This window comes from Erpetoichthys calabaricus, chromosome 14 (assembly GCF_900747795.2).
Source record: "Erpetoichthys calabaricus chromosome 14, fErpCal1.3, whole genome shotgun sequence".
NCBI lineage: Eukaryota > Metazoa > Chordata > Cladistia > Polypteriformes > Polypteridae > Erpetoichthys > Erpetoichthys calabaricus.
This window is the reverse complement of record NC_041407.2, coordinates 21,000,830-21,145,008: the sequence shown is the minus strand read 5'-3', so window position 1 is coordinate 21,145,008 and position 144,179 is coordinate 21,000,830. Positions and strand designations below refer to the sequence as shown.

General features: G+C 38.6%; 5 protein-coding genes across 8 annotated transcripts in view; 2 read left to right on the top strand and 3 right to left on the bottom strand.

Annotated features, from left to right (window-relative positions):
- Positions 1-7,618, bottom strand: part of sumo2b (small ubiquitin like modifier 2b) — a 23,291-nt gene extending 15,673 nt beyond the window's left edge. Inside the window, exons 1-2 of one of the 2 annotated variants that reach the window (XM_028818715.2) lie at positions 7,499-7,618; positions 1-128 (exon numbers count right to left, since the gene is read on the bottom strand). The exon at positions 1-128 is cut by the window's left edge and continues 4 nt beyond it. In XM_028818715.2, coding sequence (XP_028674548.1) covers positions 1-128; positions 7,499-7,519 — 149 coding nt within the window. In that variant the 5' untranslated portion in view covers positions 7,520-7,618. Of the gene's footprint in view, positions 129-6,015; positions 6,046-7,498 lie in introns of those variants that run through there. The other variant, XM_051936310.1, reaches the window with a different exon arrangement.
- Positions 7,619-31,499: 23,881 nt separating this feature from the next.
- On the top strand, positions 31,500-72,458 carry nup85 (nucleoporin 85). Of its 2 annotated transcripts, none has more exons than XM_028818627.2 (19): positions 31,500-31,633; positions 38,819-38,903; positions 39,407-39,569; positions 41,940-42,010; positions 46,313-46,356; positions 47,610-47,679; positions 49,597-49,718; positions 49,824-49,958; positions 50,114-50,236; positions 50,626-50,757; positions 54,548-54,654; positions 60,174-60,257; positions 61,638-61,703; positions 62,165-62,316; positions 64,678-64,795; positions 64,907-65,007; positions 65,128-65,279; positions 66,913-67,005; positions 72,257-72,458. In XM_028818627.2, exons 2-19 carry the CDS (start codon positions 38,879-38,881, stop codon positions 72,356-72,358), a joined length of 1,860 nt encoding a protein of 619 aa, XP_028674460.1. In that variant the 5' UTR covers positions 31,500-31,633; positions 38,819-38,878; the 3' UTR covers positions 72,359-72,458. The 2 variants fall into 2 exon arrangements, with proteins under 2 accessions (XP_028674460.1, XP_028674459.1); XM_028818626.2 differs by lacking the exon at positions 31,500-31,633 and adding an exon at positions 32,446-32,585.
- A 2,886-nt stretch (positions 72,459-75,344) lies between these two features.
- Positions 75,345-116,621, bottom strand: gga3a (golgi associated, gamma adaptin ear containing, ARF binding protein 3a). The gene is made up of 18 exons (XM_051936291.1): positions 116,526-116,621; positions 110,415-110,499; positions 109,717-109,792; positions 108,232-108,330; positions 106,571-106,694; positions 106,301-106,404; positions 105,779-105,859; positions 104,705-104,842; positions 102,634-102,715; positions 102,427-102,543; positions 94,803-95,054; positions 91,374-91,465; positions 88,098-88,291; positions 84,647-84,894; positions 80,328-80,497; positions 78,875-78,985; positions 76,211-76,391; positions 75,345-75,622 (listed from the first exon to the last, which is right to left on the bottom strand). The coding sequence occupies exons 1-17, from the start codon at positions 116,563-116,565 to the stop codon at positions 76,281-76,283; spliced, it is 2,124 nt and encodes a 707-aa protein (XP_051792251.1). The 5' UTR covers positions 116,566-116,621; the 3' UTR covers positions 75,345-75,622; positions 76,211-76,280.
- Positions 116,622-117,973: 1,352 nt separating this feature from the next.
- mrps7 (mitochondrial ribosomal protein S7) lies at positions 117,974-127,085 on the top strand. Its single transcript, XM_028818628.2, has 5 exons — positions 117,974-118,102; positions 119,524-119,715; positions 125,397-125,460; positions 125,997-126,164; positions 126,395-127,085. The coding sequence occupies exons 1-5, from the start codon at positions 118,059-118,061 to the stop codon at positions 126,611-126,613; spliced, it is 687 nt and encodes a 228-aa protein (XP_028674461.1). The 5' UTR covers positions 117,974-118,058; the 3' UTR covers positions 126,614-127,085.
- Positions 127,086-128,740: 1,655 nt separating this feature from the next.
- mif4gda (MIF4G domain containing a) lies at positions 128,741-137,536 on the bottom strand. Of its 2 annotated transcripts, XM_028818630.2 has the most exons (5): positions 137,271-137,516; positions 136,635-136,744; positions 134,286-134,441; positions 132,300-132,392; positions 128,748-129,268 (listed from the first exon to the last, which is right to left on the bottom strand). In XM_028818630.2, exons 1-5 carry the CDS (start codon positions 137,350-137,352, stop codon positions 129,041-129,043), a joined length of 669 nt encoding a protein of 222 aa, XP_028674463.1. In that variant the 5' UTR covers positions 137,353-137,516; the 3' UTR covers positions 128,748-129,040. The 2 variants fall into 2 exon arrangements, with proteins under 2 accessions (XP_051792267.1, XP_028674463.1); XM_051936307.1 differs by lacking the exon at positions 134,286-134,441 and having other exon boundaries at positions 128,741-129,268; positions 137,271-137,536.
- Between the last annotated feature and the right edge of the window lie 6,643 nt (positions 137,537-144,179).

Below are 144,179 nucleotides of genomic sequence, written 5' to 3'. Positions count from 1 at the left end.
CGCTCACAATAAGCTTTCATAAGCTTACTCAGTGGTGTATGCCTTTTGATCTTGAATTGAACCACAGACCCATCTTGTCCAGCAACTTTCAAGTTTATGTGATCGTTGTTTTCTGTCTTGACACTTTCCTACAAAAGAAAAAAAAAAAAAAAGTATAACAACAATAACTCAGCTAATTTCCAGGTAGATGTGTCACCAATAACAAAGCCCTAGTGTCCTCTTCAGAATTTTAATTCTTAAGGCTGAATATTTTTCCAAAAGCAATGGTTTCACTCAGAAATCAACATAAAACGTCTGTTGCTGCATGCTGTAGCTGCCAGTTTGCAAAGAATGTGCAGCAGGCTTGCTGCCCGGCTGTCTTCGCATGGCTGGGACAGCAGCAGCGGTCACGGTCACAGTGCATTACAATCTGGTTTCTATCTCTTATTGTTAAGTGGCAGTCCTCCCTGGTGAAAATTGTCAGTACCACGACTAGCTGGGGACCAATTAGCTGAAGCTGGAACCTCACATTCGTTTTCGATCACTTGTATCAAAAACTGAGTCCAACAAGTCATAGTCCAGCTCGGAAATAATAGGCAAAACGTCATCCACGGAGTACTGTATTTTGCTTTATACGTTCGCTTTGAACTCTTACCAGATGTCACCGCCATTTTTGCCGTTGTGTGCGCCTTGCTACTCAGAAGTGCGCAGGGAATCTCGGTGAAACCAATGAATCTAACCTTCCTTCTAGCAACGAGAGTCCAACTAAAATGTAACAGTTGGCTTTGTCACAGTTTACAGTTGTTTACCATCATCAACTCTTCCTTTTGACAAAAGTTGACATCTGCCTTGAAAGAGTTAAATGATTTGTCCTACTGACAATAATTCAAAGTTAAATACAAGAAAACCATGTTACACACTTCATTCCACAACAGACCAAACAAAACAAAGTACCTTGTCAGTTAAAAAAAAAAAAGTATGCATGAACAGTACAAGAACACAGCCATAACCAATATAAAAATGGAAATGTTCCAATATGATATCAAGTGAAAACAACTTATCAGCATCTATCAAGTCTCACCACTGATTATTACTTTGACAGCTTTTCTGACAATCTCTCATACTTAAGGTGATGGACCTGCCAAAAGCTATCAACTGCCCAATAGCACCCATGGACAATCGCAGTCTTTTTTTAGCAACTAGACTGACCTTTAATAAACTACATATTTCACTTAATATAAAAAGCATTAAACAAAAAAAAAAAAACCTTGAAATCCTTTGGAAATTCAAAATTTACATCATAGAAAATTGCCTGTTTTAATAAGCCATGCATCTAACATTTTATTTAATAATTTTGATGCCTACTGAGCTTAATCAGTAAGAACAGACAAAATGAAAAGAAAAATGTTTTAGGCTCTCTTTTCATCTGTTCAAAACTGACTTATCAGGGACATCATTCACCGGAGTGAACAAATACTACATTTCTATGCAAGACATTTCACACATGTATCTATACTAATAAAAGGAAAAGCCCTCACTCACTGACTCATCACTAATTCTCCAACTTTCCGTGTAGGCAGAAGGCTGAAATTTGGCAGGCTCATTCCTTACAGCTTACTTACAAAAGTTAAGCAGGTTTCATTTCGAAATTCTACGCGTAACGGTTGACAACGTCCGCCATGTTAAACTTTCTTATTTATGGCCCAATCTTCACGAAATTTGGTAGGCGGCTTCCCTGCACTAACCGAAACTGATGTACGTACTTATTTTGGTGGTATGACGCCATTGTCAGCCGCCATATTGAACTTTCCAACGGTCTTTGTTACTTATGGGCCCCATCTTCAAGAAATTTGGTACGCGGGTTCCCAACGCTAACTGAATCCTACTTACGTACATATATACATCCATAGCCTGCAGCTCGGTCGCCGTATGAGGCGGCGTTGGGTCCCCCATCCCCAAGCCTCCCACGTAGTTGGCTGCCTGCCTATATATGGCCGTCCATCACTCCGGTCTCTTCATTCCCTTCCTTGCTTCGCCACGGTATTCACGTCTCCCTGCTGATAACTGCAGCCTTTTTATTTAATCCACGGCTTCTCCACCGTCTTATTGTTCGTTTATTACGACTATTGTTATTGTGTAGGTACTTAGACTTCGTTTACATTGTTCAGGTACCCATCTCCTTTATAATTCCAACCGTACCCCCATTAACATGTCTATCGAGGTGATCACCATCGATCAAAGAACTGTCACTTACCGAGTGGTTTCCATGCCCGGAGATGGCGCCTGCCTTTACTATTCCCTGTGTTACATATTGCTTGGCCATATCAGGCTCACTCTTGATATCCAGAACATTGTGTCTTATGTATTGAATGACTGGGACAGGTTCAAGGTGTGGACTGATGACGGTACAGGAGATAAATATACTACACAGGAGTGAAATGCTTAAGCGTATGGTTCTGCATGTGAGTTGATGGCTGCCGCTGAATTGCACCAAAACGGTCAAATATTTTACACCTTTGGACAACCGCCAATGCCCCTTAAACATCTTAGATTCACAGGTGACGATTTGAGTAGTGGACACTTTGATGTCTATGAATGTTTAAACTCTCAAAAGCTGGATGCAAAGTTATCGCTAAAACCCATTTCAATTCAAATGCCTCCAATTTCCAGTACGGCCCTGCTTCACAATGACAATTAACAAGTCTCAGGGACAAACCCTAGAAATGGTTGGCATTGATTTGAGGCAAGATTGCTTTTTACATGGCCAACTATACCTTGCATGCTCAAGAGTAAGCTCAGCGCACAGGGGCCGAACTGACAACGTGGTATACAAAGATCCTTAATAAATAATTATTGGTATATTTTCCCTCAGTTTAAAAAGGTTTACTTTTCTTCTTATTAAAAATTTTAAAGCAGTACTTCGCCGCTGCAAGGCGTGGATATTTTGCTAGTATGGTATACAAGTCATTACTATTTGTAATATGGTATAGCTTGCATTTATATTTTTATGCATCTGTCAAAAACCTGTCTAGACTATCAAATTCAGAAAAAAAATACACCGACTCTAACAACTGCCCAAGTAATATGGTCATGACAAGTGAGACATCAGTCCACACAATCTGTAAATGACACTATTATGGTTGGGTAACTTAAAAGTACAAATATTAAGGTCTGATTTCTGTTTTTATAGTGCTTAACAAAAAAAAAAAAAAAACACCTACTGTGCAAAAAGGTTGTGCAAGAGCGTCTAGTAGTTCACATTGTCATCAATGTGTTATTCTTTCATCTGTAGCTCTTTTAGGGCGGATGTCGACTTTTGTCGACAGGAGGGGTTGAGGGCGAATGTCGACAAAAGTCGACATCCAGGGATAGAGGGCGACAATCAGCTGTTAATGGCGACAAAACTCACTGTCACGTCGCAGGCATTCCCTCTGTGCTTGGAGGAATGCTAGACTCGTTGACTCGGCAACTAATCCTTGCGTGTGCGCGAGTTGTGAAATGTAAACAATGGTAAGATGGCATTGATATGTCACATGGGAGCGAAGCGACAGCAGAAAAGAAAACACTCGGCAGACAATGTTTTGCGCATTATCGCGGAGTCGGACTCTGATTTTTCAGAATTGGATTTTATTGACAGTGATCAGGAGATCAAACAAGAGAGCGAGAAGCCAGCATCAGCTGATCGGACACCAGCTGATCCGCTGCCAGCTGAGCGCATTCGCGCAGCCGATGCATCTATGGCAAGGTTCGCGTGGGAGGAATACACAGACATTGATCCGTGGGAACTGAACTGGCTACCGGACTTCATAAGACGGCATGGCTTGCTGTTGGACATGACAGATCACCAGCTGCTGAACTACTTCAGGCTGCTCTCTCCTGATGCTGCTTTTCAGCTACTATCAGACGAGACAAACAGGTAGGCAGAGAATTTTTTTGAATCGCGGGCTGCAATTGCATCGCATTCTCGTTTTTCAAAGTGGAAACCCACAACAAAAGACGAGATGAAGCACGCTGTGGCATTACAAATAGAGATGGGACAGAACTGGTGATATAACTTCAGGGTGCATTGGTCCAAACGTGCTTTGTCCCCTGGTGGCTTTGGACAGGTTATGCAGTGTGAGGATAGGTACGTGATGCTGCAAAGTTTTATTCACTTCTGTAATAAAAAGAAGCAAATCCCATGGGGTGACCCAGGCTAACACACCATGCATAAAGTTCAGCCCCTGCTTGACATTGTGGAACCAACATAGAAATTTTATCAGCCTGGCTGTGATTTGTCTGTGCATGAATCTATGATAAAATAAAAGGGACACCTTTTTTTCTGCAAATATATGCCAGACAAGCCCACAAAGTATGGCATAAAGAATTTTGTACTGGCAGAAGCAAACACTGGTTTCTGCCTGAAAGTAATTACATATACAGGAAAGTATTTCTTTCAAAGAGAGAACTGTCCCTTGACAAGTCAGGTTGTGCTGGAGCTGCTTCAGCGCTATGAACATTTGGGTCATGTTATGTACATTTGGACAATTTTTATACATGTCCAGAATTGTTCATGGAGCTACAGAGCAGAGGAATTGGAGCTTATGGCAAAGTGAGGGTGAACAGGATACACATGGCTTCACAGCTGAAGCCAGACAGGCTGAAGAGTAAAAGAAGTGACAATACGGTTTTCATGTGGGCAGAAAACTTGGTGGCAGTGGCATGGCACGATGGCAAACGGGTGACTTGTCTCTCTACAGTACACACTAACAATATATGTGAGAAAGTGCAGCAACAGACAATTGAAAAGTAGGCACCAAAGCAACACATATTGTAAGCAGTGCAATGTGGCAATGACTGAAATCGGTTGCTTTGAGCGAGATCAGACTTTGCAGGACTTTGCTGTGTAAAATGTATGTGATATGTATGTAAAAATCATTGAGTATGCAGGCTCATACTACATGCAAGACAGTAACATTTGTCAAAAGTAACTTTTTTGTTGATTTCAATTGCTTTGTGCTCTTTTTTTAAAAAAAGTTAGTTTTTGGAAAAATATTCAGCCCTGGGAGAAAAGAAACAAAAAAAAAATTAGCCCTTAAAGAGTTAAGTGTGATAACCTATAGGTGACACAATTTCCCCTCATTTTTAAGAAAGGCTTACAAAAGGTCAAAACTTGCAAGAGGAGCAAAAGCACAGGTTATTTACCCCATTTCAGCAACTGAAATTGCACATCAGTGAATGCTTTTCAAAACAGTAAATTTATGTTCAGGCTTCCAGGATAGGACTAAAAGTGTGAATGCGATTAATGCTAAACTATAACTCCCAGGGCTGCAACGCTACTCCACTCCACTCCGTTTTCATTTAAAGATTGAAAACGATCTCACACCACATTAGCATCTTTGCACTGTTTAAAAAATGATCTCTGTCCACACCAAAATAACTGAAAATGCACATAACATTGTAGGGGTGGTAACATCACCACCCAGGGGATTCAACACAACTGTAGCAACTGCCAAATCTGCCTTCTGCACAAGTTTGCATGCATTCAGGTAAGCCATAACACAAGCATACAAAAACAATGCCACTGAAAGCAACTATTTAATGTCCACTATGTAGGATTTTTCTTCCATAATTTGTGACCAGGCAGGGAATGGGTTGGTGTAATAAGCCGGATCCAATCAGGGAAGGGCAATATAATAAGCAGGTATGAATCAGAGCAAAAATAAGAGCTTGCATTTTTTTTTTTTTTTTTAACAAATAGTCCATGTTTCCACCCATGTCAACATTGCATTTTTATAAGTATACAGCTCTAGATTGTGTGTTCATAAGGCTCAGCTTTCTGGGGTTAAAAACAAAATAGTAATGTGAACAAAGAGGAAAGCAGACTAAGCTCTGCTTTTTAAAGCAAAAGTGTAGTAGTGTGGACGTAGCTTAAGCCAATTCAGTTCCAGTATGTAATCCAATCCTTTTGCTTCAATTTTACTGATTCGCTGTTCTGAATTCTTAGATTTCCAAAGAAAATAAAAATGGCAACTCAATGCAGATAATTGACCTCACCATTATGAAAGCCATGACAGGCTCTTCTAAGTGCCCATTTTGTAATTTTCCTTGTGCCAATTTCTACTGAAATCTGGTGCTTTGTAACACACGATATTAAGAAACCCTATTGTTGTCATTAGGTGGAGGCACTTCTCACACTACCTATAATGTTAATTAAACAAAAAAAAAAATGCATGTTAAAGCAGTAACTTAATGAGTGCTGGAGATATTGATGGCAAGATGTAAAATTATCCATAACACAAACCAGTAACAATGTAGTAGGGATGCACCACTTAAATGCGGGCTAAAAGCGAAACTCTGAAAACGTATCGTGAAAGAAGGGGTATCTGCAACAAGAATGGAGTTGACAATCTGTAAAGCATCTGCTAAAACATTAATGGAAGTGGGACGGTGGAAAAGCAGGATACACTATTGCAATAATATAAAACATACGTCTCTACAGTTTATATTTATATATATATATATATATATATATATATATATATACATACACACACACACACAAAAAGTATAATGTAGCTACGTACTGTATAAGCTGTCCCGATTTATGAGAGTGTATGTGGACGAGTGTACAATGCAATAGCCCGAGTATGGTTCCCTGTACACAGTCATTTCATACTTGCACCCAAAGATGCCGATGCAACCCTGAAGCGTACTGTACTTATAAAATGACTGGATAAAGGTGGAACGGTGCTCATTTCCCCTTGACGTTCCTTGTTTTTGATACACGAGAGGCAGCAGCACCAGGCTCGAAAAACACAGAACAATGTGAAATTCGCTCGAGGAAGATACGGCGCCGTAGGATGTACCTTTCCACCTCACAAAACAAGCCGCAATTAACGGAGTGTCATCTCACTTGACCGCAACGATAACAGGGTGCTTGCCGAAAACAGAGGATGCGCTCCATGCGGCGGACAGTTTGAAGGAAAAGTGCCGCAGAAATGCCGGCATCCCTCCCCCCTCCACCACCCCCTGCACCTCCAGAGATGGCGCGTAAAACCGCTGCTACTATCAAGTGAAAGGTTGGCCAAAGAGAGCGTCACCAGAACAGATGCCGAGTCGCAAAGCCATTAATATTTTCTACTATTAATGGTTTTACTTCAGTTTGTTCTTCGCTTTATGCTTACACTAAGAAACAAGAGACGCGAAGATGCAGGCCTGCTACCTCTGACAGAAAATGTATCCCAACAACAGCAAAACAACAAATATACTAGTTTATGGCGAACAAGTCAACTCAAATAGTGTGTATTTAATAAGTTATCTTATACTTGGCAGCAACCCCTTCCGGTCCTAAAGCCCGTTCACGTCTTTACTGCGGTAGGGATGATGTATCCAAAGGAGTTAACATACATCAGTGTCCGCAGAAACGAATACATTTTCTAATTTTACATATCTTTCCTACTCAGACTAAGTGCCGAATATAAATATGCTATTCACACCAAATTAAGATTTAAAAACATAAAAATAAAAAAACACTCACCTTGGGTTTTTCATCCGCCATGGCTGTTTCTCTCCGCGTTTCTCTACGCCGCCACACAAAGAGTCCTCGAGATCGCGCACGTCCGCGCCGCCGCTATATAAACCATTCGTACGTGCGCGATCCCGAGACATCGCGCTTGCGATATGCCTTGCACATATTGGATGTTTCGAGTCACGTGCTTGAAAGCCTCGCGCGTGCAGAGACTTCCGTGACGTCAATAGCACTCAACTCCTCTGTTTTCGGGCGCGCAAACTACGCGGGCACGCGCTTGGCGTAAAAAGAAAAAAGGCCCATTTATTCCAAAAAACATTTAATAAAACCATATTTTAACATTATAATGTACACCGTTTGATCTATACAAAACGTCTTTTTTATCAAGAATATATAAATATTGTTAGCTCAGCAGGCAATATGTGCAGCTATAATGGATTATTTCTGGAAAATTCTGAAGGATGAGGCCTAGTGAAGTGGCCATTTTGTTCTGCCATATATGGTAATGTGATTTTAAAATAGGCTCCTCTACTCCAGAGTACATGGCACAGCTTGAAATATGGTTTTATCATGTTCATATTTAATGATATTATCATTTTGACATGTTTTACTCTTATTGCCCATTTTGAGTTGGGGAATGATCTCGTCATTTTTAGTTGTATAGAACTCCACATTTGCAATTGTTTTTTTACATTCATATATTTTTTAAATTTTCTTCACCATCATAACGATAGGTAAATAGATAGAGACATAGATTTACAGCACTATATTAATCCTGGAAAATAAATTCACTGAAGGATCAATCTTTTCAATTAATACAGTTTAATTTGATAAATAAATACATACATACATAAATAGATAGACAGCTTATTTTACCTATTTTGTCTGAACATTTTATCGATGATCAGTTACATACTTTTAGATTGCATATATATGTTTGATAAGATTTTTATAGTATAAGACATTGTGTTCTACAGTGTTGGTGAACGTTAATTTTAAAAGTAACTTAGCTTCTTTACTCATTGCTTACAAAGAAAGTAACTAAACATGCTAAATATATATAAATTGTTAAGCATTACAAATAGTACATTACTTTTGCATTACATTTTCTTCTTCTTTATGAAAAACTGCATATTTTCACTGGCTAGCATTTAATAAATGATAAACCCATTGATAGATTAAATAGATTATACTTTATCTGTCCCCACGGATGAAATAAAAATTTTACAGAAGCTTCAAAAAATAAATCTAATAAAAACAAGCAACAAATGGGTGACGCAGTGGTAGCGCTGCAGCCTCGCAGTAAGGAGATCTGAGGTTTGCTTCCCGGGTCCTCCTTGCATGGAGTTTGCATGTTCTCCCAGTGTCTGAGTGGGTTTCCTCCCACAGTCCAAAGACATGCAGGTTAGGTGCATTGGTGATCCTAAATTGTCCCTAGTGTGTGTGTGTGTGTGTGCCCTGTGGTGGGCTGGCGCCTTGCCCGGGTTTGTTCCTGCCTTGCGCCCTGTGCTGGCTGTGATTGGCTCCGGCAGACCCCGTGACCCTGTGTTAGGATATACTGGGTTGGATAATGACTGAGTGACTGACAAGCAACAAATCCCCCCAGTCACACATAAAAACATTTGGCTTGGATTACAAAGAGCCGTTCCTGTCAATTCAGTTTTGTAGGTGGCAGTAAGATGAGGTCAGACCTGCTCAGATTGTGGTCACAGGTTTATATTTAAAGGCATTAATATTTAGATAGAGTAGTGTCCATGAAAGAAACAAGCCTAACATGCCTTGACACCTTCTTTGAAGTCACCAGCATTAAGAATGATTCATCAAAAATATATTGGTACAAAGTGAATCATTTCTGTTGCTGAGTGAGCCAGGATGATGTAACTTACTTTCCCGGAAAGTGAGTTGGATGAATTCAGTCTGCAATTCAATGCCTGGATCACACATTACTTTTAATTATACTGTGCTCCCTTTTTCGTCACTACACATTCACAAAAATCTCCAGTCCTACTTCTTTTTTCACTCAGCCTGATGAAACCTGTCCACCATTAAAATATTGTCTGCAATATGAGGCGTGAGCCGGTTCTCTGCAGTACTCAAATATCTCAGTGCCGGAACTTGCTATAACTCGCTATGAGATATAACAGTTCAAACAACGTATATGAAAGCAATTAACATTTCTAATTATATGAAGTCAGTCCAGGTCTGAATCATTTTCACCTTACTTTAGTCTTCGCTACGGATCTTCGCCTCTTCCATCTCAGGACAAGCTTGTAATTTTTATCATTGCCTTTTTATTTTCGGACGAGCAACTCTTCCAATAGGATGTAACACAGCAATTTAGGCAGCGGTGATCGCAGTGCTACAAAGTAAATATGGGAACATTTAATATATCCCTCTTTACATTTTTTCAGTCTCTTATATTTTCTGATGTTATAGACCAGGGGTAGGCAATGTCGGTCCTGGTGAGCCACAGTGGCTACAGGTTTTCATTCCAACCCAATTGCTTAATTAGAAACCAATCATTGCCAATCTCAGACCTTATTTAATTTTATGGCTTGTTAGTCTGTGCAATGTAAGGCTCTTATATCGTAGATTTTTTTCCTTTCCAAGGATATCATCCAAATGATTTGAAGCCTAAAACAGATCATTTTCAGTCTGTCACATTTTTCTATTAAGTGTTTTATTAAATCAAACGGTGCATGATGAACGCACACAGATGTAACTGGAAAAAAGCTAGCTGGAGAACTGCTGGCTGCTTTGTCTTTTACATCTTATTGCTAATAAGGAGCAATTAAAACACTGAATGCAGCAGTTTAAGATTGAAATAAGCAATTAAGGTTGGAGAACCTTAACAAGCGAGACCACTAAAATGAAGCATCAAAATGTCACTTAAGCAATATGTGCTTCATCAGCAATAATTGAGTTCTCGTTAAGGAACTGGGTTGGAACAAAAACCTGCACATACTGCGGCTCTCCAGGACCGACATTGCCCACCCCTGTTATAGACATAGGCAGTCATCAGATCTTTTATGCTCAATGTGCGACATTTCTCAAGTTCGCAGCTTGTCTGAGAGGCATTTGAGGTGGGCTGGTGCATGAGTTTGTGTTGACAGCAGCATCGCTTTAGTTTAGTTTAAAAACGTATGGTAACAAGCCAGTGGCCAAATCTTAACATTGTCAATCAATAACATTAATTAATTACATTAAAACAATGAATAATTCTAAATACATTTTAAAAAGAGCCTCTGCAATGGCTACCGCGTGGTGTGGCACCCAGAAGTGGAACTATATATGAACCTTCATGAAAATGACCAGAAACATACAGTAGCTAAATCTGATTATTTTCTTGTGTTTTATAAACCTGTTTAGTCCTTCATGTGCTGTAAAGTAAATAACATCCATCCACAATGTGAGCCCCTAAAAGATTTGCGGTATGAACACTGGACACTGCGCCACCAGATCAGATTGTTTCAACATATTGTAGTGGCCTCCTATGCTAGGTTTAGAGGGAAGGTGCAGCAGGGCAAAGAATTGGTTGCAGGAAATGGTTTATTTTTAACACATGCAAAATAGTTTAAAGCGATTATGAAAGAAATTAAACTGGAATTATTTACAGCTAGCTATAAAACCTTCTGTGTTCCGGCCATGAGGGACACCTTAGCTACTCCATCATTTTCTTTAGAACTTTCTGGCAGATGCCAAGCTTTAGCTCGCAGTGTTTCTACTTCATCCTCCACTCACCCCCACCGTCTCTCCTTTCAGAAGCTCCCACCCTTCTTTTCATCTTCCCTCATCAAGGTTCCATCCTTTTCTTCCTCTAAGTGTCAGTCTTTTACATGAGCTGCTCTCCACGTCCGTCACCAAACCCAAATGTTTATCAACTGCTTTGCTATATTCCAGCCCAGATGCTACAATATTAATAGCAAATAATTGGATGAAAACGAAACTGACACTTTATTAATAGGTTTCTGTTGCTGCATTGCACGCAGCCCACTCTTTGTTGTATGCCTGTGTGATTGTTCCCTGCAAAAGACTGGCGTACCGGTCCACCATGTTTGCTTCTTGCCTGACATCCAGTGCTGCTGCGATAATCACGGGGCTCCATGTGACCCTAAACTGGGCTGATTAAATTCACCCCTCAGCAGATACAGGATTAAGTGTATACTTTTAACTTTTGTTTAATTCTTGTCACTTATTTGCACGCTATGCATGTGCTTAACCTCTTCCCTGCTAGCTGCAGGAACTCATACATGTACAATATTACCAAATAAAAACACTATTTCCACAATTTGTTTTTTGTTTTGGAGTGTTAGAAATAACCTTCAGTAGTAACATAGTAACACATTTTTTATGTAATGCAGGTATTTTTACTTTAAGTTAAAAAGTACATATCGTGAGTGCTTGGGTAGATGGACTGGCATCCAGTCAGGAATAGGACTAGTGTTCTGACTGGATGGGAGGCCTGCTCAGAAGGACAGAGGGTGGCTGCTTCCCAGGGACATGTTTTCCCCTGTACACACAATGGCAGCATCCCACTGGGGCACCCATATGCAGGCCGGTCCGGAGTTTGCAGTCCCACAGGACAGCCCTGTTTGGATTCTTGGGTGCCACTAGGGGGAGCTACAGGTGATCATTATACCCTCTTTGAAGGAAACCCACCTGACCGAGAAGTGTTTCCAGTGTACATTGCTTTGGCACCAGAAGTACTCCTGGGTCTGGCATAATAGAAGACTTTCCTCCCGCATCAGTAGTCAGAGTTAGGAGGAGGTGGGACTACCTATTCACCCCATTACACGAATTTGGGTTTGTCCCAAACATACAGTGTGTGCATAGATCAAACTGGACAATACTAGCCAAGTAGCCTCAGTTCATATTAACAACACTATTTTGGACTACTTCAAACTAGAACGCAATATTCGACAAGGATGTCCCCTATCACCATTGCTTTTTGCAATTGCCATTGAGCCATTGGCTGTTTACTTTCGAAATGCATCAGAGATAAAGTGTTTTTTCACAGAAGGACATGAGAAGAAAATATCATTTTATGCAGATGATATGGTACTGTATATATCTGACACACAAATTCTGTGACAGCAGTCCTAAAAGCATATGCTGATTTTCAAAAGATATCTGGACTCAAAATTAATTTGAATAAAAGTCTGCTTTTTCCAGTGAACTCTCTAGCACACAATACTAGACTTGATACCCTCTCATTTATCTTTGCTGATCAGTTTAAATATCAAAGGGTAAATATTATTATTTATTATTTATGTATTTATAAAGCACTTTAAAAACAACATCAAGGCTGACCAAAGTGCTGTACAATAAAAACCCAACATATCAGACAAACAATAACCAAAGGGTAAAAGAAACAGAAGCACATAAACACATAAGAGCTGAAGAAATTCGTAATAAAAAGTACACAGATAGTCAACATACAGGGTATCATACTGGGTTAAAGGCCAGGGAGTAAAAGTGTGTTTTTAAATAAGATTTAAAGACAGCAAGTGAAGGAGCCTGCCTAATGTGCAACGGCAAATCGTTCCAGAGTTTTGAAGCTGCAACTGAAAAAGCCCGATCAGCTCGAAGTTTGCATCGTGCCTTAGGAACATGTAAAAGCATCTGGTCTGCTGATATGAGAGAGCGAGACGGTACGTATGGGTGCAGCAGTTCGGACAAATAAAATGGGGCACAACCATTAAAGGATTTAAAAACAAATACAAGGATCTTAAAATGAATTCGAAAATTAACCGGAAGCCAGTGAAGGGATGCCAAAATCGGGGTAACGTGTTCAAGCTTTCTTGTGCCAGTCAAAAATTGAGCAGCGGCATTTTGTACCAGCTGTAGGCGAGCAATGGAGGCCTGGCTAATTCCAATTAACTAATTCCAAAAAGAAGTGCATTGCAGTAATCTATCAAATCCATCCATTTTCCAACCCGCTAAATCCAAACACAGGGTCACGGGGGTCTGCTGGAGCCAATCCCAGCCAACACAGGACACAAGGCAGGGAACCAATCCCGGGCAGGACGCCAACCCACCGCAGGACACACACCAAGCACACACACCAGGGACAATTAAGGATCGCCCGCAGACCTGCATGTCTTTGGACTGTGGGAGGAAACCAGAGCACCTGGAGGAAACCCATGCAGACACGGGGAGAACATGCAAACTCCACACAGGGAGGACCCAGGAAGCGAACCCGGGTCTCCTTACTGCAAGGCAGCAGCGCTACCACTGTGCCACCGTGCCGCCCTGCAGTAATCTAGATGAGAGGTTATAAAAGCATGGATCACTGTTTCAAGTTTACGTTTAGACAAAACAGGCTTGATTTTTGACAGTCACCTCATCTGGAAAAAGCAAGATTTTACCACTGCGTTTACATGGCTATTGGAATCCATTTTCACACCTAAATTTGTGATTATGGATTTCTCAAATTGAGCCATGGTGGAAAGGTCGATGCAGGGGGTCCTGCTGGTGCCATTAGGTATCACAATTAAATATAAAGTTCCTTTTCAAAAAATGAAACAAGATGTGAATCGATGGTCCACCCTCCATCTCACATTAGCAGGGAGAATCAACACTATTAAGATGAACATCCTTCCCAAGTTTCTTTTTCTATTTCAAACCATCCCCATATACATGAAAAATTCTTTTTTAAGGAATTAGATTCAATCATAACCTCATTTATTTGGAATTTGAAACATCCACACATCCAAAGGGCGACTCTACAACGACCTAAAACAGAAGGGGGAATGGCACTACCTAACTTTCAATTTTATTTTTTCAATTGGTAGGCAAATATACAGACCATAAAGACCTGGACATCGACACAAAGTCGATGAATATACAGAAGCCTGGTCTGCAATAGAATTAAAATCTTGCGGTACTTCTTTATATTCCCTTTATTTATATTCCCTTTCTTTATATTACTGTGCTCCAGTAAATACAAACGATCATCAATGCACTAATAATCCACTTGCCCTTCATTCACTTGGAATAAGGAATCATTGTAGGAAGCACTTCAAGACAGAGAAGCTTTTATCTGTTGCACGTCTACATGACAACCACTTTTCGCCATCCTCTCAAACATATAGAGTATGAAAATGAGACTTGTACATTGATAATGTTTATGTATCTTATGAGCAATTAAGCTTCAAATTTAACTTCTCATCAACACAATTTTTTCCACTACTTTCAAGCTAGAAATGTTGCTAAATTGAACCTGCCCAATTTTCCACACCTTCCACCTATTTCTATTCCAGAAGAAGTATTGATCAGGCTTGAAGACTCAGAGAGCATCTCCACAATTTATTTAAAAAAATGTAAGGTCCGTTTGTTTCAAAGATCCCAGGGCTCAATGAGGAAAGTATCTTTCATTTAACATTTCAGAAAAGGAGTGGAAGGCAGCCATGCACAGATTACACTCTGGCTCCATATGTGCAAAGCACTCAATTAAAATCTTCTATCGAGTGCATTTATCTTGATTAAAATGATCTAAAATGTTTCCAGGGCAAGATTCAACCAATGCAACCACTAGGCCACATGTTTTGGGAGTGCACCAAATTTACATTGTTTTGGACAAACATCTGTGAATGCCTATCAGACAGTCACTCCTAACCCATTAACAGTTGTGTTTGGTGGACTCCCAGATGGGCTTAAAGTGGAGAAGGACAAACAAATCGTAATTGCCTTTACGTCACTACTAGCACGTAGACTTACTGTATCTTGCTCAACTGGAAGAATCCCAAACCATCACTTTTAAGTCAGTAGGTAACTGATTTTGTATTCTATTTGAAATTGGAAAAAATCTAATTCTCACTCAGATGATCTGTTCAAAACTTTTTTTAAAAGACGGCAGAATGTAATCAATAACATTTTAGAATAAGCTTCTGTATCGGTGAAAAGGACACTCTTCATTCCTTGCTGCTACAAAGATTTTGTTTGTTGGCTAGGTCTCCTCTTTCTTTTGGGTGGGGGTTGAATTTTGTTTTTATTAAGTTTGATTTGATTGTATGGAATGTTATTTGCTTTTAATTAAAATTAATAAAATAAAAAGGAGAGTTGGGAGGAGGTGAATGAGACTATGTGGGAAGTGTGGACAAAGAAGAAAAAACTTACTACTTTATTGTGCAGCATGAAAAGGAAAAAATTTGAAATTGGTGAAAGTATTGTTTGCAATAAACACCTTGTACTTGAACTCAGGACTTTATAGTGTAGTTGTGTCCAGGGGATTAGCGGCTACCTGGTGGTCACAATATATACTGTACATACACACCAATCAGCCAAAACTCTGTATATTTATTTGAAATGTATTCTATTTATTGTGATGTGATTTATAAAATCAATATACTGTAATTGGGGTGGCATGGTGGCACAGTGGGTTCGCTTCCCAGGTCCTCCCTGCATGGAGTTTGCATGTTCTCCCCGTGTCTGCGTGGGTTTCCTCCAGGCGTTCCGGTTTCCTCCGACTGTCCAAAGACATGCAGGTTAGGTGCGTTGGCGATTCTAAATTGTCCCTAGTGTGTGCTTGGTGTGTGGGTATGTGTGTGTGCGTGTGCCCTGCGCCCTGCAGGGTTTGTTTCCTGCCTTGCACCCTGTGTTGGCTGGGATTGGCTTCAGCAGTCCCCCATGACCCTGTAGTTAGGATATTGCCGGTTTGGATAATGGATGGATCGGAAAACCGCTGTACAAATCCAGCTAAATGTATTGGCTTCCAAGACTTGAGAAAGAGATCACCATAATGAGTACTGAGAAAAGCGCTATATAAATGTAATGAATTATTATTATTACTAGCCATGTGCGCCCAACTACGTTGGGTGTGTTAAAGTTGTCTGTGAAGGGCTCCCTTTTAAACGCGGCTGCCAGTCGTGAACTGGGCCCTTCGTGGCACAGCATTATGATTTTTTATAAGGGAAACAAAATTACAAAACAAAACCCTTGGACATTGATTCGATAGGAACGGCCTACTCGGAATCACTGTGCAAACAGTAATTATGTGGTGGTGGAGGAGCATTTCTGCTTCTCTCCATTCACAGTCCGTCTTGTTTTCACGACGCTGTCGTTTCCTCAAATGATCTCTTCTCAACCTTTCTCCAATCTCGCAGGTTGCTTTGTGGCAATCCAAAGAGTAAGGAAGAACCAATGCTTCTTTCTTGAACTCCAAACGCCGACTGATGGAAAATCACAGAAGTGTGTCCGACTTATATACTCTGACTGCCGACTCCAAGAAGCGGGTGAACATTCGATTTGGATGAAGTACTGCCAACGATGGTCGATAGAAACAGAAAAAACCACAGTCTCGACAACGAAGCAGGTGTCGACGCCAGATCTAAACACAAAGCACGGCATCGACGCCAGATCTAAACACAAAGAGTGGTATCGACAGTGTTTGTAAAGAAAAGTAACAACCAAGGCAGTGTCAGGGGAACATGAATTCGCGGACAAACAAAGATCAAGATCCAAATGAAGATTATATATAAAGATTAGTTAATTTAAAGCACAACAATTTGTTTAGTTTGAATGTCTGTGTTTTGAGGTGTGACTGGAGTACTACAGTCTTCAGTAGTATAAGCCTGGAGGAGATTCTTAATGCAATGCCTATGTTTTAGCTGTCTCTCTACTGCCATCTAGTGCTTCTTCTTCTAATTCATTCGCGGACAAACAAAGATCAAGATCCAAATGAAGATTATATTATTATTATTATTATTATTATTATTATTATTATATAATGTCAAGCAGGAGATGATAGCTGAGACATATTTGTCCGGACCTCCAGTGACAAAGGCTGCTCAACTTAGCTTGATAGTGCTACACAAGGAATAGCAATCACAGTATTGTTGGCCTGAAATTTAGAAGTAAAGATATCATTAAGTTGGGGCAACTGTGCAATGTCCTTGAGTGTATTGCTAATATTCTAGTTTTCTTTCCTTTTCTTATAATTATTTCTTTAACATCTTGTAAAGCACTTTGAGCTACATCCTGTGAATGAAAATGTGCTATAGAAATAAATACTGTTGTCAAGAACCTTACAGTCAGTATATTTACAGGCACACACATAATTAACAGGGTTAAGGTGAATATGTTTCTTAATAATCCGTGTTTATATGTACAAGTAATCTTCTGGAGTTCTACTTTGTCGGAATCCTCCAATGACATTAAATTGTGCAAAATAAAGTTAAACATCATTATCAGCCACCGTGAATCAGAAAATAAGCATGATGCCTGTAATAATTTTCTTGCGCTTTATGACTATGTTTAGTCAAACTGACGCTTTATTTATAGGTTTCTGTTACCTGATTGCATGCAGCAAACTCTTTTTTGTTTGGATTTGCGACCGAGGACCCGAAATGTGTGCTTCCTGACTTACACCCAGTGCTGCTAGAATAATAATAACACAGGTACTTTCACTTCAGTGAGAAATGTACTGCATTAGGTTACTTGCTACTTTAAAAAGTAATCAGATTAAGTAATGCTTTTTACTTTTAATTTGTTACCCTACTGCTCTCAAGATTGTGATACTGAATTTAGCACTGAATGTTCAGCTCATAATTATAAATGTAACAATTTCTGAAATACTGAGACAGATTATTTCAGCCACAAGAAATGATAATGAAATCACCCAAACATTTGACACTGGAAATATATTTTGTAGACATTTCCGCCAGTAGCAGCCTAAAGCATGTGTGAAGCAAATACATGCTCAAGCTGACAGAGTGCAACGGACATAAACAGATTATAAAATCCTTAACAGCAAACCTGTTATGGATTAAATGGCCATAAAATTGGTTTATTTGCGGAGAAATCTACCTTCGATAATCAGGTTTCTCAGAGGCAAGTCACTTGGTTTCTACAATTGATATCAGGGTTTACATGACATTTTGGAAATCTAGCTTCTTTGAAAAACTGGGTTATTGAAGTGCATATAAATCTGCTAAGTGAGTGATCCTCTAGTTGGATTACACCTAAAATGTACTTTTTAAGGTAAAGGGGTGCAAAAACCACAAGTAGAGGTAAAATGGCACATGATTATGAGAGTTGTCCTTCTCATTTTTTCCAGTACATGTGTTACACACATCAATGGAGCTTAAGCTTAGCAGGCCCAACTGCTCATTTGCCACTAGCTCTGTTTTGTTGCAGGGTGCATATTCTTTGAATAGATTACATCTACTGATTTTCATAAAGTTCGTGGAAGTGCATGGTACATGGTATGATCAGGTTCATCCTGTTCTGCAGAATTAGGAACTTGACGAAATAGAACAAGGTCCCCATCCAAAACTAACAAAAAGTCAGTGAATAGTTTCGCACAACAATGATGTAAATGACATACTATGGTCATCCAAGGTATCAAATGTCAACTTAATTGAAAACTCACAGGAGATTTTTTATCAATCATAGTATTATCTATCTACTAGTGTGGAGGAGTATTTCTGTAATAAGAAGTTATGTCAAGTATCTCAGAATCCCTCTTAAGAAACTGCACTATTAATGCTGTCTTGTACAGACTGAATAATAATAACTATAGAGTATAAGGATAATGAACTGTAGATACCTCTGCCTGTGTCTGGTACAGACTGCTACCAAGAGCTACCCAATCTCTAAGGTAATGACATCATTAGAAAGTGCAGTGATTGGGTATCCCTCAGAGTATTTAATTTGCATATTCATTGTATACTATGGCTATAAAAAATGACAGTGCTGAGATATTATTAAATATCTTGCTCTACTTGCTCAAGAGTTTAATAAATAATTTCTATTCCTCGTACTAAAGAAAGAGTGAAGCTTGTTCCTTTAACACTGCTATCATCAAAACACCAAAATCATAGAAAAATAGTATCACAGTTCTGGAAACTTGTTGAGGTTCATTGCAGGTTTTTCTGTGAACTGTTAAGACAATTTATGTGGGTGTTTCTTAGTACTTTTGCCTGTACATTATAACCAACATATTTACAAATATTGTAGAAAACTGCCCCTTTGTTAATGATTTGTTAAAATTCAATCTGATTAACTGGATTTAGAGCATAAAAACATAAACATTTTATAAATGAAGAACTCGGTGAAGCTGTGTGTATTGCCCCAAAATATCACCCAGATATGTTTCAAAAGCTGTACACGTCTTCTTCAACTCCTTAAATATTAGTTTGTTCCACACTGTTATGTCCCTTTATGTGAGGAGATGCTACCTGATTACAATTTCTCTTATACTCACTGATGTCCTTGATGCACTTTTAACTGAAACTTTGTTCAATCAATAACTTAGGGTATTTTAAATATTGGATAGAAGGATGAATATATATATTGTGAATTTCCCCTTGGGATTAATAAAGTATCTATCTATCTATCTATCTATCTATCTATCTATCTATCTATCTATCTATCTATCTATCTATCTATCTATCTATCTATCTATCTATCTATCTATCTATCTATCTATCTATCTATCTATCTATCTATCTATCTATCTATCTATCTATTAGTATATTATACTAAGAGGCTTTGCCCCTGCTCACTTCACTCGCCAACCCCCCGTCTCTGCCACTCGTGTATGTGGATATCACTTTCACCAAACAACAAATCTTTTAATTCTTGTGGATACGCCTCTTCATTGGGAAGAAACATTACTTTTCCCTGATGGCAACATGAATTAGACAATCTACAAGTCTCCAGCTTAAAGTTTAAATGCAAACGATATATTTGAACTTTTTTCGCTGTTCCGTTATTTCATCGAGTAATAATTTTCATTTGTTTCCACTAATGCAATCTTTACTATCATTTTTTTGAGACTTTCGAATTTTAGTACTTTCATTATCTCTAACCTGCTCTGCATGTGTATTGCGCCAAGGTTTTTGAACCTCTTTACGACGTTCTACTTTGTCATCTACTCTTTGTCTTTTATTTCCGGCCCTGGGCGTGATTAAATGGATATATATATATATATATATATATATATATATATATATATATATATATATATATATATATATATATATACTGTATATATATATCCATCCATCCATCCATTTTCCAACCCGCTATATCCTAACTACAGGGTCACGGGGGTCTGCTGGAGCCAATCTCAGCCAACACAGGGCGCAAGTAAGGAAACAAACCCCGGGCAGGCCGCCAGCCCACCACAGATATACTGTATATATATATATACTGTATATACATACAGTCATATGAAAAAGTTTGGGAACCCCTCTTAATTCTTTGGATTTTTGTTTATCATTTTAATATATGACATGCTTATGGAAACAGTAGTATTTCAGCAGTGACATTAAGTTTATTGGATTAACAGAAAATATGCAATATGCATCATAACAAAATTACACAGGTGCATAACTTTGGGCACCCCAACAGAGTTATGATATCAATACTTAGTTGAGCCTCCTTTTGCAAATATATCACCTCTAGACGCAGTCCTCCTATAGCCTTTGATGAGTGTCTGGATTCTGGATGAAGGTATTTTTGACCATTTGTACCATACAAAATTTCTCCAGTTCAGTTAAATTTGATGGCTGCCCAGCATGGACAGCCTGCTTCAAATTATCCTATAGATTTTCGATGATATTCAAGTCTGGGGACTGTGACGGCCATTCCAGAACATTGTACTTCTCCCTCTGCATGAATGCCTTTGTAGATTTCAAACTGTGTTTTGGGTCATTGTCTTGTTGGAATATCCAACCCCTGTGTAAGTTCAACTTTGTGACTGATGCTTGAAGCTTATCCTGAAGAATTTGTTGATATTGGGTTGAATTCACTTGACCCTCGACTTTAATAAGGGCCCCAGTCCCTGAACTAGCCACACAGTCCCACAGCATGATGGAACCTCCACCAAATTTGACAGTAGGTAGCAGGTATTTTTCTTGGAATGCGGTGTTCTTCTTCTGCCATGCAAAGTGCTTTATGTTATGACCAAATAAGTCAATTTTTGTCTCATCAGTCCAAAGCACTTTGTTCCAAAATGAATCTGGCTTGTCTAAATGAGCATTTGCATACAACAAGTGACTCTGTTTGTGGCGTGAGTGCAGAAAGGGCTTCTTTCTCATCACCCTGCCATACAGATGTTCTTTGTGCAAATTGCGCTGAATTGTAGAACGATTTAAAGATAAACCATCTGCAGCAAGATGTTCTTGCAGGTCTTTGGAGGTGATCTGTGGGTTGTCTGTAACCATTCTCACAATCCTGTCCATATGCCGCTCCTGTATTTTTCTTGGCCTGCCAGACCTGTTGGGTTTAACAGCAACTGTGCCTGTGGCCTTCCATTTCCTGATTCCATTCCTTACAGTTGAAACTGACAGTTTAAACCTCTGAGATAGCTTTTTGTAGCCTTCCCCTAAACCATGAGACTCAACAATCTTTGTTTTCAGATCTTTTGAGAGTTGCTTTGAGGATCCCATGCTGTCACTCTTCAGAGGAGAGTCAAAGGGAAGCACAACTTGTAATTGACCACCTTAAATACCTTTATATCTCATGATTGGACACACCTGTCTATGAAGTTCAAGGCTTAACAAGCTAATCCAACCAATTTGGTGTTACAAGTAATCAGCATTGAGCAGTGACAGGCATTCAAATCAGCAAAATTACAAGGGGACCCAGATTTTTGCACAGCCAGTTTTTCACATTTGACTTAATTTCATACAACTAAATATTGTTTCACTAAAAATCTTTGTTTGGAAAACACCCCAGTACTCAGATGTTCCTAGGAAATGAAAAACATACCACTGTTATCTTTTTTGTTGAAAGTAGAGAGTAAATTATTATGCAGGCTGAGAGGGGTTCCCAAACTTTTTCATATGACTGTATATATATATATATATATACAGTATATATATATATATACTGTATATATATATCTATCTATCTATATATATATATATATATATATATATATATATATATATATATATATATATATATATATATATATATATATATATCTTTCTCATGTAAGAGGTTCAGTACTTTGAACCTGTCAAAGCTGGTTATGTCTTTCAGTCCAGAGACGCACTTGCTCCTTTATGATCAGCTATGGTCTTTTTGCTACATGGTGGCCAAAACTGCAGAATTAATTCAGGAGCAGTCTCACTAGTACATTATGGAGTTTGAGGTGAGATTCCCTTGATTATTTTTCAACACTTTTCTTATATGTAAACGTCTATGCGTGCAAGTGTGTCTGTTTGTCTGTCCAGCACAGTAGTGCAAACTGAAAGAGCCAGCAAGGTGGCCCCAAGTTAACGAGTCGGAAGAAGAAATAAGTACGAGGCTACAGCATGAAGCTGAAAGAAAGCAACTCTATCACCATAGTGAAACCGTCAAGTAAAGATGAACAAGAGAGAAACTCGCTTAGCTGCTGATAGACAAGGTGGGGAAGCACATCCACAAAACGAAACCGCCGACACTGCATTTAAATTTTTTTTCTGACGAATTCAATAGTTTCTAGGAGCCCGGGCTTTTTACAGCACGGGCTTGCACAGCTAGTATTAATATAATTAATTATTTTATGAATAACATTCTCAGACCCACTTAACTCAGCAGAGAGTCTCAGACTTAAACTCAATTTATAATATAATACACACGTCTTTGTACGTACGTGGGAAGAACATGCAAAGTCTTCATAGACAGTGACCAGGCCCAGGATTCAAACTCAAGAAACCAAACTATTTATTAGCTTCTGAAACCGTGTGAAACATTTATCATGTTAACATAACATTCTATATAATTTTTCAATGTTTTCTTCTTATATATTACCCATCCTACATTGGTAACTAATGACCCTTTAATCTGCATGCAACACTGTGTACTTGTTTCCATTAAACAGTTTTTCAAAATCAACTCAGACTTGAAGATTTTCTCTGCCTTTCTGAATTGATTTTGCTTTCTCAGCATTTGTTATACCTCATGGTTTGATGTTGTCTGAAAATTTTACAACTGTGCTTTGAATATACTTAGTTTTATACAACACATTTGACCATAATAAGCTCACAGCATTGGCCACATTTAAAGTTATAATAAAGTTAAACTAAAACACTAAATGATTTTCAGGAAAAGCACCACTTTATCCACCTCCTAAACCCACTTTATCCTGTTACCATGAAATATTTAGATACAAATACTAATAATGAAAATCAAAGTCCCTCTGGCTAAGGCCTAGTGGCCACTCAGGCACTGCTTGGGCATTCAATAGTCCCAAGTAGTGCCTTCCAACTACAGTGCAAGACTGGGTTATCATTTAGATGAAACAAAGGGTTAGAGTCTCAGTCTGCCACTGGTCATGCTGACGTCTTTCATCCATGATAAGCTCTCATTCCTAGGCCAGAAGGGATAACTAACTCTGGTTTTCTTCTTTCAGCAAGCACTATTGTGTCCTTGGGAAGAAGCCAATAACCTGATTTTTTTTGTGTTTTCCTGATAGAAACAAAAATGCATATTTCACTATTTGTCCTTGCTAGACAAGGAGTACATTGTTGTATGTTCTATCGCCCTCTTTTTTTCTTTTGCAACCTTTCTATACTCTTGCTTGAAGTGACAGTATGGTGCAGTATTTAGTACTGCTGTCTTAAGGACCCTGTATTCCAGGTTTGAATCCTAAATGGTTGTTTTCTGCATTGAGTTTTCATGTATGTGTATGGATGTTCCTCTAGGGTCTCGTGTTTTCCTCTCACATTCCAAAAGATGTGTTTGTTATTCAAAGTTGATTTAGTATAGCTGGGAGTGTAAATGGGCCTGTGATGTCATGGAATGAAATAATGTTAAGGGGTTAGTCCCTGCATTTGCCCAATGTTACCAGGATAGGCTCTGACACATCTGTCAGTTAGAGTAAGCTCATCTAAAAATACATGTATGCACAATATGCTTTACACATTTCTGCCAACTGTTTTAATATTTCACAGTATGTAGCCGTTTATTACAGACTGATATACAGATTCTACATTATGATGGATACTGACAATAAGTGTTTGCACTTTGATTGTAGTCTAGTACATTTGTTACTTCATCTATATATATATATAAAATTATTTTCGCGTTTGAAACGGAAATTACGTATGAGCGTTTACAACGGAAATTACATATGACTACAGAGGAACAGGAAAAACATTCTTAATAAACCTGATTCTTGCAGAGAGAGCGAATGGTGACATAGCTCTGGCTGTAGCGTCATCGGGATTCACTTCTACATTATTAGATGGAGGCCGTACAGCACATTCGGCATTGCAATTACCATTAAACCTCACTAATGACGAAAATCCAATTTACAACATAGGCAAGGGCTCTGGAAAGGCAAAAGTCTTGCAACATTCAAAGATAATAGTTTGGGATGAGTGCACCATGGCACATAAAAGAGTTTATGAAGCCTTGAACCGAACAATGCAAGATCTCAGAGATCCTAGCAAAATAATGGGAGGTACTGTCGTTTTACTCGCAGGAGTATTTAGTCAAACATTACCAGTTATTCCACGAGGGACACCAGTGGATGAACTCAACGTGTGTTTAAAATCCATGCTTCTCCCACAGTCAGTTATATGTCGCGTGTTCTCGGGTAGGTACACCAAAAAATGTATACATTTATGCATGTAATGGCCAAACAAAAAATGTAGTATACCCGAAAGCACTGCAATAGTACTCAATGTATCTTAACTTCTTAAATGTTAATGTTTTGCTGTTTAATAATTTATATTTATATGCAATAGTCATTCTTCTCTGGACTCTCTCTAGTGCCGCTATGTCTTTTTTGAATAAGGAGTCCAAAATTGTATATAGTACTCAAGGTGAAATTCACTACTGTGTGACATAAATTAAGCATCATCTGCTTTGGGTCACCCATACGTACCACATACAGCACAGAGAAGGCTCTAAACAGATTACAATAAGCTTGAACTTGAACTTGTTTTGTCCTGCTAATGAATTTCATGGTTGGTTACAGGCACCTTCAAAAAAAAAAAAAAGACAGAACAGTTTCTAGATGTTGGTAGAAAAGTACTTTTGAACATAGAGAGAATGATAACAGCTAACAGAAAAACTGTAGAGAATTACATATTTTTAATGAGAATGTACAGAGGTCTGCGGTGGGTTGACACCCTGCCCGGGATTGGTTCGTGCCCTGTGTTGGCTGGGATTGGCTCCAGCAGGCCCCCGTGACCCTGTGTTTGGATTCAGCGGGTTGGAAAATGGATGGATGGATGTACAGAGGTACAGTTAGGTCCATAAATATTTGGACAGAGACAACTTTTTTCTAATTTTGGTTCTGTACATTACCACAATGAATTTTAAATGAAACAACTCATATACAGTTGAAGTGCAGACTTTCAGCTTTAATTCAGTGGGGTGAACAAAACGATTGCATAAAAATGTGAGGCAACTAAAGCACATTAAAATGTGTTTCTGCTAAACTTTACTTCAGAATTATAAAGAGGACCTGTCCACTACCTAACCAAAGACGATCCTTACCATATTGGGCAGCAGACAGTAATCAACCTCAAGTTGTGTCAGTGTGTCATGATATATACAATCACACACTTATGCAGAGCCAATTCAGATTCTCCAATTCACATTATCTATTCATCTTTGGGAACTGTGAGAAGAAGTCCAAAGTACCCAGAGAAAAACAGACACAGACATGTGGAGAATATGCAGACTCCACATGGAGAGCAATAAGACACCCAATTCAAACACAGGACACTAGATCTATGAGGCAGCAGCACTATCCACGGTGCCAGTGTGCTGCTCCAATGTCAAGAGGAGAGCCATTTCCAGGCATAAATAATCTATGCATCTGTTTTGGGCCCAGCAAACACTGAGTGAATCCCCAGCCCACAAAGACAGGAAGGTGTTCCAGCACTTCACCACAGATATAAAGCTTAGGGCCCCTAAAATAATACAAAGAGAACAGGTCAAAAGTGTTACAGTATATAAAAATAACTGTTGCTATTTCTCTACTGTTTCTGGACTTTGTTTTGATTGATGAATGAGAAAGGCAAACTGTGCTGTTTGAATTGTATTTAAAATGTTCTGGGGGAGTAGATGCCTGTGTAAATATTTTTACAATAAACCTGTGCATGTTTCCAACTCATATAGGCCCTTCCGACTGCTCAATGTGAAGCTTTTGTGTCCCACCCCACTCCTTTCAACTCCTTCAGTATCAACTTTTTTTCATAAAGCAGTGCTTCATTTTATTTGCTGTTAACTGAAACTTGGCAGACAAATGTTCAGTCAAATTATTAAAACAGTGTTTTTTAACATGCCTCATTACTTAAATGCATGAATCGCCAAAATGTGCGCAGGAAATACAGTACTTGTTTTATCTTGTTCTGCATGCAGTTTCAAGTACTTTGCAAATCCTTTATGGATATTTAAAAACACATATATCAAATTTCAGATAAATGTAACATGTAGTTTAGGAGAAGAACAGTGTGGTAGCACAAAAGTTAGTATTATTGTGTTTATAAGAATTATTTATGAATGCTTTGAAATCACTTTTGTTTTTTTTATGTCTGATGCCTCCTGACCAGTACAAGAAAACCCCTACACATGATATACAGTTCACCTCGTCTTGACATCAAGCTTTTTGAGAGTCCCCACTAGTTTTGGCCCTCTAGACCTAAAATCCCTCATTTTTAGGCTATGTGTGGGCGATATTTTGTGCAGGACATTACACCCTTATGATAAAAAGTAAGCCAATGGGTGTCTTCAGAAACAATAATCAGAAGAATTTGAAGTTCTTTATGCCACATCAACTAACCTCAGGGGTTCACTCCCCCAATGAGATATATAAGGGGTCAAAGTTCCTCCTTTTTACAGAACTTTGAAAAAAATGGGGATTGGTAATTTAGGCAGATGGAGCGTTGTTTTATGCTATTTCGAGGAGGCTGATCATGAATACAATCATATTTTTGATGTTTGAATCTTTACCGGTGGCCCTAGCCTTTTAAGAGCCACTCCCAGAAGGTCAGAAATAAAAACTTTCAACTATAAGCATGTCGGGTATTGTTTCATACTATTTCAAGGTCAGTAACTACTAATGCATATGACGTTAGTTTTGATTTTTGATATTTTATTAGAGATTTAGCCCACTATAAACCACTATCAGATTGTGAAAAATGATAACTTTCTATTACAACAGAGAATATTTAGAGTTTAAACCTTTAAATTGAAGCACACATTTTAGCATTTCAAAAATCTGATTCAACTATTTTTGTTTATTATGTACTGGGTTCGCTTCCCGGGTCCTCCCTGCGTGGAGTTTGCATGTTCTCCCCGTGTCTGCGTGGGTTTCCTCTGGGCACTCCGGTTTCCTCCTACAGTCCAAAGACATGCAGGTTAGGTGCATTGGCGATCCTAAATTGTCCCTAGTGTGTGCTTGGTGTGTGTGTCCTGTGGTGGGCTAGCGCTCTCCCTGGGATTTGTTCCTGCCTTGCGCCCTGTGCTGTCTGGGATTGGCTCCAGCAGACCCCCGTGACCCTGTGTTAGGATATAGCAGGTTGGATAATGACTGACTGACTGACTGTACTTCTACCTCATGAAGTAAATCATTACATTTCTTATGAATGCCCTGAATTGAAGAGTCTTACGCTAATTCACTCTTAATTTAATATTTATCTATTTATTTAGAAGATGCCTTTATTCAAGGTGACTTGCAAAGCGAGTTATAATATATACAAAAATGATTATAAGGTGCCAAGCATCAAAAGTAATAGAGAACAAAGTTAAATACCGAGCAAGAGGGAGTAATACTACTGCTATATAATTATAACTGCAGCAAGACTAAGAACAAACATCAGTATCCTTAACTCTTAGTACGCTATCCTGTACACTAAGCAGATCCAAAATATTTAATGATTTCAAAAGTACGCCTACTCACTACTAAATTAGGTGCAGTTTAAATAGCTTAAGGGAGATCATTCCACAGCTTCAGAGCAAGAACAGAGAAGCATTGTCCAGTCCTGACACATCTGGCAGGAGAAGGGCCGGTCAACAGACAGGCATGGGCAAAACAGAGACTTCTTGAGGAGACATATGGAGAGACAAAAAGACTGGAGATATTGAGTAGCAGAACCATTCAGACAACTGTAGATCAAGACAAGGGGTTTAAACTGAATCTTTGCAGAAACAGGAAGCCAGTGGAGAGACTAAAATCACATAAGTAGTAGGAATAACACTAAGAACAGAGGACACCGGTCGAGCAGCTGCATTCTGGAGGAGAATTCTGATAACAGCTGAAGGAAGGAGGGAAAGAGTTGCAATAGTCCTTTGAAAAGTAAAGTTTTGGGTAATGACCTTTCATCCATGATGAGATAGCTGAGAAACAGATGAAGATTTGTGCATCATCAGCATAGAGGTGTTAGGGGAAGTCATGAGGAGAATATTATTCTGTAAGAAGCAAATGTAGAGTGAAAAGAGAAGTGGACCCAAGACTGATCTTTGAGGCACACTTGTTGAGATCTTCCGTAGAAGAAGATGAGAAGTTTGACCAGGAGGCACAAAAGGATTGGTTAGACAGGTAGGACTTGAATCAGTTCAAAGCAGAACCACTGATTTCAAGATTTTTGAGGAAACAGATAGTAATAATGACTCACAATTCAAAGATCTGTGTTTAATTCCAAGCCAGCTTACAAAGGTTTTGTGTATCTTCTCTGTGAGTACGCTAATACTCTGATCATAATACAAGTAGATTAAACAGTGATTCTAAATTGGTTTGGTATGTGTAAGGATGGGTGTGACTTTAGTATGCTCTGACATAAACTAAAGTTTCATTCAAAGGTGGTGCCAACCTTAAACTCCATGTTGCCAGGATAGGCTTTGTCTCTCACTAGCGTTTTAAAGAGCAGGGCCTGCAATGCAGCTCACCAGAAGCTTGTGCTCTTAACTGGACAGCATGGTTTTAATATTTTCCTCTTGGCAATGTCAAGAGGCCAGGAGGTGTTACCACATCTGATTTTTCCTCCCTGGCCTCCCTCTGTCTTATCTTTTTCTTTCTCTCTTTGGTCAAGGGTTAAGTATCTCTGGCCATTGCTGAATCCTCTTTCTTGTACTACTGTACTACACATTTTTCATGTTTATTTCATTTTAGTTATGCTCCCATTAGTATTTGTGATAGCAAAAGAAAACATAAATCAGACTGTAGGCTAAAATTTGAGGCCATCGGTAAGCACTGAAGACTCCGCTGGACAGAATAGCTTGGCATTAAAGAATGGATTCATATTAATAAGATTTACAGGTAGATGAGCAGACAAGGTCAAGAGGAAAATAAGTCAGAAGCTTATTTGTAAAAACAAACGCAAGGAAAAATGAGAAAATAGTCAAAGATGTACACGGAAAACTGTGTGTGAGTGTGTCTTCACCCTATGGTAGTTTAGCGTCCTGTCCAGGTGTTGAACCTGCCTTGTGCCTTATGATTGCTGTGATAGTCTTCAGCTGCCCCATGAATCTGCCCTGGATAAACGGTTTATGAAACTGGATGGGTGGGTAGATGTTTGGATGAATGAATGACTCAAAGAATACAGAACAGATAACAAAGGCAACAAGTTGAAGTAAAGATGACACTAAATGACAGAGCAAACAGACAAGGCCTGAGATCAGATTCAATAAACATTTGCTAAGTAAGTGAAAACAGAATGCGTTTGGTGAAACATCATGTGCTTCAAAAGCTCTCACCTAAGAAGTGGCAGTGTACATAGACAGAAAATATTAGACAGGACGTGAGTAAAAACAAAAAAACATAAATTCTCCCATCTCGATATTAGATCGGCTATGGTAAAAAAAAATCTGGCCAAAATCCTTTCTTCCCTTTAATCATCTACAAAGGTCTAGAACTCTGCCTGCAACAGAATATCTGCTAATGCAAACTGAGTAGGCTCAGAAAGGTAAGTCTCAAAGGAAAATGGGTGGCTAACAAGTCACATCCATCCATCCATTTCCCAAGATGCTGAATCCGAACACAGGGTCACGGGGGTCTGCTGGAGCCAATCCCAGCCAACACAGGGCACAAGGCAGGGAACCAATCCTGGGCAGGGTGCCAACCCACTGCAGGACACACACAAACACACACTAGGGCCAATTTAGAATCACCAATCCACCTAACCTGCATGTCTTTGGACTGTGGGAGGAAACAGGAGCGCCCGGAGGAAACCCACGCAGACACGGGGAGAACATGCAAACTCCACACAGGGAATGACCCGGGAAGCGAACCAGAGTCTCCTTACTGCGAGGCAGCAGCGCTACCACTGCGTCACCGTGCCACCCAGCAAGTCACATATTAAACCTTAAAATAATGATATTAAGCTGAATTTCCCAAAATCAATCCCTTGGATGAAATGGAGATATTCAGAGAAATGTTTTTATACAAATAAAAAGCAAGGATGAAGATGTTGCATTCTAGACGACGGGTGTCTAGGGAAATGCTTAACTCAGCACAAAGACTTTTTCGTTTCTTTTTCCAATGATTTAATTGTATGAAACACTTTATCAAGTTGTGTTCAATCATAGCTGCATGTCAAGGGGCACCTATGAATCCACAGAGCCATTTATAGGTTCTGACGTTTCCAAAGTTCCTCATCCATGTTCAATACATTTTAACATATCACTAATTCAAATAAAATGTATCCAGACAGAATTCATTGTTCCCAAGTATGTCTGATAATGGGGTCTGTTAACTATTTTCCAGTAGCGCCTGTCTTTGATGATTTACTCAGCAGGTGTGTCAAGCTCCGGACCTGGAGGGCCGCAGTGGCTGCAGGTTTTCATTCTCACCCTTTCCAGTTTTCACTGCTAATGAACTCCTTTTCCCTTAATTTTAATAGGCCTGTTTTTAAGGATTCAGTCCTCTGAATTGATTTGTTTATTCATTAAATGACAGCCAAACAGAAATGATATGTGAAACGAGCCAAAAGATGACCAGCTACATTGGGACTTCAAACTCCAACCAATTTCACACCAACCAGTTTCTTAATCAGATGTGAGGGCAGCTTCGTCTCGTGCTGTGTGAGAGTGAGGGTCCTTTCTTATTTCGCAGCCCGCCTCACAGAGGCGAGCATTTGTAGTGTTCTCCTCAGCTCATGTCTTGAATATCTGTGTTACAATCGGCGTTATTATTTTTATTATTATTTAACAATGTGGTAAATTGAGGAGTTGGATGTCGAGCCTGTTACTACAGTATGTATTTTTTTTCTTTTTCAGTTTGATTTTTAATATTAAACGATGCAGTTGTTGTAGTTTTGCGACTTAGTTCATTTGATTATCTTTTTGACAGGCGGCAGTGACATTGGTTTTATCTAAAAGAGCAGCAGTTATTTTCAAAGAGTAATCAAAATCACGTTACATGGCATTTAGTAGGACTGAACCCATTAAACAGCAAATTAAGGAAAAAAAACATCTAATGGGTTGAGTCAAGTTAATTACAAATTAAGACAAAAGTTAATTAGCAGAAAAAACGGGTCACTAATTAAGAAGATGGTTAGAAAGAAAACCTGCAGCCACTGCGGCCCTCCAGGACCGGAGTTCGACACCTGATCTACTGGCAATAAAGTAAATAAATATTTCATTGAATTTTCTCCATAACAATGTTAACGTAAAAAATGTGTCATTTGTTTTCCTTATCGATAATAGCTTCTAAAAGTGGTAAAAAAAATCACCTGTGCATTATATTTGTTTTTAGTCTTTACCTCCATACAGTAGCTTTGCTTACTTTCACTTTCTTTACGCGTTTCTTTTGTGTTGTGATTAAGTGTGTGTTTTCAACCTGCGGTGGGTTGGCTTGCTGTCCAGGGCTTTTGCTGTCATGCGCAATATGCTTGATAGGATCGGCTACATCTTCCCCTGTTCAGAATATAGCGGGCGTGGAAATTGGATGGATGGATAATAACGATCACCGCACAGTTGCACTGACTGGCGACTTACATTTTTGTTGTTTTTTTAATCAGGCAGATGTGAGGGCAGCTTCGTCTCGTGCTGCGTGAGAGTGAGGGTCCTTTCTTATTTCGCAGCCCGCCGCGCAGAGACGAGCATTTGTAGTGTTCTCCTCAGCTCGTGTCTTGAATATTGGCGTTATTATTATTATTTAACAATGTGGGAAATTGAGGAGTTGGATGTCGAGCCTGTTACTACAGTACGTATTTTTTTCTTTATCAGTTTGATTTTTAATATTAAACGATGCAGTTGTTGTAGTTTTGCGACTTAGTTCATTTGATTATTTTTTTGACAGGCGGCAGTGACATTGTTTTTTATCTAAAAGAGCAGCAGTTATTTTCGAAGGAGTAATCAAAATCATGTTACATGGCATTTAGTAGGACTGAACCCATTAAACAGCAATGCCAGTCACAAGTGTAATACTTTAAGGAAAAAAACATTTCTACAGACCATCTACTGTGAAACAAAACAATATTTTATGAAGGAAATTACACGATAGATAGTGTTGTTTGTGATATTTCATTAAAGAAATACGCGATTCGAAACATCAGGAAGGCAGAAAAATTGTCAGTACATGTCAGACCTACACATTGTCAGGCATCGGTACCATATTGTTAAAAAGGTTTTGACACCATTGCACAAATATCAAGCTGGAAAACTTTTTTTTTTTTTTAAGGAAACATTGCGTACTGTTTAGCAGGTGACTCTGAATAGTTTCAGACTTTAGTGTTAATTTATATATCATAACTTCGTAATCAAATTTACGGTCGACCGGAGCCTGCAGTATTTAGAAGCTGTTTTGTAATTAAACCTGTCAGGTTATCTCGCTCACACGTCCAGTCTCATTAAAACCAGACTCCTTTTATTTGTACTAACTCTTGGCTTTCGCCTGACAACATTTGATATACAATTAGTTGCGTTTCTTTTTGTTTTTGCAATTGGGAACAAAGGCCGGCAAAATTTCTTGCTCAGGGTCATACAGTGGGATATGAATCCTCACCCACGGGGTTAGAAGTCCAAAGCCACAACAATACATTAAATTGCCAGCTAACCTACCGTGTGTTTTTAAATTATGGGAGAAAAATCAATGGGGGATCTGGAAAACCTACAAACTCTGTATAGATGGCAACTACATTTAAACGTATTTTCCAGGAAATGGGAGACAGTAACACATACTACTGTGCCACCACAAAACATTGTTCAGATAGTCTTTGTGTTCTAAACTGTTAATGAATTGGCATAGCCTCATCAAGGGGCATATCTTCTACACTGGAATGTAATGAGGGTTCCATATCTCATGTTTTGCCTGGCTTTAAGTGAACTGGGGTGGAAGGTTGTGCTTTCTTGTAGTTTTGATTACATTTTATGTCTTCTTGCATAAATGTATGCCCTTGTTTATTCCCTTCAATGTGTGACCGTAAGCAGGTAAAGGCATACTCAAGCAGAAGTGTTTAATGTCCGGTGTTTTCTTTCTTCAGTAATGAAAACATTTTTTCAGGTCTTTCTGTAAAGTTGTATAGTATATGGGTATAAAACATGGCAGATGATGGTGGAGTATGAAGCAAGTGTGGGAAAGGAGTGAGAGGTGAAAGTGACCATTTCACTGTTATTTTCTGAAGGAGGGTGCAGTAAAGAGAGAAATGAATATATTATTGATCCAAAAATTCAGAGTGAGGATGGTTTGGAGGAAAAAGAAATACCGATTCCAGATTCCTCCTGGTCCTCTGTTCACGTTGTTAATTGTATATAAAGGCTTTCAGGACTGCAGTCAGATACATAAGGAATTTATTTAACAAAAGACATCTATGGAATATATTATGCAATATCTTGCACTGTAATCACAAATATGCAAACTTTTTTTGGTTCAGACAAAGCTTTTAAAGATATGAAAAAGCCTAAATTGTTGTAAACTACTCTAATTCATGGTGTTTATAAGAATGATTTACTTCATTAAGTATCTTCTTATATAATACGCTACCAAGGCTGTCTGTTTGCCTGTCCAGGATTTTAAATCACCTGCAGCTTGCTATTGACCAGAAATTTGGTACACATATACTACGTGACATCTACTATCCGCTTTCGGGGTGAAGATTGACCTACTCTTGTAATGTTTATTTTATTGTAGAATCAACTCTCGGCAGCGTATGGGTGAATGCGGGCGCCATTCTCATTCCCTACCACCTTCGCCATCACTTCCCCTACCTCTTCACATCTTAAATCATTCTTGAGGCAGATTGAAGACTTAAGTGCCAGCTTAAGTGAAAAATTAAGGACAACGTACTAAGTGATTGCAACATAAACACTGACCTAATCAGTTTTAATGTGAAAAGATGCCGACGAAAGAAGAGAAGAAGCAGGCTGTTAGGTTGGAGAAAAGAGCTGTTCAGGTAGCAGCAGTAGCGTAGCGTGGGTGTCAGCCGCCCGGGGCGGAGGAAAATTCCACCGCCCCCTTATTTAGGTATGGTTCAAATTTTTACAAGATATTATTATTATTTATTGTGAAATTTTGCCGCCCCCTAAAAGTGCTGCCCGGGGTGGGCCGCTCCTGCCGCCCCCACTATGCTACGCCACTGGGTAGCAGCAAGCACATCATCCTCTGAACAAATGAATGCTAAACGTACAGAGAAAGAAAACTAGGAATGCTCTAGTCAAGTGTATTCACTGCATGTTAGTACAGTGCGCAGTTACTGGTAAATATATAATAAAACAAGAATAGTTGCATCATATATTTGAAATATTAAAATGTATGCTTTAAATGTTTAAAATCTAATTATCCTTTATTATTGTAGAAATTTGTCATTTTTCACTGTCTGATCATGGTCTATAGAGGCCTAGATGACTATTTCAGGGACTGTGATTACACATAATTTATTTTTGGTCCTTTACTAATCTAAAATGATATCCCACATGTTTATGTTTGAAATGTCATTTTTAACCTTTTGGCAGTGGCTCTTCGACAGTTAGGACATTGGTAAAGACTCGGATATGAAAAATATTGTCATATTGATGATCAGCAGCCTTGAAATAGCATAAAATAATACTCCAAATGCCTATATTATCGAAGTTTTGTGAAAACGAGTAACTTTGACCCCTCTTATCTCATTGGAGGTAAACCCCTGGAGTCGGGTGATATGGCTTGCACAACTTAAAGTCCTTCTGACCATTTTTGCTGAAGACACCATTGGTTTACTCTTTTTCATAAGCGTGTAGTTTCCTATATAAAATATGGCCCAAAATTGGCTTATAAATGAGGGCCAAAAATACGGGTGAATCCTCAAAAGTCTGTCGTCTTACATAACTAGACTTCAAGATTTGTCAAACAATATATGTGGGGATTTTCTCAAACTGGACAGTTGGGAGGTGCTGGACAAAAATAATTTAAATGATTTGAAAGCTTTCATAAGAAATTCTTGTGAACATATTATAAAGTATAAGAGCATCTTTAGCATATAGAAGCAAACATGCAAATCTTTTGGGCAGCACATTTACTATAAAGGTAAAAGTAGGATGACTTAAACATGAAAGTGGAAATATTCATGGTGCTTAGTCTCAAGGTCAAGGGCAGCTGCATAGTTTGCATACTTTAACCAGATAGATAAAAGTAAGTATAAAGTAACTTTGTTGCATTGGTAATCTTGGGGCACTTTCAAGGATAAATTTAAGTCAGCTGCATCCTTTTGAGATAAGTTACTTATTTTGTTTTAATATTTTCAAAACCTTGTGAGCTTGCGGTTCCAAAATTGTATTTAACAAGGACAAACAGGCTAAGGTAGTACAGCTTTATAAATGTAATGAATTATTATTTATTATTACAGACCTATGTAGCAAAAAGTGTGAATAATTGGTAGAAAAAGGTGAGTCTGAAACGGTGTGTTGTTGGAAATAGTGATAAATGGTCATGTGTCTGTTACTAACTAGATTCCTAGACATTGAGTTAAAACTAGAGAATGTTTTCTGTTGTTGTTGCTGTTTTTTGGTATTTAGGTTTTGTCCTTTGTATGTGTTTATTCTAATTTTGGGCAGTGCAGAAACTAAAAAATAAGAAGTGGGCAATTCAATTTTAATTCAACCAATTTTTGATTTTGATGAAACTTTTCATTTGAATTAAACATGCCTCCAAGAGATCAGAAATATTTTTTTTTAATTTAAAAACAATAAAAAAATCTCCTTGAGATACGACACTTTTCTTCACCCAGCCCAACATAAAAAAAGATAATTTGGGGCATTTTCTTTTGAGCTATCCAAGCTATATTGGAAAACTTTTTAATGGTGTAGTCCAGTGTTTCCCAAACTCGGTCCTGGGGACCCCCTGTAGCTGCAGGTTTTTGCTCCAACCAGATTCCTAATCAGTGACTACACCTGACAGCACTGATCTCATTTAATTAGCTGGTATTATTTTTTCTTTTATTCGACATTCAGAAAAGCATAGCAGCATGATTTTTATATTTATAAGACATTTAGAAATATTTCTGCTTTTGCTATAGATTTAAATGCTTAACTTTCTTTAATTGATTTCATTATACTTTGGCCTTTCTCTGTGCAGTTTTTCCCCTTCATTGTATCTAATAATGACAATTTAAAACAAGCAGATCAGACACCCAGGCAAACAACAGCGAATAATCAAAGGCTGCAACTACTTTAGAGTCAGACCCACTAATTAGTAAATAATGGATTAATTAAACAATTAGAAGACCTAGAAAAGTAGAATGAAAATCAAGATGAAAATACTGTTAAGAAAAAAAAATACATTATTCCTAAATAACTGCTTTGTACATTTTAATATTTTTTTTTAGCAAACTTAGTTTTCTAATTTCTATACTGTTCCTTAAACACAGAACTTGGGAAATAACACATCACTTAATTAGCCCAGGAGTTCAATTAAAAACAGAAGCTGGTTGGAACAAAAACCTGCAGTCACAGGGGGTCCCCAGGACTGAGTTTGAGAAACACTGGTGTAGTCAATTAATTTGAACAAGTTTAGGTTTCTTTTATCAAGTCTGACATTCAACTTGCACACTGTATTTATTTATTTTTTTTACTACTTTTGGTTATTAATAAACAATGAAGGGCTTGGAATAACAAAGGTGAGTCTTTTATAGTAAAGACTATACTGTATGGGTACAGCTTATATTTAAACCTTCCCTGTTACTTGGGCCACTTCATGAGATTTCAATACCATAAAGTATTAAAAAAAAGTTCAGTTTGTGAGCCACAACAAATTACGTCTGGTTGCGGGTAACATTTTTTTCACTTTAATTGAAAAGAAAGTACTGTGTACCTTGACGTACATTTCTGAAGTCAATCTACTAAAGATTTGATAAATATATATTATCCAATAGAACCACTGGAGAAGGGTAAGTGAATTCTGCATTCGTCTTAAGCCTCTCTGGCTATCAGACATTCCTTCAGGTTTTCTAGTCAGTAAATCATTTTACAAACTGTGAAAAACCTATTTTCTAAATTTAACTTTTGCATAAGTCAAGGTTTCTTTTTCAAGGCCAGAGTTTGTCTTACAAACTTTTAAAGGTTCGTACTGTTTTTTTTTTATTATTTTGTGTATGTTATACAGTATATGTTTTGGTAAGGCACAAATACTGCATAATTAAAATGGTAATCCATATTTATAATTACACCTCAAGAATTAGGAAAGTCTAGCTATTACACTCGGGTGGGGAGCGGGGAGTATAATTATAATGTTTATTTTAACAGCAACAAAAGCTGTTGTGGATTTAATGATGACAAATTATTAAAACCTATAAGTGCATTTATATTTGCAATTTAGCAGTGTTTAACTGCCAACATTAATGTGTGAAAAATATATTTTGTTAGAGAAATGGTGTGTTTGTTCTTTTTATATTAGGTTTTGTTTCAGATAAGTACACTATAGAAGAAAGCAGCTTGTAACTTTGAGGAGCATTTTATTTTTGTATTTTGCTTTTTTTTTTGTATTATGGATAAATATATTCTCAAAATATTTTATTAATTAAAAAAGTAAGTATTTTAATGGAATTTTATTTATTTTAATATTTTAATGGTCACTGAATAAGCCACCATAATTTTATTTTGTTAATTAAAAATGAACATTTAACACCTGTGGTCTATAGTTTAATTATAAAAATACCAAAGTTAATACTTTAATACTGAACGTAAGGCTGTCTGCATCTGGTTATGAGCTTAGTGTAAATATTACTCCTTTAGCTCTATAAAAACAATCAGAATTGGCTGATCCAGTACCATGAAATCTGTGATTATGATCTGCCCTATAAAACCCTGATCAGTGCGTCACGATTTTTAATCATGATAGTTGCTAAAAAGGAAGCCAGAGCAAACTTTTTGTTCTTTTCCTTTAGTTCTTATTTTTTTCTCTTTCTCGATTATATTTAGTTTCATATTGAATTTGCAATAGCTAAACCACATATGTCCTTTCTGTAGGTAATTCCATGGGTTAACTCCAGTAAGTGTCGGCTAGGGTTTGAATGGGGTCCAGGAGACATGCTGTTTTACGAGACCGTAAAAGGTAAGATTGCTAACAGACCTGTGATTACATTTTATTTTCTGTAATCTTTGAAGCAGAAGTCCCCAACCCTTGTTTTGGAAAACCACTTTCTTAATTGGAAGCCACATTTTATGTCCTTTTGCATACTTAAGTGTTGTGTTATTTTTCTACAGTTCAAAACAGCCAATGATGTAGTTTGAAACCAATAATTAAGATAAATGATTTCTTATTAAAATATGTAGACATTTGAATGGATTAAAGTTCAAGTGGTTTTTCTTCTGTACATAGTACAGTGAAGAAGTTTATGATTTAACATTTTGAGGGCTACATGGGTATAGATTGTCTTGTGAGGTACTTGTCTAGGAGAGGCTAGTAAAAATCCTGGTACTTCTGTTTATCATTGATATATTCATTCAAAACATACTGTAGTACATACAGTACACTGTACTACAATGTGATTAAACATTGAACATTGATATTAATATGAACTTTTGTAATGTCTAGCATTGTTTGCATTTTCTCAGGTGGTGGTCCCAAGGGTAAAGTATGCCCACTAATTCATGTTGTTAGGAAGGATGAAGAAATGTATTCTCCAATCCTTAGGAAACTCTTTAATGAATCCCATCACATTTTTGTGGGCTTACAGAGGAGTCAAGAGGAATCTACAAGCAAACCAAAGACCCATCAGTGAGTTTGTACTTTCCTAGGGCAAACTTCTTCTTTACATTTTTAGTTCAAATTATTCCATCTAAGTGTCAAAAATGATTAAACAAAAGCCACAGTGTACCTTATCATCAAATGGAAATTAGATGATGGTAATCAGGAAGACGCTTCATCATATGGTTTTGGGTGTAAGTAAGCAGCCATTAAAAGGGTGTTTCAGTGTATGAAAGGGGAAGGTATTAGAGTAGTTGAGTGTAATGTTTAGGAAGTGAAAGGGGCAACGCCGTCAACATGTGCAACAGTCACTGTTGAAGCAATTGGCTTATTTATATGCTTGGAACCTCTTAATATGTTAGTTTTTAAATTACTACAGTATATGGCCTAAGTCATAGGTGCTGGACAGGTGCTTATTTTTCATCTCCCTGTTCATTTCACAAAGTTTGTTGGGATGTAATGAAATTAATCAATGCTACAGACATAAATAAATCAAGACCCTTGTTATTTTCAAAATTGGAAAAGAATACAATATCGAAAAATAAGCTCAAATATCTACGGTAGCAAAGAAGTTAATTATGTCCGTTAAATACTTAAATTATACAAATGTTACAATACATGAAAGAGAGTTGGTATATGAAAGATAGTGAATAACCCAGATGTAAAGAACGATTCAATAAACTTTCAGTAGTAGTCATTTTTAAAGGGTATTAATTGCATCAGAACCAAATCCATCCAGTGTGTCATACCCTGGCTGTGGGGAAACAACTTGAAATTAAACAGCTGCACCTTACTTACAGTACTTGTGCCATTTCCATATTAAAAGTTGTATTCATGAACCCCATTTACTTACAGGCTGTAAGCATAAACCAACAAAACGACTACAACAGAAATAATGTGTAATTTAAAGAAAACACTGCAAGTAATGGGATTCTTTTAAGATAATGGGCACTAAAGTATTTAAATATCAAATCCAAAAGCCTTCACTCCAGAGGGGCATGTTACCAAAATTCACTACCATTAGGATGTGGATTAACCAGTTCCAAAACAGCAAACTTGATATCCTCAATGTATTGCCTAAGTCCCATAAAATGGTCACAGAATGGTTGGTAGATTCAGTTTGATTAGTGTCTTTGTGTTCATAAATTCTTCTACAGACAGTGCGTTTTTGTTGGTTTTTTTTTAATCTACATAATCAAATGGACAGGTGCAAAAAAAAAAAAAAAAAAGCAGCAAATAAATTACCCTTTTTGGCAGTGCAGTTTTAGAACCTGCGTATGACATTAAATCGGAGGTCCAAGTTACTTGATTTATCATATACCCGCTATGTTAAAGGGAAAATAGAGGGGTCTCTTGAAAACCCAGAAGTAATTAATTAGTAAAATTATGCTGTTGCTTTAAAATACTCCATCGGATTATGTTGGAGCACACAGAATATTTGAGGGAACAAGTCAAACTCCTGGATTTTTTCCTGTTTGGGTCTGTCAGCATCCGTATATATATAAGCAGCTCGCCCTCTCTGAGTCTATGAATTAAATCCATAACACAAGATGTATAATCAGTCCTAGTAGAACAAATCCTCTGGTATCTAAGGAATTGTCAAACTGGCAAATTATTAATTAAAGAAAAAAGGTGGTAACTGGGTATGTGTAGGAAAGTATTCTATTAGTGAATATTTGATAGACTGTACATATGAATACCTGGTCTTGTCCCCTAACTAATTTGTCAAAAAAAACTGCTCCATGTTAGAACAAAGGGAGAAATGTAAATAGGAATTACAACTGTTAATAAATGCATAAAACAAATTTAAATCATCATTATTGTCGGTCCACAACAGAAAGATCTCAGTAATGTCAAAGTCACATTAAAGGCTCTATTTCTGTTGATCAATGACAAAAAAGCCAAAGTAAATCTATTGCAATTCAATGTTAAATAATAAAGTGTGAAAACTTACAAGGGATTGAATACTTTAAAGGCTCTGTAGTTGGTAGCTAGATAATGGAAAGATGATGCAGAAGTATATGCTCTTATTGCATATACAGTATCATGTTTGTCTGAGGACCATGAAGTTTAAAACTTAAATTATACTTTATGACTAAGAGTGCATTTTTTAATCATTAAATTGGCAAATCTGGATTTTGTTGATTTAGAGATACACATTTGTTCATTTGCTATTACCACAGTTCTATATTAAAATGTTTTATAATTTATTTTCCCTTTATTCATTCAATCACTTCTGATTTATTGCAAGCCCAAATACAATTAAACTTTAAGATTCTGCAGATCTTGGAAAAGTCACATACACTATGAAACAGTAATTGTTGTTTGAAAGTGGTGGTAAAGTGATTATTTTTATTCATTAATATTATTTTACTTATATTTTTATGTTCATTCATACAGGTTTGTTAGCATAAGTAAGAATTACAGATCTGTCATTAGAGCCTGCATTGAGGAACTACAGCATATTGCAGGCAAGTTGTTTCCACTCTTTTGGTCACTGTCTGTATGTGGTTTCCAGCTTGATTTTAACCTGCCAATATTCTTTAAACTAGGGGGTTTGTCCCTGCTGGTTTTGCTCGATTACTTTTTTAGCAGGGCTGTGATAATCAAATCTCATATGATACTAGGCTAACTGTGGGCACAGGCATGTAATTGACATTATTCATGTAACATGATTGAAAAATGTTTTACAAGGCAGAATAACCATAGTAGCTACCAAGAGCAGACAAGCGCACTCTTGTTTGTTTGTTACCTTACTTTTGGAACATATTTTTAAAAATGTATTGCATCATAATAATGTGTCTATTGAATCATAATAACAGTATATTATTATTATTATTTACAGTGCTTTTTGTGAAAGTTTTTTTTTTTTCTTGGCCTGATGGGAAAAGAGTGGGAACTGTGTTGTAATTTTTAATGGTAAATGAGACATTAAGACATACTAAATGAAATGAGATACATTCATGAAGAGCTGTGTTGAAAGGATCATTTACCCATACTAAGTGGAGATTTAGTATATTAGACACATCGTGATGCATGATTGAAATGAGTCTGCGATTTTTATTATTATTATTTTTTTTAACTTGTCTGTTTTATTAGAATAAACTAGTGTAAGTTTTATTTTTCAACTGAAAATGTTTTCAGATTGCAGTCAAAAATATATTTACGTGACAAAGTAAAAATCAATAAGGTCGGTCAGTCATTATCCAACCCGCTATATCATAACACGGGGTCTGCTGGAGCCAATCCCAGCCAACACAGGGTGCAAGGCAGGAACACATCCCTGGGCAGGGCGCCAACCTTATTGATTCTCTTGGTGGGCTTTCATTTTAGTAAACCAACAATGTATGAAAATGTTGAAACAAAAGTTAGAATATCATGACTTCTGAAATTTTTTGGTTCATTTCTTCATAGCACATTATTCTCTGTGCTCCAATGTATGCATAATATATATAGATGGTGAGTAGAAAAGTGATAATAAAATCTCCAAAAACATCAATCCATTTTCATAACAGGCTAAGTTAATTGATATTTTTTGCAACCTCACATGGTTAAATAATGGATGCTAAATGTTGTTAGTGGATTTGTTTCTGATCACTGTTTTTTAGATATTGTTCCTGTTGTCTGAAACTAAATGTAATTCATACTGACTGTTAAGAAGGTCAAAATATATTCAGGCAAACACCTATGACAAGTGCAGTCCTGAATTGCTTTTTATGCCATGTTTCTTTTTATTAAAGTCTAGGAGGAACCATAATAAACAAGAAGCAGCCACAAAAGATTTCCTTAATTGTTGATAATCTTGAGCCCACAACAATACCACGAAGCAAAAATTATAAAATGGCTGACGATCATAAAGGCTATATTTAAATGCTTTGTGTTTTGTGCATAATAACCTTGCTCTTTCAATATGTAATGCTAAGAGGAGCCAATTAAGTTAAATCATGCATCCAAACAGTATCATAGTGAGTAACAGCATGCCTCATGGTCAGAGTAATCCTGGTTGTTTTAAAATAGTTAGTTACTCTATCATCTGATTTTTTAGGAGCTGTTAAAGTGAAGTGCTTTTGCAAAACAACCACTCACTAGTTAATGAAGGTTTTGTTGCTTCCAAGTGCAGTCAGACTGAAAGCATAACAAGTGTGGCCAGAATACAGCATACCAATATGCCCGTGATTTAACAAAAAAAAAAAAAACTTCATTGTGATATTTAAGAAAGTATCTTAACGATCATTAAAAAGTAAATGCTTAAACATATGAAAAAGGCAAATACTAAGAAAGTTAATGCACACTTTATACATCTTATTCCCAAATGAAAAATAACCATTCCTCTGTTTCAAAAATCTACAATTTAGATCTACAGCAATGTAACAAAAAGATTTAAAGAGAGTAATGTGGCCAAAGTTTGCTAAAGCAAAGGATACTGGTCCTTTTGGTGTGTGGGCCCCAAAATGATGACAACAAAATATGTAATTTTGTCAACAAAGATACCTTTCTATTAAGTGCTCAATAATGAAATGTAAAACAGTGTGTCCACACATTCTGCAAACAATAAGCCTGCACACGTTGCCTAATGTATTTGTTTATTATCTAAATTTGCATGTTACACAAAATTTTATTTCATAAAATACCTGTTTTTAGGAAAATTTGCAAATTAGGAACCATTTTGAATTATAAAAAAAAATTACATTATCCACCTCATTTTCTAAAAGCTAAATCAAAAAATGATGCTGGGTATATATGCTCCCAGTTCACCAGGCTCTGTTTCACCTCTAATATTGAGAGCGAAACCAACTGGAATAATGTGGTCATGTATCTTTTCTGTAAAATTTTATAACATTTAATATGTCCATTTTGTCTGGACAGTGTAAAATGATTGTAATGGACTAGTTTTGAAAAAATGCATTTCATAATGTTGATTATTAACAGAAGTTTGCAAATTCTTGGCGCTTGTTGTGGTAAAACACTGGGCCATAAAGAGTAACTTTATATAAATCAACAGAAAATTGTGAGTTATTAACATTTAATCGGTTAACTTTTATTTCTGTACACACAAACAGGTGTTTTATATGTTCATATTAAGTTTTTTGAAAAACCCTTAACAGTTGGTATAATAGAAGACCAAATCTTAGTGCTATCACTTTAATCCTGTATATATAATTATTGAAAATAATGTATCATTACAAAATTTAAGCAGTCTAGCTTATTTATTCAAAGAGGTGGCTTTGCTTCACTTATTAGTTTTTAAATTCACCTTTCCATTTTATGCTGTTTTTTAACTTTTAACTGAATCACACTAGAAACAATCGCACTTTTCTAAAAGCCATATTTTCTGTGCAAAATGCATTTATATTTCTATACTTGTACTATAATTCGACATAACTTGCAGTAATGGTAGTCGTTTGTTTGTGTTTTTAAATTTTTTTTCCCCTCTGGAGGAACAGTGGAATTTTACTGACCCAGCCCCGGATGAACAGATTAGGAAAAACAGTTGGATGGATTATGTTAAACTGTATGGAATATTTAAATAAAATATGATACTCAAAGTGAAATTGAAGTCTTGTAAATATATTAATACTTAGACAATGAATCCAAATTCCCTTTCCAAAATGTATTTTGACAAACAAGCCTTATTGTAACGTTTGACTCAATTCATATCTACGGAAATAAAAATACAACTTTTTAATCAGGAGCATGTGGAAAACCACTATGAGATATGAATGCATTATGTGATTGTTGTGTCAAGTTGCTTTGTTTTTTGTTCTATCACAGCAGGTAGACATACTGTATTGGCTAGCACATATTAAATTCTAATCCTGGATCTGTCTCAGATTTTTTGCTGCAATCATTTGTACTCTTCTCATACTTGGAGAAAGCTATTTAATGAAACCAATACTGAATACCAAATGTTGATATCAGTAGAATACAAGTAAAAATTGGAAGCAGCAGCGCTTCTTTCCAGAGGTATTGTTAGACATTATGAACATTTCAGTTTGGGGCTTGTTTTTATCTTTGCCTGAAAATAAAAAAAACTCTGACTGCTCTCTGTTTGATTGTAAAGTGTTATGTAATGTAATTTTCTGACCCGCTTAATTCAGATCAGGGTTGCAGGGGAGAGTTGGAGCTTATCCCAACAAGCATAAGGTACAAGGCAGGAACAAACCCTGGACAGGACAACAGTGCATCCCAGGGTGAACACATTCATCCATACACCAAACGCACAGTAGGGCCAATTTGGCATTGCCAGTTCACTTAATCTGCATGTCTTTGGGCAGTGGGAGGAAACTCGCACAGATATGAGAAGAACATGATAACTGCACGCAGGAAGGATGCAGAACACGAACCCTGGTCTCTTTACTATAAAACAGCAGCTACCGCTGTGCCACCATGTCGCCGATTGCAAACCATGTTTCTGCTAATTTACTGAAAAGAACACTTTTCAGATAGGGGTTTTTCAGGATGTTCTGTTTTGCTTTCAGTACCTTTGTTGCACATTTTCCTGCATGTTTTGTTTAAAGTGCTCATGTTGGAAGGATTGGTGTGGTATTTGTGAGTCAATATAAGCTTGGTATTGGAAAGCAGCTTTAATTGTCACTACAGTGGAAATGTATTCTGTGCCTATACAATGTGTAATGTTTTTGCATTTGGTACCTTTTTCGTTGTATAAAGAGGACACAGCCAGTGTCATTTGGTGGTGGTATCTTAAAACATATTTCTGACTATACATAGTTGGCATATGATGTCATTTTCCTTTCTTTGTTTTACATTTATAGTTTCATCAGCAGTTTCTGCTTTAACACCACAAGATTATAACCAGGTAAGTAATGTTAATTATATATAAAAATGTGTTTTGAAACACCATTTTAAATTTAAAGAAAAATTAGGCTGCAATTTACTAAAACAAAGAAACTGAATACTATACAGTTAACAGTGAAGATACAGGTATAGTTCTCTAACAACGGATCATTTCCTAGTTTACTTCAGCATCATGAGCACTTTTTTCTGTGTTAGTTCTCCTTATCAAATATACTTCTCATGATGGAAATTGCTAGCCTTTCCGGAAATCTAATATACAGCATCTGAAAACTGTTTAGTAGATCAAAGACATGGATTGTTTCACACCTCTTTGTAGCATCATAACAAAAGAAGTCTTTTAGTCATGTTAAGAGTTTCTTGGTAAAAGGTAATAAAGCAAATTAGGTTTGGTAGACTTGCAAGTCAATCATATAGTAGAGTTAGTTTAAGTAGAAACTGCATTGCTTCCAATACGGCAGGCAATTTAAAAATGACCCCCATCTCCACAACTAAGAATATGAATGTAGGATAGTAGGTCAGGATGCTACCCTGATAGCAGTTACCAAATAACTCTTGTATAGATATTACAGTTTACTGACCTGAATTGAAGCATTGTGCATTTTCACTATAGATGGTAAAGAATTACCGGTATACAGGAGTGGAATGATATTTTTGACTTTAGCACAATACAAATTTAGATGTTGCTATTGTTTATGTTCAGATGAAGTATCAACTGAATGAGAATCTTGATGTATACCAGCTCAGCTCAAGCAATTCTGTTGTGTTCATGTATTTTTTTTTTTTGCAGGCAGCATGTATCTTTTAAAAAAAAAAAAAAAAAAAACTTGTACCTTCATCGAAATTAGATACAATTTAAAAAAAATAAAAAATATATCTGATACATTGGTACTCCTGCACGTCTTTCAGAAAATGCACCACTTTTCCCAGAAAGCTATTATAATTACAAATGCTTTGGGATAAATGTTTTCTTTTGTTTGCTTTGGAACAACACAAAAAAGTCAAATGCGATGCCATTCCAGACAGGACTCCCAAATGAGACTGGTCAAAATTATTAGCACCTTCTCAGAATTGTAAGAAATAATTGGATGGCAATCAAGTGATGCTCCTTTTAAATTGTATTTAAAATGACGTGTGGCTGGTAACAGCTGCTGGCAACCAGTTTAAATGGAGAAAAGTTGTTTAGCACACAAATAAAGAAAGAGCAAAGAATTGTCAGGATTTGAGAACAAAACTTTATTTATTTTGTTTCTCCAGATTTCCATTCTTCTGGCCGTGGAATTAATCTGGAATCTGTGTGAGATTCTTTTCATTGAAGCAGCCCCTGGTAAGGATATACAAATTCATTTGGAAAATGTTCAAACAGATCTCCTAATTTTAAACTAATTACTGTTCTTTCCGCTTAAATACACAAACTATGCAATTATACCACAATTGCATATCATGTTAAGCCTTTTAGTGAGAAGCTACCTAATTGTTTTTATGACATTAGATTTGAGGTCGTACAAAGCAGTTAGTATACAGTATATCTACCGTAGTTTGAAAAGCCACATATTAGAAAAACTAAAGGCTTTCTGTGCATAAATATATTTGGTGGTTGGGTACATCATTATGGAGTAATACTTTTATACATTTCTGCATTTAATGTATATGACTTTTTTTTTTTTTTTTTAAAGTATTCACCAATGCTAACATTCAGCCTAAGGTTTATATATAGATGTGTACCTATCAACAACAGATATACAGTTGTGCTTGAAAGTTTGTAAACCCTTTAGAATTTTCTATATTTCTGCATAAATATGACATAAAACATCATCCTAAAAGTAGATAAAGAGAAACCAGTTACATATTTGTGAGTGGCAAAAGTATGTGAACTTCTAGGATTAGCAGTTAGTTTGAAGGTGTTTTCAATCAATGGGATGACAATCAGGTGTGAGTAGGCACCCTGTGTTATTTAAAGAACAGGGATCTAGCAAAGTCTGCTCTTCACAACACATGTTTGTGGAAGTGTATCATGGCATGAACAAAGGAGATTTCTGAGGACCTCAGAAAAAGAGTCGTTGATGCTCATCTATTTGGAAAAGGTTACAAAACCATCTCTAAAGAGTTTGGACTCCACCAATCCACAGTCGGACAGATTGTGTACAAATGGAGGAAATTCAAGACCATTGTTGCCCTCCCCAGGAGTGGTCAACCAATAAAGATCACTCCAAGAGCAAGGTGTGTAATAGTCGGCGAGGTCACAAAGGACCCCAGGGTAACTTCTAAGCAACTGAAGGCCTCTCTCACATTGGCTAATGTTCATGTTCATGAGTCCACCATCAGGAGAACACTGAACAACAATGGTGTGCATGGAGAAAGCCACTGCTCTCCAAAAAAAAACATTGCTGCTCATCTGCAGTTTGCTAAAGATCACGTGGACAAACCAGACGGCTATTGGAAGAATGTTTTGTGGATAGATGAGACCAAAATAGAACTTTTTGGTTTAAATGAAAAGTGTTATGTTTGGAGAAAAGAAAACACTGCATTCCAGCATAAGAACCTTATCCCATCTGTGAAACATGGTGGTAGTATCAAGGTTTGGGCCTGTTTTGCTGCATCTGGGCCAAGACAGCTTGCCTTCATTGATGGAACAATGCATACTCTGCCTGACATCTCTTTTCACCTCCAAAACACTCTTGACATACTGTTCCTTCAGAATTGTATTGTGGTCCCTTCAAGGAGTTGGCCGCTGATACACTGGGCATGTGTGCAGGCAAATGTCACTGTCGTATGCGGTTTTTGGCTGTTTAGTATGGACAGGGATACTTTTTTAATTGAGGCAAAAACACCAGTGTGGACAGGTATTGTGTATTTAATAGTGCGGACGTAGCCTAAGAGTCCGCAGCTTGTCTTAAGACATCTGTGGGAAATTTTTGCATCAACTTTCAAGGCTTAATTAATTTGCATTGCTGCAGAAAAGCTGTATGAAATGAATGTTGGAACAGGTAAGCACTTACAGCATTGTTTGCTTAGCGTCTGCATTTTAATCACGATGACTGAATTTTGTGTTTTGCTTTTTTCCTGCTGCTCCACAAGTTCTTCGTGCATGTTCATTTAAAAAAATCCGAAAAAATACTTATTTTTGCACAATTAGTACTATTTAATAAGAATGGTTTAGTCTCTTTGATTGTCTACTTTCAGTAATCTCTGCAAGTAAATTTGGTTTTAAATGGAACATTAATTTACATGTATTGTTCTATAGCTGGAACTCTCCTTCTACACCTCTTGGATTGGGTGCAGGTGCATAATGCAGGTGTAGATGATGAAGCACAAGAGTTGTTGCATAGTGAGGACCCTGCACAACATCCAAAATTTTGGGATGTGGTAAGGCTCCACCAGAAATACTGAATAGAAATTTACCTATTTCTGTATTGATTTCTTTTTTTTCTTGTTTGAAGTTATATAACATAATGGTTTCTGTTCTTCCAGGTCATTTGCTATGTGCTACAAGGTCGAATACAAGAAGCTCGACAGTTACTTGCCAAACAAGCTACCCAGAAGCCTGCTGCCTCGAGCATGTTTAAAACTATGGATGGGCTGTTGAAGAAAATGCCCGTTTTCAATGTTTGTATTGACTTATTAAATTAGAAGTTTGCCAGGTGTAGAAATAAGTCTAATGTAAATATTTCTATATATCTATCTATCGTATATATATATTATTCAGAGACCTCAAAACACCACTTTGTCTCTTTCTCTGTCACTTATTATTTTCCTTCCAGCCCAGTGGAAACCAGACTTTAACAGAGTTTGAACTAAAGTGGGGACACTGGTATGAGGAGTGTAATCGTCACTTAGAGGACAGTTCCTTTGCATCTAATTCTAACATGGAAACTGTTTGCAAGGTAAGGAAATTGATATTTTTCCAAGTACACTTAACTTAAAAATGCTTGTATTAAATGTATATTGTGTAAAACAAAGCACTATGAGATGATGGATTATGGCCCCAGATGGGAAAATCCATTTCCAAGTTGGTGGAGGGAGGTGTGTATGATCACAGGAGACGACATTTGCTCAATCAACTTTGGCAATAGTCCTCCATCCTTCTAGTTGCTGGAAACTGCCATGATGGAATTGGGGCCTTTTACACTATGGGTCTTATGGATTTTTGCAGAAAGAGAGAAGAGTCAAATTAGGGTCACTCTTCATTTGGGTTAGGATCTGTTTATACAGTATATAAAATGTGGAAATTAAATATTTTTTTCTGTTTTATGCTTTATTTTTGTGTGGACAGATTTTGTTAGGTGATAAAGACACCTTATTGAGTCAAAAAAAGCATTTGACCAACTGGTACCACTTTCTGGTAACAAGGCTTTTGTACACCCACCCAGCTGTCAAGCCCCAGGATCTTCAATATTATGCTCAGGTAAAGTTTGCTGAAATATTAGGAGCACATCCTTACTGGTCTTCCTGGGTTTACTATTGAAGTCGTTATTAGGCTGAAAGTGTTATGTTTTTATATGCTTTTTGAGTTGTATTTTTATACAACTATTTATTACAATATTTCTCACAGTACAGTGGAACCTCGGTTCACGAACGTTTCGGTACACGTACAAATCGGTTTACAACCAAAAAGTTTGCCAAACTTTTGCCTTGGTTCATGACCACACACTCGGTATACGAACAAGCCAGTTTCCTTTTCAGTTTGTTTCCTGTGCAGCGATCAAGAGAGAGAGAGAGCGAGACACACACACACAGGCACATGAGACAGAGAGACGCACACACACACCGGCAGTGCGAGAGAGAGAAAGCTGGACGTATAAGGTAGGAAGGCAGTTAAAGAATGCACTGGGCTTGATTTTGTTTTCACTTCTGTTTACAGCGATCAGTTCGTAGCGTGCATTGTTACAATGTTACTCTTCTTGGTGGTTTATTAAATTACGGATTTTTTCAAATGTTAATTTTTTCCCCTGTGCTTAAAACTCATTTAAAAAAAAAAAAAAAAGTTTTTAGCCAGCGGTTGGTAGCGTTATAGCACGAACTATTGCAGTGTTAGTTTTCTCTGTTGTTCAAGGTTTTCTCAGTGTTATTCAATGTTTTTACATTTAGTTTACTATTATGCTGTGCATTCTATGGTTTAATTAACTATATTTGTGCTTAAAAAACTTAAATATATATATTTACATACAGTTCGTATGGTCTGGAACGGATTAGTTGTATTTACATACAATCCTAAGGGGGAAAATTGCTTCGGTTCACGACCAAATCGGTTTACGACCAGAGTTTTGCAACGAATTATGGTCGTGAACCGAGGTTCCACTGTATATGGATGAAGGTAATTGTAGCAATGATCTACACAAAGCAGAATCGACGCACATTTGACACATGCAGCAGCTGCCTTTCTGATATTGGCACACGGTAAAATAGATTTCCATTGGTCATTTTTTTCAGCAGTAATTTCTAGGGAAGGTTTATGAAGTTTGATGTTCTTTATTTGCAAGTGTGTGGAGATAGCAATGGTAAGAAGCACATAATATATTATACCTGCTCACCTCGGGAAATCCATTTCTAATAAAACAAAAGTTTCTAGCATCTGTTACGTTTCAAGATAACAATGTAAGTTTGAGCATTGAGAACTGAAAGTGCTGCTCAAATGAGGAAACGTCAGTAAATATTTGAATAGGTTTTATTGTATAAACAATGACACTATAAACATACCATCATAATTTATGGAGATCACTTTATGAACTGTACAGCAAGACGGGATATATGCAGTAAGCTGTGAGATGTTCTGTGGACACCCACAAAAAGTAGCAGCACTAGGGGAGGCAACAGTGCTACTTCTTCCATATCAGTGTGTAGTTTTCTGAGAAAATAACAGGTCATTACATCTCAGAGATTTACGCATGCAGGTGTGGATTTTCCTGTTTTTATGGAAAAGCACACAGTTCAATGTCTTAATGTTTCATTAAATCAAGGTATAGAACAAATAAGCAATGGCAAAAAAATAATTCAAGTAGTCATTAAGTGTACAAAATTTTATTCAGATTTTTTATTCATCAAAGTAGCCACCTTTTGCTGATATAACAGCCAAACTGTTTTAACCCTTTTGATTGAGAATGCCAGTCACTCTGTGCAAGACACCAACTCTGCCTCCTACAAAAGAACCCCAGATCATCATACTTCCTCCATGTTTGACAGTTGGTGTTGCACACTAAGGAACCAACCTTTCATAAGCTCTAAGGTGTACAAACAGCCTGCGTGATGGACCGAAGATTTCAAATTTTGATTCATCGGTCCATAAGACTTTCTTCCAATTAGGGATGCTCCGATTGATTGGCCACCGATCGGAATTGGCAGATTTTCACTAAAAATAGACACGCTTGGTGATTGGTATAAAGAGAGATCACAAAAAATATTTTAAGCTCCTGCTTTTCTAAGCTTTACGGTAATTTAGTTGCAGTGGTCCTTTACACAAGGTAATGTGGTAGTTGAGCTTGTGCCTGTCCTTGTAAACAAAGGACAGTCAGTGGAGGCTTATTTTATCAGTGGAGTAACTGGAGTAATAAGCTCCAAAAAATAATCTGAGAAGTTGTCCTGTGCAAATAGACAAACGGCAAGCAAAGCTACTTGAAGGAATTCAGACCTTTATTTTGTCCTTTAAATTAAAAAGGACACTGCTCGAGTTTGGACAGTGAGCTTGTTTAAAGTGCTGAAGCTTACGCTTTTAATTGGAAAAAGAAAAGATAAAGACAAATTTGAAATTTCTGCTTAGTAAACAATAGGCCTTTTTTTAAAGATTTGTACTGTTTGTATTATTTGTTGCTGTGTGTCACACAGCATACGTTTTCGTAAGAAACAAGTACTACGTAATTAAAATGGTAATCCATATTTTATAATTACACTTTAAGAATTACAAATGTCTAGCTGATACACTGATGGAAAAAACACACCTGTATAAATATAGTAAATATATAAATTATATAGTAAATATGTATTTTAACAGCAAAATCTGTAGTACAATTAATGATTTAAAATGATTAATACCTATAAGAGCATGTATATTTACATTTAAGCTGTGTTTTAATTGCCAATATCAATTGGTTGTGTGATATATACATATATATTGTTGTTAGAGAAATGGCAAAGTTCTTTTTTAGCCATGTTTCAGATAGGTACAAAAAAATCAAACAGTATGATAGTGTGCAATTATGAGAAGCATTTTATTTTCTTTTGTGCCGTATGTATTATGTATAAATATTTTTGCATATATTTTATTAAAGTACGTATTTTAAGGAAATTTTTTTTATCTTTGAATTTTATGGTCACTGAGCAATAATCCTACAGAATTTCATTTTGCTAATAAAAAATGAATAGTCAACATCAGTAGTCTATAGTTTAATTATAAAAATACACTTTAATATAGGACATAAAGCTACTATGTATCTAGTTATGCAGGAGCTTAGTGTAAAAAAGTTCACTTTTGGAATTGTCCAAAGTCAGTGATTGGTATCGGTCTTAAAAAACCTGATCAAGTATCCCGACATCCAGTCTGCAGTAGTTCACAGCCGGTATTCCAAAGTCCTATTTTGTCCTTTAAGGAATTGCTTTCTTACCCTTTCAGACCTGCAGCACAGTCTCCTCTTCACAGTGGAAACTGAGATTTGCTTTTTTCCACCACTGTTAAGATGTGCTTGAAGCCTGTGATCACACAATCTGGTGACACTCAAAAACTTGTCTTCTGATTGGCTTATGACTTTGGATCTGCTAGATCTCTTCCTATCAGAGTTTCTTCCAGTTTCCTATTGCCTTTAGACTGCGTATGACACATTTAGGGATTCAGATTATGCAGAGTAGAACCTTGCAGCACACAGAATAGGAATATGCTAGCAAATTTTACATCTTGATATTTGTTTGTCTGCTGTGCAATTATTCCCAAGATTTTGCTGATGGATAATTTAGATTTTTTTTTTTTTATCGTGTTTGCCACATATGCTGCATACATAATATATCTGGATACATGTACATTATTGTGCTCTGCACATGATTACATTTTATACGTTGTTTTTAGGCTACTTGGCTATTAGCATAGGGACTTTATAGAATTGTAGTTTTATCATGAAATGACATATGATTGGTCAAGTATTGTAAATTAGATTTCTTCATATCCTTCTATGTTGTAGTGATGATAATTAATGAATCTTTCCAAAATTTAGGAGTGCATGGTTCTGTTCTTGAAAAATCGGATTGAGCCAGAGCCCCTGGACAGCATTCTGCTAGCTGCCTTTAAGTTTGACATTCTGCAGGTTATCAAAGACTGCAGGTAATCTTATAAAATTGGTTATCTGGATTATGTACTTTTATATTACTTAGGTGATCATTTCCAGTTGCTTTGCAGATGTATTTTATTGTGTTGTTGCCTTCACTTTATATCAACACAATATCTCTTCCTCAATACAAGTACACTTGCAAAAGTATTCAGTCCCCTTTAAAGTCATCACCGTTCTTTGGATTTCCTCCAAAAATTATTTGTTACTGCAAACCTAAGTGTTCCAATAGTTATATTTTTAAAGCCAAGGTAAAGAAAAATATGTCAAAAGTATGTATCTAAAAGTTAAGAACTTAAAGTCTGGTTTGCTTGTCTTATTCAAACCTTTCAAATTCCAAAAGCTCAAAATGGCAAAGTGTTCGCAAATGAGACGCGTATGTCTCTCCTATGGACCCAACTAAATAAGTTTCAACTAGTGAGCAATTTGATTAAAGGTCACGTTTTCTGGATATAAAAATCACTCTTTGTAGGAGTCATTAACCAGACTGTGCACCCACTGTGAAAATGAAGATTAAAGAGCAGGCCATAAAAGTGTGAGACAAGGGGAGATAAATGCATAAGTCAGGAAAAGGGCACAAAAATATCAAAGTGTTTAGATGGCACAATGAGCACTACTAGATTTATCCTCAGGATCCAGTTGCAAAACCCAGTCACCATGTCAAGAAGGCGGTCCAGTAAAAACTAAGCAAGACACAGATTGGTAAGGGAAACAATAAAGAAATCGGACATTACTTTGAAGAAACTACAGAAGTCAGTTGCTGAAATTGGGGTACATGTACTTAAGACCACAATATCAAAGCTGTCAGAACAGGGGCCTGTTTGGGAGGGTAGCAAGAAAAGAAGCCATTACTCAGGATTAGCCATAAAAAGGTACATGGAGATTGTGATGCAATGTCTGGGAGGGATCTAACCACAATGTGGGGAAAGGTTTTGTGGACAGATGAAAAGTCAAAGTGCTATGTAAGGTGCAGATGCAGACCCAACACTGCCCATGCCTCATAAAACATCAGTAGTGGCAATATAATGCTGTGCATCTGGATGGGCTGGAAATCTTAAGATTGATGGAACCATGGATACAGAGAAATACTGGAAGAGAACCTTTTCCAGTTGGCTGAGAAACTAAGTCTTAGGAGAAGGATCACCTACCAGCAATACAATGAGAGCTAGATAGCAGATAAAAATCTTGGACTGTGAAAAATTTAAGAAACATAATATAAACGGCTTATCAAAATTTAAAGGCCCAGTCAAAGTCCTGATCTCGACTTCATTGAGAATTTGTGGCACTCTTTGAAAGTTGTGGTCCAGAGATGATGTCGAACCAACAGAACATCTTCCATGAAGAATGAGACCAAATCACTTATGAACAGCGGGCAAAGCTGGCTCTGACTTATGCAAAAAACTTGAGGTTATTAATACCTTCCTGATATGTGGAGTTTGAGTACTTTGTTATAGAACAAAGTGGGCATTGCCGATTGTGCTAGACTTTAATGGCACACCAGACCTATAAGGCAGCAGATTTAGCAGACACCCAGCTGCACAAAAACCCACCTTGCATTCCAAACTATGTGACAAAACTCCAGCTTGTACCAGGATCTTATTGTACTTCATCATATAACAAAGGTGTAAAGTCCTTTAACCACAAGGTGCAAAATGGACTCAAGCCAGAACAAAGAGCTGTAAATTAATGAGGTCAACTCTGATGGACAGAAGAACTCGCCTATAAGAAGACAATGATCTTATAACTGGAAGTGATTTTAATCCAATCAGGAGAAGTTATACATTCCCTTAAAACCTTCTGCAACATCTTGGCTCTCTCAAGAGAACTCTGAGAAAAACTCTCTGGGGATTCCCTAGGGTCCATGTTCACTCTTGAGCACATTCTCCAAAAATCACTGAAAACCTCTGAAACTAAGAGCTGATGAGCTGTTCTTTCTCATTTTACGTGGAGCCGAAACCGATAATCTTTGTGGACCAGAAAGCTGAGATCCAGTGAGCCAGTCTAAAGACTGAATAACAGCCATCAATTCAAGAAGGGAATTTCAGCATCTAAACTCTTGTGCCAGACAGAGTAAATCTTTTTTCCTGTGAAAATGAAGTAGCCACAGCAAAGATCACAACAGTAGAAAGCAAGTTGAGAGAACAGCATCACAGAATAATACAAAGAATCACATAGAGAGTGAATTTCAACCCAAGAAGAATCCTCCACTTGAACCTCAAGCAACAACTCCACATGACATCGAACATCACCTTTAAAGATTTGCTGTCATTAAACTATCTGGACCAAAATAAATTAGAACGCTATAGCAAGTAAACAGCCAGCCTTTCTATGTTATATATCTGTGTAATCTGTTGGCGCCTGGTCTTGTATGTTAACATAGAGTACTGTGCAAAAGTTTTAGGCAGGTGTGAAAAAATGCTGTGAACAAAGAATGCTTTCAAAAATGGAAATGTTAATCATTTATTTTCATCAATCAACAAAATGCAGTGAGTGAACAAAAGAGAAATCAAATCAATATTTGGTGTGACCACCCTTTGCCTTCAAAACAGCATCAATTCTTCTAGGTACACTTGCACACAGTTTTTGAAGGAACTCGGCTGGTAGGTTGTTCCAAACATCTTGGAGAACTAACTACAGATCTTCTGTGGATGTAGGCTTCCTCACATCCTTCTGTCTCTTCATGTAATCCCAGACGCACTCGATGATGTTGAGATCAGGGCTCTGTGGGGGCCATACCATCACTTCCAGGACTTCTTGTTCTTCTTTACGCTGAAGATAGTTCTTAATGACTTTGGCTGTATGTTTGGGGTCGTTGTCCTGCTGCAGAATAAATTTGGGGCCAATCATACACCTCCCTGATGGTATTGCATGATGGATAAGTATCTGCCTGTATTTCTCAGCATTGAGAACACCATTAATCCTGACCAAATCTCCAACTCCATTTGCAGAAATGCAGCCCCAAACGTTCAGGGAATCTCCACCATGCTTCACTGTTCCCTGCAGACACTCATTATTGTACCGCTCTCCAGCCCTTCGACGAACAAACTGCCTTCTGCTACAGCCAAATATTTCAAATTTTGAGTCATCAGTCCAGAGCACCTGCTGCCATTTTTCTGCACCCCAGTTCCTATGTTTTCGTGCATACTTGAGTCGCTTGGCCTTGTTTCCACGTCAGAGGTATGACTTTTTGACTGCAACTCTTCCATGAAGACCACTTCTGGCCAGACTTCTCCGGACAGTAGGTGGGTGTACCTGGGTCCCACTGGGTTCTGCCAGTTCTGAGCTGATGGCACTGCTGGACATCGTCCGATTTCGAAGGGTAATAAGCTTGATGTGTCTTTCATCTGCTGCACTAAGTTGCCTTGTCCGACCACTGCGTCTACGATCCTCAACGTTGCCCGTTTCTTTGTGCTTCTTCAAAAAAGCTTGAACAGCACATCTTGAAACCCCAGTCTGCTTTGAAATCTTTGTCTGGGAGAGACCTTACTGATGCAGTAGAACTACCTTGTGTCTTGTTGCTGTGCTCAATCTTGCCATGACATGAAACTGTCTTCCACCACCTCACCTTGGTAGCAGAGTTTGGCTGTTCCTCACCCAGTTTTAAGCCTCCTACACAGCTGTTTCTGTTTCAGTTAATGACTGTGTTTCAACCTACGTGTGACATTGATGATCATTAGCACCTGTTTGGTAGAATTGGTTGATCAGACACCTGACTAGAATCCTACAAAATCCCTGACTTTGTGCAAGTGGACCTTTAAGAATTGATGCTGGTTTGAAGGCAAAAGGTAGTAACACCAAATATTGATTTGATTTAGATTTTTCTTTTGTTCGCTCACTTTGCATTTTGTAAATTGATAACAATAAACAATCATTTATTTATATTTCTGAAAGTACTCTTTGTTTACAGCATTTTTTCACACCTGCCTAAAACGTTTGCACAGTACTGTATATAGTAGAGTCTATTCAATTATATCTCTGTAATACTCATCAATAAATTGTAGTATGCTGTTCCTTAAAACAACTTTACTTGAATTACCTTGATATAATTCTAAACGCCAGAGACCAACCTCCTACAACAGAGGAAGGTAAGGTAAATAAAGTGGGAGCCTTGCCAAATTTATTTAATCAGACCGATAACTGAGTGAAATCTCTCCTCCTTCCCATCTTATGTCTGTCTCTAGGTGGGCAAGTAAAAAATGAATCTTTACAGTTCCCAAATTTTATTGGCATTCCTCTGAGTAGGCAGCATAAATCACAATCTTTCTAACAATGCAGACAGCTTTTTTTAAAAAATTTTATTTTTTACAAATGCGCTTTTCACAAATTTACTTTTGGCTTTTAAACTGTTAGAACACTTAAGTTGTCAATAGAAGTACGTATTGGAGGCATATATGCACAGGATGTATTTATTTTTAAATTTAGAGAATGCTGATCACTTTCAAGTGGATTGAATACTTTTCCAAGGCATTGTATGTAGCTGGTTAATTATATTTTCAAATGACCATTATGTGTCTAAACCAGGGACAATCTTTTAATTGGTGATACCAAATGTTTGTGTAATCTGCTCAGTTGAAAAATGAATTAATTTCAGCTTTTATTGCCAGTGAATTTAAAACAATAATTATGTTTGTTCTCCATTTTCTCCCCCTGATTACTCTTGAGTCTCTGCACTGCAATGTTTTTATTGTTTAAACATTATATTAAGTAAAATGAGATTTGATTATATTTAACACTTGATAGTTTTATAAACCGTTTGTTATATGATAAGAATGTTAAGATTTTACCCAGAGTGTTACTTGCCATTTTAAATTGCTTTTGGGCATTTATTATTGTAGGCGGAAAGACACGGTGGTATCAGGGTTCATTACTATCTATGGCCCTTAAACGCAGTGTTTTTTCTTTTTGCTTTGCACCTTCTCCCACCATAACCTGTTGTCCATGGGGGAGGTTTAGATTCGATTAGACAAATATTTTGATCTTGTGTTTTCGATGGATCTTGATGTTGTAGAGTCCCCTGACACTGAAAACATTGATATCTCGATGATGGGTGTGTGTCACAGTTTCTTGAGGACGGTCTACAGCTAAAAATGCTGAATGGAAAAATACCAAACTCGAAACCTAAGCCTGTTATGAGATGATGATGTGCCGATTAGTTTTTGAGCCAAATTGTGCAAGACAAAGAGGCGCTCTAGAGGAACCCTCAAATACTGTAATTCTTCAATTAATTATGAATTCATCTCGTTAATTGCTATCCTAATTACCTATTTTTTGATGAAAAAGATCCGCATCAGAGTGGTAAATTACTGAAATGTTATAGAATAGCTCAGGTAACTTAGTTTCTAGGGCGCAAAGCCTACTGATGCTCAGGTCTGAATTTACTCTTGTAAGAGTAAATTGAGTTTGGTTAACTTTTTTCTTTTTTTTATATGAATATTTACGTTGGATAATGTGAAAACAGTATCTGAAGTTTCACTTCCACTGACCTCATTTTTCACAATCTTTTTATTTTTGCCAGCATTGCTCTAAATAACTGGTGGTTTGTTGCTCACCTGACAGACCTTCTGGATCACTGTAAATTGTTACAGTCTCACAACCTCAAGTAAGTGACAATTTTTGTAAGAAATGCTTCCTTTATTGGCACTTTTCTTTCTCTTTGATTGGTAATGTGAAGAACTCTGGGTGGTGTGAAGACATAGTGGATGCTGTATGCTTTATTTCCCGACAGTGCAGCTTTTAGTTTGCTTTGTGAACTCTTGAAATGAACATTTTATTTCCAGTTATTTAATTTGTCCAATTACTTTTGAGCCCCTGAAATGAAGGCATTGTGTTCAAAAAATGCTTTAGTTGCCTCACATTTTTATGCAATCGTTTTGTTCACCCCACTGAATTAAAGCTGAAAGTCTGCACTTCAACTGCATCTGAGTTGTTTCATTTAAAATTCATTGTGGTAATGTACAGAACCAAAATTAGAAAAAAGTTGTCTCTGTCCAAATATTTATGGGCCTAACTGTATGTGTGTGTGTGTGTATGTATATATAATATAAGGCACCACAATTCACATTGTGTGCCGGGACAAAAAAAAAACAAGTCATGAAGGCCAAGGAACTGTGTATAGACCTCTGCAGTTAAATTGTGGCCACAATAATTGTGAAATGGAATAAAGTTTGGAACCACCAGTATTCTTCCTAAAGTTTTCTGTACAGCCAAATTGAGTAACAGGGAGGTGACCAAGAACCCATGAGCTTCTGAAGTCCTCTGATGAGATGGGAGAACTTCTTTGAAGGATGATCATCTTAACAGCACTCCAATATTCAGAAAGAAGCCACCTTTGACTAAAAGGCATATGGCAGCCCACCTACAGTTTGCCAATCGCCATTCAAAGGACTTTGAGAACATGAGGAAAAAGGTTCTCTGGTCTGATGAAACAAAAATTCAACTGTTTGGGCAGAACTCCAAGTACTATGTTTATTGAAGACCAAGCACTGCTTATCAGCTGTCTAATACCATCCCCTACAGTGAGGCATAGGGGCACACCAACATGCAGGGAGTCTGGTCAGAACTGATGGAGGTATGAATGCAGTGAAATATAGAGAGGTCCTTGAAGAAAGCCTGCCAGAGTGCATGTGACCTCGGACTGGGGTGATGGTTCACCTTACACCATGACAATGACCCGTAGCATTCACTGAAGACAACACTGGAGTGACTCTGGGACAAGTCTGACTGTCCTTCAATGGCCCAGACTTAACCCCACAGACAATGCCAGTCTTATTTTATGAATTTTATAACTTATTAATTATTGTGAATCTTTGATACTAGGAAGATGAAATCTATAAAAAAAAGAACTTTGTTTATTGTCTGTCCTGATTTGGTCAGTGGAGTCCGTTGATACAATCTTCATTATATTGAGGTTACCTTTAGTTACTTGTCACTAAATAGTACTTAAGTATACAATAATTAAATTTCATTTTTTTTGTTCCAGCTTTGGGTCTAATCTCAGAGAATTTCTGCTTCTAGAATATGCTTCTGGACTTTTCACACATCACAGGTGAGTTGATAAATTTAATCCTGCTGTTTCTAAAACTTTGCTGATTACAATCTACTGTAACTAGTCATTGCTTTTCATTATATCAGACACATTCCTCTAACAATCTACGATAATTAAATCATTATGCAGAAATGAATGCAAGTTTTAGAGCATATTTTTCAAGTTCTACTTCATTCCAGTGATGGTATGCCTAAATGGGTGTGGTGTGACTTAGGTTGCGTGTGTAAGTTCACGGTTGTGGATTTCTTTAAAATAAATGTTCCCACGTCACTCTGCAAAAGGATCTGTGTGTATATATATAATCGGTCACTGGCTATTAAACTAGAATTTGTTTGTATTTCTTTTATAGATAAGTAACATTTCATGATTCTTAATACTTAATGAGCAATTTACTCAATTTTGTGTAAACTGAATGCACTTGTCCTGATGCTTCTTTTTATGTCATCATCTTCACTTTGCAGCTTGTGGCAATTGGCAGTTGACTACTTTGATTACTGCCCCGAGTTTGGAAAGGCATACCTGGAGCTGCATATCGAGAGAGTGTCTCTGGACACCGAGAGAAAGGCGCTAAAGGTGCTGCGCATTTGTGAGCAGAGACAGATGACCGAGCAAGGTAGACCGACGTGTGTGTGTAGCTCTTCATGAGCAACCATCTCTAAAGCTCTGGCTCGACTGCAGTGAAGCAGAAGAGGCTTTTTCTTCACAGTACAAATGATGAAATCAGAAGACTAATTTTAAATTATAGAAATGCTTGTTAATCTATTCTTTACCATCTTATGATAGTATGTCGTACTTTAAAGGAATACCCAACCCTATGTTTTTTTTTTTTTTGTAACTTACAGCAAGTAGTTTGTACTGATGGCTGGAAAAAAAATCTCATATTTTCATGCAGAATAGAGATAAAAAAAGTTTGATATAATAGGAGTCTGGACAGCAGAAAATAATGTCAAAAATGTCCATAAAAACATAATCCACATCCAGTCATATGCTCACATTGTCCCGAACACGTATTTTTAATAAAATATTCTTTACAAAAACACTTCAGGAAATTGAATGCGCTCAGATGAGAACAAGCATTTGAATTGCAGACCCACCACCCTCTGCCCACCATGGATCACTCATTGGTCAGAAGTCCAGCTGGTAGCAGCTTGCTGAATGGCTAACACGGTGCTTCGCATGATAAAGGCCTGCACTGTGAGACATGTTTAAAACTAAAGATTAAAACTTACAAAACAGCAATTGAAAACATTTTCAGGAAGAGAATACGCCTCGTACTTCTGCGTATCAAAGATGTTTCAACAATTAGAAGGTCGATTTGCCCATGTAGTCTGCTAAATAATCCTGAGGCACTGGAGTTGTGGACCTAAATATAAAAATAACTACGGGAGGCAGGTCTTCAAATTAAATGTTTGCTCACTTTTGATGCATTCCATTTTCATACACAAGCGTTTTCCACGGGTGGTTTATTTCAACAGTACAGTATTTTTGTAAAAATACACGTGTTTTGGGATGTTGTGAGCATACGAATGGACAACTTGACAGGTTGATTATGTAACATTATATATCATTTCATAAACACTTTTAAGATCATCTGCTCATGTCCACGATTGGTCCCCAAGGTGTCGTCTTACATTTAAAACCTTTTGGGTTTTTTTTGTCTTTGTTCTGCAAGAGAACACGAGATTAAACTTTTTTCTCGACCTTCACTACAAACTGCATGTGGTAAATCCATCCATCCATCCATTTTCCAACCCACTGAATCTGAACACAGGGTCACGGGGGTCTGCTGGAGCCAATCCCAGCCAACACAGGGCACAAGGCAGGGAACCAATCCTGGGCAGGGTGCCAACCCACCGCAAGACACACACTAGGGCCAATTTAGAATCGCCAATCCACCTAACCTGCATGTCTTTGGACTGTGGGAGGAAACCGGAGCGCCCGGAGGAAACCCACGCAGACACAGGGAGAACATGCAAACTCCATGCAGGGAGGACCCGGGAAGCGAACCTGGATCTCCTAACTGCGAGGCGCATGTGGTAAATATAATCTAAAGATATGTTTGGGTGGAGTATGCGTTTAACATCTTGGTGGCATTTGTAGTTTGTAACATAAATTAGGGGTTAACACTTGTGAGTGCTCCGCTTGATGAGTTTGTTTTATCAGCAGGTACTCCACTAACTTTACATCTTGGCAGGTGCTTTGGTTTTCAGAAATTTAGTTGCTTAAAATGGCTTGTTACGCAGAGGAATAACGCTATGCAGAGTATTGGGGGTATGGGATAGTTCTCTGGTTAGAAGCACTAAGCATACATTAAAAGTTGATGAAGTTGGTATTCATTACACATACAGCACTGTGGTATCTTCAAAATACAAATGAGTGCGCATTAAAGAGCTAAGAATCGAACATTCATAGGCCTTTGGGTTTACTGAAGGTGCTTTCATTAAGGTGGCTTGTTTCTGCTTGTCTAGTCTCATCCATGTATACGCCACTTCTACTTTTCCGCTTTGAGTACAGGAGTCGGTTTGTTTTAATTTTTATTTTACTTCACTTCTGTGTAAAACGTTTCCTCCATCCTTGCATAATCCGACGCAAAAAGCAAAGTTATATACAGAGGGGCGGCTCATTTATTTTAGTTTGCATTTGTGTGTGTTCATTAGATAGAACAGAGGTTATACGTAGACTAGAGAAAAATATTGTAATACAATTTGAAAATATAATTATAATAAATGCATATTTGTTTAACATTTTTTTTTAAGTTGTATGACAGGGCAGACATACGTAGAGCTGAAATCAGAGGCCTAATTAAACCAATCAAAATTGACCATTGGCTGTAATTGCCATAAAAACAAAGTCAGCAGTGTTTGATTGTAATTGAGTTGGAGGATAATATTCCATATATAATTTTACAAATCTGTTATTAACGTATGCTAGTATAATGCTTTATTACTTATTATTTGTGTTTGTTTGTTTTTAGTACGCAGCATATGCAAGATCATGGCTAAGAAGTCGCTCCACAACAACCGCCTGGGCTCGGCCTTGTCTTGGAGCATTCGAGCGAAAGATGCTGGCTTTGCCACTCTCATCTCTGACAGGTTAGTGAACCTCCAAAAGATGTGCAGACGTAAGCACGGACGTCCTGCTTAACACAATAATGACATGGTGGGCTGTTTTGATGTTGATGCGCATGCCTGATGTTCTCCCAGATTCTTGGAGGATTACTGTTCTCGAGGCTCCTTCTCTGACCTTGAGCTCATTGACAACTTAGGAACGTCAATGCTGCTTAGTGACAGACTCACATTTCTGGGTATGTACTCTAAATTGGCGCCAGTCACGTCCCAATATAGGATTGTTTGTTTATTTATTTTTTATTACTGTAGTTTTTTTTTTTTTATTCAGTTGCTAACTCTTTGAATTTTCTGTTTAGGAAAGTACTGCGAGTTTCACAGACTGTATGGTGAAAAGCGGTTCACAGAGGCTGCAAAACTGCTGCTGTCTCTCATGACAGCCAGACTGGCCCCTCGCAGCTTCTGGATGACTCTCCTAACTGACGCACTTCCTCTGTTGGAGCAAAAAAAGGTCATTATGATGAGTACTACTTGCAGTATTCAGCTTTGCAATAGGTCTTCATATTTTGCTTTAAAATTCAGCTTTCCGCTGTGTTAGAGATGTTTTTTTTATATCACTTTAGCACGTTGGACTCCTAGGCTCACAAAGTCTTCTAACAATCTTAAGTAAGCCGTTGTTGTTCTAAGGGTGTGCTGAACATATGCTTGAAAGTTGAAGATTGTCAGCTGTGCTTCTCTGCAATACATCCTCTAAGTGCCATGAATGTATCAAATAACTAAGCTTCAGACCAATTCCAGTCCTGGAGGTCCGCACTGGCTGTAGGTTTTCATGCCATCCAGTTTCGCAATTCAAAGTCGGGCCTAACAGATACTGAAACTCCCTGTTTAATTATAAGGCTCTTTGGTGCTTTCATTCTTCCAAGGAGAACTTGGTATCCATAAGCTTTGTTATCCTTCCCCTTCTCTCTCATCTATTCCAAAATATTTTATTAACAGATACTTCATGATGCAGGTAAACAAGTGGAAACATGTTAGTTGGAGAGCTGGTTGTTCCTTTGCCGTGTGCATCTCATTATTTTTTTATTTATTTTTGTTTTATTAGATAGATACTTTATTAATCCCAAGGGGAAATTCACATACTCCAGCAGCAGCATACTGATAAAAAACAATATTAAAGAGTGATAAAAATGCAGGTAAAAACCGACAATAACTTTGACGTCCACCCCCCTGGGTGGAATTGAAGAGTCGCATAGTGTGGCGGAGGAACGATCTCCTCAGTCTGTCAGTGGAGCAGGACGGTGACAGCAGTCTGTCGCTGAAGCTGCTCCTCTGTCTGGAGATGATCCTGTTCAGTGGATGCAGTGGATTCTCCATGATTGACAGGAGTCTGCTCAGCGCCCATCGCTCTGCCACGGATGTCGAACTGTCCAGCTCCGTGCCTACAATAGAGCCTGCCTTCCTCACCAGTTTGTCCAGGCATGAGGCGTCCCTCTTCTTTATGCTGCCTCCCCAGCACACCACCGTGTAGAAGATGGCGCTCGCCACAACTGTCTGATAAGGAAGCACAGCCGGCTCTGTCCTCTCTTGCACAGAGCATCTTTATTATACTTTATTAATCCCAAAGGTTTTTCGCATACCCCTTGGAGTCAGAGTGCAGGGTCAGCCATTGTACAGCGCCCCTGGAGCAATTACAGGTTAAGGGTCTTGTTAAGAGAGTAGCATCTCTTTTGGCAGTGACGGAGATTTGAACCGGCAACCTTCGGGATACCAGCGCAGATCCTTAGCCTCAGAGCCACCTCTCCGCCCTAAAGCAGAATGCCACCGGTGCCGAGAATTGTCTTTTAACCGATGGCTGGCTAAGAAAACTGGCAACAAATAAAGTATAATGCAGCAGTTTAACACTAAAACAAGCAGTTGAGGGTTCTGAATTGTAACAAGCAGTATTAAAAACTGCTTTATTAGTAAATACAGTAAAGAGGATAGTTTTGTGCTGTGGGACTGTGTGTGTTAATATAAATATGTACAGTAATTCCTTTGAAAAATGTCTTCTTTTTTTTTTTAATTTCCACTTAGGGGGTGGCAGTATTAAAATTTATTTCCTTCAGTATGTTGTTTCCTCACAAAGATTTTACTGTTGTCTGCAGGTGATATTTTCAGCTGAACAAACATACGAGTTAATGCAGTGTCTGGAGGAGCTGACTTCTTGTTCTGAACAAAATGAACGTCCATCTGAGCAGGTGGGCCTGGGGACCTTAGTCATACAGAGACTGCATGCTTTAATCTCTCTAGATTGACGGATTTTCATTTTAGCATAGTAGGCAGGATTAGATAGATAGATAATGTAAGTCACTATAAAATTTAGATGAGCATGTCATTACCAATGTGTATATATTAGATACTGTAGATAGAAAAGAAAGAAAAATGGACTTTGTCTCCAGGGGAAAATGTAGGTTGTTGCAGAAGCTCTTTACATAAATAAATCCATAAGTAAGTAAATAAATAAATACATATATACATACACGCCTTGGTCTGAACACACACTGGAATGACTATAAAGAAAATTCAAAAGAAAAACGCTCTGGCTTGGTGCTCCGAGTCCCCCTGCTGCATTATTCAGACGTATTGTCGACTCCCCAGTCGCGTCTCTTGACAGACTTTTGCTGAATAATTTGTTGTCTGAAAGTCCTCAGTGTTTGTGTGTCACAGGGAGGATGTGCAGCATTGTTCAGAATGACACCAGTTTTGTCTTAACCTCCTTAGCGTTGCATTTTTTTCTCTAAAAAAACACGTTAAAAGTATTGCATATTTTTGGCTTGAAAAATGACATTTTTATTAAATATTGTGTTTCTACTGTAAAACATGCAAAACAATAAAAGTACAAAGTATAATAATTATAATAATAGTATGAACAGCACACTCCACTTTTGGATTCCAAGAATCACTTTTGGTTTCATGGACCGTTTTCATTTTCACTTCCTGAAGACAAATTCACTTTGTCATCATCATGCTGACACCACTGTCCAGGTAACGCTCGGGCAAGGCATGGCTATGCCATTGGCACGAACGCTCTTAGCACTTTCACAGCCCGAGTAATCCTCGGGTCTTGCATGAGATGCGTCTATACTGTTGCCCAAGTATCACTCTGCATGAATGCTTTTAGACCTTTTTACAGCTGACGCTAAGGAGGTTAATCTTCTCCTTTGCTGCTACCTCCAGGGGTCCAGCGTTCATCCTATAAATGAACCCGCCCTTGTAATTACCTTGTTGGTTCAGTGGGACACTCTCTCTTAAAGTGATGTTACCAGCCCAGAACACCACACTGACCATCATAGAGTTGTAGAAGATGTGAAGGATGTCACTGCCCTCATTAAAGGGACACAAACTCCTAATGAAGAAGAGCCTGCTCTGCTCTTTCTGATGCAGTTCTTCTGTGTTCTGAGACCAGCCTAACCTGACATTACTGTGTAGCCCCCCCAAGTACTTGTAGGAGTATTTGCACTTGCAGTATTTGTGTAAACTTGAAAAATGGCTTCAAAAGCAACTGAAAAAGGTAGTGTACTTTTTAACATACATTTCATAACTACATTTTGCTGCGAGTCAAGTTCACTGTGCTGATCCGCCAGGGACGCAAGCCTTAGACCCCCCCCCCAACCCAAACCCCACATGAATAGCATTGAAGACCCCGTGTCGGTCTAATGTAGGCTGAAGTGCAGAAACATTCCTATTAATGACCTCTTTACAGTTTCTTAGTGAGGTCATTAACAACAGTTTTGTATTACCAAGAAATCAAGAGTTGATGAATATATAAGCGTTTACAAGAACTTCAGTGGGATTTTGGGAAATTTGTTGGGGGGTTTTCTGAAAGGCTGGGAAAGTGTTATTTTCTTTCACATTTAAAATAACGGGAAATTAATTTCTGATTTGTTGTTTTCCAACCCGTATTTCAGTAAAAGATTCAAATTGAATCGGATGACTGTACGTACACACACACACAGTCATCTTTTTTGTGTTCATTTATTCATGTTCTATATAAACAAACCATATGTACATGTGTATATGTAATATTTTATATATGTGTATATTTATTTGTTTTAGGGCTGTCACGTTGAATGTCACTATTCAAGCATAATTCAGATTTATTCAAACCTATATATTTAAGATACCGTATATATATTCGTGTTTAGGTTCTCCTGCGGATAAGTCAGGGCTTGACTTTACCGTATAATTTCCGGTATTTTATAATGTCAGTCGTATAAGTCGAATGCGGAAAACTCCTGCTATTGGTCCAAGAGATTATGATATGCGAACACCCACCTGAGAGAGTAACCACGGAGCACACGGCCTACATGACCACACGGTAACACCCAAACTATTCTGAAGTGACGTTTGCACAGTTTTGTGTTTTTTGTGTCTCACACCCTCATACACTTTTATCGTAAGAGCATCCCTTATCTACGATGGAGCATTCAATCAGAAGAAAATATGAAGCTGGTTTTAAATTAAACGTCGTTAAAGTGGTGAAAGAAATTGGTAACTGCACTGCTGCAACAAAATTCTACATACAGTGGTGTGAAAAACTATTTGCCCCCTTCCTGATTTCTTATTCTTTTGCATGTTTGTCACACAAAATGTTTCTGATCATCAAACAAATTTAACCATTAGTCAAATATAACACAAGTAAACACAAAATGCAGTTTGTAAATGATGGTTTTTATTATTTAGGGAGAGAAAAAATCCAAACCTACATGGCCCTGTGTGAAAAAGTAATTGCCCCCTTGTTAAAAAATAACCTAACTGTGGTGTATCACACCTGAGTTCAATTTCCGTAGCCACCCCCAGGCCTGATTACTGCCACACCTGTTTCAATCAAGAAATCACTTAAATAGGAGCTGCCTGACACAGAGAAGTAGACCAAAAGCACCTCAAAAGCTAGACATCATGCCAAGATCCAAAGAAATTCAGGAACAAATGAGAACAGAAGTAATTGAGATCTATCAGTCTGGTAAAGGTTATAAAGCCATTTCTAAAGCTTTGGGACTCCAGCGAACCACAGTGAGAGCCATTATCCACAAATGGCAAAAACATGGAACAGTGGTGAACCTTCCCAGGAGTGGCCGGCCGACCAAAATTACCCCAAGAGCGCAGAGACGACTCATCCGAGAGGTCACAAAAGACCCCAGGACAACGTCTAAAGAACTGCAGGCCTCACTTGCCTCAATTAAGGTCAGTGTTCACGACTCCACCATAAGAAAGAGACTGGGCAAAAACGGCCTGCATGGCAGATTTCCAAGACGCAAACCACTGTTAAGCAAAAAGAACATTAGGGCTCGTCTCAATTTTGCTAAGAAACATCTCAATGATTGCCAAGACTTTTGGGAAAATACCTTGTGGACTTATGAGTCAAAAGTTGAACTTTTTGGAAGGCAAATGTCCCGTTACATCTGGCGTAAAAGGAACACAGCATTTCAGAAAAAGAACATCATACCAACAGTAAAATATGGTGGTGGTAGTGTGTTGGTCTGGGGTTGTTTTGCTGCTTCAGGACCTGGAAGGCTTGCTGTGATAGATGGAACCATGAATTCTACTGTCTACCAAAAAATCCTGAAGGAGAATGTCCGGCCATCTGTTCGTCAACTCAAGCTGAAGCGATCTTGGGTGCTGCAACAGGACAGTGACCCAAAACACACCAGCAAATCCACCTCTGAATGGCTGAAGAAAAACAAAATGAAGACTTTGGAGTGGCCTAGTCAAAGTCCTGACCTGAATCCAATTGAGATGCTATGGCATGACCTTAAAAAGGCGGTTCATGCTAGAAAACCCTCAAATAAAGCTGAATTACAACAATTTTGCAAAGATGAGTGGGCCAAAATTCCTCCAGAGCGCTGTAAAAGACTCATTGCAAGTTATCGCAAACGCTTGATTGCAGTTATTGCTGCTAAGGGTGGCCCAACCAGTTATTAGGTTCAGGGGGCAATTACTTTTTCACACAGGGCCATGTAGGTTTGGATTTTTTTTCTCCCTAAATAATAAAAACCACCATTTACAAACTGCATTTTGTGTTTACTTGTGTTATATTTGACTAATGGTTAAATGTGTTTGATGATCAGAAACATTTTGTGTGACAAACATGCAAAAGAATAAGAAATCAGGAAGGGGGCAAATAGTTTTTCACACCACTGTATCTGAGAAACTGGTGCGAGATTGGAGGAGGCAGGAAGATGTGAAAAAAAAATTTAAGTCGCATTTTTGAATGGGCGTATAAGTTGGGGTCTGATTTTTATGATCTTATACGCAAAAATATATGGTCATATAATTCAGATTTATTTAAAAAGGTCTTATTCAAAGGAAAAAGCTAACATTCAATAGTAGAATGGTTGTTTGTTGTAACCACACTAATTCTGGCATTTATTCCAGATGTGCTGTGTGAAGCTGCAGTATTTTTTAGATGTTTTTGCACTTCCACGATCAGCCATTTTGAAATTTTTGAATGGTTAGCTTGTTGTCTTTATTAGTAAAACTTAAAGCTAGAACCATTCACAATCTTTTTTTGATCCCACACTTTTCTGGTGCCCTGAGAATCTGATTCTGTCCCATTCACTCTTAAACCTGAGAGTCACGGTCTTACTAACTGGCTTGTACTTCACGTGATCCTTGTCAGGACAGCAAGCCATAAAAGCAGCCATGAAAAGGAGCTTCAACCCTTATGAGCCACATGTGCTGGCACCACGCTCTGCTATAATATTAATTTTAACGTATTTAAAAAAAGTGGTCTGCCTCTGCAGGTCATAAAAATCTGCTACAGGGTTACATGGGTCTTGTAGCCGTCCACTGGGGTCCGTGCGCTGCACACATGTTGTGATGTGCCAGAGTATCGCTAAGAGCTTTTTATGTATTTATTTTTGGCTGCTGGTGTTTGTTCTCGATGTGCAACCGTTACTTTAAACTACTAAATACTTTATTAAAATAGTATTTTAAAAAAAAGCACAAACGCACGCACATATGTAATGCCCAAAATCGTCAACCTAATTTTGAATATATATTTGGAAATTGTACTTCCTTTTTGTCTGACAGCACTCATAATAGCCGGGCACACCACCTGCTAGCTTGTGTGTGGAGTTAGGCGGCTGATCAATTTTGAGCATTCTGGGATTTCCGTGTGAAGTCCCAACAGTGATATGTACTGGCAGAAGTAAGTGTCTGGGAAATGTACAATATTCAGATGATTGTTTTCCTCAGATCTACTTTATTTGTTATTTGTGTTTTTATTAGACATTGACTGTATCTGGTCATATAGTTTGTCTGCTTTTATGAAAAACCACTAAATATTACCTGGTGGTATCTCATGTACATTCAAACATAAACACAGCCTCTGATGTCTGTATGAGAACCCGCATATCTACTGTGTGCCAAAGTTGCTTGCACTGTAATTTATTTTAACAAGACACTTGTGTTAGTCAACTTCTGATTTTTTTTATTTTATTTTTTTAGGAAGATGACATTGAGCTCACTAAAGTAGAGCTTCTGCGTCTGGCACTTGCACGAAATCTGGCATCAGCCATTGTCCAGGAGGGTTCAGTAAATGCTTTTTAGATACGACCACTGGTGTGTTTTCTATCTTTATAAGCCTGTACATAAGCCAAGTTTGTCATTCTTTTTTTATGTCTACAGCAATAAATGTATTATTTGCAATAATATTTGTATTTTTTTCTTATAGCTTATAACTCTCTTTAGGGAGTACAAGGTCATCAGAAGGTTAAGTAGCATTGCCAAGAATCAAAGAGCAGGTTCTCAGTTTTATAAAAAAAAAAACAAAAACGGATTGTTGTTGGGCTTTAAAACTGACTTGAAGGAGAGCATCAAATGTGTATAAACGGCGACAGGTGTAGGGCACCTAAACCACCTGACACTGAGGGTCCGACGTTTGTGAGTAGACCTGCTGTTCATTTCCAGCCTATACATTCAATTAGAATGTCAGTAACCTCACCAGCACATCTCAGTTTGTCTTCAATACTCTGGTAGTAATTTTTAGGTACATTCACGTGTAATATGGACAGCACCTACTGTGGTAGCCATGATCGTCTGTCTGTATGAAACAGCTCGGCTCCCAATGAACTGATTCATTTACTCTTCAAGAAACCTTGAAGGGAAAGTTTCGTTTTCACTGAGCTATCTTAACATTTTAAAATTTCCAATTGAAAAGCTTTGGTGAATTTGCAAAGTCGGCTCTCTTAAAACAGGGCAATGTTCTGTGTAACCAAAACTACAAATTAATTCACTTTGTTGTTTTACCTTGAGAGGGGTTACTTCATCATTTATGTTTTTAAGTTTATATTACTTTTAATCGTTTGACAGCTCGCACTGATAGTACAACACTGAAACGCCTGCAGTTGTGTGTGCTGATACAAAGACTCCTCGGGGCGGAGCCAGGATGGGGCGGGGCCAGATGGAGGTGGGGTTATTACTATATAAGGAAGGTATAACATTAGGTGCATGTTTAATATTTAATTTCTCTAATGATGATATTCTTTGTTGATTCAGTACAGCAGTAATGATGTGTATTTACCTTCCCTCACTGTCCCAGAGTGCAGCAGTAGGTCTCATTATGTCTGTTTGCTGTGGCTGTGTGACCTTCTTGTGCAAACCTGTCATGGACGCTCGTTTCTTTTGCTCTTTGAAAAACAAAGTGGGTAAGTGACATGATGTTCATGTCTGTAAGAGTTGTTTTTATTTTTTTACATCACTTATGTAGGAACATATGAAAGGTAGTTTGGCGACAGTTTGTATACTACAGCAGCTAAACCTCTACTTTGTATTTCAATGAAATGAAAAACCATCTCACGGCTACAAGAACTAAAGGCTCTAAAGGGCAAATCTGGTATTTGTCTGACACTGTAATTGATCGTTAAAGCACCACAATGATCCGTTATCTATCCTGTTCAGATGGAGTCATCAATTTTAGTTTGAGACTTCAGCTGAGATTTTAAATCTTCATCAGGGATACTTTGGAAAAAATGTATAGTGGAACCTTGGGTCACAAACGTCTCAGAACACGTACAAATCGGATTACGACCAAAATGTTTGCCAAACTTTTGCATCTGTTCATGACCAACACACTCGGGTGACGAACAAGCCAGTTTCCCTTCCGGTTCGTACGCGCCAGTGATCTCCGCACGTGTTCAGTCTCTCTCTGTGCAGTACATTGTTTTCGGTCAGACGTGCCTCGTGCAGAGGGACTCCCTCAAAACTGTAACCTCCTCTCCACCCAGCTTCCTGCTCACTTCCTTCATGCCAGAACTCGACTCATGCAAGGTTAGTTTTCTTGGTTGTTTATGGTTAGTTTTTGTATAAATTAAGGAATTTTCAAATTTTCATTTATTTTCCTGTGCTTAAAACTTAGTGTTTACAGTGAGCGGTTCGTAAGGCTGTAGCGTGAACTTCTGCAATGTTAGTTTTCTCTGTTCAAGGTTTTCTCAGTGTTATTCAATGTTTTTAGATTTAGTTTACTATTACACTGTGCATTCTATGGTATAATTAACTATATTTGTGCTTAACAATCTTTAAAAAAAAAATATTTACATACAGCTCGTACGGTCCGGAACAGATTAATTGTATTTACATACAATCCTATGGGGGGAAATTGCCTCAGGTCACGACCAAATCGGGTTGCCACCAGAGTTTTGGAATGAATTACGGTTGTGACCCGAGGTTCCACTGTATGTTTAAGAAATGTGAACTACAATTAGCCACAGACCCTCCACGTCAAACGACTACTGCGAACAGCACAGGCATCTTTACAGAGCTTTAGTTAGAATGGGCTGTCTATAAAGGCAACTTCAGCTGGCCGATTCTATAAAATGGTACTAAAACACGTTTGATGTACACTATTAGTACTTGTCACTACACTCTATTGTCACTGTTCTTTTTGAATGTGACTCACATATTTTTGTAGCAGTAATAAACAAGAAACTAGAAAAGGTCAAAAGCTCCCACTGTCTGGACTCACCTGAGTTGACGTTACCCCCCCGTGGCCGCTCACTTCTTGTTACTTTTTACTGCAAGTCTCTTATGCAGCAAGACCAGAAGGTGTTCACCATCTTCATTTTTTTCAGTATATCTTGTCTCTGAAATTCACAAACGTCTTTCTGGATACATTTTTGCTTAAAAAAGAAAAGTTCTACTGGCCCACACATTGCATGTTAATTGAGAAATAATCGTACTGACCTGAAGTGTTGCTCTCCACGTTGTATTCTCTCTTGACAGTTTTTACTACTGGATGTCATTTTAACCACAATATAAACCCAACTTTTTTCACAATCTCGTTAAAAGTTGCCATCGCAGTACTTCTGAAAGCTCATAAACCTGTAAATGTAAGGCCAACCAGTTGCTGCCTTGGAGAGGAAATTCAGGATAAACTCACCGTATTTGAAAAATGTGTTCCAGTTTGTCTGAATTTTAAAACAAAGCTTTTAAGTTGTCATGTAGCTGAAGCCATATTTATATTTATATTTATTGTTGAACTGCACTTCACACACCATACAGGAACAGATCAAAAAAACCCACCTTCAGTACACCACCGTACAGAGCAGAATTCAAGTTTTATTAAACACGTCACAGTGCTGACAGAAGAAAGCTCCTGAAACACGTCGCCATAATTTACAGATGGATTTGTGAGCACAAAACCATAACACAAGAAAAAAAAAAATCAATTTAACCAGTAAAAAAAAAATGGCTGGTGGTCCGGGGCAACCCAGTTACTGTCCAGTGGCCTCTAAGGACGCTTTTCGTCTTGTTTGAATGTTAAATTTCCTGACCTGTTCTTGGTGTCTGTTAAACTTTTCCGAAATACGTTCTTCACTTTCTATTACATTCATACAGAGGGAAATGTAAACAATGTCAGTATGATGCAAAAATCACAAATAAATAAATAAATAAATACTGTCATCCCAGCTGGAGCAAGCGGCCTGCAGTACTTCACTTAAAACCCAGTTCTTTTCAACGACTGTAGCGCTTGGAAAAACAGTTTAGGTGTCGATGGCAATAAGGCAGCCGGCTATGTATTTTAATTTGGCTCCTTTCTCTAAACTGGAAATTTAAATCTCTCCACTCGTGCGCAGCATTCCAATAAAATACACCTGCGGCTACCTGGCTTGTGTCACCTCATTCTTGTAACAATGGATTGAGGAAACTGAGCAAGTACAGGGACGTTAAAAAGCTGCAGTGCTCCGGCTTTGGCGGCACCGTCACTGGTGCTGAAGAGGTGGCGGCGGTCCTGGCACCAGACCCTTGCAAACTAGTTTGTGTACAAAGAGGCAATAACATTATTCTTCAGGAATGTTTTGCACTAATTTCTTCCTTGAATCACAAAAAAAAAGGAAATAAAAAGTCCAGAAGCAAATGGATGAGACACTTTTTTTTTTTTCCTGTTTTAAAATGCAATAGCACTTGCCTATTAAATGAAACATTCATTATGGAGGGGCTCCTGGCTCAGTCACATGGGGGTCCATTGATGCTGCTATAGACTCCCCCAGTTCTCTGCTGATGGGAACTTGTCCACCTCCCCTACTTCGTCACATTGCTGCTCCCCGAGCATAAAGGTCAGCTTGTAGCGCAACCGAACTCGTTCCTGCAGAAACATACAACATCAAACATTCAAGGCATATTTTTTAAATATTAAAATATTTTTTCAAATGTTATTTACCCTATGTAGTTGAGAAAAAACGTTTAATCTCATGTTTTCATGCAGAATGAGAGAAAAATGTTTGATATAATCAAACGTATTAGCAACCCATGTTGTACAATGGCAAACGACGTGAAAACATTCATGGAAAAGGAACAAAAATGCAAACCTTACTAATGTCACATAATCTTTAACGGAGTCCATCCATCCATTTTCCAACCCGCTGAATCCAAACACAGGGTCACGGGGGGCTGCTGGAGCCAATCCCAGCCAACACAGGGCACAAGGCAGGAACCAATCCCGGGCAGGGTGCCAACCCACCGCAGGACACACACAAACACACCAAGCACACACTAGGGCCAATTTAGAATCGCCAATCCACCTAACCTGCATGTCTTTGGACTGTGGGAGGAAACCGGAGCGCCCGGAGGAAACCCACGCAGACACGGGGAGAACATGCAAACTCCACGCAGGGAGGACCCGGGAAGCGAACCCAGGTCCCCAGATCTCCCAACTGCGAGGCAGCAGCGCTACCCACTGTGCCACCGTGCCGCCCTTAACGGAGTCATATGTACAAAATGCTAAAATATTATGAACCAGTAATGGCGTACTGCACGTTGAATACACTTGACTTATCGTTTTCATCATCTTCCTCTGTACATTTACCATTCGTTTGCTCAGAGGTTGATGCGCTTGCTGTTTCATGAGCAGCTCTTCTTCTTTTCTCCACCCTAGCGGCCCGCTTCTTCTCTTCTTTCTTCAACATCTTTTCGCGTTAAAACCGTTTAAGTCAGTGTTTGTGTTGCAATTACTTAGTACGTTTTCTTTAATTTTTCACTTGAGCTGACACTTAAGTCTTCAATCTGCCACAAGAATGATTTAAGTTATGAAGAGGTTGGGGAACAGACGGCAAATGTGGTAGGAATGAGAACAGCGCCCGTATACACATGCGCCACATGGCCGCCCTGCTGCAGAGAGTTGATTGTACAATAAAATAATAAGACCTTGGAGGTCAATCATCACCCTGAACGCGGATAGTAGACGTCTCGTAGTATATGTGTACCAAATTTCAGGTCAATAGGTCGAACGGTTTGCGAGCTACAGGTGATTTAAAATCCTGGACAGACAAACGGACAGCCACGGTATAACGTATTATATAAGAAGATAGTTAACTTCGGGGAAAAATCAGCGTAGACCATAAACAGAGTGAAGATGCGTTCCCATAACACCATTGACGCAGGCTCTGGGTAGGAGCTGAAAGAATGAAATTGTACTTACAAATGGCTGAAACGAGTGTCCAGTGCAGGGTTGTTGGGACAAACCGAGAAGATGGCAGGACAGTAGAAGGTCAGAGTAGAAGCACTGCTCCTCTGCCTCTAGTTGAGGTACAGCAGCTTGGGCATGCAGTCAGAATGCCCCCTTTGGTGCCTGCCATGAAAAGCATTCAAGAGATGCCCACTGGGAGAAGATGCTGGAGGGCACATCGCTCTCTGGGAATTTACCACGAGGAGTCGGAAGGCCATCTTAGTGTGTTGCTACCGTAGGATAAGTTAAAGGAAGACTATGAGTAAGTGTTGTTTACTACAAAGGTTGTTCTGATTTATTAAGGTGAGAGTCATGTACTGTGACACAATAAAAGTTCTGACAGATCTCTAACCTTATTGTGGTGTCTTCTATTGTCACTAAAATGTTACAGTAGAGAAGTGAACATTCTGTTTTGCTAATCTTCACAACACCAGACTTTATACTCCTCTGCAGCATCCTAGAACAGCGGTTTTTGAGCTGTGAACCCAGTTGAAGTATGAAGGCCTTAGTAAAGATGGAGTAGGGTGGTGGAGGTGCAGTGATGAACAGTGAACGACGCAGAGCGGCAGTTGGGAATGACCGCGGAAAATACACGGCTTGACCGATTCTTGTAGAAAAAAAAATTCTACAGACCAGCAGTTGGGAAACACTACCCTACAATACTGAATTTATGTCAAGGCAATTGTAAAATAAAAACATGCATTTTGCCGCGGGCATTGCACTTAACCAGCCTGATTTTCACATCACTATAATGATTGTAGATGAAGAAAGGGAAGAGCACTAGCGGTTTCTGTTAATGAATTCTGCAAAAACCTTCTAGAAAACGTCTCCCAGTTATCCTTTTGACGCACATAATACCTTGTGAGACGTGCTGGAATCATGGGAGCACACGCTAGTCAGGGCCTGCCTGATACATTAACCTTCCTCAGAGAGGCTACTTAGGCAATTTTCTGATGTTTGAGATTTGGCACAGAAACACGTAGGACTTTATACTCTGACTCTGTACAGGTGTGACTATGCACAGGGTTTTTCAGATGGGGGGCTTCATCTACCACTTAGTTCCTAATTTAGTCATGGTCCTGGTGACACCTGTAAGAACTACACCATAAATTCAAAACACTTACCTTAGTTGGATTAGCCAGGAGCATAATTTGTGTAATGGCCGCTGGTGGGAGAACTGGGTTGAAGGATGCCAATTCTGTCCCAGAAGGAGGCTGCAATTTGACTTTCATGGACTGTTGAAAAAAAAACAAAAATGGTAACAACTGTTACAAACACATTACAGAATTGGGAGAGGGGGCGGGAAGAAAGGTTCTATTAACCCAATACTTTAGTTTACAAGGATTTTAATGTAAAGACTTCCATCCATTATCCAACCCGCTGAATCCGATCACAGGGTCACGGGGGTCTGCTGGAGCCAATCCCAGCCAACACAGGGCACAAGGCAGGAACCAATCCCGGGCAGGGTGCCAACCCACTGCAGATGTAAAGACTTTGTAGTACAAATTTAAATATTTCACAACTAATTACATTGCAGAGTCATGTTTTGATGGAGTCGATGCTGGCCCTGTAATTGTGTGTGTGTGTGTGTGAATGAGGCATTGTTCTTACACTACATGTGGACACCCCTCCAAATTATTAAATTCCAGTGTTTCAGCCATGTCCACTGTTAACATCGACAAACATTGGTACCAGAGTGGGTTGTACTAAAACAGCTCAGTGATTTTAAACATTGCACTATCATAGGATGCCACCTTTGCCAGAAGTCAGTATGTGAATGTTCTGCTCTGCCCCAGTTAACTGTCAGTGCTATTATTGTGAAGCAGAGCATCAACAGCTCAGCCATGAAGTGGCAGACCCCACAAACTCAGACAGCTTGTAAAAAATCGCCAGTCTTGTGTGGCATCACTCACAACTGAGTTCCAAACTGCCTCTGGAAGCAACATCAGCCCAAGAATTGTTAAGGAAATGGGCTTCCATGGCCAAGCAGCCACTCGCAAGTCTAAAATCACAAGCCACCAAGCATCGGCTGGAGAGGTGTAAAGCATGCCGCCATTGGACTTTGCTATCTGCCTGTCTGATAGGTGAATCTGTGTTTGGTGGTTGCCAGGAGAACCCTACCTTCTGGATTGCACCACTATAAAGTTTGATGGTCTGGGGCTGTTTTTCTGTTTGGCCAATGACTGCTCACAAACCCAGGCCCATAATGACATGGAGGACCTCGAGTGGCCTGCACTGACCCTTGACCTCAACCATAGTGAACACCCCTGGCATGAACCGGATCTCTGAGTGTGGGCCCGATCTTCATGAGCAATCAACCTCAGTAACTGAGCACACAAACACACTCTGGGAGAATGGAGCAGGGCCCTGGTCTGGAAAGGGTATGTCCAACGAGCCTACATACCCTAGCTGGGACGTGTCCATAAACGTTTGGCCATATTTTATAAATGTATTGTTACATACAATTAAAAACAATTCACATCAGTATTGTCTCTCTTATTTATTTGCACACTGCTGCATGAACTGAGCCAAAAGTCTGCATTTTTGATAAACTTCTTGTGTTTACGACCCACTTACCTTGGGCACAGCCGCTTGCAGGACAACATTTCTAACTGGTAGAGGGGCAGTGTTGAGCATGGAGACGACGATTACCAGCACATCAGGTCTGCCTGGCGGGCAATCTTTGGCAAAGTGGAACAAAACTCGCACGCCATTTTTGTCATAGGCAGTCACAGGAAGAACTTTGCCTAAGGACAACAGAAAATATTTTATTAGCTGAGCACAGAAGGATCTAAACAAACACAATCTTCTTATTTTAAGACTCGGGTATTATGCATTCCACCATTTCTGCAGCGTCCAACTTGTGTAAAGTTTCACGTAATGGCATGAAATCATTCAATTATATCATTTCTTATTAAAAAAAAACAAAACTTTTTATGCTTAAGATTCCCGATCACCCAGCAAACTCGGTTACTGAGTAGACATTTAGTGTCATACAGGGGTGGGCAATAGTAGGGTTACAGTTGTGAGTGTGTGAAACACACCCCTCTTTTAGGTAACCGGAGTACTTACACACAAGATTTGGACCCGAGTGCGCTGTGCCACTGGCAAATTCTTTTGCGTTAATGAAGCCATTGTAATAATCATCACCTGCATGTCATTTTCCAGACAGACAATTGTTATAATCGTCACCCAGCTCTCCCCATGACCTTCTGACTTATTGGTCTCATCAGCTAACTGTTCTTTGTAGTTCAAAATTAAATCAAATTTTCTTACTACACAATTTCTAATTTTTGGGGGGGATGTCATCTGAAAGTGAAAACCAATGGAGATGAACTCAAAATGATGGATGGATTTTCTGTCCTGAAATTCAATGCAACACAAGCTGCTTTGTCCCACCTAACATGTACAGGAAAGATGCGATGGACTTGTGCTGGCAATAAGCAGCTACTTCTGTTCTGTAAAATGAGAGACAAGTGGAACCATTTAAAGAGTTATGAAAGGAACTTCCTGGCTTCGACAGCAGACGTCTACGCATTTTATTAGAGCTAATTGATCGTTTCTGTACACTGACCTGACAGCGCTGCCAAAACATCTTAGCAGTGCTTTTAAAAGCTGGAAAAGGCCGATTCATTTTGCTCCTGGATATCTCTAAGTGCAAGACAGGTAAGAAAATGGACAAGGGATTTGAATACTGGGCGAGATTTGTACTTCACTTTAGATCGTATTTTAATTCAAAATCCAGCCAACCGATTTCTAACCTGCTAATTCAGTTGGGGATTCTGTAGAGCTGACATCTGCCCCAGCAGCACAGGCAGGCCATCACTCACTTAAAACCAGTTTAGTTCTGAAATGTGGGAGCAAAACCCACCCAGACATGAAGGGCACAAACTCATTTCTTATATGCAGTACAGGACTCTGGCGCTGCCATGCTAACCACTAGACAAATAGGCCACACAACAAAAATACTTTATTAAAAATACAACTAATGCATATAATTCATAATTCAATCATTGGATGACAGATCATTTTTTTACAGCTCAATCCTGATAAAACTGAAATCTTATTAGTTGGTACCAAATCTGTCCTCTCTACCTTTCAAGCGCTAAAAATTGACGTTGATGGGATCCTGGTTGAACCCTCAGCTTCAGTCTATAATTTAGGTGTCATCTTTGATCAGCTTCTTACTTTCCAACCACACATTGGCTCAATAGTACAGACGGACCCCCCACACACGTCTCGTTAACATCGCTCATCTGCATACTTTCCTTAGTGTGAAGGATACTGAAACACTCACTCACTGCACCTAAATACAGGTTAGTAACTATGGGGGGCAGAGCTTTCAGTGTGGTGGCCCCTAACATTTAGAAAGATCTTCCTCTCAGGAAAAATCTATTATTCATTTCAAACTGTTAAAAACACGTCTCTTCAATGAGTAATATTCATGTTCTTGTACGTAATTTCTATTGTTAATGTGTTTATTGATTTGTAAAAGTGTCTTTGAGTGTATGAAATGCTACATGAATAAAACATTATTATTATTATTATGACGTTTTAGAAGGCTAAAGAAAAGGCGTATGATGAGATGTATGAGAGGTTGGACACAAAGGAGGGAGAAAAGGACCGGTGGGCTACAGAGGGGCTGAGCTGGGAAAGATGTGCAGCAGGTTAGGGTGATAAAGGATAAAGATGGAAACGTACTCACAAGCGAGGAGAGTGCTTTGAGCAGATGGAAAGAGAACTTTGAGAGGCTGATGAATGAAGAGAATGAGAGAGGGAAGAGGTTGGATGATGAGGAGATAGTGAATCAGGAAGTGCAACGGATTATCAAGGAGGAAGTATAAGGACAGCTATGAAGAGGATGAAGAATGGAAAGGCCATTGGTCCAGATGACATACCTATGGAAGTATGGAGGTGTTTAGGAGAGATGGCAGTGGAGTTTTTAACCAGATTGTTTAATAGAATCTTGGAAAGTGCACATCTCTTCAATGAGTATTATTCATGTTCTTGTACGTAATTTCTATTGTTAATGTGTTTCTTGAATTGTAAAAGTGTCTTTGTCCTCGCTTGTGAGTCCATTTCCATCTTTATCCTTTATCACCCTAACCTGCTGCACATCTTTCCCAGCTCAGCCCCTCTATAGCCCACCGGTCCTTTTCTCCCTCCTTAGTGTCCAAGGATGCCTGAGAAGTGGAGAAGAAGTGTGCTGGTGCCGATATTTAAGAATAAGGGGATGTGCAGGACTGCAGTAACTACAGGGGGATAAAATTGATGAGCCACAGCATGAAGTTATGGGAAAGAGTAGTGGAAGCTCGGTTAAGAAGTGAGGTGATGATTAGTGAGCAGCAGTATGGTTTCATGCCAAGAAAGAGCACCATAGATGCAATGTTTGCTCTGAGGATGTTGATGGAGAAGTTTAGAGAAGGCCAGAAGGAGTCGCATTGCATCTTTGTGGACCTGGAGAAAGCATATGACAGGGTGCCTCGAGAGGAGCTGTGGTATTGTATGAGGAAGTCGGGAGTGGCAGAGAAGTACGTAAGAGTTGTACAGGATATGTACGAGGGAAGTGTGGCAGTGGTGAGGTCTGCGGTAGGAGTGACGGATGCATTCAACGTGGTGGTGGGATTACATCAGGGATCGGCTCTGAGCCCTTTCATATTTGCAATGGTAATGGGCAGGTTGACAGACGAGATTAGACAGGAGTCCCTGTGGACTATGATGTTTGCTGATGACATTGTGATCTGTAGCGACAGTAGGGAGCAGGTTGAGGAGACCCTGGAGAGGTGGAGATATGCTCTAGAGAGGAGAGGAATGAAGGTCAGTAGATCTACCAAGACAGAATACATGTGTGTAAATGAGAGGGAGGTCAGTGGAATGGTGAGGATGCAGGGAGTAGAGCTGAGTGAAGGTGGATTGAGTTTAAATACTTGGGATTAACATTACAGAGTAATGGGGATTGTGGAAGAGAAGTGAAAAAGAGAGTGCAGGCAGGGTGGAGTGGGTGGAGAAGAGTGTCAGGAGTGATTTGTGATAGACGGGTATCAGCAAGAGTGAAAGGGAAGGTCTACAGGACGGTAGTGAGACCAGCTATGTTATATGGGTTGGAGACGGTGGCACTGACCAGAAAGCAGGAGACAGAGCTGGAGGTGGCAGAGTTAAAGATGTTAAGATTTTCATTGGGTGTGACGAGGATGGAGAGGATTAGAAATGAGGACATTAGAGGGTCAGCTCAAGTTGGATGGTTGGGAGACAAAGTCAGAGAGGTGAGATTGCGTTGGTTTGGACACGTGCAGAGGAGAGATGCTGGGTATATTGGGAGAAGGATGCTAAGGTATGGAGCTGCCAGGGAAGAGGAAAAGAGGAAGACCTAAGAGAAGGTTTATGGGTGTGGTGAGAGAGGACATGCAGGTGATGGGTGTGACAGAGGAAGATACAGAGGACAGAAAGATATGGAAGTAGATGATCTGCGGTGGCAACCCCTAACGGGACCAGCCGAAAGAAGAAGAAGTAGAGAGTACCAACATGGGCCCTGAAAGGTGTTATGAGCATGTGTATCAAAAACAAGGAATTTCCCCTTTAACACACAATTGTCTGACTCTACTAAACAAGTGAAAATAAAAAGCAAGTCCAACTAAACTTCACTTTGTGGTTCATTGCATATTCAGTTATTTTTTGTATTCATTGAAAATATATAATCTGAGTAACCCTGTTAGTTAGGGTTTCTAACTGTGGTCAGACGTCTAAAGACATTCTAGGGATTGGCCCTCCATGGACACTGGAATGCCGTCCATTACCAGCACTTCAGTGTTGGCTGGTATGACGTTCTGTAAACTGTACTGCACACCGAGTAAAAGTCAACTGTCAAGGTAAACCCACTAAGAATTTAAGAAACTTACTGGGAGTTATAGACTCCAGAGGAACATGGACATTGGCCAGTGAAACTTCAGCCATCTTGGCAGGACTTCCTTGTGACGACAGGTGAACGGGTGAGGGATACTGGAAAAGTGGACTTCCAGGGGTGGAGGAAGAAGCCACCGTCTTTCTTACATCGTGGAAAATGAGAGGTGCCGCTACAGCACTGGAGCCAGAGATTGTACCATGGATGTCATTGAACAAAGACGCTGGATCTAGCTGGTCAGAGATTCTAAATCAGACATAAAATCAATATTAATACATTACTCATCCGAGTTTTGTGGACACATTAAACAGTAGCTGAGCAGCCAAATTTTATGTGACTACAGATGAATCGCACTATAGCACAAAAAGCTTTTTATACATCTTCAAATGTTGTCACCACTACTTTATGACTTAGTTGCTTCAAACTGACAAATTATAAATTAAGAACACTAAACGCTTTATGTGCACACTTCAGATATACAGAAGTACACAAATTTACTTCACAGGTGCCTAAACGCTCCTATTTCAATCCCGGGTCATGCAGACAATTCTCTGGAATTATGCTGTCACATGAGGTGGCAGGCAGTGTGTGACTGTACTTCAGCCCTCGTCAACCTGATCGATAAAAAAAGTGAAACAATCAATCGTGCGTGTTCTTGGTTTATTTACGGCGCTGTTGTGGAAGTCAACATGGTGCACAAATGAAACTGGAGAACTGACTGCACAGCGCATTTCACTGTGCTCATTATGCTCTAAGCAACACCTAAATCTTGAAATCTTTTCATTGAACTGCCGCCATTGACACTATTCATTGCTTACATGCAGTGTCTGCTTGTGCCACCCATAGAAAAGTTTAGTAATCATATGCTAAACATCGCTAGGAGTCATAATCTAAAAATGTAAAGACGTATGACGAACGGCTCACTCTACTTGCATGTCACTGTAACACACTGGCAGAACAAACCCCGACTGTAATGTGGCTCTGGCACCACAGAAAAACGGCTTTTTGTAAAATCGTTGGGTTTAGAACAGTGGTCTCAAACTCCAGGCCTGGAGGGTTTTCATTCTGACCCTTAACTAGTGACCAGTTTTTACTGCTAATTAACTCTTTTCCCTTTATTTTCACTGACTAGTTTTTTAAGATTTGTTCCTCTGAATTTCTTCATTTCTTTCCTTAGACGGCACCCAAACAGAAATGAAGAGTGACGAGAGTGAGCCAACAGAAGAGCAACTAAGTCAGGGCCTCCAGTTGCTTCATTAGGCACCGATTCTTATTGTTAATTAAACTCTTTCCTTAATTCCATGGCTTGTTGCTGCTCTCCTGGTGCATTAACAGACATTTCCGAAATTGTTGATTTTCTCTTTTCTAAGAGCTCTGTGGACCTGAGCAGACTGACATTCCTCAGACCTTCACCTTTCTTTATTTTCAGATACTGTATGATGGACACCAGTTGTTTTGGCTCATTTTGTATCTCGTTATTGTTTGGCTGCTAATCTAAGGAAATGGAAACAATTAAGATGTCTGAGTCTTCAAGAGAAGGTCAATGAAAATGAATTCAAAAAAGTTAATTAGCACCAAAAACAGGTCACTAATTAAGAAAAGGGTTAGGAATGAAAACCTGCAGCCACTAAAAGTTTTTTGAGACCCCTGGTTTAGAAGAACTTGGCTACAGGCACAAAAATTAATAATCCTACCAAAATGGAGACCTTAAACTGACAGGAAGGCACATTTACTGTAAACTGTAACAACTTAAAATGAATTTTAAAAATTACAAGTGCATGATGCCTACGACTCACTGACTCCACCAAATTCTTGGTCCTTTTCAGATGCTCTCCCATTTCCTTTGGCTGTAGTCACTGTTTTATTGAGGCTGTTTTCACTTCAGTAAGTGTGATGTTCGTTTAACTGGACAGAATGTACAAGGCAGACATGGCCAGACTAAGAGTTTTCCTTTTTTCTTTTCATAAGGGGTGTAGTTACGCAGTGTGTTTTGGGTTATTATTTTGTGGCAGAAGGAAACACTGGTCAGTTAAGTTTCAAGATGGCTTCTTTGTCTGAAATGTGTGGTAATCATAAGCTAATCACTGCAAGCTGTCATAATCCAAGACCTGACTGTAAAGAAGTACCTGCTTATACCGGCTGTGCGTCTTTGAAACACACTGTCAGAAGAAACGCTGATTGGACCTTTGACCTTGCACCGGGCCTGAGCAAACAGAAAAATGGCTGTGTGTGATATCATAGGGTTTAGAAGAACTTGGCTACTAACAAACGGAAATCACCGATTAAGACACATTTTCTATAAATACCCTGCTTAAAATAAAGTCAGGTCAGGTTGGGGAGCATGCACTGGTACAGCACGTTGCCGAACCCACTACAGGACAAAACAACTCGGGATCCCTGTTGGCAAGCCCCCAGGCAGACACGCAGTGCAGTCCCACCCTCCAGAAATGTCCCTCTATCTGCCACAGCCAGGTGATACGTGGGCGACCCCTTGGCCTGGTCCAGCCACTCAGGGAGCTGGATCACCCTCTGGGAAACGTGCCACATGGCCATAGTGCCGTAACTGACGCGCCCTCACAAGGCAGGTAATGTGCCTCATTTGGGACTCCATGAGCAACACAAAGTCAAACCAACGGTACCCAAGGATTTTCCGGAGAGACACAGCACTGAAGGAGTCCATCCTTCGTCTGAGGTCACTGGATAGCGTCCATGTCTCCTAACCATATAGCAAGACAGGCAGCACCAGGACTCTATAAACACGTGGACCTTCATCCTTTTGCAGAGATATCGGGAGTGCCATACACCCATTACCAGTGACCTCTCCCAATCCGTCTACTGACTTCATAGGAAGACTCACCAGAGACATGAATGTCACTGCCGAGGTAAGTAAACCTCTTGACAAGGTCGACACTCCCTCCGCAAACAGACACACTGCTGATGGCCGTGCCCAAGAGGTCACTAAAGGCCTGGATCTTGGTTTTTATCCACAAGCCCAGACACTCAGACTCCTCTCTCAAGAGCCTCGATCAGAGCCTCCATTGACTCCGTGAACATCACAGCATCGTCAACAAAGTCAAGATCCGTGAATCTTTCTTCACCAACAGATGCTCCACAGCCGCTGGACTCCACGACCCTGCCCAACACCCAATCCATGCAAGCATTGAAGAGAGTAGGAGCAGAACACACCGCTGACGAAATACCAGAATCAACTGGGAAAAACACGGAGGTTCGGCCTCCACTCTGCCCACCACTCACAGTACCACCTGTACACTGGTACCTGCTTAAAATGTTTTAGGCAATATACACGATAATTATTTTTAAAAACCACCCAAATTAAGCAATCTGGCAATAACCCAAGTTCACGCCATCTTACAGATGTCTTTTTGTGAATGGGTGTGGAGACGTGTACCAGGTTTGTTTTTTGAAGTTGCCGTGGCGGAGCTTTTTACCCTTTGGAGTCCCCTTGTTGAACTCTTCCGACAGCACTGTCTAAGGCTGGTGTCGATTGTCCAATTTCCTGAACTGGTGCTGGCATGCTGGCAACAGATGCATAACTTCCACAAGCTGTCCATGAAGCTGAACTTGATGAGGGTGCTGCCTTTGGCAAAGCTTGGCTGAGGAAGTCTAAATTGTTGTCTGATGTCTACCAAAAAAAAACAAACACAAAAAACTTAGCAGGGGACTTCTATCAGACTGAACTTCTGTACCGCCTAGGAATTCATTCACATGGCTGAGGCTCAGTCCACACTGACATGTATTCATTTGAAAATGCGGTTTTCATTTCAGAATTTTTCCACTCACAGCTTTTCTGTAGTACTAGGGTGTTGTATTGCAGTGAGAAGTCAAACAAAATGACCCCTGGCAGCATAACTGATCTTTATAGTTAGATGAAGAAGTTGTGGTTGAGTGGACAATTGTTATCCATAGTCTTCAATTACACTCTCAGATCAGAGCAATGTTGGGAACTCATCTACAAGAAGTCAAAGCTTTCCTCCCGTAAAGCATTTGGTGAGAAGTTAAGCAAAATGACCCCTCTTATTGACTAACTAGAAAGATTACAATATGCAGGCTTTCGAGGCAACTCAGGCCCCTTGTTCAGGCGAGATTAAGAAGGAGCCTCACAAGCCTGCATATTGTAATCTCTTGAGTTGCCCAATACAAGGGGTCATTTTGCTTGACTTCTCACTGCAATACTTTTCCACAAGTTTTTCCAATTGTGCACTCGCAGTTTGCCAGCCAAGGGTAATGCTGGCTTCTAAAGCACAAGCAAAGTAAACTGAAAGGCCAAAATAACAAAGAAAAATGTGCACCTGAAGAAAACACCAAACTTGACTTTGTTCTCTGTGCAGACAATGATGTACAAAGGCTTTTAAATGTTACAAACGAGTGTAAAGTAGAGAAAAATCTTGAAAAAATTAGAATGGAATTCCTGCCGAAATAAATACAACAAAAATATTTGTGCATTTCAAGGCTTAGACCATCAGCTGATACAGAGAAGTGACTCAGGAAAACTGGGTGCTGCTGGATAAAATGACAATCATACGTCAGAGTTTTCAAGAAAGCTCCGTTTCCTCCATCCACACTGCTACACAACGCCGAATGTTTTCAAACGTTTACAATTTAGAGAGTGTTTTTGAAACAGTTGTTTCTGTGTAGATGGAAGGCCAAAACCAATTACAGAAGGATGCATTTTCAAACTCATCGTGTTACTGGACTAGGCCTGAATATGATATTATAAATTTCTGATGTTCCAGGTAAATTATTCACCTTCTGAGCATGGACAAAACAACTCTCAACATTTTAATTCTTAAGGAACCTTTTTATTCTTATCATTTTTTTAATCCATTGTTAAAAACTGTGTGCCATCAATCCTTACTGCTTCCTTTAATGTTAAAGGTGCTCCAGGAAGAGTAGAAACCTGACGATGTCAGATCGACCCACTGCACTCTCCCTATTTTACAGACTCCTGATGTTTGTAGATTCCACGTAATTTTAACATACAAAGTAAAAAGTATGTGAACCCCTAGGAATTATCTATATTTATGTCTAATTCCCATATCAAACATGGTCGTATCTTCATGTCAGTCACAATAATGAACAAACACAGTCTCCTATAACACAGATTTTCAGGGAATTTTTGACCATATTGAATAAATCATTCAAACGGTGAAACTGAAGATTGGAAAAAGTAAGTGAACCCTAAGCTAATGAGTTTTAAAAAGCTCACTACGGTCTGAATTTAGCACACCTGGAGTCCATTTAATGAAACGAGTTCAGAGGTGTGGTGGCCTAGAATGACTTTGATTGATAAAAAACACTATAAAGTTTGAGTGTGAGCTTTTGACAAGAAGCATATCCAGATGGGAATCATGCCACAGACGAAGGAGCTGTCTGAAGAGCTACGATGGACAATTGTTCGTCTACATAAGGCTGGAAAGGGTTACAAAGTCATCTCAAAGATTTGAGATATTCTACTGTTAGGCAAGTTGTCTATAAATGGAGACAGTTTGGTATTGTGGCTACTCTGCCTAGATGGAGGCGCCCTGCCAAAATGACCCCAAGAGCACAACGCAAAGTCAGCAATGAGGTAAAGAAGAACCCTAGAGTGACAGTAAAGGACTTGAAGACAAGTCATTCTAACTGGCAAACATCTCTGTTCATGAGTCAACTATACGCAAAACATTGAACAAGAAAGGAGTCCATGGCAGGACACCAAGAAGGAAGCCACTGCTATCAAAAAAGAACACTGCTGAATACCTGAAGTTTGCGAAAGATAACTTGGACACTCCACAACGGTACTGGGAAAATGTTTTGTGGAGTGATGAAACCAAAATTGAACTATTTGGGAGGAACAAGCAGAACTTCATTTGACGTAAAAAGGGCACTGCATATCAACATCAAAACATCATCCCTACAGTAGACTGTGGTGGAGGGAACATCATGATTTGGGCCTGCTTTGCTGCATCTGGGCCTAAACAGCTTGCCATCATTGAGGGGGAAAATGAATTCAAAAGTTTATCAACAAATTCTCCAGGACAATGGCTTCAGAAGAACAAACTCCACCTTTTGGAGCGGCCCAGTCAGAGCCCAGATCTTAATCCTATTGAGATGCTGTGGAATGGCTTGAAGAGAGCCATACACAGAAGACAACCACAGAATATGGAAGAGTTAAGGCAGTTCTGCAGGGAAGAATGGGCTCAAATTCCCCCTGCATGATGTGCAGGTCTGATCTGCAGTTACAGGAAGTGCCTGGTTGAGGTTCATTGCTGCCAAAGGAGGGTCAACCAGTTATTAAATCCCAGGGTTCACTTACTTTTTCTACTACCACTGTGAACGTTGAATGCGTTTGTAAAATAAAGACATGAAAGAGTAGAATTGTGTGTGTGTCATTGGCTTAAGCTCATTGTGTATATCAGTACCTGTGACTTAGATGAAGATCAGATCACTTTTTATGACCAATTCATGCAGTAAACCAGATAATTCCAAAGGGTTCACATACTTTTTTACTTTGATTGTAACTGAAAAAACAGCTTACTGTGGAAGGTGGCTTGGAGCTACTATATGATGATCTGGGTGTGCTGTATTAAACATTCTTCAAAATATGAATTATTTATATATCTGTTACCTACAATTATTATAAGTTTTGGTAAACTTAAACCAGTGCCACTGTCAGAAGAAACACTGGGTATTCCATTTCATAGCAAGTGAATTTAAGAAATCATTACCTTATCAAAAGATACCTGTAGCACTGCCCACTGGCTGTTATGGGCATTTTCTTCACTTCCATTATTTACTATGGGTAATGGATCATTTAAACCTAAAGAAATATAAACCAAATTAAAAATTAAATAAACCAGAAAGAGTATACATGCACTTTTAAATGAGAAACAAAAGTAAACTCACGTTACGTTGTATAAGACCACCTAGACAACTTAAATGGAGTACTCGGTATGTTGTAGGGGCTTTCTTAAAGGGTAAGTTCAGTTCTTTTGAAGTTGAAGTTATTTCTTCACAATCATTGTATACATTCATTTGCCACAGGAAACTGTGTTCTTAAGTGAATCATTTTTCATTAAATCACCATGCCTGTTTTTGTGTATTTTATTTCTTTATATACATGAATACTTCATAAATGATGGTCACTTCAAACAGATTCCTACCTCAGGAAAAATACTGCCGTGAATCGAAGATAAAATGTATCAATTCCAATTTAATTTTGTTGTCATAAACATATATCAGAAATGTGGAAGGTGTATTTCCTGAAATCAGAATCTTTTTCCTTTCAAAGTAGAAATATTCAGTAAGTTTTAAGGCTTTAATTTTCATATTCAAAAAAATACCCCATAGACATCATTTTAAACTGCAAGGACAGACAATGTCAAGTCAAGTCGAGGTTTATTGTTATCACAACTATATACATTAAAGCACACAGTAAGATGAAATAACGTCCTCCAGGACCAAAGGTGCAGCGCACAACATGGCAGGACAACAGCACAATCAGACAGAACGTCAGACAGATCACAAGAGGATCAAAGGGAAGGAGGAATAAATAAAATAATATCTATACATATAACTACACATCTTATATATAAACGTCTACACGTGGAAGTGTGTGTGTGTGTCTGTCTGTCTGTCTGGCTGGCTGGCCCGGAAGTGAGAGGCTACAGCATGAAGCTCAAAGAAAGCAACTATGTCGCCAAAGTGAAACCACTGAGGAAAGACAGAAACTTGCGCTTAGCCGCTGATAGACAATGGAGGCGAGCACATCGGCAAAACGAAACCACCAAGAAAAGAGAACCTTAGGCACAACCGATGCGACTGAATGATTTAAGTGCAAGAATCCAAGGTTTCTAGGATTCCTACAGCTAAATATGAAAATATATCTAGCAAGAAGGACTTTGTGGAAGGAGGCACATCAGGGAGGCTGTAACAAATGCAGACTATAGACTAAGGACTACAGTAATCCCTCCTCCATCGCGGGGGTTGCGTTCCAGAGCCACCCGCGAAATAAGAAAATCCGCGAAGTAGAAACCATATGTTTATATGGTTATTTTTATATTGTCATGCTTGGGTCACAGATTTGCGCAGAAACACAGGAGGTTGTAGAGAGACAGGAACGTTATTCAAACACTGCAAACAAACATTTGTCTCTTTTTCAAAAGTTTAAACTGTGCTCCACGACAAGACAGAGATCACAGTTCCGTCTCACAATTAAAAGAATGCAAACATATCTTCCTCTTCAAGTCAGGAGCAGATGTCAGAGAGAAAGAGAAAAAAAGCAAACAAATCAATAGGGCTGTTTGCTTTTAAGTATGCGAAGCACCGCGGCACAAAGCTGTTGAAGGCGGCAGCTCACACCCCCTCCGTCAGGAGCAGACAAAGAGAGAGAGAGACAGAGTTTGTTTTTCAAGCACAAATCAATACGTGCCCTTCGAGCTTTTAAGTATGCGAAGCACCGTGCAGCATGTCGTTTCAGGAAGCAGCTGCACAAAAGATAGAAACGTGAAGATAATCTTTCAGCATTTTTAGACGAGTGTCCGTATCGTCTAGGTGTGCGAACAGCCCCCCTGCTCAATCCCCCTACGTCAGGATCAGAGAAAGTCCGCGCAAGAGAAAGAGAAAAGTAAGCTGGGTAGGTTCTCAGCCATCTGCCAATAGCGTCCCTTGTATGAAATCAACTGGGCAAACCAACTGAGGAAGCATGTACCAGAAATTAAAAGACCCATTGTCCGCAGAAACCCGCGAAGCAGCGTAAAATTCGCAATATATATTTAAATATGCTTACATATAAAATTCGCGATGGAGTGAAGCCGCGAAAGGCGAAGCGTGATATAGCGAGGGATTACTGTATAAGAAACAGTGCAAAACCGCAGGTAAGTAGTGTAAACGTGTGAAGTTCTTTAGTGTAATTACACTGTGCAAATATGAACAACTGTGCAAGTATGCATTGTGTTGGGAGGGTAAGGATTTACATATGGACAACAACGTTGGCATTTAAACATAACATTGTAGGCATAAACAATTTCACAAAAAAATGTATTGTTAAAATTTAACAAAAAATGCTTACATTTAAAAAACACAATTTTTCATTGTAAATGAATGTATACTATGGTTGTGAAAGAATACCGTATATACTCGCATTTAAGTTCTCCCACAGATAAGTCAGGACTTGATTTTAAGGTCTAATTTCTGGTATTTTATAATGTCGGTCATATAAGTTGGACAACACATGCTATTGGTCCAAGTGATTATGATATGCTAACGGACACCTGAAAAAGTAACCACAGAGCACACGGCCTTTTTTTCTATGCATTGTACCTACGTGACCACACGGTAATACCTGAACTATTCCGAAGCGACATTTGCACTGTTCTGTGTTTTTTGTATCTCACGCCCTTACACACCTTTATCATAAGAGCATCCCTTATCTGCGATGGAGCGTCCGATAAGAAAAAAAGATGAATCTGGTTTTAAATTAAATGTCGTTGAAGTGGCAAAAGAAATTGGAAACTGCGCTGCTGCAACAAAATTCGATGTGCGAGATTGGAGGAGGCAAGAAAATGTAAAAAAAAAACATTAAGTGTCGCATTTTTGAACAGGCGTATAAGTTGGGGTCTGATTTTATGATCGATTTTTCAGGTTTCAAGACCCGACTTATACGTGAGTATATACATACAAATGAACAAGAATAGTACTCTCCCCTCAAGAAAAACATGACCAAGAGTCTGTAATAAAATAATTATTACTTGTCTCCTTTCAGTACACAAGGATGCCTCATAAATGCGGGAGGCGTGTTTTCTTAAATTGAAACCTTTGCGTTTTCAAAGTAGATGTATTTGGTACATTTTAAGGCTTTTCATTGACCTGTGAACTTGTGTATCCTCCAGCCCCATGATAAGCTGCAGTAACAGACAAGGTATTTTAAAAAATGAATAATAAAAAAAAAAAGTTCACTTTATAAAACAGCTTTATTTGAAAAATTAATATATACCACGATGTTGAAGAAATAATTTCGACTGAAAAAATACCAAACTTATCTTTTAATACTATACTGGAATATTGTTTTTTGCATGGAATAATGGTGATATTTAAAATAACGATTGACCATCACAACTGTAAATAATAGCAAAGTTTCAGAAAATAAGAGCACATACCTAGAGACAACAGTTCTTCATCTAGTAAAGACAAGGCTGTAGAGGGCTGTCTTGAGAAATGTTCTGTTTGGCTTGAGGAGCGACTCTGGGATGTAGCCGAGGAACATGGTAAGGGTGGGGGTGGCAAGACTGGTATAGCTGGTAAAACCAGTGGATTATCTGGTACTGGTGCAGGTTCAGCCACAGCTGGGCTAACAATTTCAAGGCCAACCAGGTCAATGAGTGCTTCTGAATGGTCATTGTTCTTGCAGCCTGGAGAAAGGAATCAAAGCAGCAAAACTCTGAAAGACGGACACATACACCAAATACATTCATAAATAAACTGAAAAAGACATATCCCTTCACAACTGAAAATGTATCATCTGGCAATTATTGCATACAAGATGACAGAAAAAAAATTCAACAAAAGCAATAATCTTTTTTTGTCAGCTTTGTATTGTGTGCATTTTTAACCTGAAAATGTTTTCTTGTTGTCAGTTCTTGTCTGCCTGGGAAGGGATAGAGAAAAAAATTTTGGACAGCTTGAATTCAGAGTAATAAAAAAATAATAAAAGTACATTTTTCAAAAAATAAACTTTTAACTAATTTTCTATTTTACCTTCAATAGCTTGTCTGTGTTAAGGTGAGGAGAGGAGGGCAACAGTCCTGGAACCTTACTACTACTCCACAACATGAAGTAAAAAAAAAAATTTATTTAGGGCCTAACTGAAAGTAAAACTAGGCTGTGAAGGAGGTAAATCTGGTCAATATTTGTTTACTTACATAGTAAATTCTTGGCCAGTGAGTGACTATGCTGTCTGGCATAAATAGTTCATATTGTATGTGCTTGAAGCAATGTCTGTAGTCAGGGGACCCTATTGGCAACATAATGGACAAAGAACTTTAGAACCATATAGAACATGCATAAAAGCAGAGGTCAGCAACTGGGGCTTGAGGAGCCTGTGGTGTTGTAGTCCTTAAACTCTCACTTTGCATTATGTCTCTGTTTGTGTGTACTTACGTATTATATTATACACAGTAACACACATACACATATATATTTTATATTATATACATATACATATTACATATATATATATATATATATATATATATATATATATATATATATATATATATACACATATATATATATATATATATATTATATACACAGTCATATAAAAAGTTTGGGAACCCCTCTAAATTCTTTGGATTTTTGTTTATCATTGGCTGAGCTTTCAAAGTAGCAACTTCCTTTTAATATATGACATGCCTTATGGAAATAGTAGTATTTCAGCAGTGACATTAAGTTTATTGGATTAACAGAAAATATGCCATATGCATCATAACTAAATTAGACGGTGCATACATATGGGTACCCCAACAGAGATATGACATCAATACTTATTTGAGCCTCCTTTTTCAAATACAACAGCCTCTAGACGCTGCCTATAGCCTTTGATGAGTGTCTGGATTCTGGATGAAGGTCTTTTTGACCATTCTTCCATACAAAATCTCTCCAGTTCAGTTCAATTTGATGGCTGTTGAGCATGGACAGCCTGCTTCAAATCATCCCACAGATTTTCGATGATATTCAAGTCAGGGGTCTGTGATGGCCATTCCAGAACATTGTACTTCTCCCTCTGCATGAATGCCTTTGTTGATTTCGAACTGTGTTTTGGGTCCATTGTCTTGTTGGAATATCCAACCCCTGCGTAACTTCAACTTTGTGACTGATGCTTGAACATTATCCTGAAGAATTTGTTGATATTGGGTTGAATTCATCCAACCCTCAACTTTAACAAGGGCTCCAGTCCCTGAACTAGCCACACAGCATGATGGAACCTCCACCAAATTTGACAATAGGTAGCAGGTGTTCTTCTTGGAATGCAGTGTTTTGTTATGACCAAATAACTCAATTTTTGTCTCATCAGGCCAAAGCACTTTGTTTCAAAATGAATCTGGCTTGTCTAAATGAGCATTTGCATACAACAAGTGACTCTGTTTGTGGTGTGAGTGCAGAAAGGGCTTCTTTCTCATCACCCTGCCATACAGATGTTCTCTGTGCAAATTGCGCTGAATTGTAGAACGATGTACAGATACACCATCTGCAGCAAGATGTTCTTGCAGGTCTTTGGAGGTGATCTGTGGTTGTCTGTAACCATTCTCATAATCCTGCTCATATGCCGCTCCTGTATTTTTCTTGGCCTGCCAGACCTGCTGGGTTTAACAGCAACTGTGCCTGTGGCTTTTCATTTCTTGATTCCATTCCTTACAGTTAAAACTGACAGTTTAAACCTCTGAGATAGCTTTTTGTAGCCTTCCCCTAAACCATGAGACTGAACAATCTTTGTTTTCAGATCTTTTGAGAGTTGCTTTGAGGATCCCATGCTGTCACTCTTCAGAGGAGAGTCAAAGGGAAGGAAGCACAACATGCAATTGACCACCTTAAATACCTTTTCTCGTGATTGGATACACCCGTCTATAAAGTTCAAGGCTTAACGAGCTAATCCAACCATTTTGGTGTTGCAAGTAATTAGCATTGAGCAGTGACAGGCATTCAAATCAGCAAATTTACAGCCAGTTTTTCACATTTGATTTAATTTCATACAATAAATACTGCTTCACTAAAATTCTTTGTTCGGAAAACACCCACTGTTATCTTTTTTGTTGAAAGTAGAGTAAATTATTATGTAGGCTGAGAGGGGTTCCCAAACTTTTTCATATGACTATGTATAAACACATACATTTCCCCTGCACCCCCACACCCAGGGACAAATAAAGTTTTACCTGTCTCTCTATCGATATAAAATGCAAAACTGGCTGACTCACTCACTCATCAACAAAAGCAATACTTCCTGTTTAGCTAAAAAGCTGAAATTTGGCAGGATGGTACATCTAGAGCAGTTGGTATCCAGCAAGATTTCGATATATCAATATTTAAGAAATGATTGAAATTTGGTGGCACTGTGGAAAAAAGAAAATTATCCAAAACTCATTTTTTTATTTGTTGATATCTAAGAAGCGAGATATTCTAATGTATCACGTCTCCTTTTCGTCACACATGCTGATAGTGATCACACAGGGTAAACGGGACGTGCAACATTATGCAAATGAAGGCTGTCTGCAGAACCAAAGTAAAAGGAGCGAAGTTCAATGACACTCAAAGAAGGCACGTTAATCAACCGCGCTATAAGTGCTTACCAGGTGCTGTGGCTGTGAGCGTAATCAATTTTGTGCAACTGATCCAGTAAGAAAAGCATTTAATATGTATTAGCAGTGCCCTAACTTTATCTAATCTGCAACATTATGGAAAATGCTGATGTGGGGACAACAATTCCTATCAGCCAGTCCACTGTTCCAGATGATTTAATTAGCATTTACAAAATTTAAATAACAGCATCAACAAATGTTGCTGCATATCATCAAAGGTAATACCCTAGGTTCTTGTCTATAAGCCGGACTCATGTATAAGCCGGAGACCAAAAATCATACAAATTTTTAAAATAAAATCATATCATAGATAAGCCGGACTCATGGATAAGCCGAACGTACTATAATCTATAACTAATAGAAGGGAGGGAGGTCAGTGGTCTCACTCGCACCCATTTAATTTCTTTAAGGGGGGAGAGAGTGTGAGATATTGGCGTCTCTCTCACTCCCCACATGGCGCGGTTGGAGCGGCCGCAGCGCATTCTTTCTGCTCTGGGCGTCGCCGAGTCAACACGCGCGCGTAGTGGTCATTTAAATTGTGATTTTATATGTAAGCATATTTAAATATATATCGCGAATTTTTTGCTGGTTCGCGGATTTCTGCGGACAATGGGTCTTTTAATTTCTGGTACATGCTTCCTCAGTTGGTTTGCCCAGTTGATTTTATACAAGAGACGCTATTGGCAGATGGCTGAGAAGCTAGATTGCTTACTTTTCTCTCACTCTTGTGCTGCCTATCTGTGATCCTGACATATGGGGATTGAGCAGGGGGCTGTTCGCACACCTAGACGATACGGACGCTCGTCTAAAAATGCTGAAAGATTATCTTCACGTTGCTATCTTTTGTAAAGCTGATTCCTGAAAAGACATGCTGCACAGTGCTTCGCATACTTAAAAGCTCGAAGGGCACGTATTGATTTTTGACTGAAAAACAAACTCACTCTCTCTCTTCCTGCTCCTGACGGAGGGGGTGTGAGCTGCCGCCTTCAACAGCTTTGTGCCGCGGTGCTTCGCATACCTAAAAGCCAAACAGCACCATTGGTTTGTTTGCTAGAGATTGTTTTCTCTATCTATGTGACACACACACCTTTGAAGAGGAAGATATGTTTGCACTCTTTTAATTGTGAGACAAAACTGTCATCTCTGTCTTGTCATGGAGCACAGTTTAATCTTTTGAAAAAGAGACAAATGTTTGTTTGCAGTGTTTGAATAACGTTCCTGTCTCTCTACAACCTCCTGTCTCTCTACGCAAATCTGTGACCCAAGCATGACAATATAAAAATAACCATATAAACATATGGTTTCTACTTCGCGGATTTTCTTATTTCGCGGGTGGCTCTGGAACGCAACCCCCGCGATGGATATATAAGCCGGACTTATGTATAAGCCGATATTCTATTTTTTCATTTTCACAACTTTTTTCCTTAGATAAGCCGCGGCTTATAGACAAGAACTTAGGGTAATAATAATAATAATAATAATAATAATAATAGATAATTAAATAAGCATTTATCTTAGAATACATATACATATTTTGTCTCAGCTTGGATTTTGTTTAGCAATGTTGAATTTACAAAAGACACTTTTCTCCCATTTATTTTAATTCAGAGCCTTTTCTGAGAAATGTGTTGCCAAAACCAATGTACACAGTGTCATCAAACCCTTCCTTTCTTTCTTTTTACAAAAAAAAAAAAAAATAATAAAAAGAAAAAACTTAAAATCTCCCAATCCCAAATAAATGTGTTCAAAGGGAAACTCAGCTGTTTTGCTTACCATTACCTATTGGGCTGCTATATTTGACATATGTAAGAAGCGAGATTTAAGCAGCCGGACAGAGGTGGCATGTTGTGCTTGGCCATACATGCACTTCCATTTTACTGTGTCCACCATATGTGAAAATAAACCTGACATAAACTGATTACAATATAACTTCTATATCTATGCATTGCTTTGTATTTTTGAAAAATCCAACACCATTTTCCACCTGCATATCGTCATCAACTTTACAATTAATGATCAGCCGTTTTTCAAGTTAAAAGAGAAAACAACACACACACACAAACTGCAAAATTAACCCATGGGGGATAAGTCATGATTGAACAGAATGAATCAAATTTCTTTCTATAGCTGATTGAGAGGTTGTTTCTGAGAATGTGATAAGTGGATAGTGCTTATGAGTGCGTAAAAGTAATTAGTCATTTTTTTTTAGGAAGACATTTATTCAAACCCACTGAGGCAGTACTAATTTTAGGCTTTGATCCTAATGGGAGTCAATATTTTATCAATTTGTGCCTTTGAATATATTGAGTTTAAATCCCTTTTGTAACATTTCCAAATGCCCTGATTTGGTGATGTCCTTTAATTCGGAGTTCTGCTGCAATCTCTTTCACACCAACATTACCATGGACTGTATATAGCATGTTCAACAGTAAACAGCTAAACTGAATTAATATTAGCCCCAGATATTTAAATAAAAAACAACAACAAATATTGTATACAGAAAAGTACTTTGTTAGTTACATGGTACTTCTGATACATTTAAATAACTGACAGCACTATAACCGAGTCCCAGTAACTTAGAAATGTTCCCGGGCAAAGCTAGGAAACACAGCTTGTGTGTGCGTGTGTGTGTATATATATATATTGTGTGTGTGTGTGTGAATTAATGGTCTGGTCTTCACATTACATACAAAATATCTAATTTCATTTTATTTAATTTTCAGCAGAATTTGACTGCATGCAAGGATTAATTAACTGGGGACAGTTTCTTCAGTAACCTGAAGGTTTTTTGTACAAAACCATCTAATTTCAGAAAATACAATATTATACCGTACCTTATCATTCGGTGTTCTGTGAAAGGGAAAAATGTTTTTTATCAGTTTTCAGAGAAATGGTCAACTATATTATCATTACAAAATATGAAATGAGAACCTTTACAATAATAAAGGGAAAATGGGTGCAAAACTCATCATCAATTCTCCTCATTTCAATAAAGTTAGAAAAAATATGAGGTACATGATAAAGAGCTGCGTTTATTACACATTATAAAGCCAAGCTGGCATCGTCATTTTGTTCACTGTTCTGATACACAAAGACTTCCTGCTATGCTATAGGAAGGTAGAAAAGATGGCAAATCTAACCCTCTCTTCCTTAAGTGGGTAGGAATTTCATATTAAAATGCTCATTTCACAGAATCCTTCACTAAAAACAACGTTTCAGATACTGTTAAAAAATGTACACAACTTTGGATTTAAGTGAGTTTTTTTTTTTTTTTTGCTTTGCTAGACACACAGTTGTCCCTTAGAGATGCTAGCTTGAACAAGTTTTAGGAATGACAGCAAATTGAGAATTAAAATGACTTTCCTGCTAGCTGCTACAGTAGATGGAGTAGTGTATCAATTATAACACATACAGTAGATGTAAAAAGTGTAAGAAGGTTGTCAAAGGAAGTTCTCTGCTTCTGGACACTTTCCAATGAGCTCTTGTTTCTTGTATCGGGCAAGAAATCTTTCTTTAAATTTTTGATTAAGGATATATAAACTGTAACTAATGAATTGGGCCATCTGGGACTGAATGAAAACTGCATGACACAACCAGGTTGAAAAATTCATTGTATTGCTTATATTTTTTGCTCTTGGTTATTATGCAAATAAATATATTTTAAAGCAAACTTGAACCCAGTCTCTGTCTGGTTGATTACTAGTGAGCCGAGAGCTTGATTATCACCCCTTGTCTAGCTGCTGCCCCTTAACATCATGAAGGGATGCTTTGTGAAGTCTCCTATTGGTGGTAGTAAAATACTGAAAGTAAAAGACGACCCTGGCCAGCAAGAAGCCTGCCATTTGAGGTCCCTAGCATTCAATATGTGGGGTATAATACAGACAGTTAGAAAGATAACAACTGTACAGCTGGTTTTTGACATTTCTTTGTATCCCTCATTAACAACTGAACCTAAAAGATTACTTGGTACCTTTGGTGTTAGTTGCTTGTCACAGGTGACATGATATCACAATAAAACAAATGTAATACAAAATACAAACCTGTGGGAATTGAATCTGAGTGCATGCTGTACAATAAATAATCTTGTACAGGTTATAATTTTAAAACTTTATGCAATGTCAAATTATTTTCAATATTCATATGGTAAGGACATACTAACAATCGAAAAAGAAAAATTAAAGTTTACTTTTACTGCCCCTACACAAATTTAATATAAGTTAGTTTATTTATATATTTGTTAGTTATCCATATTTTGGGTACTATTTGATAGAACTGGACCAATGTACAATAAATACAAGGAATTTACAAATACTGACATTTTTTGTCTATATGTTGAACTCCTTGCTAATGCAGTCCTCTCTTTCAAAAAAGAATTATTGTGAGACTGAACATTTTATACTTTACTTTTTAAATAAGATATAATGTCTACCTTCATTTTGTTCTGATGCTGGAATATCAAGTTCTCCATTTACTGTCTGCCCCTCGACAATTCTTTTATAAGAATTTATCACTCTAGATAGGTCATCACTTGCTTGCAGAATATCACCTGAAGCCACAATAAAAAGTCACAAAAATGTTCACAGATACATAAAGCCTGTATTTTATGGCTGCAGCTTCTGAAGAGAAAAGTTCTTACCTAAACTGCTGTCATTATCTTCTGTTTCAGTGGCAAGCTTGAAAACAGTACGTCTCATCTTGTCTGAACGATCATACAACTCCTGGAAGAATATAGATAAAAAAAATTCAAACTTAAACGTGCTGATGTGTCATACTTTGTTCAGCTTCATTAGTCATCTAATCAGTTACCGGCCCTTAAAAAAACATTTTATATCTAGAACTGTGAAGACAGGGAGTCAAATCTCAGCTAATAAAGACACAGGACAAAACCCTTATGACGTCAAGAAGAAAAATGGCTTCACTGCTGTCAAGAGGTTGTTTCAGACAATTGGACCCGCAGGAAGGCACAAAAGTATGGTAAAGTTCACTTTGAGTCTTCCAGTGGAAAGAGTAAAAGAGAGTATGAAACTGGCAAAAAAAAAAGAGTCCTGTATTTGCTAATGTGGGAAGGTAAGGGCCACTAGAGGGTACTAGACCCTGTCATACCAGGAGCTCAGAAAATTCCATGTTCTCCCAGAATATTAGTAGGCTGGTGACCTACCAGATACCATTAATGTCCGAGTCATCCTCTAGAAAGAGAGAATTAGGACACAGATGGCTGGTAAATAAATGGCTACAAGATCTCCTGGGTGACAGGTAGCAATACAGAGTCTCAAGTGAAAAACCCATATCACGATATAATTAAACATTTTGATGGATTCAGTAATTACCAGGATAATGCATTTGTAAATAATTTTTACACTGAAGGTTTTTTTTTGAAAGTAATAAATGAGTTAAAGCCTGCACACAAAGGTGCATACCTATAAGTAGAAACACTTATTAACATTCTGCCACTCAAATGGGTTCAATAGCACCTCTCTGGTTTGAAACAACTTATTGAAGCTGCTGCCAATCCTCTCTTCCTGTTACACATCGCCAGCCACTGCACAGTCACAAGCTGGAGCTGACAGCAGAACACCAGCTAGGCTGAACTGCATATCACTCTGTAAGTTTCTTAGTAGGCTCACTTATCAAATACAAATCCATACATTAAGAAATTACCTTTGAGGCACTAAAACACCAACATAAAATCCCTTTGCTTGCATACATTTGCACATTTTGTGATATAATATGTTTTATGTTTAAATGAGTCTGCAGGTTTTCCACTAATTTATCATACCAGTATTTTTTTAAACACATAATGCAAGAAGAGATTTCATCTGGTATACGAGATTAACTGGTTTATTTCACCAGCTAGTGCTCTCTGAACTAATCTCAGGGTGGCAGCACACAGTTATTCTCTTGTAGATCAGAAACAACATAGCTATTTGTAAACAACAGAGTGTAATTGCAGCCCGCAATACCCATTAAATGCCTGGTTGCGCTATGGTTAAGATTAAGGCTGTAGGAGGGTTTTCTGGTGAGAGGTGAGAAAGGAGGTACTTTGGTGGTGCTGTAAATGCGGACAACTGAATAAGCCACTCCACCTATAGCCAGGGGTTCAAAATCTGTGAGTACAGGTTTGATGTGTCAACAGGGTTTTGTATATATTGTACTTCATGCTTCTTTGTTTGCCTATGTTGAATTCTTTATTGTATAATAAAGAAACTTGAATACAGCTTTACAAATTAAATGTTGTTCTAACCTGTTTTTATTTTTTTCTGATTTTAACTTTTATCAGTTTTTTCCTTTGGCAGATGCACAGTGACACTACAGCATCATTTTAAAAATTGCACTTTATTTTTAATCACTTTGAACATGGAGAGATGATTTGAGGGCTCCCGCTACTGTAACACTGGCCAGGCAGGTAATACATAAGGTTTTAGTTATAAACAACACATTTTTCATGACACGTGACTCGCCTTGTACTTTTCCAGAGGTGAAGAGATGCTGTGAATGTACCTTTCCTCATTACACTGTGTATGTGATCACCTGACAAATAATTTGTGGATACTGAGGAGTCCACAAAATTTCTTTTAAATATTTTTGTAAATCACCATTACTAAAAGTCTACCATGAAAAGTCTATTTCAAATGTCCGTCTGTTTATATATAATAGATGGGCTTTTCTGCTGATGTCCCACTCAGTGATTTTGCATAATGAATATTTACCTTCATAAGTTCCTTGTCAGCATCAGACGATTCATCTTTGTTAAAATGGATCAACATTTCATTCAGAAGTTTCACATTATTTTTCACCTCCTCTAATGTATTCACACGTTTTGTGACCTTTTGCATGCGGGCTTCATCCTTACAAAAGATTAAAAAAAAACCTTAAGCTATTTCTTCATCAGTTTTAATGATATAAATGTGATAATAAAAGCCTTGTTTAGGTGATATGTGACCCTGACTAAGAAACTGAAGCAGTCAAGTTGTTGTCTGTTTTACTTAGCTAATGACTATAACAATACAACATTAAGATTTAAGTACACATTAACAGCAACAAAAAACAATAATTAACAAATACATTTTCTTCTAATTAATAAAAGATGACATTCAATAAATCTAGAAATTACTAAATTAAAACTTAACTACTGATTTATTTTAATAAAGGAATATCACCTTTAGCCTATAAGTTAAAAGTTCTTGTATTAAGAAAAATAATCAAGCCAGTGTCTCATTAACACAGGCTGCAAACAGAACCACCAAACAAGGAAACTGATCACACATACATATACTTTAAACTAGTAGCGCAAATTAAAGCCTTTAACAAAAAAATTAGCCTGAATGTAAATTTGGTGAAAAAACATCTGTGTGGATGGCGGCAATGAGGTCAGCATTCTGGCTTTTTTTTTTTTTTTTTGGTTAAACATAAGAGACAGCAATCTGATTACCTTGCTACTGTTTATACAGTGGCCAAAGAACACTATTTATTTATTTTCCTATTATAAATACATTGATCAGTGTTCCATTCAGGACGGGCAAATGAAGCAAACTGAATGTTGCAAGGATATTTGTTAAAAACCCAGTACGCTTGTGAGATTCAAAGTTTAAATGGGCATCCTAGGCAATGCACTTGCATTACTGTTACTGTTTTTTAATGAACAGATATGATGACAACTTGTGGTTAGTGAACATTTAATAATCTTTAACATGATACTTATTTTCAATGTTTTATACAATACAATTAAACAAGGGCACTCTAACAGTGTTTCTGTTAAAGCCTAAAGGAAAATGACTTTTTACCTCTTTAACCATGTTCTTTATGAGTCTATTGGCTTCCTGGAGATCTTCAGGGTTTTTACTTTTCAGCAGCTCAGCCAGCCTCTATGATAAGAAAAGTCAGAAAACAAATCATAAAGTCCACACACTTGATTGACTGCTTCAGTATATGACAACCTCCGTGGTACGGTTTCTGTTTAAGAGAACCTTCTATATCAATCTAGACCGTAGTTGTTCTGGTGGAGGAGAGGCCCAATATGTAATGGAGTTTCCACAGTCACAATGAATAAACAAAGCCCCAGTACCATTAGTAATCCAGGAAGTTGGACATGACTCCAACAAACACAAATGTATAAAACATTCATTTAAGAAAGTGTAAGAAACATGCTCACTATGAGGGAAAAAACAGTATTCAAATATAATATTTTCAGGGAAGTCATTACAAAGAAAAGTAACATGTTCACTTGTAACTGCAGTTAATGCTTCAAAATTAACATTTTCAGACAGAAAAAAAAAAGCAAAATGTTTTTAGTTTAGGAAACCCACCTTACTCTTCTCTTCATCCTCAAATACAGGATTTTTTGGCCGGGTAGGAGGAGATGGAATGAGAGTCTTATCTACTGGAATCTCAGGATCTACAGACACAATACCTGTCATTGAAGGAAATAAAGACAAATTCAACAAACACAAAATATAATGTGCTACGTTCCAATATGAGAGTACATTCTGAATCTTTTATTTACACCACGTAAAACCCTATATGGCCAGCAGACTGCAAACAGCTGTTCTGGTCTCCATGGCAAAGAAAGTTCCAACCTTGCTTCTTTAACATCTGGTAGGCCTCATTTATCTTTGCTTCATCTGGAAGTGCCACAGCCCAGCTGTACAGCATTTCAATCACCTTCCTCTTAACCTTCTCAGACACTCTGTCACCCAGGTACTGAAAGACAAGCAAAATTTTTATTAACTGCACAACTGCAATTTTAGCAACTTCCTTACAAACAATTACAAAATAGGTGTCAGCAGAAGAAGTACAATTTTGAATACACATGAGAAATTGGGGGATGGGGTGCAGAAGATTTCCTAATTTAATGATTTAAAAAAACTAAAAACAAACATTATATTAACAGCGTAAAATAATAAAGGGAGACATAAAGTACTGCATCTGTTTTACCAAAGTCATTTTAAATTTGGGCAGGAATTCTTCAGCATTAGTCTCTCATGTGCAAGGTTGTGAATTAAACTTTGAAAATATTCATCCAGTCCTAAACATGTAAACAAAGTAGCATTTCCTGTCTTAATGTCCTAAATATCAAGCTGCATCCCATTGCATTTTTACTGTGAGTAGAAAGTAAGAAAGGAAGACAGTCAGGAAACATTTCTCTTAAGAAACTGGCATTTGTCTGACACAATTTGGAAGTGACAGCAATTTTAATAGTTGTCTCACGTAAAAAGTATTTATTTCAACAACACCATGCAAGTTCCTACAACTGAATATCTTGCTTTGCTTCAATACTGCTTTACTCATCTATAAGACATACGAGGTGAGACACAAAAATAACTGGACTGGGCTTGGGGCTTTCCTGGAAAACCATCTGAAGGTCGGCCGGAATCATAGAACTATATCCCCTCCTACACACCCTCTCAACCCGCCGACCGGCTAGGTATATCGTGTGAAAAGCCCAGTCAGTATTTGTACAACAATCGCTACACGAGTTGCCGGAATAATGTCGGCTGAAAAAAATCGAACAGCACATCAACATCAAATTTCTTGCGAATTTTCTCTTTTTCCGTAAAGCAGATGTCAAATGACAAAAACATTCCGGTCCACAATCATCTTCCCTATTCGCCCGATTTAGCTCCCTATGATTTTTACTTGTTCCCGAAAATCAAAAGTGACCTGAAGGGGACAAATTTTTCTTCAATGGATGAAGTGAAGACAAAAACGGCAAGCCTGTTAAAGTGCCTCAGGCAAGAAGACTAGCAGTACTGTTTCAATCAATGGATGATACGTATGGAGCAGTGCAGAGATCAGGAGGGGGAGTATATAGAAGGTGACAACACGCTAGAATTCATCAATAAATATTTTTTTTTTTGCCAATCCGGTTATTTTTGTGCCTCACCTTGTATAGGTTGGTGGTGCAGGGGGTAAGAACAGACAACGAATGGAGCATAAACCCATCATGTTACATACTTAAAAGCAAAAATGCTCTACATCAGGCAATGTGGAAAAGAAAAACATTTATCACTAACTTTCACATATCTGAAAATGGGAACTTCTGACTAAACATGCTTGTCAGTATTATTTTATTAATTAGTGTAAATACAAACCATCATGCATCACACAGAATTTACTAGACTTAGGTGCAGAACACAATTTTTGTTACTTTTTTTTTTTTTAGAAATAGTCATTAAATTATCAGACAAATCAAAGCAATCATTCCAGTACAAAAACTAAAATACTATGAAGCACTCACCTTAGGAGAAACAACTTTAATTAACTCATTTAAAAATCTAAATTTTCCAACTTCATTATGAAATCTTCTTCCACAGTTCTTCATACAAGCTTCTAAAACCTGAAAGTTATAAAGTCAGGCTAAAGTACCAAATTTTACTGAGGCATTACCACTTACTCTTATACACTTAACTCACACTGCATTACTAAACTAAATAAAAGCAGCTGTTTTTTTACAAGGTGGCACGGTGGTGCAGTGGGTAGCGCTGCTGCCTCGCAGTTTGGAGACCCAGGTTTGCTTCCCGGGTCCTCCCTGCGTGGAGTTTCAATGTTCTCCCTGTGTCTGCGTGGGTTTCCTCCAGGTACTCCGGTTTCCTCCCACAGTCCAAAGACATGCAGATTCTAAATTGTGCTTGGTGTGTGTGCGTGCGCCCTTCCCGGGCTTTGTTTCCTGCCTTGCGCCCTGTGTTGGCTGGGATTGGCTCCAGCAGACCCCCATGACCCTGTAGTTAGGATATAGCAGGTTGGATAATGGATGGATGGATGGATGTTTTTTACAAACAAAATTCAACTTATCCAAATAAACCACAAAATGAGCATTTAAAAAATAGAACAATTCTCAGTCCCATCCCACTGCTTTTTGCTCAGGTACAGCCACAGAATATTTCCTCACAGTCATAGACAGTATATAATCTGAAAAAGGCATGCAAAAAGTGTGCAGTGGATACACATCAGCAAATATTCTAATGGGGTCAGATTACAGGTTTTAATAGTAATGAATTCTATAATCAAGCAAATCTCACAACTGCAACATAGCTATTATTATAATAGCATCTCTTTCTTGCAGATCTATATTCATTTGTGCTGAGACTTTGATAAGCAACAATTTTAAACATTACATCAAAGCAGATGTTGGTAATAAATAGGACTTGCACTATTCATGTAAATCAGGGATGTTAGCTGGAGTTTCAGAAGGGTAGGAGCAAAAAGTCATTTAGTGAAATGGCACAATCCACAAACGGCATTAACTATCTTCTAATTAAAAGAATGGAAGGCTGCTAAATTAATCAATAATTCAGACTGAATTATTCATATCAAAAACATGAATATGTTTGAGTATATTTGAAAGTAGGTGAAAATTCTGGGTGCTGCATGTTACACTCTCATATGAGGCATATTAAAATTGCAAAAATGCCTTTAATGTTCTGTCAATACAGGTATGTTTTTTCAATTTTTCTTTCGCTCACATAGCTGTCATATAGAATATACTGCTTAAGAATCATACACTTCTATTTAACAAAATGTCATGTGAAAACCATATTTAAAATGAAAGATCACTATACCTCTTCAAAAAGACAAACATTAGACTCTATGTGTACACAAAGTAACATAGCCAAAAAAAAAAAAAGCAATCTTGTGCACTAGTCATATGTAGGGCAAGTGATGTTCATCCCTAAAACTAAAACTCTTAACACTAAAGACAGAGACTGGCATCGGCAACACTTACTGACAAGGCCTGCAGGGCCTCCCATTCCTGCGGAGACTGGATCTTATGAGCCAATAATCTAACAGCAATCTGCGGACTTAAGTGAAAAATGCAGGTAAGATTTAGACATGCACAGCAATATTATTATATAAACAATGACATAAAACTTTGGAAGACATAACCGAAAAGCAATTGTTCATTTAGTTTTGATTAGAAGTTCAGATTTTAATGTACAGCATTTAGCTGTCTAACAGTAGTACTAGGGTGTTGTACCGTGTTAGCCATTATGAATGTAGAGAAAAGCCAAGCAAAATGACACCTTTTATTGGGTAACTAACATCTTGCCTGAAGAAGGGGCCTGAGTTGCCTCGAAAGCTTGCATATTGTAATCTTTTTAGTTAGGCAATAAAATTTGTCATTTTGCTTGGCTTTTCTCTGCTGTCTAACAGTTAAATTTTAAGCCAAATCCTCAAACCTCATCTATAAAAATTGCCTAAAATAACTTACTGACCTGAAACTTACCTATATTTTGTAAGAGGTATGCTACTCCTGCTTCACTGGCCAAAGATTACTAGTCTATCAATGTGTTTCACAGTATTAGTTAGATGGTGACACACAAGTTTCAAACACACCACCTGAAGTCATTGGCAGGTAGCAAAGAAACCTTTACCCTGTAACAACCAAAACGTCTTTGAACTTGCACGAATACAAGAACATACCCTTCCAGTTCTTTATTGATTTGATCACAAAATCCAATAATGTACTCCCAGTCCTCCACTCTGTTGGAAGGGTTTGTGGCTTTATCTAAAAAAACAAAGCATAAAAATACTTTTAGGACAAAACGGAAAACATCAGAGAGCATTTGTATTAAGCAATATTTCAGTAAAAGTTATGATTGACATTCTGCTAAGTGTCCGCCAGCCATGGTGATGTGTATGGCAATGTTTCATTTGTAGTTGACAATTGTACACGAAGAAATACACCAAGCAGGCTAGAAATGAACACAAATGGTGCAATTATCAAAAAGAACACTCAATAGAGACATGCACGAAATAAACAGAAATATCTAAACAAAATAGGATCAGCCTCTGGGCCTTCTTAAACAGGGAGGGGCTCACGTACAGTACTTGCCCCCATAATACATCCATCCATCCATCCATTTTCTAACCCGCTGAATCCGAACACAGGGTCACGGGGGTCTGCTGGAGCCAATCCCAGCCAACACAGGGCACAAGGCAGGAAACAATCCTAGGCAGGGTGCCAACCCACCACAGGACACACACAAACACACCCACACATCAAGCACACACTAGGGCCAATTTAGAATCACCAATCCACCTAACCTGCATGTCTTTGGACTGTGGGAGGAAACCGGAGCGCCCGGAGGAAACCCACGCAGACACGGGGAGAACAGGCAAACTCCACGCAGGGAGGACCCGGGAAGCGAACCCAGGTCCCCAGATCACCCAACTGCGAGGCAGCAGCGCTACCCACTGCGCCACCGTGCTGCCCCCCCCCCCCCATCATACAGTATACCATAAATGCTCGTTTCTTCCCCACATGTCTCTCTATCTTTCTCTTATCTGATCTCCTTCAACAGCATAGCTCTTCTTGTTTTTACCACTTGTGTGATCACCCAACTATTCTTCGTAAGCGTCTGGCTGTACGTCCATTTTAATTCCCATCCTAGGATCACTTTTGGTCAAGCCCCAGGATCTCTTCTTAGCTCAGAGACTAGACCTACACTACCTGAATATTAATTACAAAAGGACTAAAATGATAAAATATCTAGGGACAAATGTAAATAGTTCAATTACCATATCCTTATTTGGTAAATACTCTCAGAATCTCAGCCTTATCTTCAAATACAAAAACATGTAAATGATTTTATCACGGAAAGAAAACTAGACATTCTAGCACTGATGGGATGCCTGTGCTTGCTAAAACAGCACCCTCTCAATGTATTTTAGTTTATTGCATTCAAAAGGAAAGAAAGGCAGGAACTTGGCAATTATTTTCTCAGGTTAGTTGAGGTATGAAGACCTTAATCTTAATTATTTAATTTTTTTACTATTTTATCATCACTCGTTCTTGTATTATCAGTCTACTGTTTGCTTAAGTATGATGCCTTATTTATTCAGACATGAAGTCAGATTGACAGTGAATGTTTAAGTTGCTCTGCTAATAACAATGGACTCAAACTGTGCCACATAAATACAGTGCACACCATTACAGTGTCACAATCAACCTACGTTGGAGAAGATTAACATGATTGATGCAAGGACCTCTGCACTATTTTGCAGCACCCTGGTCCTCCAATCAGTTTGAAAAAATAGGGAGCAAGATATAGGAGGCCAAGTGATGCTTCTGTATCCCCTCAATATCCACGGTTTATTTCCTTATCAGACTCGTTTATCATCTGGCTGAGCCACTGGCTGCCCTACTCCATCCATGACAATGAATGATGTGTTGTGCATCCCAGTATCTATCTATCTATCTATCTATCTATCTATCTATCTATCTATCTATCTAATGTCAGCTTCTATTGATCCCGACTCTCTATTTTTAAATAAAAGGACTGAAATTGACTGGATGTTTTTTTTAATGAAGAAGGACCAAATCTTAACAAATCACGATGCTGTCATCTGCATCAGCCTCAGCAATGTTACTGCTCTTGATACACATAAATGGGAGCATCTAACACAAAAGCACTTAAATAACAGTCGGGTCTCCTTATGTGTTGATTTAATTGACAAGCTGACGTCACTTACTCAGCACACAGCTCCAAGAAAAGAAGAAGCAAAGAAGTTTGGTTTGGAAAACGTAGCCACAGCAATGTCTTACATGCCAAATGTTTCGTGGACAACTTCTACGAATGTGATGAAAACTTAATTTGAGCAATGAAATTCATGGAGAATCTCAAGTACATTTTATATGTATTTCTTGAATTAATTAAAAATAAATATTTTTAAATGCATTTTTAACTATGAATTCAGAAAAGTTGAAACAGAGGCAAAAATAGTTCCTCCAGCAATACCTTGATTTACGCAATGATGAATTAAAGGCTGGGATAGGCTCCATGCCCCTTGTGATCCTGAACCAGAATAAATTATATTTTAGAGTGACATAACAAAGTAGTGAAACCTCAGATATAAATTTCAAAGGAATGACAACCATCCAAGAGGTAGGTGAGGCGACAACGATTTTTTTTGCCGAGTGTACTTTCAGTTGTGTTCCTGCTCTCTGTTGAAGCAAGATAATAATGGATGAATATCAATTTGTAAAATCCCAAATGGGTAAAGATAAGCTAGCATTCAGAAGATACGTCTACCGACACCAACGATCCCGAAACAACAATCATTATTTCCAGTGCGATGACAAAAATTAAAAAAAAAAAAAATCTACACCCTTAGCAGAGTCCTGGAGGGTGCATGGGAGTTCGCCCAACCAGTCTACATGTCTTTTGTGGACTTGGAAAAAGTGTTCGACCGTGTCCCTTGGGGAATCCTGTGGGGGGTGCTCCGGGAGTATGAGGTACCGGACCCCCTGATAAGGGCTGTTCGGTCCCTGTACAACCGGTGTCAGAGCTTGGTCCGCATTGCCGGCAGTAAGTCGAACCCGTTTCCAGTGAGAGTTGGACTCCGCCAGGGCTGCCCTTTGTCACCGATTCTGTTCATAACTTTTATGGACAGAATTTCTAGGCGCAGCCAGGGTGTTGAGGGGGTCCGGTTTGGTGGACTCAGGATTGGGTCACTGCTTTTTGCAGATGATGTTGTCCTGTTTGCTTCATCAGGCCGTGATCTTCAGCTCTCTCTGGATCAGTTCGCAGCTGAGTGTGAAGCGGCTGGGATGGGAATCAGCACCTCCAAATCCGAGACCATGGTCCTCAGCCGGAAAAGGGTGGAGTGCCCTCTCAGGGTTGGGAGCGAGATCTTGCCTCAAGTGGAGGAGTTCAAGTATTTCGGGGTCTTGTTCACGAGTGAGGGAAGAATGGAGCGCGAGATCAACAGGCGGATCAGTGCGGTATCCACAGTAATGCGGGCTCTGCATCGGTCTGTCATGGTGAAAAAGGAGCTGAGTCGAAAGGCGAAGCTCTCAATTTACCAGTCGATCTATGTTCCTACCCTTACCTATAGTCAAGAGCTATGGGTAGTGACCGAAAGAACGAGATTGTGAATACAAGCGGCTGAAATGAGTTTCCTCAGCAGGGTGTCTGTGCTCTCCCTTAAAGATAGGGTGAGAAGCTCAGTCATCTGGGAGGGACTCAGAGTAGAGCCGCTGCTCCTCCGCATCGAGCGGAGTCAGATGAGGTGGCTCGGGCATCTGAACAGGATGCCTCCTGGACGCCTCCCTGGTGAGGTGTTCCGGGCACGTCTAACCGGGAGGAGGCCCCGGGGAAGACCCAGGACACGTTGGAGGGACTATGTCTCTCGACTGGCCTGGGAACGCCTTGGGATTCTCCCGGAAGAGCTAGAAGAAGTGGCCGGGGAGAGGGAAGTCTGGGCATCTCTGCTCAAGCTGCTGCCCCCGCGATCTGACCTCAGATAAGCAGAAGAGGATGGATGGATGGATGACAAAAATTGTAATGGCTCCGCAATCCTTCGTGGAGCGACAATTTTCAATTTTTGTTTTTAAATAAAATTTTAATCATAATTTGTCACTCCATCGTTATGTCACTCCAATAAAATGTCACTCCTTTAATAGGGTATTTATGTCACTCCTTCGATACAGACCCATGTGTAATGTTGGAGTCAGTAGCCAACCTCTGCCTAACAGAAAATTTATTGCAACAGCATAAGTGGCTCATATCCAGGATTTTTTTTGTTTGACTGATCAAAATAATTTTGCAATTGATCCCAACCCAATATGGGTATGTACAGAACTCTACACTGAATGTCCATCCATCCATTTTCCAACCCGCTGAAGCCAAACACAGGGTCACGGGGGTCTGCTGGAGCCAATCCCAGCCAACACAGGGCACAAGGCAGGAACCAATCCCGGGCAGGGTGCCAACCCACCGCAGTCTACACTGAATGTGCATATTCAAAATTATTAAAATAAACTAATCGGAGAGATGCAACCTAAGAGAGCACAATGAATACCAACAGCAAGCTGGCCTCTACCGTTACTTAATGTTGTTTTCAGTGCACGACACTGGCGAAAATCTCAGTTCAAGACTGCAAGAAAGATAAACAGATAAAAAGACTTTGTAGCTGTTGCTTTCAATGCAGTTAAATTGCTGTATGTGTACGTAGAAACCTGTGGACATGAGAGGGGAGGACAAGATGAGGACTATAAAGATACATAACAGTGGTCTGATCACTTCTGAATGTTAAAGGGACGTTTGATTCTGTTCACATATCTCTCTCTCATATTCCCTGAATGTGCAAAATATATGCATTTGAAGATACAATTCTTGACCAATAAATGAGGAGGAGAGGCGGCTCTTCATTTCAAACATACCGAATTACGGGAATATGTCTTTCCTATTTATCTTCCACGTTTTACAGAAGTATTAATGGTATTTTAACAAAAATGCATGTATTTTGCACACTCTGAAAATACTAACGGGTAATGGACATGCGGATTATCCGACACGAGTTTGGTGAGAATTATGATTTCTTTTTTCTCCCATAAATGTTTTTCAAATTGTTTGCAGTTGTCCAAAGTTGGTCACCTTTGGGTCCCATTCTATTTTTCTCCATAAAAACACGAGATTTAGATTTACATGGGGTAAATAACATAAGAAAAAACACAATTTTTGGATGGAATATTCCTTTACGCATTTTCAGGTGTGAAAATATATAAGATTCACTTGCAAATAGCATTATACCTTTGTTTCAGAGAAACAGACGCAACATTTTAAAGAGTGGCTAAACAGGCATAAGTCAGAGTAAGGAGTAAAAAAAAGTTTTTAATTTTGACGTGTTAATTCTAGACACAATCTAACACGTTTACTTAAACGATAAAGAAATGAACAAAGGGATTGTGCAACGTTAATCTTTAGTCATACTTGGAAACTTTTATGAGGAAGTATAAAAGATGTCTCTAAACTAATCTGTAAACTTCCGCTACTTAAGGAAAATGTTAAAATTTCCGAAAACTGGTTATATATTTTCATACATAGCCCTTGTATAACATTTAGGTCCTACTATTAACACATAAGGCTGAAAATGTGCAAATCTGAAACGCATATTTGAATACTGATATTTAGTCAAATATAAGCGGCGACAATACGAATGTATGCATGCATGTACATGTGTACCCACAGTTCTGCACAGTTTCATTCAATCATACAAGTTGTTTCAGTAGATCTTTTAAAACTTTTTAACACGTCGTTTAGCGAAAGATGTTCCAGCAAATTCCACCCCACTTAATGACAACATTACTGCCTATCTGAGTAGGTGAAAATAACAACCATACTGTTCACTTAGTTACGCATCAAGAGGTAAAAACCTTTTCCTATGCAGATTATATTACTATTCAGTAACAGAAAAAGCGATTGTTCTATGTCAACTGAATAACCTGAATTTAAAAGTTGCATTTAAAACATGCACTTCTTGACACATTTGCACCTCCTCTCATGTCTTCCTAAACAGTTGTTACACTTCACATATGCTGTCACCGCTACATTTCAGCCTGGGGTAATAAGGCTGTCAAAACAGCTGAAAAATAGACGGGATATCGGGGCTACCACACCCTGCCCCGCCCTGAGACACCAATTACTTCCCTTTCCTTTCCGCGAAATAATACTAGACCACTACAATTTACACGACCAGCCAACAGTAATATACTCGGAGCTATTCTTGCTACAATTTGCTGTCACTCACTAAGCCAGCACTCCAGCGTTTCTCCTTCCGGATCCGCCATGTTGGGCGCTCGAACTAATCTCGCGAGAGGAGAAACAAACCCACGGTGCTCCGAGACCGCCGCCTGGTAAAACACGACAGCTGTGCGCATCTGCAAAGCCTGCTTATGGAAACGGCAGCACAGCGTGACGGACGAAGTTGGCTCATTGTTCTCAGTATGATTCCAAGCAGCTTGTCTGTCCTACTCAGTTTTCAGTAATAATCAATATAAAGAGCCAAACAGATAGGATAGGTAAAGTTGTTTTCAACAGAACTATATAAGCTGAAATGCACTGGTTTATTGAATTTCCCCTGTGTGATTTATTAGATAGATAGATAGATAGATAGATAGATAGATAGATTAGTGAAATAGAGAAAAAGGTAGAAAGATAAAGTCATACACGGAGCTGCTGGAAAGGCTGCCACTCGCGGCGGCTCCTGAGTCATTCATATTGTGTGCATGTGTCCCTACTCACAGACAGTCCACGTCTAGGTTCACATTTGGGCAACACTCTTTACACCGGCGGGGCGTCTTCACCATGATGGGAAAGGTGATCAGAAGAAGCAGGTTTAAACCTAGTCAGATAGTGAAATGAATGTTACGATAAGCCCAACCCTGTTAAAGAAAATGGGATGTTATCATTGAGGTATAGCAGTACGTTCTTAAAAAATCAGCCTGTTCTGACAATTGTTTTGGTCTCATATTTGGGAACAGATACCAAGCTTGCTATTTGTTTTAGTAATTATTTAAATCTTTTTTTATATACCAGGGATGCAATTCTATTCCTTTCACCATTAGCTTAGACTGAACCCCTTCAATAAATGGAAGGATTGCTTTCTGATTACGTAAATCCAAAATGTGAAGAAAACAGGAGAGTAATTTGGAGTGCAATTTCAAAATAAATTAATTAATACAATAATCAGGTGGGTGACGTTTTCTTACCGCAGCTAAAAGGCTGGCCTATTTTAGATGGATTTATACAATATTGTTTTGGTGTGGTCTTGAATCTCTCTTTTTAAGATCCTTAATTTACGTTATTATGTATGGAAAATTTCACACTTTTAATTGTAAATTGCCCAAGAAGATATTTGATTTTACACAATTTAAAATGGAAATTGTTCATTATATGATTGTACTGTACTAAGAAATTCTGATGCTTATAATAGCATTAGATAAAGATTGTTAAATTATCTTAGATTTTATGTAGAATATATAAACATATCCACCTCAATTTATTTTATTTAGCTTAATCTTTTATGTTTGTGACATTTATAATGTGCTTCTGTATATGTATTTTTTCTCTTTGTCTATAATTATTATTAAATGTATTAATTGGAATCTGTCTGATGTCAGTTAAAAACACTTAGCACTGACACTAGGAAAGTGAATTCAAATTTCCCAAGTGAATTGTATTACGCTGTCACCTTGCGTCAGGTTCAGGTAGTAAAATTAATACTAACTATACGGCAGCGCACAGGGCACCAAAGTTGGGGTCCTTATTGAGCAATTCCAAGATGTCGGCATCCATAGGCAGGTTTCTCAGGCCGTGGTGTCCTGGGTAAGTACACGATCGTATCAGTAGTTATTAGCAAGTTTAGCTAGTGTTTTAGAGATGGGTTTAATACTCGTCCCAACCGAGCAGGTTCATGGGCCATTTTGATGCCCAGCGCTAGCGGTGCAAGTGAGTGAAGACGCAGCTCATATCCGAGCACGTATATCCTTACTGTTATGTGTTAGTCAGACGAGAGTTTAATGGATACGGATGTAAAACGTACAGCTTTGAAAAGCATACCGCTGCCACTATTTCCTTAGCAAGGTCTCCGACAAACCAAATGATGACAAACATTATGAACACGCCCGCCGAAAGGTTCATTCATCCTTTGCGGCAGGGATTGGCACCGGCTATTCGTGTCTCAGTGCTGGACAAGGGCATTAGAAATGAAAATTGAAATCATTGAATATGCTGGCCTCGAACATAAAACGTCGTCACAAAACCTTTGCGGAATATAAAGTATTCTCAAACTTTATTTTTTCCCTTTCCTCCAGGTTTACTGTGGTGAATTTAGCTGCAGGCGTGTTTTTATTCTGTGCCTCTTTTGGAAACGCCAATCGTATGAACTCAGAATATGTGACAAGTTGGTTGTGATAGCCTTTTTGATGGATGTTGAATCCTTAAAAAAAGCCCATGTTCGACTTTAAAGGCAGCGATTAAGTGCCGTGGGTCACGAATAGTTGGAGCACATCAGTTAAAGCACAGAGCTGTCAAATATCGTACTTGATGTATTGTATATATGTTGCTGCTTTTCTGTATACTTTGTTTAGGTTCAATATATATTCTACATTTTTAAAAAGTTGTTGTTATAGATATTATACTTTATTTGAGCCCAATGGAAAATAAAAATTTTACAGGAGCTCAAAAAAATAATCAACATAAAACTCGCACATGAAAACTTCTGCCTTGGATAACAGAGCTGCTGTGTCAGTTCATATTCTTAAAGGATTATTTAAAAAGGCAGGCCCAGGTGTGGGACCCCCTGGAGTTAGTAGCAAAGGAGAGAATTTAAAACAAAACCGAGTGTCATTATGAACAATGCTGCACATCCTCTCTGTGACACACTAACACAGAGGTCTTTCAGCCATCAGATTATTCAGTAGAAGTGTATGAAGAAACTTTAACTGGGGCTCCTTTATACCAATAACAATACACCTGCATAATCCCTTACTGGGAATGACTGTTGGTTTTTGTCTTTAGCCAAATCAGAAATTTTCTTTTTTTGGCTTTCATTCCTTTTAATCATTCTGCTGTATATTTGAATGGTATATGTTGTTTGTTACAATAATTATTTCTGTATTAATGAGCTACTATAAAAAGTTAATTTCCCCTCTGGGATGAAGATCTATCTATTACAGTATATAGTGCCTTGTGTATCTATCTAGCAGCAAATAAAACTGATTTCACAATGCAGATACCTGTTTTAGGATTTTGCAGGCCCGATGGAGTAAATACAATCCCTATTATTTGGAGCCTGTGGTGAGTAAAGAATACTTCAACACACCAGAGACTGAGCTGACTGATGAGCAGAAGGCAGAGCGGCAGCTGAAAACCACCCATCCTATCAAGGCTGCTCCTTCTAATCTTACCAGCTCTGTTTTCAGTGACCCCCTAGTCAGGTGAGAAAACAGATGGCAAACAATTTTTGCCTTGTTTGGTGCTTCTTTATAAAATGGTTACATATACTAATTTATCTTCTGTCAAATCAACAATTTCACATTATTATTTTTTAAACAAACCTACTTTGCACCTGGTCATCCATGTCTCCGGAAATATTAAAAAAAAAAAACTGGAGGTCACGTCTTAAGAACACAACCCCACCACTGGTCGTTTTACACCTGTCACTGAATTTATGACTAGTGTGTAAAGTCTCAGAGTTTAGTGTTCCTTCCAAATGGGCCTTCAGCTTGGTTGGAGCAGCGTGGGTTTTCCCAGGGTGCTCTGGTTTTTCTCCCACACCCTCAGCGACATGCTTGCCAAGATGAATGACAATTTTAAAATAGTCCAGTGGGAGTATTGGTGTGTGCGTGAATGAGTGCTATGATGTAGTGATGCCCTGTGCTGGTTGTTCCATTGCGCCCAATGCTGCTGGGAGAGGCTCTGGCCCCACCGTGATCCTGAATTACATTAGGTGTCTTTAAAATGTATGTATATGTCAAGTGGCCACTTTATTAGTTTCCTTAACTATTATCAAGTTCATGCTTAATTTGCCCCTTTAACTGGACATGCAGGTGTTTAAAATGCTGGCCCATTTCGACTCCAATGTTTTCTTTAGCTGTTCTGTTAGTTGGTTATGTAGATGTTTGATTAGATTGAAATCTGATGACTGGGAAGGCCACACATTAGGATTTGAAAATATTTACATGTGGTGACGCATTAAGCTGAATTTTCTGCCATATGGATTATTTTACTGAAAATCCCATTCACAGGTGGGTACACTGCTGTGATAAAGGGATGGACCAGACGGGCAATAAGTATCAGATACCTGGTGGCATACAAATGTTTCTTTGTTCATATAAAAAAAACTTAACGTGTGCCACGAAAATACAACCCCAGTCTGCATAGCTGATCACTATACCCTGGATCTTTCATCAATGTAAAACAGCAGGAACCTGAGACTCGTTGGACAAAGCAGGGGTTTTCCCAGTCCTTCAGTTGCTTACTGCAGCTACACTATTTTACGTTTGACAAGTGGACTGAGTTTGGGTGATTGACTCATAAAGATCAACCCTTACATGCTATGTGATTATGTTGTGAGTTCTAATGCACTTCTTTGACTTCACTGGAAATGGTAGCACATTAGAAAGCACAATATGTCCTTGTCATCGGTGTGGTTTGGAGGTCGATGACCCAAACCAAGTTTCACTTAACTTTTGATAGGAAAACACAGAACTCAAAGTTTTCTTGGAACTGCAACAGTGTTATGAATACTACAAATTATCTCAATATTGTGGCCTGTCCGGTGCAACACTTCACTACATTAGCTTTACTGAGTGGCAGATTTTTCAGTATACAGTCGTGGCCAAAAGTTTTGAGTATGACACAAGTATTGGTTTTCACAAAATTTGCTGCTTCAGTGTTCTTAGATCTTTTTGTCAGATTTTTTTACGATACGCTGAAGTATAATTAATTACATATATTAATTTATTACATATTTCATAAGTTTATGCAAAGTGGCAACATTTGCAGTATTGGCCCTTCTTTCTTTTTCAAGACCTCTGCAATTCTCCCTGGCATGTGGTCAGTCAGCTGCTGGGCCAAATGCTGATTGATGGCAGCCCATTCTTGCAGTTCTTGGAGTTTGTCAGAATTTATGGGTTTTTGTTTGTCCACCCGCCTCCTTAGGATTGACCACAAGTTCTCAATGGGATTAAGGTGTGGGGAGTTTCCTGGCCATGGACCCAAAATTTTAATGTTTTGTTCCCCGAGCCACTTTGATATCATCCATCCATCCATTTTCCAACCCGCTGAATCTGAACACAGGGTCATGGGGGGTCTGCTGGAGCCAATCCCAGCCAACACAGGGCACAAGGCAGGAACCAATCCCGGGCAGGGTGCCAACCCACCGCAGCACTTTGATATCACTTTTGCCTTATGGCCCAGTGCTCCATCATGCTGGAAAAGGAATTGCTCATCACCAAACTGTTCCTGGATGGTTGGGAGAAGTTGCTGTTGGAGGATGGTTTGGTCCCATTCTTTATTCATGGCTGTGTTCTTAGGCAAAATTTTGAGTGACCCCACTCCCTTGGCTGAGAAGTAACCCCGCCCATGAATGGTCTCAGGATGCTTTACTGTTAGCATGACACAGGACTGATGGTAGCGCTCACTTTTTCTTCTATGGGCAATCTTTTTTTCTGGATGCCCCAAACAATCGGAAAGGGGATTCATCAGAGGCCTGTTCTTTTTGCAGAATATCAGTCTGTCCCTGATGTTTTTCTTGGAGAGAAGTGGCTTGTTTGCTACCCTTCTTGACACCAGGCCATCCTCCAAAAGTCTTCACCTCACTGTGCGTGCAGATGCACTCGCACCTGCCTGCAGCCATTCCTGAGCAAGCACTGCACTGGTGGTGCCCCGATCCTGCAGCTGAATCAACTTTAGGAGATGGTGGTGCTGCTTGCTGGACTTTCTTTGGCGCCCTGAAACCTTCTTCACAACAGCAATGGAATTTTTTTTTTTTTTCTTTTGGGATTAAGTTCATTTTCACGGCAATGAGGGACTTTGCAATAATTCATCTGATCACTCTTCATAACATTCTGGGGTAATATGCAAGTTTCCATCATAAAAACTGAGGTAGCAAACTTTGTGAAAATGTGTCATTCTCAAAACTTCATGAGAAAAGTCTTAACTTGTCCTATCTCCGCCAATTCCTCCAGTGAGATGTGGTGATTTTGTTATTTGGGTTGATGTTTCATTGGCAGCTATTTTGCAACAACTATGGGAAACTTTGGGAGTTGACAATGGTCCTGCCTCCATGTGTTACATTCAGGCTGTTCTAAGTGCAAATGGAGGATCAGAATGTGTGAGCCTAATAAAGATTCCATTTTGTCTGTTAACTTTCATATTACAACATTAGTTTGTGTTATTTTAATCCATGGGTGGGCAAAGTCATTCCTGGAGGGCCGCAGTGGCTGCAGGTTTTTGCTCCAACTCGGTTGCTTAATTAGAAAACAATCCTTGCCAATAATTCAATTTCATGGCTTGTTGGTGTTCTAACTCTGCCATATCAGGCCATTCTCATATCTTAGATTTTTATTTTTCCTTTCTAGGGATATCATCAAGCCTAAAATGAATGACTAATACTCAAGTCTTTTACTTTTTTCTCTTCACATTCCTCCCAAGTATTTAATTAAACCAAATAATAGCTCACAACAAATACACACAGCTGTAAATGGAAACAAGCTAAATGGAGAAATGCTGCTTTGTTTTGTCATTTGAATCTTATTGCTAATAAAAAGCCATTAAAAACTAAGAACAGCTGTTAAGACTAAAATAAGCAATAAGGGTTTAAAATCTTAATGAGACAAATAAAATGAAGCACAAGTATTACTTGAGCAATAAATGATTCTTATTAAGCAACTGGGTTGGAACAAAAACCTGCAGCCACTGATGCCCCCCAGGAATGACTTTGCCCACCTCTGTTTTAGTCAGTTCTCTGAGGCAGGATCGGCGTTCAGGACTTTGAATATTCAATGGTTATTTGGGTTGGGAGCAACACAAGGATGAAAAAATGAGTAGTGCTGAGAAATTTTTTTTCTTTGCCCACCAAAGCAGGACCATGTAAGAAGAGGCATGTTTGTCGCGGATGTGAATTGCTGAATGCAGCGTCTAAAACAGTTTGCGAGGGGTATTCCATGGGATCCTTAAAACAATCCTTTAAATCTGAGGTTAAAACACAATAAAGGCAGCAGTCTTTAAAAACCAATAAGCCCTGTGCCTCTGTTTCATTAGCGTCTCACCTGCTTCACCGCCCTGCAACAGTCGAGACGCTCTCTCAGCAGCTGACCTTCTCTGTGCCTGACTCCACTATAGGCTGCAACAAAATTATGAAAGTACAGGCGCATTTTTTCACACAAGCTGTGTGTGTGTGTGTGTGGGTGTTAGTTAGTTGCACGAAGGATTTCAAGATGTAATATGCACAAGCGGTAACACTGCAAAAGCAGCCCAAACCAGAAAAGATGGCTGGCAAAAAGTGGCCAACAAATTAAACGCGTGTGCATTGTATTTACTGAAAGCAGCGTTACGGATTTTGCAAATGTTCATTTTTTTTCCCCTCGGTATGCAGCGTGTAAAACAGTTTGTTGCGGATAATTTGCCTTTTACTATTACACAAAGACAATTTCCTGTTAATACTTCGTTACATTGATATAGCGGTGTTCTCAGTATTCAAAGCGCTATCCACACAGGGAGGAACCAGGAAGCGAAACCACAATCTTCCACAGTCTCCTTATTGCAAAGCAGCAGCACTACTACAGCGCCACAAGGCAGTTAAAGAATACAGCGGGCTCGATTTTCTTATCACTTCTGTTTACAGAGATCGCTACACCTTAATCTACAAGTACTGACAGTTATCCCTTCCGACGAAGTAACTTTCACCAGCGTGGCCTTCTTTCTCACAGACGATCCCGGTTTCAGTCACGGACTGACTGCTCTCTCCAGAGGTCTATCTTTTCATTCACTCACAGTGGTATCCACAAACCCACCCCATTTGGACAACGGTGTCGTTCAGGAAGTGTTCACCCATCAATACCTAATTATGCAGCGTATGCTACGCCACGGGTTGGCTAGTTGTTTAAATTCATTTTTTACAAAGCAAACACAGGATTTTAGATATTTTAGCAAGTTTTGTGTCTGTAGAGGTTCTTACAGTTGACGATGTGCATGGGAGTAAAAACAATGCTGTTTTTCTCCGATTGTTCAGTTTGGCTGGGTAGACAGCTCTTGGAAGACTTGTGGTTATTCCAAACTTCTTCCATTTAAGAATTATGGACACTGGGGAACTTTTCATGTTGTAGAAAATTCCTTATAGCCTCCCCCATATCCATACCTTGACACAATCCTGTCCCTAAGCTCTGCAGGCAATTCCTTCAACCTCATGGCCAGGTTTTCTGCTCTGGTGCACTGCTATAAGACAGGTGTGTGTGTTTCCTAATCGCATCCAGTCAATTGAAGCGATCAGAAGTGGACTCTAAACCTGGTGCAGAAACATCTCAATGATGATCAATCGCATGAGATGCACCCTGAGCCAGATGTCTAGTGTCATAGCAATAGGGTTTGAACACTTGTGGCAATGTGATATCTAAGTTATTACTACATTTGGGAAAAATTAAAACCCTGTTTACATTTTGTCACTCTGGGGTATTGGGTGCTGCTAGATGAGAAAATTTAAAAACTTTTCAGTATAAGGCTGCAACATAACAGTGTGACAAAAGTGAAGTGGCCAGAATACTTTCAGAATGTAATGTAGCCTTACTGATCACAGTATACCTCACAGTGACTGTCATTTGTTTCTCTGCATTCCTCTCAGTACTACTTTGAACAACAGTGCATTCCATTATGTTGTAATAAATCACCAGTTACATAATTGAATAAAAAGTCTATTTTATCACAAAAAATCAAGAGCATAAGCAGCAAAAGATTTGGAGAAAAGAATGTATCAAGTATAGGTGGCTACAAAATTCCTGAGACTGCATCTTTTATATGGAGCATGTATGCAGGGACATACCTTGAAGAAACTGTAAAAATACAGTAAAACTGTAAATTGTTGTAAACCAGGAAATTAACTTTTTCTTCTCCTCCACAGTAAATTTATTAATATGATGATGAAAGATGGGAACAAAGTATTGGCCAGGAGCATCATGACACAAGTAAGTGTAAAGCCTGTTATAAAATCCTATATTTCCATGCCTGAGGATTCCAAGAGTCTCACCTTGTTACCTTTTTAAGGTTTCCTTCACCTTCACATTAATCACCTTAACTACAAACTTGTAGAGAGAGTAATATGGGGTACAAAGAGACTAGGGGAAGGCATATTACCATTTCTGTGTTTCCCATCAGGCTGGTGGAGTTTATGGGTCTTTGTTGGCTTGGTCCTCCTAGGGTGGTTTACTTCTTCACACCTAGTCATCAAAAATCCAAACCCACCAACTACAGTACAATACAGAACTCATGGAGTCAAGATCTATCCTGGTAGCACACGGAGCACAAGACGGCAACCAATCATTAATTTGTATGCTAGTTCATTGTGCCATCTGCAACACATTTATTTCAGTTGGCTCAGGAAATGGGATTTATGCTTGTATTTAAAATATGCACAAATATTTTTCCTCCTGTATTAAGACATCTTTGCAAAGCTTATTAGTTCAGGGTTTAGTATTTATACTATGTTTTTTTTTTCCCCTAGACATTAGAGAATATAAAGAGAAAGCAAGTGGAAAAATATCATAAAGCTCCTCCTTCTGAGAAGGATGGGATCGAGTGTAATCCATACACAATATTTCACCAGGCATTGGAAAACTGTAAACCAGTTATTGGCTTAACCTCCATTCAGAGGGGAGGGAAAAACTATCAGGTAAGGGAGTTTTTTTTTCTTCTTTTCTGTCAAATAATATGTTTGGAAATAAGAGGAAAGGCTTGATTAGTCTCCGGTTTATCATGTAATCTTCAGTTGGAGAAAGGGAGAGAAGAGCCCACTGTAGAGCTTCTCTATATACATTAAAAATAAAGGGCTTGTTATGGCCATGGCAAGTTCTTTAACCTTATCATTTGACACTTTTTTTTTTCATTGTTTCACCTCTCTAGGTACCCACACCCTTGACAGACAGCCGTCGAAGATTCCTGGCCATGAAGTGGCTTATTACAGAATGCCGTGAAAACAAACATCGGCGAACACACATGTACGAAAAGCTGTCCCAGGAATTACTTAGTGCTTTGGTCAATGAAGGCAATGTCATCAAAAGAAAGCATGACCTGCACAAGATGGCTGAAGCAAACCGAGCCTTTGCCCATTACCGCTGGTGATAACAGCAGTTTGTTTGAACACTGACTTTGATGCGGAAGCGCTTACTGACTTTAAACATAAACAAATCCTACTCTGCCACAGGGCTGCTAGGTGGAATGTCCACCAGTGAATGGTGTGTCCGCTGAAGAAAATAATTAATATACAAGTCTGTGGAGGTTAATTTGCTTATCAAGGTGGCTGTGATGTACACTGTACCATCTAAATAAACACAATGGTCATTTTTATGCTTTGTTTATATTTTTTTGTGTTAAATTGAGATTACCAGTATTCAATTAGAAAAATATAAAAATGAGCAAAGTTAAATATTGGTAAAGAGAAAATGGGTTGTATCTAAGAAAAACATAGCTCTGTCCAGATGTTTAAATTAGTACACCTATAAAACAATGCTTTTCATGGGACTGTCCACAGTAGTTTTTATAAATGCCACTGTAAATTCTCTTTAGCTAATAAACACAATGGTCTTGTAAAGTTGCATCTGGTCAAAAATTTATTTATAACCATATTTTTATAATAAAGTACAAAATAATTTATTAAATCTAAAGCTTAACATACACTTCTATTCAAACTGATCAAGAAAATCCAATAAACACTTCAATATAAATCAATGTATTTAATATACAACAAATACACCCTTTCCATTCAACCTGGAGGGTACCATGTCTCAGACTATAAAATAAAAACTATTTACAGCATGCTTGTCACACAAGCTCCTTATATAAACAAGTGCCAGCATATGGCAGTATTTTTAAAACAGTTTAAAGGCTGGCAGCAAATTGATGAAATTGGAAAAGTGAAAGTATGATTGATTGAATTGTTAGATAAAAAACATTGATGCTCATTCACCTTATTAGGTCAAGGTTATGCCTACTGGTTTAGGATTAATCGGAATGGAATGTAAAATTGCAAAACTTTTACTTGGCTTTTTATTTTTATTGCTTTTTAGATGGATGTTCCTATTGAGGACCTAACATCATTTAGCATTTTTTTTACAAACAGTGGGAATGTTAAAGAGAACTGTTTTGGGGATGAATGGCACAGTATTGTGAGATGTACACAGGTTGCAGTGGAAGAGCTTTTTTGAGAATGCAGAACTGTTCTCCCTGAAAATAAGTCCGTTTTAATTTCGGAGCTCTCAGAACAAGCCAACTTCACCGTAAAAAAAAATATTTTTTTTTTAGCACCAAGAGTGAAATTTACAGCCCTTACTGTAGAGAAAAGCCAAGCAAAATGACACCTTTTATTGGCTAACTAGAAAGATTACAATATGCAAGCTTTCGAGGCAACTCAGGCCCCTTCTTCAGGCAAGATGTAATACAGAAACTGAAGTTTCCTATGTTTATATACACACTCTAGGACAAGAAACAACATTGGTAAACCTTTAAATGAGAGATTTTGTATGTAAAAAATTAATAGATTCATTCAGGCTAGGGTTAATTTAGCGAGAGAGAAAAGAACAATGTATTGTCAAGATCTCTGGATAAGATAACTGTCCAACAAAGTCTTTTGAAGTTTGTAATGAGTTTTTCAAAACAATGTGGGTCTGTAGACAGGTTGTCTGTCATTCTGAGAGATGTAAACAATCCTCATATCTGGCCATAAAACTCTTGTCTTTATTCAATCCATGTTGTAAAGTATTAAATTTTAGCATGAGTTAACTTCAAAACACAGCAAGAGAGAAAAGAATGGGAAGTTAACTCATGCTAAAATTTAATACTTTACAACATGGATTGAATAAAGACAAGAGTTTTATGGCCAGATATGAGGATTGTTTACATCTCTCAGAATGACAGACAACCTGTCTACAGACCCACATTGTTTTGAAAAACTCATTACAAACTTCAAAAGACTTTGTTGGACAGTTATCTTATCCAGAGATCTTGACAATACATTGTTCTTTTCTCTCTCGCTAAATTAACCCTAGCCTGAATGAATCTATTAATTTTTTACATACAAAATCTCTCATTTAAAGGTTTACCAATGTTGTTTCTTGTCCTAGAGTGTGTATATAAACATAGGAAACTTCAGTTTCTGTATTACATCTTGCCTGAAGAAGGGGCCTGAGTTGCCTCGAAAGCTTGCATATTGTAATCTTTCTAGTTAGCCAATAAAAGGTGTCATTTTGCTTGGCTTTTCTCTACATTCATAATGGCTAACACGGTACAACACCCTAGTACTACAGCCCTTACTGGAAATTAAAAATTGTCTTTACTAAAGAATCCAAATCACTCGAGGGGAAAAAAATCCTTAAACATTTTGCTACAGCAGCAGAAGCAACTGTGTTAGCCATTTGCAGATTACAATCTGAAAAATCAAACCTTAACTTCACTTGTATGCAAGTGATTTTTTTTCCCCAGAAAAAATGTATGCCACGTACAATTTATACCTCATGATTAGCCCAGCTGCTGTTCACAATTATGAAAACCTACTCAGTCTGTTACTTCGCTGTAATAGTACTTCTGTGCAGAATCACTGAGCCGCCAACCACTGGCTCGAAATTCCAAAATCTCCAGTAGAAGCAAGCGAGCCAACGAACTCAACTCGTTGTGCAAAAAGAAGCCATCTCGAAGAAGAAAGAAAAGCTCATCCATGCGTTGCACATTCATCTTTTCCAGCTGATCTCCAATGCGGTGCAACTGCATGACCAAACAATCCACCTTTAATGAAACATGGCAAGTATTAGAATGGGGGACCTTCACAACCAAATTCAAGACTTAAAGAAAAAGCAGCGCCACGTGTGCATCCCCAAGCTAAATCGGTCTTTTTAAGCATAAAAAGAACAGAAGAATCTTAGTTTTGCTTGGCTACTAAAATAAGTTTGTTTCTAGCAGGCAGGAGATAGGTTGTTTGCTATTTGATACAACTTACAGTACATTTTTACTGTCTAATTAAGACAACTAGACACAAAGTGTGAGACTGACTCCTAAAAATATCCATCCATTCATCCATTTTCAAACCTTATCAAAGTTTCATATATCCATAAAAGGTGCAGTATAAATGTAACTGATGTGTGTAAAATACATTGAAAGCATCTACTTCTCTGCAGCTCATGACCATTAAGGTTTTAACATTCTACTATAGTTAAGAATGTATAAAAATTCTAAGTAGACCCTATTACTCGCATTTGCTACTATGGTACGATGAACAGATCTCATGACTTAGATGAATTACGGTTGAAGAGCTTTTCTGGGAACTTCCAAGGATAAAAAGTCTGTTCAACCTACTAATGCTTCATAAAGCAGCAAGGTTGATTGGATACCTTTTTCTATTGTTCATGGAACAACACTGAAGTTACTTTCCAGGACTACCCCTTACCTTTAATCAATAAACTTTAAAGTTTCACATCTTTTAATAACATATTTAAAAAAAAAAATGGTTTCCTTAAATAATAACAGATTTTTGGTCTAAGCCAAGATTATTTTTCCCATTTTTGTGAAGAATGACAAAAGAGTCTTTTGTACAAATAGGAGATTTATTTTCCATGCACTTCCTGGTTTATGATGTCAGAGGCAGATTTCAAAGCTAATTTGGTTGAAGGTGAATGATATTCCAGGAACAACATTTAAGTTTTTGTTGTTCCGGAAACAACACTGAGAATATCAAATTCACCTGAGAGACTAGAGGCAGCAAGATGCAACATCAAACATTTTGACTGTTAAAGCCATTCACAGATTCAGAATGTAAAACATCTACAGTCGTGGCCAAAAGTTTGGAGAATGACACAAGTATTGTTTTTCATAAAGTTTGCTGCTTCAGTGTTTTTAAGATCTTTTTGTCAGATGTTTCTATGGTAACTGAAGTATAATTATAAGCATTTCATATGTTTCAAAGGCTTTTATTGTAATTACATTAAGTTTATGTAGTATTGTGTTAGCCATTATGGATGTAGTGAGAAGTCAAGCAAAATGACACCTTTTATTGGCTAACTAAAAAGATTACAATATGAAAGCTATCGAGGCAACTCAGGCCCCTTCTTCAGGCAAGATATAATCAGCCAATAAAAGGTGTCATTTTGCTTGACTTCTCACTACATTAAGTTTATGCAAAGAGTCAATATTTACAGTGTTAGCCCTTCTTTCTTTTTCAAGACCTAGGCAATTCACCCTGGCAAGCTGTCAATCAACCTTTGGGCCAAATCCTGACTGATGGCATCCCATTCTTGCATAATCAATGCTTGGATCACTGAAATGATGTCAGCAGGTCCTTTTGTGGCAGGGCTGAAATGCAGTGGAAATGTTTTTTTTGGGGGGGGGATTCCGTTCATTTTCATGGCAAAGAGGGACTTGGCAATTAATCGCAATTCATCTGATTACTCTTCATAACATTCTGGATTATATGCAAATTGCTACCATAAAAAATGAGGCAGCAAACTTTGTGAAAATAAATATTTGTGTCATTCCCAAAACTTTTGGCCATGACTGCACATTATCATCAAATCACATGGCTATAAATGCCAATTTAAGACATCAAAAAGAATTCATTAGAAGAAGTCAAAAAGGGGCATTATGTGTGGGCTGAGGTGTTTGAATGTCTTATTACAAATAAACGTTAACAGTGCAAAAAAGGTAATATGGTCAGATGAGTAATCCTTCACCTTTTGTCACCAAGCAAAATTTGTACATTTGTGGCACATGATAAATTAGACCTAAAGGCCAGAATGTTAGTTTCCCACAGTGAAAGGTTCTGGTGCCTCTTGTTATGGTGTAGGGTAGTGTGACTACATTTTCTTAGCAGCCCAAGTAAATGACTTTGAATACAAAGCAGGTCTGAATAATCATACTCAGCATATGGTGAGGTATTTCTATTCTTATGGAAAAAGAATCTTCCAAGGCATGAGTGGGCAAACAATAGTCTGATGTGCAGGACAATGATTTAAATTATATACTATGCTCATCTCTCATTAGATCATAACCAGGTAGGGTATATGAATAGCAGTGATAGCATTTTGTACAACCTTCTTAAAAACTCCAAGTACAGTAATGAAATTAATCATGCTGTATCCTTCCAATACTGCTGCAGACACTTGCAGATATGAAGGAAGCTGTTTTAATAGATTATTCAGGCTAGTGTTGTCACAATACCAGAATTTTGCTGTCAATACAAATAACAGTGAGATTTTACAATACTGGATGCCTTTCGATACCATTGAAAAAACAGAAATCTCATTCAATGGCTTTTTATTAAAGTAACTCTAGTATTCAAGTGAAAAATACTGTGCCTTTTTTTCCTGTAATATAACAACAGCTTTAAAATACTGCCATATTCATAAAGCAGTTACCTAAGTACAATTTAACTAAAGTAGTATTGGCATTCATAAATATCAAAATGCAATGCAGGGCTTGAACTTTAATATGTGGCTGGGATGGACATTACCCCCAGTGTAACAAATGGGGGGATTTCAGCATAGGGTTTATAAAAAAAAAATGATACATCATGAATTACCCGATTTATCTTAGCATGAGCACATTTTATATTTATTCTCGGATGTTTTTTCTGCAGTCTCACGAAAAATGTGTTCTTGTGATATCCCTAATACTGGACAAAAATCAAGGTGCAATGAAGATGTTATTGTGGAACATTTTACAATTTATCTGTTTCCATATATATATTTTTTAAAATGGACCTACTCTAAAGTCATGAACCAAAAGACCCAAGGAAAAAAAAAATGGCTTCAATTAGAATGTTTACCTCTTCCTCATTATGAAGAGAGTCCGGCTGGCTCAATCGGAATAGGCAGTCATATACCGGGCTCACCAGGGCCATCATGGGCATGTTGTTTACCTAAAGAGACAGTATGTATCAGAACATATTCTGCATCCTTCAATAAAGGTTTTCTTACATAAAACAAAATGTGTTTGCTAAAAGGAGTGGAACACAGAAATCCTGGCTTGTTCAACAGAGAAAAAAAACCCACTGACCTACTATATAGAAGTACCAGAATCTGTTGCTATGCTTACACTCACTTCTTCAATTTCTATATAAATACTGTATTGAGGGGAAGAGAAAAGAGTACTTATGGGTATTTCATAGAGGCAAGGAGGTAATAGACAGAAGTTCAACACTTGTTTAAGGTGGTCCCAGAGGGCAAGAAGGCATTGTTTAGATTTCTGTTTGTATTGTGACAGAGAGATAGATCGAATTTCACCTTTCTTAGGAGGGAAATTTGGCTTTTTACAGAAGCTCGATATGTAAATAATTACGTAAATATTATTAACAAACAAGAAATACTAAAGAGAGGAGAAAACAGACATGGCTAAAGATAAATAGAGCAGTCAATGCCCGGGATTGGTTCCTGCCTTGTGCCCTGTGTTGGCTGGGATTGGCTCCAGCAGACCCCCGTGACCCTGTGTTCGGATTCAGCGGGTTAAAAAATGGATGGATGGACAGAGAGGCATTACAACAATGCATTTCTGTTGGTATAAAGGAGCCCCATTAGCTTTACTTGTGGCACTTCTACATAAAAATTCTTTGTCTGAAAGTACTCAATAATAGAGAAGAATGAGAAATATGTCTATATCGCCCATCTTAACAACATAAACTATTTAACAACTAAGAAATCACATCTGAGGTCAAAACCAAAGTCTTCAGCAGGCTAACATGTTAGGACAGGAAAAGAAGCAGAAGTCCCAGATACACAACTGCACAAGAAGAACAGAACATCACAGTGTATAGTTTGAGAAACAGATGTCTTACAGGTCTTCATCTATCTGCTTTCTTAAACATAAGCCAAACACCAGTGCAATTTATAAGTTAGAAGACAAGGTTGTAATGGACAAAGAACACAGATATTGGATGGTGGATGTTTTGGTGATTCCATAAATTTGCCCATTTTAACATTTTCCTTTTATCTGCCCATTTCAGATGCGACTTTGAAAGCTTCTGTTTAAGGCCAACACCCCAGGGTCGTCTTTTCGCTGTTGCAGATGGTACAGATACTTGTCACATATTGAAACCAGTCGCCAAATGAGCATTTGTGTATCTGGGCCTTCCACTTTTTTAACTAGCCTGGAATCAGATCAGTTTACCCTCTTCTAGTGAACACCGCTGCATGAAATCTCTGACTTTTTCTGGCAATCTGTCACATGAAATAATCGTGATTTTGCAAAACAATAAACTGAAGCGTTTCTGAGAAAGCTGATGAATTTTGGGGAAGAAGCAGTACCTTGTAACCAAAGAAAAGACAACTGACTTGCTTTGTTGAACATAATAGCATGTTTTGGCTGTGTTAACACAAAGGTTTCTCTAATAACCAATTAGCATTTAAACATGTTGATTATTGCTTAATGGATGCTGTTAATGGGGCTTTGCAGTTATAGGAGACTAAAATTACAAGCCAGCGATTTCAAGAATTAATAGCTACTTGAAACTTCACATAAACTCAGTTTAATGGTACTTTGGTGAAAAAAGCATCCATTTCTATCAAAGGTTTTAAAAAGTTTAGTGATTCTAAACTTTTGATTGCTAGTATATACTGTACTCACATGATAGATTGAACTATAAAGCAAGTTATTAAAAGGATTTGGCCTTACTATAGGATTTACAAATCTATAGCCTTAATGTAAATTAGCTATTTCCTAATCAATGACTCAATATCCTTCCTGATAATTTGCAGGTTGTTACTTTACCAGTTTTCCACCAGCACTGAATTATGCAATGACCATTAAAAGATTGTACCTTGAGGTAGTCAAAGATATTGCAGATGAAGGTGACATAGCAGACCCACTCCTGAACAGAACGGCTCCGGGTTTCCTCCCGTGTCTTATACTCTTGCTGGAGTCGGTTGAGGAGGTTCCGCCGAAACACGTTTGAGCCAGCTTGCCTGCCCTCTGCCTGCCCAAGGATTGTGACAGAAGTTTCAGGCATTTTGTTGAGATTCTCATACAATTGCAGACAATGTCTTTTAGTACTTGGAGCACGGAGACCCCATCAATTGCTTGTACAGTTAGGTCCATAAATATTTGGACAGAGACAACTTATTTCTAATTTTGGTTCTGTACATTATCACAATGAATTTTAAATGAAACAACTCAGATGCAGTTGAAGTGCAGACTTTCAGCTTTAATTCAGTGGGGTGAACAAAACGATTGCATAAAAATGTGAGGCAACTAAAGCATTTTTTTAACACAATCCCTTCATTTCAGGGGCTCAAAAGTAATTGGACAATTGACTCAAAGGCTATTTCATGGGCAGGTGTGGGCAAGTCCGTCGTTATGTCATTATCAATTAAGCAGATAAAAGGCCTGGAGTTGATTTGAGGTGTGGTGCTTGCATGTGGAAGATTTTGCTGTGAACAGACAACATGCGGTCAAAGGAGCTCTCCATGCAGGTGAAAGAAGCCAACCTTAAGCTGCGAAAACAGAAAAAACCCATCCGAGGAATTGCTACAATATTACGAGTGGCAAAATCTACAGTTTGGTACATCCTGAGAAAGAAAGCAAGCACTGGTGAACTCAGCAACGCAAAAAGACCTGGACGTCCACGGAAGACAACAGTGGTGGATGATTGCAGAATCATTTCCATGGTGAAGAGAAACCCCTTCACAACAGCCAACCAAGTGAACAACACTCTCCAGGGGGTAGGCATATCGATATCCAAGACTACCATAAAGAGAAGACTGCATGAAAGTAAATACAGAGGGTGCACTGCAAGGTGCAAGCCACTCATAAGCCTCAAGAATAGAAAGGCTAGATTGGACTTTGCTAAAGAACATCTAAAAAAGCCAGCACACTTCTGGAAAAACATTCTTTGGACAGATGAAACCAAGATCAACCTCTACCAGAATGATGGCAAGAAAAAAGTATGGAGAAGACGTGGAACAGCTCATCATCCAAAGCATAGCACATCATCTGTAAAACACGGTGGAGGCAGTGTGATGGCTTGGGCGTGCATGGCTGCCAGTGGCACTGGGACACTAGTGTTTATTGATGATGTGACACAGGAAAGAAGCAGCCGAATGAATTCTGAGGTGTTCAGAGACATACTGTCTGCTCAAATCCAGCTAAATGCAGTCAAATTGATGGGGAGGCGTTTCATGATACAGATGGACAATGACCCAAAACATACAGCCAAAGCAACCCAGGAGTTTATTAAAGCAAAGAAGTGGAAAATTCTTGAATGGCCAAGTCAGTCACCTGATCTTAACCCAATTGAGCATGCATTTCACTTGTTGAAGACTAAACTTCAGACAGAAAGGCCCACAAACAAACAGCAACTGAAAGCCGCTGCAGTAAAGGCCTGGCAGAGCATTAAAAAGGAGGAAACCCAGCATCTGGTGATGTCCAGGAGTTCAAGACTTCAGGCTGTCATTGCCAGCAAAGGGTTTTCAACCAAGTATTAGAAACGAACATTTTATTTCCAGTTATTTAATTTGACCAATTACTTTTGAGCCCCTGAAATGAAGGGATTGTGTTAAAAAAATGCTTTAGTTGCCTCACATTTTTATGCAATCGTTTTGTTCATCCCACTGAATTAAAGCTGAAAGTCTGCACTTCAACTGCATCTGAGTTGTTTCATCTAAAATTCATTGTGGTAATGTACAGAACCAAAATTAGAAAAAAGTTGTCTCTGTCCAAATATTTATGGACCTAACTGTATATGTTATTACACACCCTTCAGTGTGGAACTATAAACTATTGGTTGTTTAAACCTTAAGCAAACTAGAATATAACCACAAAAAGACAATTCAATCAGTGTTTTGGATTAAAAATTGCAAACATAACCTTCCTCTTGCTATCCACCATTTGTGCTTTCACTTATGGGTTTGACGGGAACTTAAGCCTGTCTTGAAAGCGTTGTATACAAACCAGGAACTAACCCTAAATAGAACCTCACACTGTATGTCATATGCAAACACACAGTTCAGGCCAATTTGCCTAATATGTAACTTTGCCTAATTTGGATGTGAGAGGAAACCAAAATACCCACCTAGACAGCTGCCAGTTCAGGAGGCAATATATAGCAAATATACCCTATATAGCAAATTTCATGCTGTTTGTAAAATTACCACATCACAGGCAAGATTACCTGAACAATGGTATAGCATATCCTACCAGCTTCCTTGCTGAAGACCTGATCTTTAAGAGACTGGTCGACAATCAAATTGGCCACTTTCTCAAGATCTACAGAGGATGGATCTGTGAAGGCAAGTCGCAAAATTAATCTTCTATTTTCCACAGTGAACTATGTGATTTTTAAACTGCATTTGTGTTAAATTTACACAGTAACAAGTAGAATGATGCCTACCTTTTATAAGCAAGGTATTATGAATGATCACTTTCTCATTACCAGAAAACTCCAATAATTTTGATGCTTTTTTTGGTACATAGCACTTGTGAATACAAGAGTCCATGATAATCACAAAACAGCAAACTTCATCAACTGCTCTTATAACAGAACACCTTAATGACATACAGATGGCTACTTTCAACAGTGCAAGTTGAGAGATAATACCAATAAATTTTCAGATATCTTGTAAATATTAAAAAAATAAAACTTCTGTTAGTGTTAAAAAAAACCAAAAAAACACAGACATCAAAATGTCATTAGTGAAAAAAAAAATCGCAGGTTTAAATATGACCATCTTTTTCTTCTAATTACTTTTCAAATTAACTTTATTAAAGACTTCATGGGGAACAGAATGTGTTCCCTTGTTCGACTAACCTTTTAAAGCTGTTTTCAGGAGCTGCTGTGTTTTAGCATCAAAGGACTGAATCTTGTACTCCTCTTTTGTGGTGTTGTCCATGGTTTATCAGCAATGTGTGGAATGCTCTGACAGACAGATCCTGAATAAAATGAGAAAACGACGACTCAGCAGAGACAGGGAAACTATCCATACGGCCCGTAAGTTAAGCCAAATGATTGTAGTGACACTGTGCAACAAAATGATGTTATACTGAAAAAAGAACACAACATAAAATGAACAACACAAACACAACCTTTAGTCATTCCTCTTCAGAAAGCTTACATGCTGACCCTTTATCTAAATGCACCCCTGCCAGAATTACCCTCACTTCCTATGCTCTCTGATCAAATGGCGTATAAACAAAAGTTCACTACTTGAGAAAACTTTACTTTTGTCATCTTCCAGTACAGTAATCCCTCCTCCATCGCGGGGGTTGCATTCCAGAGCCACCCGCGAAATAGGAAAATCCGCGAAGTAGAAACCATATGTTTATATGGTTATTTTTAGAATGCCATGCTTGGGTCACAGATTTGGGCAGAAACACAGGAGGTTGTAGAGAGACAGGAACGTTATTCAAACACTGCAAACAAACATTTGTCTCTTTTTCAAAAGTTTAAACTGTGCTCCATGACAAGACAGAGATGACAGTTCTGTCTCACAATTAAAAGAATGCAAACATATCTTCCTTTTCAAAGGAGTGCAAAGCAAGCAGTCAAAAAAAAAATCAATAGGGCTTTTTGGCTTTTATGTATGCGAAGCACCGCTGGTACAAAGCTGTTGAAGGCGGCAGCTCACACCCCCTCTGTCAGGAGCAGGAAGAGAGAGAGAGAGAGAGAGAGAGAGAGAGACAGAGAAAAACAAAGTCAAAAATCAATACGTGCCCTTTGAGCTTTTAAGTATGTGAAGCACCGTGCAGCATGTCCTTCAGGAAGCAGCTGCACACAGCCCCCCTGCTCACACCCCCCTACGTCAGCGCAAGAGAGAGAGAGAGAGAGAGAGAGAGAGAGAGAGAGAAAGTAAGTTGGGTAGCTTCTCAGCCATCTGCCAATAGCGTCCCTTGTATGAAATCAACTGGGCAAACCAACTGAGGAAGCATGTACCAGAAATTAAAAGACCCATTGTCCGCAGAAACCCGCGAAGCAGCGAAAAATCCGCGATATATATTTAAATATGCTTACATATAAAATCCGCGATGGAGTGAAGCCGCGAAAGGCGAAGCGCGATATAGCGAGAGATCACTGTATTGTCACTCAGCTGCTTCAATGCATCTACCCACAAAGTGCACAATTCACTTAACTGAAAGAAAACTTGGTGGCACATAGTATCACCACAGATTTGTAAATTTTGTATTACAGTTTCTGTTCTCAGAAATGTTATGCATGAAAATAAATGGTAAAACAAGCTTTCTGTAATATAATGTGTGTTTTAAATTAAATGCATTTGGATGTGTGTACAGTAACTTCAGCAAGCAAATAGGAAATTTGCTGTATAAATCAAATATTTAATTCAAAAGTGCCAAGCTACTCATTTTTTCCTTAGAGTCAAGTGTTTCTGATGAAGCACAGTTAATCATACAGTTAGTGGAAATTACATTCAGCAGCACTCACTGGAACAGCTGGCATCTCACAAAAACCACACACTGATGCAGCTCCTGTCATCAGATGGGAGGAAACATGAAGAGTCATCAGTTAGGATGGCCTTAACAGAAGCATGCAGGCCTATTGGCTATTACAAAGGGATTACTAAAGATTAAATTTAAGCATAGGGTGGCCTGGTTGACGCCACCAGGATAAACAATTTCTATTTGGAATCCAATGCATGGGTAGTTATTTAAGGGGATCGCAAACCTTCAGTGTAAGGCATGCAGAAAGGTGGCAGGAGGAGTTTTGAAAAGTATTTTTTGAAACAGCCTTTAATGGAACAATATTTTTATTATAAAATCAATATGGTGATACAACACAAGATAACAAACTACAAGCAGGATCGCAGCTGCTTAAGTCACTCAAGACAGCTATGGTAACTCCAGAAGAAGGAAATTTAATACAAGCATAGACGGATATCTGCATGGGGCCTTGCAAGCTACAGAGGCCACAAAATTAATCTGGGTTAATAAAAAAAAATAAATAAAAAAAAAAACTGTTTTTTTTTTCCAAAGAAATGACTGACCAATGAATTCCTCTTTAACCCGTTTCCTGTTATTCCCGAGACAACTAGTCCATCGTTAGTCGCACGCACACCGTCATCCCCGAGATTACATGTTTCTGTTGACCTTCAGGCAATGACGGAGGGCGGCTGTTGGCCAGCACTTGTGGTAACAGGAAAGCTAATTACAGGTTGTCGGAGCAGAAAGTGTATGTAGAAGAAAGTAATTAGTCATGTTATAATAGTGACAGCTCTTTAGCAATAACTAGAGACAGCTTTCTACACTATATTGCCAAAAGTAATGGGACACCCCTCCAAATCATTGAATTCAGGTCTTCCAATCACCTCCATGGCCACAGGTGTATAACATCAAGCACCTTGGCATGCAGACTGCGCCTACAAACATTTGTGACAGAATGGGTCGCTTTCAGGAGCTCAGTGAATTCAAGCGTGGTACCGCAATAGGATGCCACCTGTGCAATAAGTCCATTCGTGAAATTTCCTCGCTACTAAATATTCCATGGTCAACTGTTACTGGTATTAAAACAAAGTGGAAGCATTTACATTTACATTATTTAGCAGACGCTCTTATCCAGAGCGACTTACAACAGTATTTGTTAGGTTTTTTTTGGTTTTTTTTTTCGCATACCCCTTGGGGTCAGAGCGCAGGGTCAGCCATTGTACAGCGCCCCTGGAGCAATTACAGGTTAAGGGCCTTGCTCAATGGCCCAGCAGAGTAGGATCTCTCTTTTGGCAGTGACGGGGATTCGAACCGGCAACCTTCGGGATACCAGCGCAGATCCTTAGCCTCAGAGCCACCACACCGCCCAATTGGGAACAGCACGTAAAAAAGCCACGTAAAATCACAGAGAGGGGACAACGCATGCTGAAGTGCACAGTGTGCAGAAATCGGCAACTTCCTGCACAGTCAATAGCTACAGACCTCCAAAAGCTCAGGAACAGTGCGTAGAGAGCTTCATGGAATGGGTTTCCATGGCTGAACAGCTGCATCCAAGCCTTACATCACCAAGTGCAACGCAAAGTGCCGGATGCAGTGGTGTAAAGCACACCAGCACTGGGCTTGAGAGCAGTGGAGACGTGTTCTCTGGAGTAACGAATCACACTTCTCTGTCTGGCAAGAAATGGACGAGTCTGGGTTTGGCTGTTCCCCGGAGAGCAGTACTTGCCTGACTGCACTGTGCCAAGTGTAAAGTTTGGTGGAGGGGGGGATTATGTTGTGGAGCTGTTTTTCAGTGGTTGGGCTTGGCCCCTTAATTCCAGTGAAAGGAACTCTTAATGCTTTAGGATACAAAGCCATTTTGGACAATTTCATGCTCCCAACTTTGTGGGAACAGTTTGGAGATGGCCCCATCCTGTTCCAACATGACTGTGCACCAGTGCACAAAGCAAGGTGTATAAAGAAATGGATGAGCGACTTTGGTGTGGAAAAACTTGACTGGCCTGCACAGAGCCCTGACATCAACCCGATACAACACCTTTGGGATGAATTAGAGCAGAGACTATAAGCGAGTAGGGCTGCAACTAATGATTATTTTGGTATTCGACTAATCGTTCCTTTTTTTTTTTCTCCAATTAGTCACGATTATTTCATGCTTGACTATTTTGAAGCCTGTGATCTGTGGTTGCACATTCTGTTCTGGGCTCCAGTGCATGTCTTGCCTCATCTGCTCATGTCTGTCCACCTGTGTATGTCACCCTGAGTCTCTGCATTAACACGATTAAAATGAATAATAATCAAATTAAAATAACAACCAGTGAAACATATGAATTTGAAAATAATCAGATGGTTTTATATTAGTGTAACCATCACAATAAAAAAAATACATTAAACGATATAAACTAAAGTGCACGTAGTCTTTAAACAAAAAAAGTGCATTTAACTTAACCAAAAAATACATAGTTAAAACAGAAACGTTTTTCATATTTTAGTAATAAATGACAAAATGTAGACATAAAATATATAATGTGTAAAGCCTGAAGTGCAAAGATCAAATAAACACTTTCACAAAAGGTTCAAGGATGATACAGTAGCTTCCGTGGCGCAGTGGTAGGAATTGCTGACTTATAATCAAGAGTCCCGGGTTCGATCCTGACTGCCTTGTATATATACCGTTTTGAGTAGTGAGTTGCTCTTATTGTTAATATTATACAATAAACACATACATTTGATTTGTGCCTGTAACAGCCACTGTAAATGTAGTGTACTTGTAAAAGTTACCTTTTTTTCCACTTTTATTCTCTCAGTCACGATCACGATACATAGTACCGCCCCCCCCCCCAGGGATCTGACGCTGTTACTTTTTATCTGAAACTAGGAATAACTGTAGATGTGAGTGGTGTTTCAAGACAATCAACTGGAAATTCTCTGATCTGGATGGATAAAAGCTGACACACAAACGCTGGCAAATCTGCCTTCTTCGTATCTCATTGTCACTTGATTTTTTTTAATTTAACTTTATTGTGTGTTCCTGCTTACACTGAATTAGTATGCACCTTATGGCTCGTGATGTCAATGCCACACTGACAAAAAAAACAGAGACATAGGTATATGAGATATTTGGAATTATTCATTTTATGACCATATAGTACATTTCGGAAAACATTGTGGCACGGATGCAACATTATTCATATTCATTCGCGTACCTTCTTGCGGCTGTAATCAGTGACCGCGTTTTTTTTTTTTATTCCCCCGACCTTGTCCAGTCTGCACAAGACTCCAGAACATGCAGAGGAAAGAAGGTTCCTCTGCAAGATGAGCCATCAATGCTCTTCTTTTCTCAGTGGACCCCGCACATGCCTTGCACAGTACATATGTTTTGATCACCGCCAGGTCAAGCTTGTTATAACACAAGCAACCGGCCACCTGCGTGCTCCTGCTAGCACTGAATAAGTTCACGCCTTCTGGTGTCGGCGCGCAGCACCGGGGGAAAAAAAAAAAAAAAAAAAAAAAGAAAGAAAGAGACAAATACATGTGACATATTCATATTACCTGAATAGTACCAATCACAAAACATCATCACACTAATGCAATATTATTTGAAAATAAACAGATTGGGTGTAAATTTGTTACTTGTAAAAGTTAGCTTTTTTCATTTTCTGTCTCATTCACGCTCTTCCTCCCCTCCTGATCTGACCCTAACTAACTAACAGCGCCAGCATAAATTCTCAAGAGATGGCAGCATCACAGCTCCAGGATGCTTGCGTTTCAGATGCTCATGCATCGCGGTGGTGCTGCCGTGAAAAGAAATCTCCGCTTTGCATAATCTGCATTCAACTTTTTTTTATCTTTTTCGGTGAAGTGGTCCCACACTTTAGAAAGTTTCTGTCTCAATTTTTTTCCATCTCCTTCCCCCTCCTCTATCCGACTCACCATTGCAACCACGTTTATTTTCCTCTACATTCTTCTTCTCCTCAGACGTTCTTTCTTAGGACTGTGTGCAGTCTTGACAAACAATAACAAATGATACTGACCCCAGATGTTCATTTAGTGCATTGCAGTTACAAAAACCAATGTGGTCCTTTGTGACTGGAGCCTCTGAAGGTTCTGTTTATGACGCGTCGACAATAAAAAATCTGTGTCAACAATTTTTTGTAGTCAATGTCGTCAATTACATCGTCTAATCATTGCAGCCCTATAAGCAAGACAGGCCTTCTTGTCCAACATGGTCAAAATTCCCATCAAAACACTCCTACACCTTGTGGAAAGCCTTCCCAGAAGAGTTGAAGGTGTTATAGCTGCAAAGGGTGAGACAACTCCTTATTATAGCTTATGTATTAAGAATGGGATGTCATTAAAGTTCACGTGTATGTAAAGGCAGGCGTCCAATACTTTTGGCCATATAGTGCATGTTCTAGAGATAGAGAAGCAAATGAAGGTAATGATTTTGTATAAACAGTAAACTAAGATGCCACTTCTGAATGTGTGTGGTGTAACAAGAGCTTTGGGCAACTTTCAAAGCTGTCGTTCACTGATCTCCAGGGAGCTGGGCACAATTATCATGTACAGATTACCCCCTGGAGAATTATAGTCAGGTAGTAAGTGACAGAACGTTTGTTGCAAGTTTGAATGAGGTGAACTGACATTCACAGCAACTCATCAAGCACCACACACAGAAATCAAATTACAGGGTGCACATGTAGTCCAATGCCAGTTATGAAGAGCTGTAGGCTCTCTCTCAGCATATTGTGTATAATAATTCAAAAGCTTGAGTCTAAAATATACTGATCAACAAAACTTTTACATGATACGCCTTACGGAGCATCCTGGGTATGCACAGCGATTTAAAAATGTTTTAGCTAACCTTTCAGGTGTTTGCCATTTTGACAACAACAATCACCTGTCTCTTTGCACAATAGTGAGAAATCCTTTATGAAAATAAAATCATTCTCTACACTTTACACACCTTAGCAGAATGCTTGAAGGTTTGAAAAGGTCGGTTGACAATGGAGCGACACACAGCCGGACCTCCTACAATGATTGCTTCAGCCTTGTCTGTATAAAACAATAAACAGTTTACTGGTGTAGTTGGACAAAACTGCACAGAGTCTGCAAAATACTTGAAAACTAAACCGGCTAATGTGCATTTTTTCCTACACTTTTTATTTTTGTTTTCATTTTTCCTTAGTTTTACCTTAACAGCTGAAAATTCCCAATAATGTGAAAATAACTGGTGCCAGAATAATGTTCTTAAAAATTTTTCTTCAACCACCTTCAAAATAAGATC

Excerpts from the sequence above, each read along its gene's own strand:
- nup85 (XM_028818626.2), top strand. The coding sequence starts at position 32,544 with ATGTGGGAAATTGAGGAGTTGGATGTCGAGCCTGTTACTACA. Across the intron at positions 39,570-41,939 it reads AGCAAACCAAAGACCCATCA|GTTTGTTAGCATAAGTAAGA; the intron begins GTGAGTTTGTAC and ends TCATTCATACAG. Across the intron at positions 65,280-66,912 it reads CTCTGTTGGAGCAAAAAAAG|GTGATATTTTCAGCTGAACA; the intron begins GTCATTATGATG and ends TGTTGTCTGCAG.
- gga3a (XM_051936291.1), bottom strand. The coding sequence starts at position 116,565 with ATGGCGGATCCGGAAGGAGAAACGCTGGAGTGCTGGCTTA. Across the intron at positions 102,716-104,704 it reads CTGACAAGGAACTTATGAAG|GAGTTGTATGATCGTTCAGA; the intron begins GTAAATATTCAT and ends ATATTCTTCCAG. Across the intron at positions 91,466-94,802 it reads TGAAGAACTGTTGTCTCTAG|GTTTAAATGATCCATTACCC; the intron begins GTATGTGCTCTT and ends ATATTTCTTTAG.
- mrps7 (XM_028818628.2), top strand. The coding sequence starts at position 118,059 with ATGTCGGCATCCATAGGCAGGTTTCTCAGGCCGTGGTGTCCTGG. Across the intron at positions 118,103-119,523 it reads CTCAGGCCGTGGTGTCCTGG|GATTTTGCAGGCCCGATGGA; the intron begins GTAAGTACACGA and ends TACCTGTTTTAG. Across the intron at positions 125,461-125,996 it reads CCAGGAGCATCATGACACAA|ACATTAGAGAATATAAAGAG; the intron begins GTAAGTGTAAAG and ends TTTTTCCCCTAG.
- mif4gda (XM_028818630.2), bottom strand. The coding sequence starts at position 137,352 with ATGGACAACACCACAAAAGAGGAGTACAAGATTCAGTCCTTTGATGCT. Across the intron at positions 134,442-136,634 it reads TATGCTATACCATTGTTCAG|GCAGAGGGCAGGCAAGCTGG; the intron begins GTAATCTTGCCT and ends ATCCTTGGGCAG. Across the intron at positions 132,393-134,285 it reads ATATCTTTGACTACCTCAAG|GTAAACAACATGCCCATGAT; the intron begins GTACAATCTTTT and ends CTGTCTCTTTAG.